Raw genomic sequence first — 133,304 nt, 5'->3', positions numbered from 1 at the left:
ATCTCACCACGCCACTCGATCCTAGCAGCATTGCAATGTTAGATCGCTCAAGTGGCACTAGATGACCGATATGCAAACAAGTTTGGCCCTCTTGATAGTATGGCCATCTATCCTAAATCCGGTCATGCACTTCTCTACACAACCTTTGACCAGTGAAATGAAATGCCCTACAAGTCATACATTTGCCTTACGCATTCCATTTCATCTTCCCAAATGTTGATGCCACACAATCACCAAACTCCATCAAACCTTTTGATCATCATCATGAGTCAACACTTGGCTTGATCTTCCTTGAATGATATGATCCACTCCATATCATCACATGACCTCTTTGGTCCATCGATCTTGACCTTGCTCGCTCTTCACCGTTGCCTCGGTCCATCGGTGCCAAATCTTGGCCAAGCTTCACCGCCTCGCGGTCCCTCGCTTCAAAGCCTTGACTTGTTCTTCTCCATTGCAACCGGTCCATCAAGCCAAGCCTTGCCTTGATCTTCTCCACTTTGGTCACATAACTCCATGTCATGTCTCATATACAATGAGTTCCTCCATCACACTTTATGAGCATAGCATCAACCCTTAGCCATTTCTCCTCCGTGGCATATGTCGCTCATACTAGTGTCTGTGTGTGGACTAATCTCCTGTGTATCTCGACATAAACACTTATTAGTCCACCTAAGTTGTCACTCAATTACCAAAACCAAACAAGGGCCTTTCAAAGACACAATCCTCAGTACATATTCCCAGTGGAACCTTCGCAGAGAGCACCTCCACACCACGACGTTGAACCCTACATGACATCCCCTGCTTCGCAAACATTCAATTCACAGCCAAGCAACCATCGCCATGACTCTCACAGAAGGCAGATCCACCCGCGGCTGAGGGCGTGGCAGAGGCCGAGGTCAGGGACTTCCGGATCAACCGAGAAAGTTCTTCTGTCATTTCCATAGAGCAGAGTCAGATCACACCACGAATCACTGCCTAGAAAAGAAGAAGACCCTCAATAGAATGGAAGCTGAGAAGAAAGCAAAACTGGTCAGCCACACAAGCTGGACTGGACCAAGCCAAATGTACAACCCTCAATAAACCCAACATTACAATATCATAACCTCGAGCCATCCATACAACCCCACCCCACAAGCCTTACCTTCAGCACCACCTTTCAACCCCTTCCAATCACCACCCGCCTTCAGCTACAACCCATTCCCAGCCAACTGGTAACCCCCACAGCCAAATTCTCAAGGAGCACCGCTGCAACCCATGAACTCCAACCCCCAAGAAAGTCTCCCACCACCACCTCCAGGGCCTCCACCCAAGGAGGAAAACTCGAACCCTCATCAGGGCCAGTCAAGCCCGTTACCAACCTTCGGCATGATCATGCCTATCTCTGGGGGCTCCTCTCTTGAGTTTGAGAACAAAAGGCAAAGGAAAAATTACTTCAGGTAAGTCCACTCCATCATACTCGAAGGCATTTTCAAGAGAACGCAATGGTCCCAATCCCCGATCACGTTCTCAGAGGAGGATGTGCAGCTAATCAGCTACCCTCACACTGATGCTCTCGTCATCGAAGCCAACATCCAAGGCTGGACAATAGGGAAAATTTTACTGGATACTGGAAGCTCTGCAGACATCATATTCTCCAGCACCTTCGATCGAATGAATATCGATCGCAACCTCCTATATCCATCAGATATCCCGCTCATAGGCTTCGGAGGAAAAAGAGTAAATGCCCTGAAGAAGATCTCATTGCCCGTATCCTTCGGGGACACATCAAACCCCAGAACAGAGCATGTAACCTTCAATGTAGTGGAAATGAACTACCTCTACCTCGCAATCTTTGGCAGAGGACTCATCAAGAAATTTGAAGCAGTGGTCCATCAACTCTACCTCTGCATGAAGATACCCACCGCAAAAGGAATCATCACCGTCCGTTATAACCAGCAACTGGCCAGAGACATAGAGAGAGGTGTTGCCCCCGGGCAGAGGAACGTACACATTCTCGAGGCTGATAAGCAACCTCTGCCATTCAAAGAACCCAAGAGAGAGACAAGGAAAAACAAAATTTCCAAGAGCTTGAAACCAAAAGAGCACCCCTTGACAAATACTTGCCCGACAAAGAGGTCACTATAAGTGCAACCCTCGCACCAGAAGAAGAACAAAGCTTGTTGGATTTTCTCAACAAAAATCAAGATGTGTTCGCTTGGTCTGCGAGTGACCTTCGCGGCGTTAGCCGAGACATCATCGAGCACAAACTAGACATCGACCCCAAGATCCGACCCAAAAAGCAGAAGCTTCGAAAGATGTCTGGTGACAAGGTCGCAGCAGTCAAGGCGGAGGTCCAGAGACTTCTTGATGCAAAGGTCATCGATGATGATGCAAATAGCCAAATGATGTCCTTTGGACTGCTTCTCCGGGTATTACCAAATATGGATGAGAAAGGAAGATAAAGAGAAAACAAGCTTTACTACCCCCTGCGGCACTTATTGCTTTGTAAGTATGCCCAAAGGTCTCAAGAATGTGGGACATACATTTTCAAGAATGTCAGCAATGGTACTTTCTCCTCAGCTACGAAGGAACATATTGGCCTATGTTGATGACATTGTAGTTATCAGTATCCACAGAGAGAACCACGTGGCTGACCTGGCTGAAACATTCGCCAACCTTCGGAAGTCGAACTTGAGACTAAATCCAGAAAAATGTGTCTTTGGAGTCCACAAAGGAAAAGTCCTGGGCTGTTTGGTATCAACAAAGGGCATCGAGGCAAATTCAGAAAAAATCAAGGCACTAAAAGAAATAGAAGAGCCACAATCCGTCAGAGAAGTATGAAAGCTCACCAGACGAATAGCAGCACTAAGCAGATTCATCCCTCGATCAGCAGATCGAAGCTTACCATTCTTCAAGGTCCTCCGGAGCGCCAGCAAATTTGTATGGGGTGAAGAGCAATCGAAGGCCTTTCATGACCTCAAAGAGTACCTGGAAAACATGACCAAAATGACCTCACCTAATCCCAAGGACATCCTATTGCTTTATGTCTCCGCCTCCCCATCAGTCGTCAGCGCAGTGCTTGTAGTTGAAAGGCTAATCGAGGGTCACTTAAAACAGCTCCCAGTCTACTTTGTCTCAGAAGCACTCTCAGGCTCCAAGTTATTTTATTCAGAACTGGAAAAAATTGCTTACGCAGTGGTAATGGCTTCGAGAAAGCTAAGACACTACTTCGAAGGTCACATGATAATAGTGGTGACAAGCCAACCCATTCATGACCTGTTTCATAACAGAGAGGCCTTAGCAAGAATAAGCAAATGGGCTGCGGAGCTCTCAGAGTTCTACATAGATTTTGAGAGAAGAACGACCATCAAATCACAAGTACTAGCAGATTTCATCACAGATTGGACCAACCCTACCCTTCAGCAAGAGGCCCATAGAACCATGGGTGATATACTATGAAGGGGCATGGTGCAATGATGGAGTGGGCATCTCCGCAGTCATACAGTCACTTTCGGGGACCAAATTCAGATACACTGCTCGCCTCGAGTTCAGCAATCCAGACCCAAGCACCAACAACACTACCAAGTACGAAGCACTGCTACTCGGCCTTTGCAAGATAAAAGCACTAAGGCACCCAAACTTCATCATAAAGTCAGACTCGAAGGTTATCACAGACCACATAGAAAAAGAATCTGAGGCTCGAAAACCAGAAATGAAGCTGTACTTAGAAGCTGTCAGGTCCATGGAAAAACACTTCAAGGGGTTCATAGTAATCCACATCCCAAGAGACGAAAACCAAGAAGCAGACAAGCTCGCGAAGGCTGCAGCACATAAAGAAGCTCTGCCACCGGACGCGTTCTACGAAAAAATAACAAATCTCTAGACCAAACCTGGCAAATAAAAGGAAATCAATGCCATTCTCAGCGAAGACTGGAGATCACCCATCATAGCCTACCTCCAGGGTCACTTCGAACCCTCGGATGAGAAAGATGAAAGATGATGTCCCAAAGGGCAAGAAACTACACAATATTAGATGGTCACTTGTACAAGTCTGGCGTGGTCGCCCCATGGCTTAAGTGCATTACCATCGATGAGGACAGAGAGCTACTACAAGAAATCCACTCCGGGTCCTGCAGCTTGCATATCGGGGTGAGACCCCTAGTGTCCAAGGCATTCAGGCAAGGCTTCTTCTGGCCGTCTGCTCTAAAGGATGCAGAATACCTTGTCAAAACCTAAGAGGGTTGCTAAACGATGCCCCCCAAATCTCACAGACCTTCGAGCCTAAGTCAACTAATCCCACCAGCCTGGCCACTTCAAAGATGGGGACTGGATCTTGTCAGACCACTGCCAACGGCCCAAGGCAACTTGAAGTATGCAGTCGTGGCTGTGGAAAACTTCACTAAATGGATCGAGGCTAAGCCACTAGTCAATATAACCTCCGAGTCCGTAAGAAAATTCTTCTGGCAAAATATCATTTGCAGATTTGGAGTCCCAAGGGAACTAACTGTGGACAATGGTAAACAGTTTGACTCTCAGCATTTCAAGGAATTCTGCCACTCAGTTGGCACCAAACTCTTGTTTGCTTCGGTCTTCCACCCCTAGTCCAACGGCGTGGTGGAAAGAGCAAATGGCATAATATTCACAGCCATCAAGAAGTGCCTGTTCGATCAGAAAAAAGGGAAATGGGCAGACGAGCTTCCGAAGGTTATCTGGTCATATAACACCTCCGAGTGTATGGCCACTAAATTCACACCATTCAGACTCCTCTATGGAGCATAAGCAATGACCCCAGAAGAGCTGAAACACTGAAGCCTCAGGTCGCAGTGTAATAACATCGAACCTTCGATGGAAGCAGACCTAATGGAACTGGACATCTTACAAGCCTCAAAGAACCTTTGCAAGTGCCAAAAGGAAACAAGGAAGTGGTGAGACAAAAGGTCGTTGACAAATTCATCTCTATAGGAGATTGGGTACTAAAAAGAAAACCAAATGCCGAAACCGTCGGCAAGCTACAGTCCAAATGGGAGGGGCCGTACTTGGTTCTATACTCCAATAGGCCAGGTTCCTACCACCTAGCAGACCTCGAAGGTAATGAGCTACAACATCCATGGAATGCTGACAGCCTGAAAAAGTACTACGTGTAAATCAAATGTAAAAAGGGCCTGATTGCACAATTATAAGCAATCCTAGACCCCCGGTGTCGAGTAGAGTCTTTTTCTTTTCTGCATTGAGTCGTGGGGCATACTCTTTTCCTCACAGAAGGGAACCCCACACCGGGGGGGGTGAGGTTTTTAATGAGGCGCACCCAATGTAAATCTCCTACGAAGGAATGAGAACCTTTCCCTTCAAATGCTTTGACTCGAAGCAATTACAGAGTTGCAATCATCGCATTTCTCGCACTTCCGTAAGTTAGCAAAATTCGCAATCATGGCAAATTTCGCATACTTATCCAAAAACGCTAAGGGGCTCCCGGCCGAGTTAAGGCCCGAAGCCAAAAAAACTTCGGCCCAAAAAGTGCCTAATGCACAAAAAATGCCAAGGGGCTATCGGCCAAGTTAAGGCCCGAAGCCAAGAAACCTTCGGCCACAACAGTGCCTAATGCACAAAAACGCCAAGGGGCTATCGGCCAAGTCAAGGTCCGAAGTCAAAAAACCTTCAGCCCAAAAAGTGCCTAATGCACAAAAACATCAATGGGCTGTCGACCAAGTCAAGGTCCGAAGCCAAAAAAAACTTTCGGCCCAACAAGTGCCTAACGCACCAAATCGCCAAGGGGCCATAGGTCAAGTTATGACCCGAGGCCAAAACACCTTCGGCTAACCAAAATACCAAGGGGCTATTGGTCAAAGACCCGAAGCCAAAACGCTTGTGGCTAACAAAACTCCTATGGCACCGAAACCGCCAAAAGGCTATAAGCCAAGGTAGGGACCGAAGCTAAGAAACCTTTGGCTAACAAAGTGCCTAATGCACGCAAGGCCGCTAAGGGACTATCATCTAAGACCCGACGCCAAAACACCCACGACAAACAACCACCACAGATTAATCATAGATCACATAACCCTCGCCAACAACTAGGCTTGAAGGCCCCAACACAAAAACAGCTACCCTTGCATACAAGCGGATCCAAAGACAAGCATCCACAAACACCGCAAGATTTCACCTCCCCACGACATAAGAGGAGGGGGGAGACACTTTATAAGTTGCATCGTCCGAAACTAAAATCTAGTCAACAAAAGAGATCTCTAAAACTGTACATTGCTATTAAACCAAACATCAAAACAAACAAGTTTAGATGCTTCGCACACCACTCCACATCAAGTACTCCATAACACTTGCACCAGGGCGAGCCCGACAAAACACCTCCCACGACACGCCTTTCGGCAGTTCAACAGCTTCCAACCCCTGAGCACCAGGAACATTACAAATCAGCATTTGTTTCTTAAAACTTCCCTAGCTATCACAAATACCCTAAAAACTACACCTGTTCCCCTCGATTCTCAGCCTCATCTTGTGCGGAAGTCTGCTGAGCCGCAACACCAGCCTCAGTCGGAGGTTCATCGTCACCGAGTCATCCTTCAGGACCTTCAACATCAACCTTCTCCTGCAAAAATGGAGACATTAGCAAAATACCCACAAGCTCAAACACAGAAAACCTTCGACTCAAAAACACTTAAAGCTTCCAACTGCGCTGCGGCTATGGTTCGCACGGTCTCCTGCCCAGATACCAGCCAAAACTTTCGGAAGAAAGCCTTCTTCAAGCCTTGAACGGTTTCGAGCTCAGAAGACAACTCACCATGCGAAGGAAATTCGAAGCTCCGGTCTGCAAGCCTGTCTAGGTCAGCACAGCCCACACACCTCAGAATGGCCATCAGACCCTCTGAAGCAACTACGGCCACGTTGTCCCCAGCTATCTCTGCGATCTCCTGCAAACCCTCGAATTCACCAAGCAACCAAGCATATAGCCTGAGAACCCCCTCCGGACCTTCGGCAAAAGGAGGAAGAGGCAGGGGCTCGCCTCCGAAGGTGGCCTGGGCCATCTTGTAAGCTTGATAAATTTCCTCGCTCCTGGCAACGATCTCCTTGCAAACGGTTCCCACATTCTCGACCTCCTCCGCCGCCTTCGCCAGCATCTCATCCTTTAATTTAGCTTGCTTCCTCAGCTCGAACACCTGCTTCTCCTCCTCCTCAACCAGCTCCGAAGGTTCTCTATGACTTTATTGTTATCACTCTGATCTTGGCCCATCTTGGCAATGATGTTGTCCTTTTCTAAGTCCCTTTGCTTCAGCAACTTGTTCTCTTCCTTAAGCGAAACCTTCAAATTCTCTAAGGACTTAACCAAAATCGCCATTTTCTTGTTCTCCTTCTTCATGCGGCCCAGTTCCCCACCATGAATGGCTCGATCAGAGCTTACAATAGAAACCTTTTGCGCAGCGATGTGGGTTACCATCGCCGTACTCTGAGTAAGAGTCGCGGCCATGTCTGCAATCGCCGCGGGGCTAAACCGGGCAACAAATGCCTCCATCTCTACCAAAAGAAGAGGAACCTATAAGCCTCACGTCACGCAGAACGAAGCCTCGCTAAAAAAATAATCAATAGCCCCGAAAAGAGCAACTTACTCGCGTTGTCAATCTTCAACGCGGCAACTGCCTCAGTAAACCTTTTCGAATCCGCTTCGCTCACAATCCGTCCCAGTTCTAGAATCGAAGCTGCAATAGCTATAGAGGATCAACCGGAATTAGAAGTAAAAACCTTCAATCTAGAGTACACTAAAGGAACTCACCTCTCTCGTCGACGCTCTGCTCTGGAGGACGCTCCTCTGACGTGGCCACAACCAACGTGTCGCCAGACTCCATAGTATGCACCGTCTCAGCACTCTTGTTGTCCTCAGAGACAACCGCATCCTTCGGCGCCTCGACCTCTGCCCCACCCTTCCTTCCGGACGCCTCGCGCGCGGGGACAACAACCTTCGGAGAAGTCACCCTCGGGGCCTTGACGTCAGGGCTCTTCTCATCCTTGTCCTCATCCTCAGACATAGTACCCATAATACTCGCCAAACGCTTCCTCTTCGCCACAGGCATCCCCTTCAAATGAAGCCTCGTAGTAGCGTTGGCAATACCCAGGCGGAAGACAGAACCTGCGCGCATGGTACCATACTCATCATCGAGATCATCGAGCGACCAAACAGCTCCCTCGCCGCCCCAACCTTCCCCCTCCCCCTCCCTCCTTCGCAGCTCCTTCATAAAAGAAACCGTACCAGGGGCACTCGCGCCGACAGGGTCAGCCCTCGCATCATCGGCTTTTCTTTTCTTCCTCGCGGCACGGGAAACCACGGCCTTCATGGACGAAGGTTTCGCAGACGCCTGCGCCGAAGGTTTCGATGTAGCTTCGCCCTCCAATAGCGACGTTGGACCTGCTCCAGAAGACTCACCCTTCGCCTTCTCCTTTCCCTTCCCCTTCCCCTTCATGGGAAACTCAGACCCAATGTTTCCAACCCCACGGACACGACGAACGGGGGCGGGGGAACAACACGAGCTTCGAAGCTCACTTTCATCTCCGCGAAGCAATGATTCATGCACCCCCCATGCTTGCAGTTCTTCATAAAATAAGTATACTCCTTGTTCCAAGGCCCGAGAAGGTTGCACGCGTCTCTCTCCACCTCCGAAACAATCGCGTGGTCGCTCATACCCTCGGGTCTCCTCAATCCGAGAATAGGGCAATCAATCTCAACCGACAAATAGGGAAATTTCACCTTCTTGAATCCAAAAGGATACCATCCGAAGGTCAACGTCCAAATCTTGGCCGCGACAAACTCTTCCACCAAGTCCCGACCTCCGCAGACCTGAAAGTGCATCTCGGGCCCTAGTGTGTTTTGGTGGATTGATTGACACCACGATTAAAGGACTAACTATCTATTGAGTATATGAGCAGGAATTGATTATCATAACTGTAATCTATGTGATGAAATGAATCAAGATTCAAGACATATGCTCATATGACAAGATGAATGACATATTCTAGTATGAGAATATTAACAAGCAACAGCTACCATGGAAATTGGGATATGTATCAACGATAAAGAATTTATTCGTATATCCAAATGAAGCTTGTTGATGTAAGTGGGATTTAAAGTGACAAGTAAAGGTTTTGTGAATGAGATGTGATATGCTTATGCATAATCTTAAATATGGAAGATCTTGTCACATGTGATAAATGGTTATTAACTAAAGAAGCAAGCAAGGCAAAAGAGAATGAGACATGAGTTGATGCATATATGATGTCTCAAATTGGAAAGCTTGCATATAAGATTGAATTGAGAATTCAAACTGACAATGAAGATTTCATGCATGACACAAATCAATATGAGTTCAAGATGGACGGCTAGGATAAAGGTAGAGGACCGAGAGGCGTGTTTCAAGAGGCTATGCAAGCGACAGCTTGGGGGGAGCAAAGAAATCGATACGGGTCAAAGGCCGGAGATCCTAGAGTCATGGAGAGCTCTATGTTGAAGAGTGTCATTATTCAAGTAAAGAAAGTGACTTGTGAATCAAGTTGGATTTCACTCCAATGCAAATCAAAGATTCAAAGTCACTAGCTCAAAGCGGGTATGCTCAAAGAATGAAGATGTTGATGCCCACAAAGTACTGAAGAAAGGACGGCATGATCAAAATGGATTTCATTGTAAGTTAAATGTGATACAAGCCTACATGAAGCTATATGTGATGCAAGGATGAAGAGTTGGAATTCGGGAATGGGTTTCTAGGTACTAAGCTTGGAGAAGGGCGATTGTGGTTGTGCCGAGGAACCAATGCTAGGGTGACGAAACGCTTCTTGGGTTCAACTTGAAGAATCTTGGTCATGTGTGGTGTTCATGTTGGCAAGTATCAATCTTTCTAGAATCTTGTTGTGAAGACGGTGACTTGAACTAGAAGTGGATTTCATTCAAGGATAAATGTTCAAGGTCACTAGCTCAAGAAAGATGTGCTCAAAGTAAAGAAGCTAAGTTGGATGCACACCTCAAATTGTGATTGATCAACACACGGCATAGGATGAAAAAGAGAAGCTCAAGAAGTTAAAATATAATTTATCTTTGATCTTGAGTTTAGGTATGTCGTACTATCAAGAGTTCACAATGGTCTTTGGTTTAGTCTCAGTGCTCAAGTAACCCATGTGAGTTGAGAGAGACACAAAAGCCTCACGTACACATTTTAACATTGCTGCCAGGGCAAATCCGGAAGTTCCGGATTTATAATCCGGAACTTCCGGATTTGGCACACGTGGTACTAACAGCTAGTTGGTTTGAAAACCCGGAGGTTCCGGGTTGTAGAATCCGGAAGTTCCGGGTTCTAACTGTCACATAACGGCTAGTTTTGTTGGAACCGGCTATTTATACCCCTTAGCCCCCTCCTTGGTGGGCTGCTGTTCCAGGCTTTATTCTGTTGATTGCTGGTCGTCCCAAGAAGCTTGGTAGCCATAGTTGAGCTCTCCCCAACCTCTCTTTGTGAGATTGTGTGTTTAGTGTATATCCTTGAGTTGGGTTGAGAGAATGATTGCTTGAGAGCACTAGAGAGCACAGTAAATCTTGAGGACTTGAGATTAGCCGTGATTTGTGTGATTCACATTTGTTACTCTTGGAGGTGAAGCCTCATAGACGGCTAGGCGTCGCCGGTTAGGCGCCGCCGGCTAGCTCCTAAAGATTATGGTGAGCAGCGGCAAGTTTGTTGCAGCTCCGATCTTGTGCCACGAGGGCGCATGGTCATATAATAGAAGGAGGAGATAGCTTGACCTTGGGGTCGATACCAGCTTCCTCAACGGAGAATAGGATTCACACGTGGGTGCACGGGGTGAATCTAAACTTCGGTAAAACAATTTCTTGTATTCATTGCATTTACATTTACTCGTGGATTTGAGGAGTTCTCCATTAGACACTTGTGTCTTGGAGAGATTGTTGTTTTGTGTGTGCAGGATCTGTGTGAACCTGGTAAAGGAACTTAACTGGGCAGACTCTACAATTGGGGTTTGAATTTATTTTCATTTACTAGCACTACTTTTATTGTGTTCACTCTGTTCTGAGTGAACTCGGAAGTTCCGGATTGACAAACCCGGAAGTTCCGAGTTCACCTACTGTCTAGCCCAAATCCGGAAGTTCCGGATTTGAAACCCGGAAGTTCTGGGTTTGGCAGACAGACAATTTTATCAGCTGCGTTTGAGTGAAAATTTGTAGGTGCGCCTATTCACCCCCCTCTAGGCGACAACACGGTCCTTTCAAGACCCGACTTGCGGTAACAAAGCCACCAAGACAAGACTTGAACTCTGCTTGTTGAATCCAGGCTACTAAGTGTGCTCGAACAATTCAATCCCCGAAGCCAATGGGTAGTAAATCTCCGAGGGTGCGTGAGAGGATCTGAAGATGCCTAGAGGGGGGTGAATAGGCTAAATCTGAAATTAAAATACTTAAAATTTGATCAGTAATAGATGAACCGGACTATCTGGGGTTTAGGTCCGGATACTCCGGACTGTCCGGACTATCCTGGTGAAAACCCGAGCTATCCGGGTCACAGTGCAAGTGCCGAAAAACAAGTACAAGAAGTGTGTAACTCGAATCAAATAGACTAGAGCTTACCAGAAGGTGCTTCTAAGACAATTCTACCAGATAGCTTTAGCAAGAACCTTCTAAAAGGGTGGATCGATCTCAAACCCTAACAAAGTCAACTTGCATACAAATATCAAATAGAAACAAGTAAAGCAATGACAAGTGACGCGGGATTTATTTCCCGAAGTTCACACCCGAAGGTGCTACATCTCCGTTGTGGAAGAGTTCAAGAAACGGTGCTCAAGAACCCCTATACTCCTCACCCAAGGGTGAGACCAACGCTCAAGCCTGAGGTCACTTACTATGGGTTCCTCGGAGAGGAATGAAGCTTACAAACTTCCCATAGAGCTCACAATGCATCTTGAGCACTCACGAGCACGCCTAGCCGTCTAGGAGCTCAAAGCCCCAAGAGTAAAAGACTTGAATCTGTGGGCTCGACGAATAACTAGTGCTCAAGGGTTGGAATGGATGCTCACTAGCTCGAATCTCTTCTCTTGCAAGTCTCTCACTTGAATCCCTCAAGAAATCTCTCAAGAATCAAAGGGAGGGAGTGAGAGGGCTTGTTCTAGGGTTAGGAGTTGTTCTGGTTCGAAATAAGCAAGAGAGAGAGAAAGTGAGGGGGGTGAGAGGGGTATTTATACTCCTCACTCTGAAAAATAGCCGTTGGCTAAAGGTTACCCGGATACTCCGGGTAAAGGGTACGGATACTCCGGACACCCAGAATATCCGGGCTGAAGTCCGGACAATCCGGACTCAGCTCATAGGATCACTCACGACTGCCTCTCTTTGGATTTTTGTGCGACAAGGATCTCTCATTGGTTTTGTTTAGGTTCCTTGAGCACTAGAACTTGGTCACAACCTCTGAATCAACGTCTCCCTTGATAGTACGGCGTTCCTAAACTCAATTCAAAAACCGAAAATCTAATTCTAGAGTTTATATCCAACACCGCCTTTTCATTTCCTTTTTGAGGGGCGTACTTCATCATTCTTGATCGCTTATCCAATCACAGCTCCTGCACACATGCTTATATAACACATTAAATGTACATGGTTTTGTCGTCAAACACCAAAACCCACTTAGGGGCCTAGATTCCTTTCAGTGCGTCTGGCTTTGGGAACCCGATCTTGGCATAAAACCAGTACTTTAACCAATCATCCTCCCATTTATTCTTTTGAGAGGTGGACAACTCAATTCGCTCAAGCTTGGCTTTCTTGTTGTTCTTCCGCGGAACAAAGGTGCAGCAAGCATTCTGAGCTACGCTAGGTTCGACCTCCCCCTCCTCGAAGATCCTCCGGCCCTGACAGTGGAACTCATAGAGTCGACAGAAAGCATCCACGGAAACCACACCCCCGAAGGTTCGAACCGCCCAAACAAACTTCGATAACTAAAGCATGGCATTTGGGGTGAGATGATGAAGCTTCACATTAAAAGGCGCCAAGAGCAGCGGAACAACCGGGTCCACTAGAAGTCTGAGTCCCGCTGTGAAATAGTCTCTAAAAACAACCACCTCGCCATCCCTTGGCTGAGGAGTGGTTTCCCCCTCCGGAGGTCGGCAATCATCCTCCTTAAAATACCCCTTCGAAATGTAGAAATCGAGGGTATTGGCTAAAACAACAGAGGGTCCAAGGAACAAGGTCTTATGCTTCTCTGGAGCCATTAGATCCAAAACTCCCGCAGAAACTCCTGGCAGGTTACCCCCACAGGTGGATTGCTCAACTTGAGGTGTGTCACCTTCGGGTTGGCTTGCAGAAGCACCAGCTTCACGATCTGCACTTCGAGTGACCCGCATAATGTTAACCATGGCTGAAAAAGAAAAGCAAAACACAAAAGTAAGATAGAGCAAACCTTTGATAAGACTCGCAGTTTGTTTAATACGAGCCATACCCGTAGCAACAAGAACCTCCGACACTGGAGCAACAAACAAGCTCTACCCTCAATGAAAGAAGAAAACCTCGCAACGACAGTACGCGCAACTCAACAAATCAACAAGAGACCTGTGGCACTGGCTAAAAGGCAAGCGAAGGTTGCAAAAGCTCGGAAGGCACGTCCTTTTCACCCCCCACCCTCACATTTTATAGGCGCGGTAAAATCGTACAGTAACTTGGCGTCAAAACCGAGAAGAAGACGAATCGACGCCCAATCAATTATCGCCACATCAATACCCACCCCATCAAAACCTTCGAAGTAGTAGTGAAGTATTGACGTGCGAGGGGGAGACGCTTTTCTCCGGAGGTCATCGTGCGAGTCCTAATCGCCGGCCAAAACAGCCTGTGGCCGCTTCCCCCCGCGAGGGGCTACTGTTGGGGATTGCTACCTCCGGAGGCGCCATACCCGGAGGTTACAGGCGCACCAGCGACTACTACTAACCCATTCCATAACCTTCGGCCTGTCTGCCGCTCTTTCTATTGGTTCACAGGTCGAAGGTCTCTTCCAAAGGTGCATTCTCGTGAGAGTCCGATCGAAGGTCCCCTCGCTACCTGTGAGCGAAGCTCGAAGACGCCAACGACCTCCGATCCTAAGTTGACAGGACATGGCCCCAAGAACGAAATGCCCCCAAGCCCCAGGAACCTTCGAAGGACTGGCGGAAGCGTGCCGATTACGACTCGGAGAAGTTTACGTGACGTAAACGGCTCTTCATCTGCGAAGCGAGAAAAGACTAGTTAGGGGCTCCGAAAGTACTGATATAAGGTGAAAATATATGGGCAAGGATGTAAATGTACCGCGAGGGTTGGGGGTATAAATACCCCCAACTTTCTACACAGTAACAACTTTTTGATCGTTGGAAAAAACTCTCTGAATTATTATCCGAAGGTCTTTGAATATTTAGTTTTCTTTGTCTGTTTGGTATCTTTGTAATCTTCGGGTGCAAAGGTCCCAACGTGTTGTAGGAAAGCAAGTGATAACTGTAGATTTATTGAGTGAATTTAAATGATCATTGATGTAGAGTGTACTAGAAGTATAAAAAAAATGTGCCATATATAGCTTAAAGGAAACAAAAATTGTGGAAATCAAAGGGACCACTAGCATTTGAATCTTGGACCCAGAATGTTCCGCGCACCCTAATCGCATAAAACCACATAAGGCCTTGTTCGGTTACGTGTAATTTATTATGGACCAGAAATGATAAGTAGAATAAGAGATTCATAATACGTACAACAAGAGACCAGAATTTATTTCGCATCGGGAACTAATTGCAATAAAGTAGACAGGTACAACAAGAGACCAGAGACCAATCCACGAGTCGAGAGATGTAGAATCAATCATAGTCTCCTTATTGTACCTATTATGAATCTATTTTTTCAATTAGTTTCTAGTTTGAAATAAATCTAGTCTCTTGTTGTATCATGAGTCTTCTCATTTCCAGCTCGGAATAAATCACAAGACCTAAGTGAAATAGCCCATAGTTGAATGTGGCGTTGGGCCAAAATCTGTAACATAGCTAAAGATCAAAGCCCACTTAGTCTAAAACCCAACATCCATTGCAGCCGCATGGTCGTCAGTCCTCCAGGCCCATCAGGCAGTAGCGCGGGCACGCCTTCAAGCAGGTGGCCCTTTTATCATCATATAAACCAAACCAGGTGGCCCAGGGTGAGACGCCCGTTCCGATGCCGCGAGCGCGAGTTACTCCGGCCTCCGGGTCCGCGAGGCAGGGTGACGGTGACCGGGCCGGTGTGCCGGGCACACGGGCACGGCAAGGGTCGCGCGAAGGACACGAGCGCCGTGTTGCCGCCGCCGGTGATCGGCCAAAATAAGACTCCTCCGTGCGCTCGTTTGGGTCTGGTATGCCGTACATGAGGAGCTAGTTGTGGGGTCAGGTGAGATCACGGGTTCCCCGGGCGGGTGATCTGCATTTTCCTGCACGCCGACCCTCTGGCATGTTACACTTCCGATTTCTAATGCCGATTCTTGTGCAAAGATAATACTAATAGATAAAGGCCATGTTTGGTTTAGATGTGAAAATATTTTGACTAGAGAGAAACGATGATTTGACCACTAATTAGGGGTATTAAATAAAGTCTAATTATAAAATTATCTCCACAATTATGGTACTGTAGCAGTTGCTCTATGCCTCTATCTAATGAAGCCTTTGACCGCACGATTAGAGGATAATTGAGTGCGGTTACTGTAGTATCACTGTAGCCAATCATGATGAAACTTGGCTCATTAGATTTGTCTCGAAAATTTATACCCATTTCTAAAAATTTTTTGCAAATAGACTTCATTTAGTACTGCATGCGGTCATTCGTCTTTTTGTGAAATTGTGATGGGATGTTTAACCAAACATGGCCAAAGCCATTGTTTCCTTCTCTTCAGAGCTCAGACCTACTACATGGAGTAGCTCTAGGCACAAGTACATCCTGTCACTAGCATTTTTACCGTGCCGTCACTACATGGTTCGTTCACTGTCACAACGGGAACAGGCAATATATATTCCACTCTGAATGAACATCGAGGTGGAAGTGCGATCCTATCCGATCGAGTCAGGTTTGCTTCTGGTTGGTATTTGTGTTGCATGCGCAAGTTTGGATTGAGGTAGTCTCACTGGATACTAAAAGTGCAAGTTCTTGGCGCTGTCGAACTCCTTCAGAACAAGCTAGCTGCGTTGCACAGCAGAGCAGGTATCAATAAAGAAGTAGAAGAAAAAAAAGAAGTCGCAAGGCATTTAAAATTAAATCACCATCTGATCTGATGCTCGTTTGTTTTTAATTTGTCCTAACTCATAAGTCAAAATTTTCTAAACTTTGATCAAGTTTATAGAAACTGCTAGTAGTAGCCATGCCATTTGTTTCATGTCGCCTTTCCTTTGTTAAACCCTGCAAGACGTTGGCGGCTGAACTCTCTGAATATGAGTAGGGCAAGCAACAGCCGGGTACGTACGCATGTAGAGCATCAGCATCTGCCTGTCCAGTCGCGCTCGGGACGGTCGGGTCCGGTGCGAGTTCGTTGAGCGATCGCTGACCAGCACGGCACGACGACCGGGCACACTGCCTGCGTGCACGCGTATATTAGTATATACCCGGCCTCGAAGAGAAGTTTCCAATGGCAAGCGCGGAGGAAACAGCTTCCAGATGCGGGTCTTGCCGTCCCGGCGTCGGCCTCCCGGTCTCGCCGGTTCGGTGCGGTGCCGCTCAGCTAAAGCTAGCCTCCGCCGCCGTCAGCTCAGGCCGCCCACGCCGTGTTGCCGCCGGGCATGCGCCCCGCTCGCTTTCCATTTGCAGATCCGTTTGCCCAACAAACCTGCCTCTGCAGTCTGCACTGCAGGGTTCCAGTTCCAGTTGCTGCTGATATGATACAGCATGATGCATGCTGAACCTGAACCGTGTCAAACTCCTCTAGATTGAACAAGATGTATAGATAGCCGCATTGCAGAAGCTAAAGAGAGGCTAAGAAAGTTAGTAGTGGAGCGAATCGGAGGCCACGAGACGTGCATGGACGAAAGCTGGTTAGTTTAAGACCCTCCGGTACCGGTGTGATACGATGCACCAACGTACCTGACTGCAACCAACCTCTTCACACGGGGTTCCTATCTACAACTCCGTCTATGCATGTCCATGTGATGTGCCACATGACTGCAGTAGAAAACACCATGTTTAATGATGGATCACAAGACGAACACCAAAGGCAGAGATGAGAAGATCGCAAAGCTGTGCGTTGTTCTTTCCAGAGTTTGGGCAAAGGGTTGTGCACGCTTTTCCTTGATCTCAATGTGAGAAAGAAGGAGCGAGGCTGCCTTTTTTTGTGTGTGTGTTCCACCACCGAGAGAAAATGTGTACTTGCAAAGCGCAATTCACCTGATAAAGGCAGGCGAAATAGAAGTCAAGAACGCAACAGAGTTCACGATGTCTTTGGCTCTTTTGAGAATGAAGATAGACGAAATGAACAAGCTAAGGTTACAAAATGGCAGTAACTTTTCTAATCATTGGGATTTTGAGTTCAGAGAAAAAATAACAAAAAAATGAACGAAAAGATAGTGGATCCAAGCATGTGTATACCCGTAATAAACCACTTATTTAGCTACAAAACACTGGAGAAAGAAGAAGGCGAAAAAAAATCATGAACAATCACCACCACCTATTTGACTACGTCTTCTTCCTTCACTTCCCTTTTTGCACGCTTGTTTGCTGTCTTCCATGGCGAGCTTCGACGATTGATTGCTTTCAAATGTACATATACGCGCGTTAATTCCATGGCGGCGCGCGGGTGCGATCACCTCCGCTTGTTCTTGCTGCCGAGCACGAGGCTGAAGTAGAAGAAGATCCGGAAGAGGAACCCCCAGGCCACGGTCACGAGCAGGCACTCCCACTTGCCGAGCTGCGTCACCGCCGCCTGCTGCAGCACGCCGCGGCCTGTGACGACGCACGTGTCGGCGCCGATCCCCACCCCGAGCGCGGAGCTGATGGACGCGAGCACCCGGGCCTTGACGGCGTCCGGCAGCGCGGCCAGCGGGGAGTTGTCGAACATCTGCGCGCCCCGCACGAAGCACTCGCCGGCGCGCCCGAACTCGTTCTGCAGCACCCCCTCGAACGGGTACTTCACCAGCGACAGGTAGTGGAACCAGATCCAGTAGCCCGGGATCCGGTCGCGGTTGATGAAGAAGCCGCTGAAGAGCAGGAAGTAGGCGAGGATGGCGACCACCACGGTGTACCCGATCATCACGTGCGGGATCACGCCGGAGAGGAACGTCACGAACCCGCTCCCGGCCCAGAACGACGCCAGGATGGCCAGCGTGTAGAAGGCGAACCCGGGCACGCCGCCGGCGAGCCCCACGGCGAAGAATGTGGTGAAGGCGAAGGAGAGGGACAGGACCACCAGCGGCGGGAAGGAGACGATGGCGTTGGAGAGCACGTAGGAGGCGCGCCGGTACGCGCCGTACGCCGTCTCCCGGAGGAAGACGTAGCGCTCCTGGAGGAACACCGGCAGCGCGTCGGCGCAAGTGTAGAACATGGTGGACATGGCGAAGGCGAAGAAGCCCAGCCGCTCCTGCGCGCCCTTGGGGGACTGGTCCAGCCGGAAGAAGACCGTGGCGAGGATCGCGCCGGTGACCACCACGGCGCCGAGGCGGACGAGGAACAGCTCCGGCATGCGCCGCGTGTTGATCGCCGACCGCTTCGTCAGCACCTTCATCTCCACCCAGAACGGGTTCGCGTACGTGTGCACCGACGCCGCCTCCCCGGCCACGTCGGAGCCCGACACCAGCTTCCCACGCGAAATGCTCGCGCTGATGGCCTCCTTCAGCGACATCGTGGGCACCAGCGACGGCTGATCGGCGTCCGCCGAGCCGGGGCTCGGCGCGTGCATGCGCTGCCACGCGCGGTGGAAGTCGACGAGCGGTTTCGTCCCCGTCGGCGACGACTCGAACTCGCGGATCAGGTCGAGCGCGAACTCGGCGCGGTTCTCGTCGTCGGGGACCGGGAAGCCGAACTCGGCGAAGTAGGACGGGAGGGCGGAAGGTGTCCCGCTGAAGACCGTGCGGCCGCCGGAGAGGAGGATGAGGCGGTCGAGGAGGCCGAGGATGCGCTGGCTCGGCTGGTGGATGGACGTGATGACAATGCTGCCGCTCTCGGCGATGCGGCGCAGCACCTTGACCACCATGAACGCCGAGGTAGAGTCGAGCCCCGACGTGGGCTCGTCGAGGAAGAGGAGGATCGGGTCGTGGATGATGTCGGTGCCGATGGAGACCCTGCGGCGCTCGCCTCCGGACACCCCGCGGTGGCCCTCGTCGCCGATGATGGTGTTGGCCGCCGCGCGGAGTCCGAGCTGGTCGATGAGCGCCTGCACGCGCGCGCGCTTCTTGGCCGGCGACAGCACCCGCGGGAGGCGGAACTCGGCGGCGAAGGAGAGCGTCTCGGTGACGGTGAGCATGGGGAACAGCAGGTCGTCCTGCATGACGTACGCGGACATGGACTTGAGGATGTTCCCCGTGAGGGGCTCGCCGTTGAGCGTGACGGCGCCCTTGAGCGCGTCGCGGGAGATGCGGTTGGCGAGCGCGTCGATGAGCGTGGACTTGCCGGAGCCGCTGGCGCCCATGACGGCCAGGATCTCGCCCTCCCTCGCCTCCCCGGAGACGCCGTCCAGCAGCGCCCTCGTGCGTGGCGCGTGCGCGTCGGGCGCCGCGGCGGTGACGCGGTCGGAGCGGCGCTGCAGGGGCAGCATGCCGGCGCGCCCGCCGCGCTGCTTGGCGCGGACGCTGTAGGTCAGGCCGGTGAACGCGAGGCGGAACTGGACGCTCCGCCCGATGGGCGCACACTCGCCGCCGCCGCCTTCCGCCGCCGCGGCACGGTCGGGCGTGGCGGGCAGCGGCAGCGGGAGCGAGAACACGGACGCGGAGCCGTCGTCGTCCGCGGCGGCCGCCGGGTCGACGGTGGCGGCGCCGACGAGGCGGAGCATCTCGGCGAGGGGCGGGTTCCTTCCTCTCTCCCTCGCGGGCGGCGGGGGCGGCGGGGGCGAGGCGAGGAACGGGAGGCGGTCGTGTACGGCGTGCGCCATCGCATGCGACGCAAGCAGCAGCCTCGACCGTACGTTGGCTGTGAGCCTGTGCTGCACTTTCTCTGCCTACTGGCGCAAAAGCGAAGCCGGGTTTAAGTAAGGAGCTGGGAGTGTGGTGGCTTTCCGGGCCGGGAGAGAAGAGGACGATCGAGGAAGCCGGTGGGGTGTGGGGTCTGCGCGGCGGTGGCGCTCCTCCGAGGGATGGTTACGACCCGGCGAGGCGTGGAGCTCAAGTTTTAAAGGGCTGGTGGCGCGAGGCGGCGTCAGCGTACGGACGCGCGGGCTGATGAGGTGGTGGGGAGGGGAGAGGGGCCGAGCGATCGGGGCGGCCGCCGGGCGGGGGTGGTGCCGGGCTGCTGGTGTAGGAGGCGGGGTGGTGACCAACGCGCGCGCGGGGGTGGTGGTGGTGTCGTGCCGCTGCCGGCTGCCGGCTGCCGCCGTGGAGGCGCGCGCGGGGGGAGAGAGTTCGGAGGGTGGGTTAGCTGAATTCCACGTCGTATCGGTGCGGTTTAGGTCGGGTGGGTGATGAGATGAGGAAACGAGGGGTTTAGGAAGGAAACGGCAACTTGGCTCGTGCACATCTTTGATTACGAGCCGGGGATCGGGTCCTTCCTTCTATGCTTCTGCGAGGTGCGTGTACTCGACACGCTGCTATTTCGAGCACGGAGGAAAAATGTTGGCCGGTACGGTGGTGTTTTTTATACAATATTCTTGGCAGGCTGCCTGGTTAGCAGTAGCTCGTCCAGATCTTCTTGGTTTGTTCAGCGTAACATGCTGCATAAGCCGTGGTCATTGGCGACGTTCTAGAGGGTCTCGCTAGTTTACGGTCAACCGTATGGGAGGCTACCGTACGATCGATTTCCCGACAGCAGTTTTTTTCTTCTGTTTTTAGAAAATTTTTGTCGTTTTCCGATTTTAGAAATTTTTTCTAAGAGAAAATTTTTTGACGAGAAAAAAAAATTAGAAACAAAAATTTGAGAGACAAAAATTGAGAAATTTTGGAAATTTTTTTTGCATTCAGAATAGAAAAAATTTGGTAAAGAAATTTTGCATCCGAAAACAAAAAAATGGTTAGAATAAAAAAAATTGCATCAAAATGAAAATAAAAAAAAGTTTGGGTAAAAAATTTGGTCGGTAAAAAAATTTGATATATATAAAAAAAACCTACCTCCCCCGCCGACGCCACCGGCGGCCCGCCGCACAACCTAGGGAGGCGGATCCGCCGGCGGGCGAGCAAGCAGCGGCCCAGGGAGCGCGGGATCTAGTGCGGCGGCGGCGGGCGAGCGCGCGGCGGCCCAGGGGAGGCGGGATCTCGCGGCGGCGGGCGACGGGGGAGCCCGCGGCGGCCTAGGGAGGCGAATCCAGCGGCGCCGCCGATGGGGGAGCCCGCGGCGGCCCATGGAGGCGGTCCAACGATGGAGGCGGCGGCCGCCGCGGGGGGAAGCGCGGCGGCTCCAGGGAGGAAGGGGAGCGGACTCAGGGGAGGGGAGGGAGCGCGGCTCCGGGGAGGAAGGGGAGCGGCGGCATCGGCCGCGGTGGAGGTGCGGCGGCTCCAGGGAGGAAGGGGAGCGGGCTCAGGGGAGGGGAGGGAGCGCGGCTCCTGGGAGGAAGGGGGGCGGCGGCATCGGCGGGGAGGCGCGTCGGCAGCGCACACGGTCGGGATCTGTAGAGAGAGTGGGAGGGAAAGGAAGAGGGAGCGGGGAAGGAGAAAGGTGCAGGGAAGGGGGAAGGAAAAAATCGACCGCTAGAGGCGGAAGTTACGGTCAACCTTAAACTCAGCATCCCGCGTTATAGAGCGTGTGTGCTGATAGGGAAACCGGTAGGAAGTGAATCGAACTTTAGGTTCGATCTCCGTTGACCGAGGTTCGATGTTCGGAGGTCATGCACGGTACGAGTTGGCGGAATGCCGAGTTTACGGGTGACCGTAAGTTTCGAAACTTACGGTCGAACTGACCAACATGGTGGCCCCCACGTCTACTGATTTTATCGCTTTCACCCTCCTGACCACCACGCTCTCTCTGTTCCTCTTTTCCTTCCTCTCTTCTCTCTTCCCCTTTTTTTCTTTCTTCCCCGGATCCGGATCCGAATCCTGGGGGGCGATCTTCGGGAGCGGCGCCGGCGGAGCGAGGCGGCAGCGGATCGAGACGGCTGCGGAGCGAGGCGGCGGGAGCTCCCACCCGCGACGCTAGGGCGGCGGCGCGGCTAGGCGGAGGCGGAATCGGGTCGGAACTGCAGCGAGCCAGCCTCGGGACAGAGCGGTGGGGCGGTGGCGGGCCCGACCGGCGCTTGGAGGGGAGCCGCCGCAGCTGGCCGAGGAGAGGGAGGGGGCAAGCTCGGTGCTGCGAGGAGGGAGGAGGGAGGGGAGGGGAAGGGGAAGGGGGCTGCCGGGGAGGAGAGGCGGCGCCGGGAAGGGGGGCCACTGGGGAGCAGGGTCGCGGGCTCGCCGCCGGGCCGAGCCGCGCGGCCTAGCCATGGCCCGGCGCCACGCGGCCTCGCCATGGCTCCCCAGGGTTGTTTTTTTTTCGCAATTTTTTTGTAATTTTTTCCACTGCAAAATTTTTTTCTCTTGAAGGTTCCATGTTTCCTAATTTTTTTTTTCAAAAAAATTTCTGCTGTCCAATTTTTTTCTTTGATTTTCCATCTTAAATTTTTTTCTCAAATTTTTTTCTCTAAAATTTTTCTCGTCAAAATTTTCTGTCTTTTTTTCTCAAAATTTTTTTCTCTGAAAAAATTTCTTGAAATCAGAAAACAACAAAAAACTTACTAAAATAGGAAAAAAACGAACGGTCGGAAAATCGACCGTACGGAGCTCCTCCGTACGGTTGACCGTAAAATAGCCACACCCACGAGTTGGTGGGTAGGTAAGTTTCCCGAAGAGGTGCGTGCTAGTAAAAAAAATCTGGCTACCGCGACTGCAGATGGAGTTAGGGGTCATAAATAGGAATGTTTAGTTTAGATAATCTAAGAATCGGATTCTAAATCGTCTGGACTCTAATATTATACAATTGTGAGCTAAAAATATTAAGAGCTAAATCGGATTGTGAAGAGAGCATTAGAAATATAGTCTGTTACCATCCCTAGGTGGGGTTGTGTGGGCCGCGCCGTGTGCCGTGATGGCAAAGCAATTTGGCTAATAGGTTAGGGGTTGTTTAGTTGGTGAAAAAGTTTGGATTTGAGTACTGTAGCACATTTCGTTGTCATTTAGTAACTAATATCCAATCATAGATTAATTAGGCTTAAAAAATTTGTATCATCCTAATTAGTTAAATTGTGTAATTAGTTATTTCTTTCAACTACATTTAATGCTCCATACATATGTCCGAAAATTTGATGTAGTGGATACTGTGCAAATTTTTTTGGAAACTAAACGCTGCCTTAGAACGTTTCTCTTAGACCAAATACTGCATCATCCATTTGAGTAGTTACCACCGCCATACATCTAGTCGTGTAACCACCCGAAAACTTACTTTGTTTGACAACGGTGTGAAGTGGATGCTCTCTACTCCACCGCGCACAATGAACTTTCTCAGGGGTGGCACTATAAATGCGTAGGCTTCGCTACCGGTACATCACTCACACGCAAACGCGACGCCCTATATATGGATATACTCTATGGATATGCAAGAAGCAAGGTTGCGGTAGTTAGTAAAGCCTGCAAAAACGCCTTGCCCCATTTCAGGATAGGAGAGCCGAAAGCAACAGGTAACCGCGGGGCATCTCGCCCTCTCCTGCCGCGACGAACGCCGGAACCTCAGACGTCAGTGAGCCCGGGCGGGGGGCACCCCATAAATTCTCGCGCGGCCGGCGGGCGACGTCGGCTCGCGACAGCGAACGCGTCGCGTCCTCGGAGAGGCAGAGCGCGCACAGGCCCGTGCCGCGCTGGCAGGTTTTAGTTCCCGCTGGCCCCCACCCCTCCCTCCGCTGCGTTGCCGCGGGCGCAGGGTGGCGGTGCCTTTCCGCACCCCCATCTGCCGCGCCGCAGCCGCTGGAAGCCTGGAACCGGAGGCATCACGCGACGCCAATCACTGAGCCCAGTGCCACGCGCGGCGCGGAACCACGGCCGCGACCACCAGCCCCGCGCCCGGCGGCCGGCGCTCGCCGTACGCGCCGGCCCCTCGCGCGCGCCGCTCGTTCGCCCGCCCGCACCTGCCGCCTCGTCCCGTCTCGGCCAGCCCACTCCACTGGTATGGTGTGGTGTGGGCGTGTGCCAGCCGCCCCGCCCGCAGGGCACTGCTTCCCGGAGCTGGCAGTGGCATGGCAACCCGCCGCGGGGCGGCGGGAGTTAACTCGCGGGTACCGACAAGACGCCGCGGGCCAAGCACAAGGGCCCGTGGTCGGCCGGCCGGCCGTGGCGTACTGGCGTGCCATTGCCGTGCAGCCCTGCAGGGGAGGATCACCCGCACCCTACCGCATCATTGCAGGTGCCCAGTGCGGCAGTGCGTGGCCGTTCGCGCCAGCACGAGCCTGTTCGCGGCGTCGCTGCACTTGGGTTTTGGTAGCTACTATTACACATGCCATCTGGATAAGCCGAGGGAGCACCGTCGCGTTTAGGCGCAACAGAACAAGCGGGAATTGGGGCATCCATCGACGATAAGATATGGATCTTCCCGAGAAGGGCATGAAGCTCGCACACAAAAAGGGAAGGAGCGGAGGTGTAGTCTCCGAATTTTTTAGACCGCTCGAAGACTTCCGTGCATTTTGGTACTTATGGTGGTAGGATCAAAAGGTAGTGAAAGGCGCGAATTGGCTTGTAGTCCAATAGTAGGACGGTCCAGTGGGACGCTACCCACCAGGATTCAAATCCTGGTGCTCGCATTTTTTCTTGGGTTTTTTCTAGAATTTACCGGTGTTACCCGTTAAGTGGTAAGCGACGTTCCCGTCGAATCCTGGTGCTCGCATTTTTTTCTTGGGTTTTTTCTAGAATTTACCGGTGTTACCCGTTAAGTGGTAAGCGACGTTCCCGTCGACGACGAGACGCCAGTGGAGACTTCGGGAATCTTCAGATCTGCCGATGCTCAGTCTTTCGGATGTGCTCATAGGGGTACCGGTGTTACCCGTTAAGTGGTAAGCAACGTTCCCGTCGACAACGAGACGCCAGTGGTGACTTCGGAAATCTTCAGATCTGTCGGTGCTCAATCCTTCGGAGGTGCTCATAGGGGTAGAATTTGCATACGTGTATTCATAGGGTGTGAGTGTTGTGGGCGTCTTCGTTGTACTGTGTGATTCTCAAAAAAAAAATAGTGAAAGGCACTGGAGAGCTAATTTCATAGCTCATGGTTTACGGGTTTACCCTCAACTTTAGATTAGAGATCTGTACATGTTAATAGAGCTTCTCTTAGTTCGTAATTGGTGAAGTTGATTGTAGGCACATCGATACAGATCAGGGTTGTGCTATGCCACCTGAAAATAATGTTCCGCACATCCATATCAACGTTGTGATAGTGCATCTGATAATAATGTTCGGCACTTTTCATCAACCAAGGACACTGTCCTGTGATGCCTGTGATGTCAATAATGTAGGGAAGTTACTAGAAAAACTTCTCAGAAATCGCAACAAACTCTTAAAAACATCACCATCCTTTGTGGTGTGTATCTTGAAAATTCCATCTATGCTTAGCATGTAGTAACAAGACGAAAAATTTAGCAAGTGAATCTGGGCGCGATAACCAACACCCCCCTCTTGCATAGATGTATCTCGTTCTCGACATGGCACGATATGCAAGACGCGAAAACTTTCTGTACACTTCATTCTGCTGTTAACACAAATGAAAAGACCTTTTACACCAAATTTGTCGGGTTTACTTATTCCCTTCTGCTTGAATTAAGCTTGAAATTTTTTACTACAGCTTGTCCAAAATAGCATAAATATAAATACAGATGGACCATTTACTAATTACCATAATAAGCTTGTAAACTAAAATCGATCAGCAATCTCAGAAATGACAAAATAAAGTAGTACTAAAAAGCTGACAATTAGCAGCCACGACGACGAGGATTCACTACTAACGCTATTTATGGTGGTGAACTACAAGCTAACTCCAAAAGCTTCACAGATGACACTACTGAGTCTAGCTAGTACTAAGAAACCCGGGAACATATCTTGTACAAACCACAATTTCGTGAAAATCCGTGCAAACCACGGCAAAAAAGTCGTCTAAATTCACAAAAAAACACATGTAGACGATATGATGATATACAATCTTATAAAATATCTTGTCCAAACTCGACTTCGTTTGTGAGATATAAAAATAACAAATTTCAAGTCAGAAAGTTGTCCAGATGATTTGTTAGAAATTTGTTATTTTTATATCTCACAAACGAAGTCGAGTTTGGAGAAAATATTTTACAAGGTTGTGTATCATCATATCATCAACATGCGTGATTTTTTTGGTGAATTTATAGACAATTTTTTTGTCATGGTTTGCATGAGTTTTCACGAAGGTTGTGGTTTGCACTAGATACGTTCCCAAGAAACCCAGACCTTCTTTTTCTTTTATATACAGAGAAAAATGAACAAATTTGAGGACAATAATATCAGCCTTTTCAAGTTCCTATTAACTACTTTCTGTAATCTGTGAAGAATTAAAGATGTTAGAATCATCAGGATGTGTACAGAAATGTATAATACACTGAACTGATTTGAACACATTTTTCAACAACATATACACTTGAGGTCTGGATGGTAAAGTATCTGACAGACTGGCACAATCCCACCCAACATAACTCTGAGCATGCCATTGATCTCAGTTAAACAATAATATGGATGCAGACTAAACTCTGAGCATGTCATTGATCTCAGTTAAACAATCATATGAATGCAGACTAACACGAATAGCCAGCCATAAAACAGCGTCAGAGCACAATGTGAGATTGAGACTACGAGAAGTCACCTACTAGCATGTATTCTGTCCTGGACACCTATTTGTTTCATGTGACAGTGATTTTCTCTAACAAAAGGTAACTCTACTGGTCTTGGCGACATGCATTTGTGCAGCACCTCCAAAGACCAGTGCAAAAGAAGAGGGCAGGGAGTGGCACTCACCAGGATATCTTATGATGCTCGTGCCAAAAAATCATCAACAGCAAGAGATGCATCACCATGAGAAACAGCGTTCTCAGGTTCCGGCATGTACAAAGAAGTAGAAGAAACCTGTCAAAAGTAGTACAAAAGCAGTGTGCTGTTTCAAAAATCACTAGGTCACAAACACAGTACGCAAGCTTGGTCCAAGGTTTACCTTTGTGTCTATCTGCACTTCTCCATTATTATCTACTGAAAGAACAGCACCATGTGCTTTTAACCATTTCTTGAATTCTTCCAGTCCATCAGCTCCATTAGTCTCATAAACTTCATCGATTCCCACAAATCCCAAAATCTGTGCAGCGTATCTGATTGGTACAGTTGGGCGATATGATTTTGACATGCATTTTATAGCCTCAAAGCGCATTCGTTCCGCATAGAGGTCTGTAATCAAGAGCACAACAGAATACATATTAATGTATGTGTGATTGAAAAAGAGATAGCTGAAGTCTGAAGAAGACAACAGATATGTATGTATGCGCCTGAGAGAGATCATCTTTACCCATAAGACATGAGTTTAAGTTGGGTGCCACCTTGTATAATTTGAAAAACAGAACATAATTGCCAGATGAGACAGCAGAACGAACTTCAAGGGCATGCTTGACAGTTGCGTCTTTCTTGGCTTCCTTTGGCAAGCTGAGAGCAAGAGATGCATCAAGGACTCAGGTAATAATAAAATTAACAAAAATCATATATCCTCCTATTATGCAGTGGAAGAGCCAAGATTTCAGGGAAGGGATACAAGAGTTACATGGTTCTGCCACTACTATAGCAGCCTTCATGATTTTACTATGCAAGAGAGATACCTTGCCATCGATGAAAGCAAATCTCTTTTGCTATTAGAGTGCAGCATGACACATAGCAAGTTGTAAGCGGAGAATTCAAGGTTACAGCCTTTGAGTCCTCCTCCATATAACCTCTTTAGCTGAGATTGGCACTGCAAAAGTTGTCAAGAAAGTTGTCACATAGCAAGTTGTAAGCGGAGAATTCAAGGTTACAGCCTTTGAGTCCTCCTCCATATAACCTCTTTAGCTGAGATTGGCACTGCAAAAGTTGTCAAGAAAGTTGTCACATAGCAAGTTGTAAGCGGAGAATTCAAGGTTACAGCCTTTGAGTCCTCCTCCATATAACCTCTTTAGCTGAGATTGGCACTGCAAAAGTTGTCAAGAAAGTAGTTAGCTGTTATTTTCTTATTTATTTAGACACAGCTAAGAGATACCTCAACAAGTCAAACAACCAGGATTTCAGTTATAATTTAAATACAAACTTTGAATTCGACCGTGTCTTGACTGGGATAACTGTAGGAAAGTAGGATGCGTATAATGTGGTCGATGTATTGCATTGAGCCTCTAGGGCGAATATATAGAGTACATGGCTTGGAGGGCAAGTAGAGCCTCTAGGGCGAATATAGAGTACATGGCTTGGAGGGCAAGTAACCTCTCCTAGAGATAAGGAAGGTTATCCCGGGATTACAATCAATCCTAAACTAACCATATCCGGAGTTGCCTAATATACTCTAACATTGCTCCGCAGTCGTAGCGGTAGCAACACGAACGGTCAAACTGGAGAACAATGGAGACGTATCCACCCTGCAGTCGGAACGCCGGTGCGAAAGCTTTGACTAGAGACTCATGCAGATGATAGCCCTTTAGTGCCGTAGTAGCCGAAGTCGAGGTGGACGTGGTCGAAGCCGTGGAGGAGGCGCGGGTCGAAGCGTCGTCGAGGTGCTCGAGTTCACAAACTTAGCAGCTTCTTGCCGAAGACAACAGCAGGATGGTGCAGCGGATGACGATGGTAGACGGCGCGGTTTGCGACTTAGGTCACGCTCAGGACAGGGGTGGCGACGGCACAGGTTGCAGCAAGTGTCGCGCTCAGATCAGGGGTGGCGACGACGTCTTCCTTCAGGAACATCGGCAGCGATGTCCGTGTGAGAACAGCTGGAGGCGCGGAGGCGGATCGAGCGCCTGCTTGACGAAGACCGGCGGCGAGTGGCGCCACCGCCTGAAAAGGCGACGACACCGGTAGGGTGGCTTGATCATGAACGTCGTCTCTGCAGCCTGGTGGGCACAGCGACAACCTCATCCTTCGGGAGTGTCGACGATGAACGGCGACGAACGGCAGGGCGACGCAAACCCGATCTCTGATCGGGAAAAAAAGAACAGCAGCAGAGGACCACGGGTACAATCTCGGGTGCACATACTGTTTCCCTCCCCTCCCTTATCTCTTCCCGAGCGTGGTGAGCCATGAGCACGGAAAAAAAGAAAGGGCGGAGAGAGGAGCCTGCAGAGACCCAATCCGATGGGCGGAGAGAGAAGGAGCCTGCAGGTGCAATCCGAGCGGCGCCTCTGTTCGGCGACGGCGCCGAGCACAGGGCCGGTGAGGGGAGGGCGGAGGCCCCCACGGCGCTGCAACCCGCCGGCGACGACGGTGGAGCAGCGCAAGGGCATGGTGGACGGGCGTGGCGAGGAATCCCCGCAGAGACCTGTCCAGCGGTGGATCTTGTCGTGAGTGGCGGATGTATGAAGACGGCGCGACGACGTGGCTCGACCTCATGCCCCTCGGTGGCGCGGCAGCACAACGCCGCCACATGCTTCCTCCGCTGCTGCGCGACCGCGCCCGAGGCAGCTATGGTGGCGGCGCAGGAGGAGAGGGGCGGCACTAGGCCAGATGCGCGGGAGGGGGCGACGGAGACGGTGGAGCCAGCCCGACGAGATCCAGGCGACCATAGGAGGTGAGTCCCTCTGCTGCTTGACGACGACAGGCACAGCGGATCAGAGGGATCCGCCGGACATCCTAGGAGGGCGCTGCCCCCGGTGGAGATCGATCTCCCTGGGGGCTGCGCGCGGCGGCGGCGGAAGCAGAAGCCTAGGTCGAAACCCTAACTCGTGATATCATGTAGGAAAGTAGGATGCGTATAATGTGGTCGATGTATTGCATTGAGCCTCTAGGGCGAATATATAGAGTACATGGCTTGGAGGGCAAATAGCCTCTCCTAGAGATAAAGAAGGTTATCCCGGGATTACAATCAATCCTAAACTAACCATATCCGGAGTTGCCTAATATACTCCAACAATAACTTTACAAGGCCAGTTGCCACCCAAAATCACTGCTCATCAGTTTGAATTAAAAATCAACAATAGCATCTTAGTATCTTAGTATACAGTTGCTTGTAGTAGCAGGTACTCCCTCTCGTTCTTTTAATAGGGCATATAATTTTCCCATTGTCTTACAAAATACAATGTGCATCTGAATTTATTGATGTTTTTCCCAGTTTGCACTTATTGCATATTATCAGTACAGCATTTATAAGTAGCATCTTAGTATCTTACTATTTTTTTACTTAAGAAATAGCCATGACTCCTAAGTTCCTAATACACACTGCCTCAGCAGTCCTCCAACCACCTCCCACCCCTTATGACACATGCTAGATCACACTTTAAACTTACAACGTAGGACTATTTTACCATGTCTACAAACCAACTGGCATGCAAGCATGCCGCATGTTACACAATATAGCATAGAGATTTGTTTAGTGTATGCATCATGCCACCATTATGTTTTTATAACATAATGGGCTCTAGCAAGACTAGTAGACAAGCATTGCCTTAATCGTCAACATCCTTATTTTCTTTCCCTTCGGCATGAAACATGGTCTTTTTACTTATGAAGCAATAAAATAAATCAGAACAAGTAAGGCAAAACCTGATTATATTCAGGTAAATCTCCAGATTGAATAGCTAAACGTGCATGGCTTTCATAAACCTGAAACAAGAAGTAAAAAGTTATAGAGGAAATAAATATACAGGGCTCAAATGGTGTCCTCAAAAAAAGGTAAAATGGAGGGCATGATCCAATATTAACCAATTATTCTTTTTGTGGATAAAATATTCAAAAGAACAGAATAGATAAAGGTAGACCCATACTCTATATAATAAGCATCTCATTATTTTTTGAACTCATTTTTTATTTTTTTGAACGCAACATACCACAATTTTCATAATAAGCAGCTCATTATTAAACACCACGATGTAGTATACCACAAACAATGCTATGGAGGATTACCTTGACAGTCAACTCGTTCTGGATCCTCTGAACAGTAAGGTCTTGCCGAATAGACTTTAGTTGATCACATTTGTAAAGATAATTCTTTTCTGATGTTTCAACCATATGAAGAGCCTTCTCTAGGATATCTTCTGGCCGTACCTGCACAATGAGTAATAAATAACTTGAGGAGAACACCACTATGAATTACTTAACAGCTAGAGCAGTTATTTCTAGTAACGTGTGTTTCCTGCCTACAGTTTACAGGACAATTAACGAAGCATCCTCACTTCGGCAGGGTCAGGTGCTCTTGTAAGGCGTAGGTGTTGTTTCTCAATGTTCTGGCATGTTCCCTTGATTGTCAGAGCATCCCAATCCAAATCCTCCACTGCCAAGCCAGCATCATCCACATAATTTCTATTAAGAAGCAGTGACACAGCTCTCCTTTTATATATGTTGGTTGTGGCATCCTTATCTGGTAGAGAACTCCCAGATTTTGATGGCACATCTTGACTCCGTTCAAAACGCTTCGATCTATGCTCCCGTCGTTTATTTTCCTCAGGTGAATTTGCTAGTACGATTGAACTGGGGTAATATTTCATTATATCCTGCTCCTTACTACTGTCACTTGAGGCATTTCCATTTTCATTTAGATTTGCACCACCACCAGTTTGTTGCTTTTTAGTAGTACTCTGACTGCATTGATTAAAAGGAACTTGGCGGGATTGGACAAACTTCCTCAGATCCCAACTGTTACTCTGCAATTTATTCCCCAGAAAAGAATTTGGGCATCAAAATAAGCGTAGGGAGATAGCTATATTCAAAGCTGCAATTTCCAAAAACAATCGTAGGGATATAACCATGAAAGTAATATGAAGCCAGCCCAAAGGTTTACCGTTCTTTTGGTTGGTTCCAAACTACTGCAGATATTACTCTTTGCAGATTCTTTAGGAACTTCCACATTGTTAGTAACTTTTTCCTCTGCAACAGGCTCCCACCTACTTTTTGTACGCCTACTAGGACTCCTTGATGATGAAAAAGAAAAAGGACTTGAATCCGTCCCAGTGCTGCCAAAGAACCAAAAAGAAAATAAAGTTAGCTAACTGAAATATGTTCTGTTTCTGAGAGCACTGAAATATGTTCTGTTTCTGAGAGCATGTGGCTCCACCTAAAACCACCGCAAGCTAAGTCCATGCATACTGAACAAAGCAAAGGCTCTAAACATTTACGTATATAAAATAATATCCCTGCGATCTGCTTTAAAAAAGGAAGGCTTTGGGGATTTGGAATTTAAACATCCAGATTATACATATTGATCTGCATTAAAATCCCCAAAGAATATTTACTAGTACAGGGCATAACACAATCATATCATTTACTGGTTATTACAGTCTTACACCATACAGCAGAATTTAATCGCACCTAATAGAAAAAATATGGAAGAAAGACCTGCACACCTAGTCATAGTTGCGCCTGCAGTAATTTCTGGCAAAGTTAGTAGTGGTTCAATGTCCCAGTTCTTCGTATGAAGGGCCCCATCAGCAGTTGCCTTTGTGATTATCTGAAGTTATCAGAAGTAAAAGGAGTTGTAACTTGTAAGTTAACAGACTCCAAATAAAAGTTGATAGAATAGGATGGAAAACAGTGGGATAGACAATTTAAGTTAACTCCAGGGTTAAAATGTAAAGACACATGTTTGCCCCTTATACAGTAAATTCCATAGTTGCACAGGAAAACTTACATTGTTAATCACATGCTCACAGCTAAACAAAATGAAAAAAACGATCTAGTTTTTTCTCATGAACTTATGGCCGCATTTATAATACCTTGGCATATCCAGTCCAATAGATGTTTATAGATTTTGGTTTGCAAAACTTCTATTTTTTATCATCAGAGGCGTTTTTCCTGTCAACTGCCTAAGTGCCTATATCAATTGCTATCTGTGGTGCTATTAGTCTGTTAGAGACCAAGATCTTTCGTATGCAAATAGCTAACAGCAAACATACCGAACCGAAGTAACAATATAGTAAATGGAAAGCAAACTAGAGCGAAAAAAATATATAATGAAATTATTTAACCTCTTTTAAGATTCTTCGGCTGGCAGTCCTTTGGGTATCATCCTTGCAACGGGCAAGATTCCGTTCAACATAAGTACACAGTGAAACAGGGAAAGATCCCTGAACAGCATGAAATATTGTCAATAAGTATGACAAATATAAAGGTACAAGTTATATATATTGACATATTACATAACTTATTTGTTGAAGATCTTAACTTTCAGAATTCTTTAGGGGCCAGGAGTGTGCAGTTATAATATCAAAATTTCAAGAGTTTTCACCAGTAGCATTCCAATTTTGTAACACATGGTTTTTAGAGTGATTCTCTGTGAGGATTCAGCTTAGATGCATGATCATATAGCATTTTTTCTCGAACACGCAAGAGAGCTGCGTATCATTGTATTAATAGGAGAAGAAAAGAGTCATACATAGACCCGAACACACCCCACACACACCCTGGAAAAAACTTAGGAACTAATCACCCGTCACACTAAGTACAGTGACCAACACAGGAGACAGTAAACTAACCCACTCCCTGGACAGAGAGCAGGGTAAGGCCCCTAGCTCCTGCATGATCATATAGCATCACACGTGCAAAACAAAATGAACTTACCATTCACCTTAGCTGTATGGTCAAATCATTGAAACAGAATGAAATAAATGGAACCTACCGTCACCTGCATTACTGCTTCAGAACCTTCTTGTGCAGCCTTCACATCATTCTTGGGCATTGAAACACAAACATAAGCAGGTTTCAGTGATGAATCAGCTTCTAAATTTGACTCATCCATTTTGGGCATTCCTATTGGAAGACCTGGGGCTATTTGAGGATTTATTGGGATCTGTACTTTGTTTACCATGTGACCATTTGATGTCTCAGAATCCTGATAAGGTACACAAGAGTTTTCAGAAACACAATTGACTGAAGAAAAATTTGAGCTTGAACCATGTAAATGCCAAGCCTTTTGTTGATCAGCTTAGTTACTTACCGGTAGCTGATTATTATTTGCAGAGCTATGCTGGAATGCTGAGCTGGCATACTGGTTATGAAGCGTTGGGATACCTGCTGTGTTGTTAATATACTGATTTTGAAGCACTGGGGCGACTTGGACCTTGGGGGAATACTGGTTTTGATATCCTTGAATGTCCCCTGCCTGGAAAAATTGGTTGCTTAGAATTTGGCAAAACCAGAATAAAACCATGACCAACATGCTATAGCATAAATTAAAAACATAGATATGGTCTCCTTTGGAAAAAGAAGTAATTGTCATAGTCATAGAAGCAAATTCAACGAAATACAAATAAGCCGATTACAATCGGTTGAAACTTTTATGTTTTAGAATCCAAAATACCACGGCTCCATGGGCCAAAGAAAAAGATGAAGTTTCTAAAAGACTCGAGATAAAGTGGTGCATCCATCGCACAAATGCAATCTTTCAATGAGCCAGAAGAACAATCAAAGCAGAACATCTAAGTAAAGCTTTACAGAACAATAATTTCTAGGGAAACTAGAAATGTGCTAGAAGTGCAAGCCGAAAGAAGATATATGAAAGACTCTCTTCTTGCAGAAAAGGGAAACCAAGCAAAGAAATTTGAAGGACCATATGAGGAAGAAACTGATTTGAGACGGACATAATATATGTGCAGCAGACAGAATGCCATAGACGATTGCCTTGGAATGGCAAAAATTTAAGTTAGCTTGCACATATGCAGTCAAATAAAGCTAAGGATACAAAACAATCTCCCAGGACAAGCTGCATGGAGTTCCAGGAGCCTTTGCGTGCAAAAAGGCAACAGCACTGATAGTAATTATACAATCACTTAACAATTCAAATACCAGCATAGGTTCTGGGAGGAATATTTGTAGATTGCATGTATTCTGTGATATGAAAAAATCCATTGAAAGAAAATGAACCAAAGCGTTGTTGACTTGTGGTTACATTCCAGTGTCCCAAACAGGGCCTAACAAGGTATATGCAACAGAAAAGAAAACTGGGGGTTGCACCTGATCAGGTGACAACCCTTTGTCTAAAAGGATAGTTGAGAGTTGACGCCTTATGCACTGATCTAAACATTAAAAGCAAAGCAACGAGGCATGATGCATTTTACCTGTGCGGGAGGTGCAGCAGTGTTACCAGCATCTGTCCTCCATGATGTAGTGCCTGGTGGAGGTGGCTGGTTGCTCAGATGTACATAATCAGGGACAACAGTAGCAACATTTGTAATGGAAGTAGTGCTATCAGCAACTGCAAGACCCCATGAAGTCTGTGCAGATTGATCATAATAATAAGGCCATTGGTTGTACTGCTGTTGATAGTGGACAGAGCTTGCTAGTAGTGAACTAGAACTCTGGGCTACATTACTATCTGGGATGTAACTCTGATATGATTGGGCATGATTATTCACAGAACTTCCATCAACCCAGGCATTGTTTTGATGATAATAATAGTTACTTGTTGCATATCCTGGTGCAGTCTGATGAGTACCAGAATTATAATATGTGTTACTTGTAGGACCAACATAAGATCCTGAATTCTGAAACGAAGTTAGAGACTGGTAAGCAGCACCTGGAAGTTGACCTACTCCTTGATGAACAGAGGAATCATTTTCTGCTTGTAGATAGTTATAGTAGTAGTTTGGATATTGGGCAGCATTGTAGTCATGTTGAACCGATGTTGAGCGAGGAACATAAGAGTTAGCGGATTGAACCACATGAGGCTCGCAGTTTGTCACACTTTGAGTAGCTCCTGAAACTGATACATCCCTCTGGGGGTCATAGTAAAGTGCATTTTGGTTTATACTATCCATCAAATAGTTCAAGGAAGTCCCAGTTGAAGAAGACCAAGAATGATGGCCAGCAGCTCCAAGTTCCTGCCCTGTTTATTTAGGATTAACAACCAGAGAAACTATTGTCAGATCGATGTCACTTTATATTAACAAAACAAAATAGCATCAATAGAAAACAGTGATTCTGGCGAAACAAGACAATAATTAGGTAAAAAAATTGTGACAGAGCTAACTAATGTTAGTATAAGATACAGGCTGACACTGACGGTCTCAGACCGCGCCAAGGATATAAGATTGTTGATGTGAAGACATGTTTAATGGAGCCAATGAAATCCTTCAGTCGTTATCATTATTATTAATCAATAATCATAAATGCATGTAACCATGGTAGCAGTGACTTGTAGGCGATGTTGCATAGTTAGTTAGTACCCTGCACTAAACTTTATTCTTAATAGAAAAATGGGCAGCTCCATCTCATATTCTTGAAAAGCCAACAAAGGGCAGGATAGCGATTGCAGTTACATTACACTAACGATCCAGGCACACAACCACAAAATATAGAAGTGAATAGACGCAGGAAAAAAACAAATTCAATCTACCTAGATAATGCCGAACTAAGCAAGTTGTATTCAAGTGTCAGTAATTCTAAAGGCAAATTCTACTCCTCTATTGTTTAGAGATTACTCTAGAACCTTGGTATTCTTATCTAAGAGCGGACAATTTTAGGAAACTGTAAAAACAGCAAGTAAAGACGAAGATAATGCCATGCATCTAGCAGACTAGCACAATCAACAAGCTGTATGCCTGTATGTCTCACCAAGTACCTCGTCAGATGAAGAGCGGCTGAAGCACCATAGCCTAGCACTAGCAGCGATGTTTGACTTGGCTAACAGGGCCTCGGCGGGAGCATCGGGCGCTCGGCGGCTGGAGATTAGGTCTAGAGACGCAATGGGGAAGGAAATTGAGAGGAGGAGGCGAAGCGTCTCCTTCTGTCGGAGGAATGAAGGAGACGGTCGCGTACGCGTTCAGGATGGGCTGGCCTACTGGGCTAAGACATGGGAATGGGCCGAGTACCAGTAGCGCCGTATTTTCCCAGCAAAAAACTGCTACCGCCAAGCGAACGAGCAGATGCAAAACTACAGCAACGAGCAGTCAAATCAACCAACATTGCGATCCAAACCGGTGGAGAACGCATCAATTCATCACGGAAAACTCCTGTGATCAAAATTCTGTAGCGAGCCAGGGGCAGCGGAAACGTTACCAGTTTACCACGGCCGTCTCGTCGCCGGTTCCGCCCTGTGTCGCCGTCCCCCCGCGCGGCCGCGCCCTGGAGCTCCAAATGTCGAGCTGGAACCCTAGCAAAGCCCTCGGAAGAGAAGAGGCGCCCAATCGGCGCCAGTACGGCCCACCACTGGGCCAAATCGAACGGAGGCACCCGCCGGAGAAGGCACGAGGAACGCACGACGACTTGCTTGCCTCGTGATAAGTTGGACAGGGCGCGGGGGCGCGGCGGTCTGAGAAGTGAAGAAATTTTGAGGCGGTGGCGTTGGGGAAAGTAACAGGAGGAAGAGAGAAGGGATCGGATCTGTTTACAGTGGGCTCGTGATTCGTGAAGGAGAGAGCGGGGTAGTCAATGGGCCTAACTCCAAAAAAAAACGATTGCGGAAGACGGCCCAACTTTGACCGTTTTACAGTATTTGCCACGTTAATTTTCAACAAATATATGCCAAAATTCAAATGTACTACTAGTAATCCGTTTTTTCCATCATACAGTGTGTCTGAAACACCTCAGTATGCATTTTGAATCCTTATTGTACAGCTCGAGAGCACCCTTTGAACCAACGAACTGGTGGTGCACGAATTGAGGACCGACTATTCGTTTTTGCTACTGAGATGGCAGTGCCGCTCAACCAAATAATCGTGTCAACCAGGAGAGAAAGATGAAAAGGAGGCGATGTTCTGAAGAAAAATGGCAATTGCAATGGTTTCGTGATTCACAGACCCAAATGGCTCAAGTTTCAGAACACGAAACATTCGCGAGATCCCTGGGACAGGCTAGAGCAGTCGACCCTAACCATCCACATCTAGAGAATGCCGAGCAATCAAAACCCCGAAAAGCAATTCAAGATTTCAAGTGAATTCACCAGTTGTTCTAATGAGATATGAAGCGAATCCACATCACAGCGTGGCAAGGCACCGGATTCATATCAGAAGTTCAGAACAGATAGCAAATGCAGGTCAACTTTGCCATACAACTTCAAATACTACTACTTGAGCGCGGCTCTAGAATGATCCAAGCCGCCAACCAACAATAATTGGCTCTACTGATAATCCTACGAAACAGAGCATATATGGACCAGAACACTCTCGCCTCCTCCACGATTTCTTGACCGCGACCCAAGACTTTTGGCACGGCCACCGGGCGGCGGCGGCGCCCCTCAGCCGCCGAATCCGTAGAGGGTGCGGCCCTGGCGCTTGAGCGCGTAGACGACGTCCATGGCGGTGACGGTCTTGCGGCGGGCGTGCTCCGTGTAGGTGACGGCGTCGCGGATGACGTTCTCGAGGAAGATCTTGAGCTGGCCACTGTGCATCCACGAACGGAGCTCCAACAGCACAAGCAGCCGGCGAGGCATTTTGCTTCGCGAGGAGAGAGGAGAGCTAAAAATGAATCGCTTCTCTCCTACTATGCATCTCTCTGCGGCGGTGGGCGAGCGGCGCGGCCACGGGCGAGCGCGAGCGCGGCGGTGGGCGAGCGGCGCGGGCGCGGGCCGACGAGCACTGGCCGCGGCGGCGGGCGAGCTCGGGGGCGGACGCGGGCCGCGGGCACGGCCGGCGGCCCCCTGCTTCACCTACGGCGAGTGCGGCCCCTGCTCACCTCCGGCTCCCTCCTCGCCGCGGAGATCTGGAGGGACGGAGGGCGGCGGCGGCAGCGTCCGCTCGCCTCGTCCGCTCCGCCTGGCCCCGCGGTGGGGCGGCGAGCGGTGGGGTGCGCAGGCAAGCTGCGCCGTTCGATGTGCCGGAGACGGACGGGTGGGATTGGGAGTTGGGTCGATGCCGCGGATCATGGCGCGGATTGGTGAGTTTGGCGAGGGTGGGGGGTGTTATGGGCGCCGAAATTTGCACAACGGTTAGCGGGATTGTGCAGCGACGGCGCTCTGGTTGGCAGGAGCGTTAACCCGTGATTATTCTGATGATGATGTTTAGGCGGGATTATTTTCTTATGAAGCCCATTTTTAGCAGGATGGTTTTTGGCAAGTCCCTGCAAAAGTAAAGCCTTGTTTAGATCCCAAAAATATTACATCAAATATTTGACATATGCATGGAATACTAAATAAAATTTATTTGCAAAATTTTTTATACGGATAGGTCGTAAATCGCGAGATGAATCTAATGAGCATTCTTAATCCATAAATTAATTAGATTCGTCTCGCGATTTACAACACATCTATAAAAAAAATTTTGTAAATAAATTTTATTTAATATTTTTAAATAGTAGGATTTTCTTCTAAAAAATTTACACCAAAAGATCTAAACAAATCTCCAAAAGTTTCTTATCTCTCTTTCTCATCTTTGATATTAAAAAAAACAGTCTTTAATAGTTTTCTATTCAACTATTTTAGAAGAAAAAAAACAGTCTTCAATAGTTTCCATCCAACTTTCTAATCTACTAGCAATTGGCAAATTAGCCTGCTTTGTGCCCATATATGCGCACGCTCCCGTAGCTCCCGATCTGAACTCCGCGTGCCGCCTCCTCCGCCGGAAGGTGCGGGTCGCTGCGCGCCGGCCGCGTCGTCGCCATGGCCAGTAGCTTCCTGGATACGCTGCTCGAGTTGTCTTGGCTCTGGCTAGGTCCTCGAGGTGTCTTGGCTCTGGCTCGGTCCAAACAAGAGCACGGCCTCGCAGGGAGCTATGGCGGCGCCTGCACGTGGAGCAAACGTGCGCCCTGCGCGGAGAGGCGACGGCATGGCGTGCGTGGGAGCAGCCGCAGGCGTCGAGAACTAGCAGGCTCGTCACCAAGGTAGAGAAGACGGGCATGTGCTTCCTCTACAGCGACGCCGGCGTCGGGAATAAGCGGAAGCAGCAGCGCGGGTGTACTCGCCGCCGCCGAGCCCGGGCACGATCCCAGCGGCGATCCGGCGCAGGCCACGCCACTGCGCTACCGGCGATGAGGTCGAGGACGGCGCTGCAGTGGAGGGCGGTGAGGAGAGGCGCAGGCTGAGGACCACGGTCGTAGTGAGCAGAGGCACTGTAGGTCTGTTGGGGAGAAAAAAATAAGAAATTGTTGAAGATGGACATTTTTTTTTTCCATACCTACTAGAACAATGCGCTGCGTTGCCGTGCAGAAATAGGCCCGCAGCAAGGCTAGTCAAAGTACACTCATATTTATCAGAGATAGGAGCATAAACAAAGTATATTAAGTATGCACATAAATTAAGTCGTGGAGATTTCAAGTATGTTCATGTAGCTACGTAGTGTCACTCTGTTACACAGTTCACAAAGTCTGTAAATTGAAGACCTTCAGATTTATTTTTTATTTCATTTTTTTACATACCAATTAATCACATCAAGAAAAAAACGGAGAAGGGCCAATGTTAGGATGTGAAGACAACAAAAAAAAGGAATGGGCAGAGTCAAGAAAAATTACAGTATTTATATAAATAGTTTGAAGTTCAATTTTTATTGTGCACACCGGAAGGAGACATAGGTGACTCGGTGGTCATCGTGGGGGCCGCAGGTTGAACTCCATGGCGAGTTCCACGTCTGGGTGCTGATCCCTTCCCCCGCCGCGAGCGGCCAGGCCCCGTCCATCCGCCGAGCTCTGTCTATCCGCGGGCTGCGGTTACTGTGGCAGAACCAGTCTGAATTACACCAATTTGAGTGCACTAAACATCTAAAAGCACCTTAACTAATATAATCACTGGTCTGTCTAAGGTAGCTAACCAAAACTAGTTTTCTTTTTTTCTAAACTCAAGGTTTTAAAACAAGGCACACACCAAATTACTAAACAAGATAAAGCACTCTAAAGATCCTTAGAAAGATACTCAAAACATTCACTCACTTAAACAAGAATTAAAGCATTCAAGTCAACAATGCATGCACGTTCTATCGTTCTTACAACAAAAAATAACTGCCAAATATCTTTAGCCTTACGTGGTTAGTTTCGGTGGCAACCTAGATACGTCTCTCCCTATAGTATCTAGTCAATAAATCCTATCTGGTCTTAGCCTATCGAACTATAGTTAGGTTACCTGCAGAAAACACATGACCTGCATCTTACTTATCCCTCCTTACTGGCTATAAATATCCTCGGCCGGATCTCCAATTCTGGTGAACCGCGCCACCTCCCCTTCTTTCTTCTCCGGCGACCCCTACCCACCGAGAAACAAGGGGCGTCGCCGCCGCCTCACGCCGCCGGTTTCCCCGGCCCAGCAGCCATCCCCGCCGCCAACATGTGCGCCGACAAGCCTCTTCGGCCCTCCCTGGTTCCTTTCCCCTTCTTGTGGGCACTTATCCCCTCTCCCCGAGGCACTTCGCCGCCGCCGCCCCTGATTTCATCTCTGATGAGCTTAACCGCCCCGGATTTGCCTCCCCGTGCCGCTCCGCCGCCTCCACACGTTGCGCATGCAACTCCACCGCCTCCTGCGCCGCCTCTGCTGGCATCCCTACGCAGCGCCACGCCGCTCCGCGAGCTCTTTGACCCGCCACCTCGCCGGCCGACCATGGCCAAGGGCCAAATTGCTTAGCCCCAATTCTTTTGAAGGTCCTTTTTGCAAAAGTTACAAAGCCTTTTCTATTTCTATGATTTGAACTTTGAAAAATCCTAGTAATTAGTAGAAAATCATAAAAATGCCTTCTGATGATCACAACAATAGTATGACTTGGCCTAGTGCTTTACCTGCTGGCTGGACGATGGAATAGGAACCATCTACCAGCTATGGTTCAGATGAATGATGTCATGTTCGGGCTTATCATGACATCACCCCTACGATATTTCTATATCGTGTTTTACTTTTCCGCTACAGAACTTCTCTTTTACACTTAGTTTCTATAAAATTTCTTTAAAGTTCTTCAACTTTCTAGCTTCAACTCTAATGTAAATTACACCATTATCTATGTAATGTAAAATATTGTTGATTGTTGTATCTCTAACTCGGCTTTGTGCGGGATGTATACTTGTGTTACGATCCGGTATCAAATGGTTTCATCGGAATTTTACCCGACAGACCAGTGATTATATTAGTTAAGATGCTTTTAGATGTTTAGTGCACTCAAACTGGTGTAATTCAGACTGGTTCTGCCACAGCCACGATCGGCCTGCCCTTGGCTGGCAGTGGCCGCAGCCGCCTAATCCCCACCCGTATCTGGCCGTGGCCTAGAGCCGCCCCAGGCAGTCCCCAGCTGCGGTCAGCGAGGCGCCGCCCTCGGTCTATTGGCATGTGCACGGCTTGGTAAAAGAGAGGGAGCGGAGTTGGATGCGGATCGCATGTGCTAGCTGGAGAAGGAAGGTGCGGGAGAAGGGGGGCCTGCTGAGCTCTGCTCAAGTAGAGTCCACAGGCAAAGCAGATGACCGGCGTGAGGAGAAATAGAGACGAGCTTCCAGGAGCTCGCGACGTCGAGGCTCGCGGTTGCTTTGGAGAAACTTTCAAGCCGCGCTTGTTCTCGCCAGGGGAAGAAAAAGACCGAGAAGAAGAAACGATTTGTACCTTTTGTCAAAGGCGTTGATGATCTGGTCCAGCATCAGGCCTTGTTTAGTTTGCGAAAATTTTTGGTACCATAGCACTTTTGTTGTTATTTGATAATTAATATCTAATTATGGACTAATTAGGCTTAAACGATTCGTCTCTTCATTTACAGTTAAACTGTGTAATGAGTTATTTTTTTAACTACATTTAATGCTCCGTGCATATGTTCGAAGCCTCGATGCGATGGGTACTATTGAAAAATATTTAGGAACTGCTGAATGCGTTGTGAGAAGGTATGGAATGACGTTGGCCTACGACAGGATTTACTTGCTAGATAACTTTTGATCTTCCCTAGAATCATCATGACCCTTCTGGAACCGAAGAGTCAGACTACTACTCTCTACTATCACCTGCAGCGATAGATCTCCATCCAATAGTTCAAAATTGCAGGCTGATGTCATGATGACGTGGCAAAATGCACGCTCGCTTCCGCGACCAGATTTCAGTCAAGAAAGATTTGGGGAGTTGGCAAACAACAAATTTGGAGAAGAAAATATATGGAGCTCTTGGAGATGCTCTAACACATACGAACTTATTTCTGTTCCTGCCAAACATCTGACCTGCAATATACCATCTTCATTTACACGCTGCACCCTCAAATCTGCCAACATTGTTCAATCATGGGCACCTTCCACCAAGGCCACCCAAAACTGTCAAGCCTCATCACAATTTCTGAACCTCAAACCAACTTGAGGTATCCTCCTATCAATTTCTGCCATTACTCATAGAATCCAAAAAATAAATCCAACTTCACTATCATCTCTATAATTTCTATTTCAAAGCAAGTTTAATAATCGAATCACTAAACGAAGAAGATCACATTGTATGTGCCTACAGAACGAAGAAGAAGCTGCTGGAATGCAGATTCACTGGACCATCAGCTGTGCAAGCATATTGAAAGTGATCTAGGCCCCTAAGTGGGTTTTGGTGGTTAATGACAAAACACATGTGCATTTAATCGTGTAATTGAGCATGTGTGCAGGTGGTGAACATGTATAGGTGAATCAAGTAATGATATACGACCCTCAAAAAGGAAATAAAAAAGCGGAGTTCAAGTTTACTCCAGAAATTAGATTTTGAATTTGAAATTTGAGTATAGGAACGCCGTACTATCAAGAGGGACTTGGTTCAAGGGTTTTGATTTTGATCTTGTGCTCAAGAGAACATATACAAATATTTGTGAGCCACAAAACAACCCAAAAGAGCCATAAACTGAAAGTTTATCCCTGCCTTACCCGGATTCTCCGGGTATAGGGCCGGATACTCCGGACCCCATTGTCCGGAGTATCCGGGTGCTGTTTCCGGGCTGAAAAATCAGGGTTGCCCGGAGTCTCCGGGCATATACCCGGAGTCTCCGAGTACCCTTTCGCCCAACGGCTATTTTTGGGCTGAAGACTATAAATACCCCCTCCATACCCCTTCAGCCCTCTCTCTTGCCACTTTGGATGAACAGAACTCAAACCTAAGCCAAAAAGAGCTCCTTCACTCTCCCTTCTCCATTCTTGAGTGATTCCCTTGAGGGATTTGAGTGAGAAGCAAGCAAGAGCAAGGATTAGTGCTAGTGAGTCTCATTTCCATCTCTTGAGCACTTGGTTTTGGTCAAGCCCGCGGATTCAAGTTTGTTACACTTGGAGCCTTGTGCTCCTAGACGGCTAGGCGTGCTTGTGATTGCTTAACCAAGATTGTGAGCTGCACAAGAAGTTTGTAATCTTCATTCCTCGCCGAGGAATCCATAGTAAATAACCTTGGGCTTGAGAGGTGATCTCACCCTTGGGAGAGGAGCATAGGGGTTCTTGAGCACCGTCTCTCAAATTCTTCCTCAACGGAGACGTAGTACCTTTGGGTGTGAACTTCGGGAAACAAATCATTGTCTCCTTTGTCTTAGTTTACTTGATTTCGTTGTCATTTGCTTGTGAGACTTCTTTTCTAGAGTTTGAGCTCGATCTACTCACTCACGAGTTTCTAGTGAACTTCGTTTGTTGGATATCAACCTTAAGGAACCCCTGGTACTTATTATCTAGCTCGATCTACTTTTCTTACAGAGATTCTTGCAGTTTCGTTTCAGGTTGTTCAAACCCGGAGACTCCGGATATAGCTCCGGATACTCCGAACCACCAAACCCGGAGTTTCCGGGCATATACCCGGAGTATCCGGGCTAGTCTGTGTCTGACTTTTTTTTGTTAAGTGTTTTAAATTGCAGATTGCCTATTCACCCCCCCTCTAGGCATCTTAAGATCCTTTCAATTGGTATCAGAGCTTGGCTCTCCATTCAAAGGGCTTAACCGTCCGGAGAGGTCAAGATGTCGGATGATGAAAAGAATCAAGAGATTCCGGTTAATGAAGGTGAAAAAGGTGATCCTAGTGATAAAAGAGACAAAGACAAGAATGTAGAGCCATCCAACAACAACAAAAAGGGAAAAAATAAGAATGGTGGAGTAGAAAGTGAAGAAGAGACATCCGATGATGAGATGTCTTATGAGGAGTGGAAGGCATGGAGGAAAAAGAAGAAGGAGCAAAGGAAGAAAAAGACTAGTTCCCGAGTTATCATTGACTCTAGTGATGACTCCGACACCGATTCCAAGAGAAGAGCCTCACGCTCTTCAAACAAGGGCAGCTCATCAAAGTTAAAAGGCAAAGGTGATTATCGAAGAGTTGCTCATAATTACACTTTTTCTCTACCTAGTGAGCACAATGCATCAATTCATATGGGCAAGCCACCTTTCTTTGATGGTACCGGATATAATCAATGGAAGACTAAGATGTTCGGTTACATGAATGCAATTCATAAGGATCTTTGGAAAGTTGTGGAAGTTGGGTGTGAAATTCCGGATGAAGATGAAACTCCAACCCCGGTTCAAGCATATGTGCTACAACGGAATTTCCAAGCATTGAACATCCTACACTCATCCGTGAGTCCCGAAGAGTTTGACAAGATAGAGGATGCACCAACCACCAAAGATGCTTGGGACACTCTCCTAGTGAACCATCAAGGATCAAGGAAAGTACGAGAATCAAGAATCAAAACTTTAGAAGATGAATTGAGCTTGTTCTCCATGAAGAAGGATGAAGGTGTGAAAGAGATGTACAACCGCATGAAGAAAATCACAAATCAAATCAAATCTCTTGGTGGTGACAAGTGGGGTGACCGTGAGATTGTGGACAAGCTCTTGACCGTGTATATGGCTAGGGATGTTTCTCTACCTAGCTTGATTAGAGCCGAGAGAGGATTCAAGCACTTCACCGCCGAGAATGTCCTTGGAAGAATTGAGGCTCACCATGATCAATTAAAGAGAGTCAAGATTAACCAAGATCTAGCCGAGCTTTAAGAACAAGCGGCCAAAAATAGTGGGTTGGCACTTCAAGCTAAGTCAAAAGGCAAAGAAAAGGCAAACCAATCCTCAAAAAATGAAGGCACTAGTAGTGATGATGATGAAGAGCTTAATGATGAGCAAATGGCTTTCTTTATCAAGAACTTCACAAGAGTATTGAAGAGAGGCAACTTTAGAAACTTTGGAAAGAACAAGAAGTATGATCCAAGAAGAAGGTCTAATAGGCCGTGTTTTGGGTGTAACAAAGTTGGGCATTTTATTGCCGATTGCCCGGAAGAGAAGAAGAAGAACAAAGACACCAAAGAAAACACATCCAAGAGAGATAGATCAAGATACAAGAAGCAAGCCGGAGAAGCTCATCTTGGTCAAGAATGGGATTCACAACAAGAAAGTGAGTCCGAGAAAGAAGATGTTGCAACCATGGCTTTCAAGGCATCATCTCCACATCCTCCAAGCTTGTTTGAAGATCTCACCGACGATGAAGATGAAGCTCCTATCATGTGCCTCATGGCTAAAAACTCCAAGGTAACATCTCCAAACACATCGGATGATGAATTGGATAATGAAGTAGAAGTTGCTAAATTAGTCAAGAAATATGGTAAAGGGGCCGCAACTAAAATGATGAAATTAGTTATGAAACTAGATGAAGCGGATGAGACACTTGAAACACAAGAAGAATTGCTTAGACTTGAGAGAGAAAAATTCAAGGCTCTTGAAAAGGACCTCGCCTATGAAAGGGAGGAAAACAAGATGCTTGTGAACTCAATCAAAGTCAAGGATGGCACTCTTCTTGAGTTGAAAGAGTCACTCTCTAGTGAAAAAGAAAAAGTGGATGATTTGACTAGAAAATTTTCTTTTGTCAATGACTCCAACACTTTCCTAAGGAAGGATAATGAGAAACTTCAAGAGAGCATGACAAGCTTACAAGCTAATCACACGGCACTTGAGGTTCAATTTAATACTCTTTGGGAAAGTACTTCTAAGACTAAAGAGACATCTAATTCATCTAGTCCTTCTACAAGTAATGGATGTGCACGGTGCTTTAATATTGATATTCAAACTTGTGCTACTAACCATGTTGAGATGAATGCAATGAAGAAAGAAATCTCTAGACTCACTCACTTGTTGCAAGAAGAGGCTCCATCACATACTCAAGTCCCAAAGAAAATTCCCTTTACAAGGGTAGGTGAATTTGAGAAACACACCAAGGGATTTGGGTCAAGATACATGAGCAAGTTTGGGTTTGAAGTGGGTAAGGGACTTGGTAGGAATGGGCAAGGTACCCCACATGCCATTCCATTTACCAAGAACAAGAACAAGACCGCCTTGGGTGCTCAAGGAGGTCTAGTGAACATGACCACTCCCATTCACAAGACAAATGATGTAATTCAAGAAAGTGGTCATGTCAACTTCATCAAGAGAGGCACAACATGTGATGAGGGTGCTAAGATTGTTGCATCCTCATTCAAAGAAGATAAGTTCAAGGCCTCTAACCCAACTAAGATTAAGGCACAAGAATCATCTCATTTATCCTTTTATGCCGATTATGTATTGACAAGGAACCACCGTGGTAAAGTGGTTGCCAAGTTTGTAGGACACCGTATATGGAACACAAAAGTGAAAAAGCATGTATGGATGCCCAAAGTTCTTGTGACTAACATTAAAGGACCCAAATATTGTTGGGTACCTAAAAGAAAAGAGTAATTTTGTTTTGTAGGGATACTCCTCTGGTGGATCAACTTGGGTGATTGATAGTGGATGCACAAATCATATGACCGGAGAAAGGAGTATGTTTGAAACAATAACCGCATCAAGTGGAGATCATTTCATTACTTTTGCAGGAAATCAAAAGGGAAGAGTGCTTGGTACCGGTAACATTAATCTAAACTCAAAGTTCACTCTCTCAAAAGTTCTTTTAGTTGAGTCACTTGGTTACAATTTGTTGTCCATCTCATAACTTTGTGATTCGGGCTTCAATTGTTTGTTCACTAACGAGGGTGTGACCGTCATTAGAAGAAGCGATGACTCCGTTGCTTTCAAGGGGGTGCTCAAGGGAAAGCTCTATCTTGTAGATTTTTCTCAAGAGAGGGCTCAACTTGATGCTTGCTTGATAGCAAAGTCTAGCTTGGGTTGGTTATGGCATCGCCGACTAGCTCATGTTGGGATGTGAAATCTCAACAAGCTTCTAAAGGGGGATCACATCCTAGGACTAACAAATGTTTCTTTTGAGAAAGATCGTGTATGTAGTGCATGCCAAGCCGGGAAGCAAGTTGGTGTTCCACATCCATCAAAGAGCATCGTCACCACCGTCAAGCCATTTGAACTTCTACATATGGATCTCTTTGGCCCGGTGGCGTACATTAGCATTGGTGGTAACAAATATGGTCTTGTTATTGTTGATGATTATTCTCGTTTCACTTGGGTATTCTTTTTGCATGACAAAAGTGTAGTGCAAGAGACTTTCAAGAAGTTTGCAAAAAGAGCTCAAAATGAATTTGAGACTAAGATCAAGAAAGTGAGAAGTGACAACGGCACCGAATTCAAGAACACTAATGTAGAAGAGTTTCTAGATGATGAGGGCATTGGTCATGAATTTTCGGTTCCATACACTCCTCAACAAAATGGAATTGTTGAGACGAAAAATAGAACTCTCATCGAGGCCGCAAGAACAATGCTTGATGAGTACAAGATCTCGGATCAATTTTGGGCGGAAGCAATCAACACGGCATGTCATGCAATCAACCGCCTATATCTTCACAAGATCTTGAACAAGACGGCATACGAGCTCCTACTTGGTAAAAAGCCTAATGTGTCTTACTTTAGAGTTTTTGGAAGTAAGTGCTTCATTCTTAACAAGAAGCCTAAGAACTCTAAGTTTGCACCTAAAGTTGATGAAGGTTTTCTCCTTGGTTATGCCTCAAATGCTCATGGCTATCGTGTTTTCAACAAAACCTCTGGTTGTGTTGAAATAGCGTGTGACGTGACATTTGATGAATCTAATGGCTCTCAAGGGGAGCAAGTTGATAATGTTGTAGGAATGGAAGAATCATCAAGTCAAGCTATCAAGAAGTTGGCGATTGGTGAAATAAAGCCTCAAGAACAAGTGGACAATGATGATGATGAGTTGATGTTTCAAGGGCCATCTACCTCTACATCCGCTGCAAAATCCGGAAACTCCGGATATGAAGCCGGAGACTCCGGACATCTTGACCGGAGTATCCGGACTCCAGACCGGAGTATCCGGGCTACTCAAGCTGAGGCATCAATCTAACATCAAGATCAGTCTCAAGATGATAGAGAAGCTGAACCAATCCAACATCAAGCCTCCATTCCACATCCAAGAGTTCATCACATAATTCAAAAGGATCATCCCGTGGATAATATCCTTGGAAGTATAAATAAAGGGGTAACCACTCGATCTCGTTTGGCTACTTTTTGTGAACATTACTCGTTTGTTTCTTTCTTGGAGCCTCTTAAGGTGGAAGAAGCTTTGGATGATCCGGATTGGGTGATGGCTATGCAAGAGGAATTGAACAACTTCACTCGAAATGAAGTCTGGTCCTTAGTAGAAAGACCCAAGCAAAATATCATTGGAACCAAATGGGTGTTTCGAAACAAACAAGATGAACATGGCGTGGTGACAAGAAACAAAGCAAGGTTGGTGGCTCAAGGCTACACACAAATCGAAGGTTTGGATTTTGGTGAGACGTATGCACCCGTAGCTAGGCTTGAGTCAATTCGTATTTTGCTTGCCTATGCTACTCACCATGATTTCAAGCTATATCAAATGGACTTGAAGAGTGCTTTTCTTAATGGACCAATCTCCGAATTGGTATATGTTGAGCAACCACCGGGTTTTGAAGATCCAAAATTCCCAAACCATGTCTACTTGCTCCATAAGGCGTTCTATGGGCTCAAGCAAGCCCCTAGAGCATGGTATGAATGCCTTAAGGACTTTCTCTTAAGGAAAGGCTTTGAAATAGGCAAAGCCGATCCTACTCTCTTCACTCGCAAAGTTGATAAAGATATCTTTGTGTGCCAAATATATGTCGATGACATTATATTTGGCTCTACTAACAAAACTTGGTGCGATGATTTTAGTAGGATTATGACAAAGAGATTTGAGATGTCTATGATGGGTGAGTTGACCTTCTTCCTCGGATTTCAAATCAAGCAACTCAAGGATGGCACTTTCATTAGTCAAATCAAGTACACCAATGATATGCTCAAGAAGTTTGACATGGAAAATGCCAAGCCCATCAAAACTCCCATGCCAACCAATGGGCATCTTGATCTCAATGAAGATGGCAAGGCCGTGGATCAAAAGGTATATCGCTCCATGATTGGATCCCTTCTTTACCTTTGTGCATCTAGGCCCGATATTATGCTTAGTGTGTGCATGTGTGCAAGATTTCAAGCTAATCCGAAAGAATGTCATTTGATGGCGGTTAAGAGAATCCTAAGATATTTAGTTTTCACTCCTAACCTTGGTTTATGGTATCCCAAGGGCTCATCTTTCGATTTACTTGGCTATTCCGATTCGGATTATGCCGGTTGCAAAGTGGATCGAAAGAGCACTACGGGGACTTGTCAATTCCTTGGCCGGTCCTTAGTAGCTTGGAGCTCTAAAAAGCAAAACTCGGTTGCCTTGTCCATGGCGGAGGCCGAATATGTCGCCGCCGGTGCATGTTGTGCACAACTTTTGTGGATGAGACAAACGTTGAGTGACTTTGGTTGTCATTTTGATGCAATTCCTCTATTTTGTGATAATGAGAGTGCAATCAAGTTGGCAAACAACCCCGTACAACACTCCCGAACAAAGCACATAGATATTCGTCATCATTTCTTAAGGGATCATGAGGCTAAGGGAGATATTGCTTTACAACATGTAAGCACCGACGGGCAACTTGCCGATATCTTTACTAAGCCTCTAGATGAGTCAAGGTTTTGTGCTTTGAGAAGTGAACTAAACATCTTGGATTCTCGTAACCTAGCTTGAATTACTGCATACACTTGAGTGATCATAGATTAAGAATCTTGAAAAACTTTCAAATTGTGTGACCTTTGTTTTATGAAAAATTTGGTTATTCATTTTGCTCACTTGAGATCATTGTTCTCCTTGATTGATTGTTGGCTGATCTCGAGTTGAGTAATTTCTCTCACACCATTAGATCTACAAAATCTATCTTAACCAAATCCATCTCGATCAAGTTCTTTTGAACTTCTTTCTGTTCAGTCTCAGGGGGAGCCGGAGTCTCCGGCCCAGGGCCCGGAAACTCCGGACTATCCGGATACTCCGACCCTGAGGCCGGATACTCCGGATATCTGAAATTTACTATATATACCGCGGGGAGGGTCGGGGTAAAACGGTTCATTCACTCTTTTTACCACAGCCGCCCCCCTCTTCTCTCTTCTCTCCCACTCACGCCCTAGGGGCGATTTCTACCTTCCGGCCATCACGACCTCGTCAATCTTTGAAGAAAGGCTCTCCTCCCCTCCGGAAACTCCGGGGAGTCATTGGATTTGAAGTTCCCGCACTCTCAACGGTCTCAAAGGTACTTTTGAACTTCGGATCGCCCGATCTCCCAATGTCATAGGTTTCTTTAAAAAATCTTTAGGACATCTCTTCCTAGCATGTGTAGGAACATTTGGCTCAAGTTTCATTCAAATCCCATGGTCAAATTCTTAGATTCTTGAAACTTAGGGTTTCAGGCGCTCTTGTCCGGATACTCCGGATATACACCCGGATACTCCGGATCCTCTGGGCCGGAGTCTCCGGGGATATACCCGGAGTCTCCGGACTTGATCACCACCAGCACATCTTTTTCTTCCCAATTCTATCCAGCTTGGTCTTGATCTTTGTTGTCTACTTAGGCATGGTGAGGCCACGTGCTGGTGAGTCCTTGGAGGACGCAGAGCAACGGAGACAAAAGAGGCGTCATGATCCTCACTCTCAAAGGGAAGATGCTCCTCGAAATCCCCCAAGGAAGTTGCGTCCACGTCATCGTGCCGGGAAGGAACCCGCTGGGAGCAGTTCTAAGGAGCCAAGGAAAGCTCCTTACATTTTGCAAAGCCGAGCCGTGGCTCCTCCATCCGGTCCGACTCCGACAAGCAAGGGTATTGCTCATGATATATGTCCTAAGACTCCTCCTCGCTTGGTAGTTGAGTACCCTCCCGGGCAGCGCACTTATCCTAACATTCCAAGGCTTCATCGACCTGGGATAGTGCCTAGCTTCACAGTAGAGATGGAAAGAAACTATTACAAGCAAGATGTGGCTCTTAGGGAGGCACGCAAAGAGAAAGTTTACAGATATGACAAGAGTGAAGGTCTTGAGCGGCGCTTTTGGTGCAAGCTTCATGAAGACTTCTATTCTTCAGTTGTGATGCGTAAGTCTCGTGCTCCCATTGTTCATTGCAAGTACGTGGATTGGAAATATTATGAGAATATGAAGGATCCATTCTTTAATGAGGCTATGGAAAAGTGCAAGGAGATGGGTCTCTATGATATTATGGGTTTTCGCTATGATTGGAATGAAGAGATCCTTGCTCAATTTCATTCTTCTTTATATTATGATGAAAATGAGATTGCATTTTATTGGACCACCGAAGGAGCAAAATATGGAGTGGATTACATGACCTTCTCTAGGTTACTTGGACTTGGCACTGAGGATGAGAAGAGAGATCCTATTCATGTGGAGGAACAACTCAAGACATATCAAGTACCCACCTTGTTCTACAATCCTATTTGTGCTCAAGAAGGAAAGGCAAACCATCTTTTGCCGGTTTACTATGCAATGAATCAATTCTTTAGAGCAACCATTGATGCAAAGGATGGTGATCCCGTGGCACTTAGATACTATGCAGTGAATCTTCTAGCCCGGACTTTGCCAAGTGGTAGACCATTTTGCATTATGGACTTCATTTGGAATGAGCTAAGAAGGACTATGATTGAGGCCAAGAAGTCCCTTCCTGCTGCACCTTACATCATGTATATGATAGAGAGGGTGACCAAGGTCACATTTCCAAAGACAGTTAAGCATGAGCCTCTTCACTTGCGTGCCCGCTCAGGTGATGCACCACCTCTTCCTCCAGCTCATGCCGGTGCAACAAGGAATCCAAGACATGATCCTGCTCCATCTTCTGTGGGTGCCTCTTCATCGTCTCGTCACCGTCATCATGACTCCTTTGTGAAGAGGGCCCTCCGTAGCTTATTTAGGATGTGTAGGAATATTGCAAATGATGTGCATGAGAACACAAGGTCCATCAATGAGATTCGGGGTCATTTGGGACTTCCTTTGGATCCTCACCGCGAGCTCCCGGACTTTGATGATCCATTTGCTGAGTGGGATGCCGCCGATGAGGCTTCTATTGCCGCTACTCATGCTCCACTCCCATGTGCTCGTCGTCAGCCCCGTTCTCCTCGTCGCCGTACTTCTTCCTCCCGCCATGCTCCTCCAAGTGGCCAAGAGATCTTTGATGAGGATGAGGAGACCGAAGAAGATGAGCCCATAGGCTATCGTGAGCACCCCGATTCCGATGAAGATGAGGATACCTCCGAGGATGCCGCCCAAGATGAAGATGATGAGTAGATGGACTTCATGTTTCTTTTCATTCCCTTTTTGGCACTTGATGACAAAGGGGGAGTGAAAATGCCATTTATGTACTCATTTGGGCATATGTGTCGCCTTTGTATCGAACTTATGTGTTTTCCATTCCGTTTTAAACTCTCTTGATCGTTTGTAAGGACTATGTGGTGTGAGAACCTTTGTAATGTGTGCTACTCTGTGCTTAGCTGTCGAACTTGAGTTATTTCTAAGAAATTTCTGCTAGTGTGTGACATATTTGAGCTGTGGTTTATCTGTTTTCTGTTTTTTCTGTGTTCTAGTTCAGAAAGGCCAGATACTCCGGGCTACAGGTCGGATTCTCCGGATATATTATCCGGAGTCTCCGGACCTATACCCGGAGTCTCCGGGACCAGCTGACATATACACATTTTATTAAGTGGATAACATGTCATATGCATCACACATATTCTTGACACTCACCTGTTCACCCCACTGTAAAACTTATAAGAGCTTTTGTGTTTCTCTCGATAAATATGCCAATTGTTGACATGTCAAGTCAAAATTGAAATTCAAAGTTCATGGCATACATTTAGGGGGAGCTCTTATATGCTAGATGTTTATTGCTTTATGATTATCAAATGAGTTACATGTGGGTTGTCATCAATCACCAAAAAGGGGGAGATTGAAAGTGATCTAGGCCCCTAAGTGGGTTTTGGTGGTTAATGACAAAACACATGTACATTTAATCGTGTAATTGAGCATGTGTGCAGGTGGTGAACATGTATAGGTGAATCAAGTAACGATATACGACCCTCAAAAAGGAAATGAAACAGCGGAGTTCAAGTTTACTCAAGAAATTAGATTTTGAATTTGAAATTTGAGTATAGGAACGCCGTACTATCAAGAGAGACTTGGTTCAAGGGTTTTGATTTTGATCTTGTGCTCAAGAGAACCTATACAAACATTTGTGAGCCACAAAACAACCCAAAAGAGCCATAAACTAAAAGTTTATCCCTGCCTTACCCGGATTCTTCGGGTATAGGGCCGGATACTCCGGACCCCATTGCCCGGAGTGTCCGGGTGCTGTTTCCGGGCTGAAAAATCAGGGTTGCCCGGAGTCTCCGGGCATATACCCGGAGTCTCCGGGTACCCTTTCGCCCAACGGCTATTTTTGGGCTGAAGACTGTAAATACCCCTCCATACCCCTTCAGCCCTCTCTCTTGACACTTTGGACGAACAGAACTCAAACCTAAGCCAAAAAGAGCTCCTTCACTCTCCCTTCTCCATTCTTGAGTGATTCCCTTGAGGGATTTGAGTGAGAAGCAAGCAAGAGCAAGGATTAGTGCTAGTGAGCCTCATTTCCATCTCTTGAGCACTTGGTTTTGGTCAAGCCCGCGGATTCAAGTTTGTTACTCTTGGAGCCTTGTGCTCCTAGACGGCTAGGCGTGCTTGTGATTGCTTAACCAAGATTGTGAGCTGCACAAGAAGTTTGTAATCTTCATTCCTCGCCGAGGAATCCATAGTAAGTAACCTTGGGCTTGAGAGGGGATCTCGCCCTTGGGAGAGGAGCATAGGGGTTCTTGAGCACCGTCTCTCGAATCCTTCCTCAACGGAGACGTAGCACCTTCGGGTGTGAACTTCGGGAAACAAATCCTTGTCTCCTTTGTCTTAGTTTACATGATTTTCGTTGTCATTTGCTTGTGAGACTTCTTTTCTTGGGTTTGAGCTCGATCTACTCACTCACGAGTTTCTAGTGAACTTCGTTTGTTGGATATCAACCTTAAGGAACCCCTGGTACTTATTATCTAGCTCGATCTACTTTTCTTACAGAGATTCTTGCAGTTTCGTTTCAGGTTGTTCAAACCCGGAGACTCCGGATATAGCTCCGGATACTTCGAACCACCAAACTCGGAGTATCCGGGCATATACCCGGAGTATCCGGGCTAGTCTGTGTCTGACCTTTTTGTTAAGTGTTTTAAATTGCAGATTGCCTATTCACCCCCCTCTAGGCATCTTAAGATCCTTTCACATATATTTAATATTGAAGTCATACAAACTGTAATAGCCTAATAAAACCAAGAAGAAACTGCTGGAATGCAGTAATTGAGGCACATATGATGAGTTGTATGCGACTGTAAATGAAGAAATAACAGGGCAATCTAATTTCTTACATGTCATATAGAATCCCTTCCTCCTGGCATCGACGTCCCCGTTCGGTCGCGGCGGCGTCGAGTTCTGCTGGCCTCCCGGCTACCTCACGCCACGGGACCGGCGGCCTCCTGCAGCGGGCGCTTGGCGGCCAGGCGCCGCGGCGGGGCCGACCTCCCTCACGGGGTGGCGGCGGCCGGGAGCAGCGCGGCGGTGGCTGGGTACGGCGCAGCGGCGGCCTCCTCGAGTGAACTCGAACGTGCGTAGCGGCGGCCTCCCACGGCGGGCGCCGCGACGAGGGCAGGCCGACGGCCAGGCCCAGCGGGCAGCCTCCCAGCTGCCTCGCGGTGGTGGCCGAACCGGGAGAGACGAGCGCGGCAACGCGAGCGCGCGAGCGTCTGATTTGGGCGCCGTCCCGCCCTTGGAGGGGGACACAGATTCAATGCCGTCGCTCCTTAAAGGCACGCCTTGCTTTCTCCTATCAAATCCACCATGAATTGAATATCCAATGGCTAAAAAGTTCTGCAGGTAAAATATCTTATCCTTCCATCTTTTTTTCACCGGGAAAGGCTGGGCGTAGCCTGTAACACCTCGGTGTTAAGTTCATGTTTAACTCGCTAATCGCGAGTCTAAACTTGTCATTTGCTTGTTAATGGCTGTTGTTAGAACTCAACCCTAACCGAACTTTTATCATGTTTTTCTCCCTAATCTAAGTCTTAAATCAAGTTTTGCCCAAAACAAAAGTTGTAGATTTTCTCTTCCTCTATAACTTTTATTTTGGCCAAATTTCAAGTTCCAATATAAGTTTTTGAGTTTCGGATCGTCAAATTCGGGTCAAAATCATCTAAATGTGTTCACTGTGCTCCCTTGACCGCTGGGCCCGCTTGTCATCTCCTCGTTCACTCTCGAAGCACCGAGACGCTCCCATGTTAAAGTCGTCCATGGCACCACTCGCTCACGCTCACGACGTGTGTCCTCGCCCTTATCTGCGTGGCCTCTGGCTCACTCGTTCGTTCGCCTCTACGTGCGCGCGTTCTCCCTCCGCCCGATCTAGTGTGCGCCGCCGCCCATGCCGTCGCTGCGCGCCGCCACCAGAACGCGGCGCCGCTCCGTCCCGTTCCTCGCCCGCTCACACGCCATGGGCCGTGCTCGTGCGGTACCAGGCCGTGCTTCCGCGCGGACCGACATCACCCGGCCCTGCCGGCCCTCACCCCGCGTCCCAGCGCCGCGACCGCGCCTGACCGCCACGAGCCAAGCTCGCCACCGCCTCGCCATGGCCGCCGCACCGCCGCCGCGCCCCTGCCTCACGCGGACCCTCGTTCCCGTGAAGCTTCTGAGCCCAGCCACGCCGCCCTTCCTTCCCCGCCGCCGCGCCATTAGCGCCGCCGGCCTTGCTCGCCGTGGAGCTCCACTCTCCGCCCACTCCCTGATCAAGCCGACCTGCCCACAGGCTCCCCCTCGCGCCGGTGATGCTCTCAAGCCCGGCCGCCCCCTCCCCGGCTCACCAGAGCGCCGCCGCCGGCGCAAACCGCCGCCGCCGCCCCTGTCCACCACCGGCAAGCCCCGTCCGGCCCTCCCCGTGAGCCCCGAGACCACCCACAGGTAGCTGTCGACCTCCTCCATCTTTCCCCTAACCTAGCCCTCGCCGCCGGCGAGCCATGCCGCCGGAATTGGCCGGCCAGCGCCGCCCGACCCCCTCCCCTATTTCAATCCGGCCAGGGACCCGATTGCTTGATTGCAAAAGTTCCAGGGACCCAAACATAAAATCTAGTTTTGTTCTTTTGTTGTTTTGGCTGAAAACTTTGTAAATTCCTAGAAAAATGTAGAAAAATGCTAAAATTTCAAACTAAATTTTGCTAGGTTTCTAAAATCAAGATCTTCAGAAGAAAAATACTCATGCATGTGAAATGTCACTTTTGCCCCTGCTAAAAATTTGGTTTGTGTTTAAACTAGTTTAATTAATACCAGTTGTTCTGTTGTTCTAAAAATTATGAAAATTTCGCAGTGGCTTACTCCTTGTATGTGTAATCCACTGTAAAAATTTCATGAGCTGGTGTTGTGCACTTTTGTGTAAATCTATTTATGTTTAGTTTATCTTGCTAGAGTTAAATAAATGTTTTCTATTAGCAATAAATGTTGGAAAAATTAGATGGCATGCTTTGTCAATATCCCGTTAAGCTGGTAATTTTTGTTGCTAGATCATGTATGCAAGTTAGGTTTTTGCTTTTAATTTGCCCCTATCTATGCTTTTTTCTTTTATAACTGTTGTTAGTTAATTATTTTATGCGTGTGTAACATCAACAAAACAAGTTCCTGTCTTAATCCATGCTACCCTAAGCAAGTTAGTAGTTGTTGTTTTGAAGGAAACACTTCAGGCTAAAATAAATTGATTGAACTCTCATGTTGTAGCACCAAACCGTTTTTGCCTGTTGAACTTGTCTGTCGTGTTTACTCGATAAATGATTGCCCAGTCAGGTCCTTCTTGTAATTGCATTGCATCCTGAGCACTAATGCGGCATGTGTTGTTTTCTTTATGTTTATGCACTCGCCTTGTTGCATATCATTTAGGTACGCTAGATGTACAACGTGTGGACGTGGAGCACGTGCTGACGGAACCGAACCACAAGACGGTGTTGGGTGGACGCGTCCTGATGAGTGAAGGACCCACTGGAGCAATCGAAGATCCGACTCAAGGTCGGAAGGGCCCAAGGCCTTGTTAATACTAACACTAGCTTAGTGTTACTACCAGGCAAGCCCCGGAGCATAACCCGTAATTTCAGTATTCAATGTTTATTATATAATTACTGCGCATTTATGTTTCTAGGAGTTGATTGAAACCGTAGATGCATGATCCCTAGGTTTCCTCAGTTACTCTACTAGTGTGCAGGTCGTTAGTACTGCCATGCTTAATTAGGACTCGGTAGAAGTCGAGCGATTCCTGTCACTCGCGAGCTATAGGTTTCTGTTATTTATGGCAACGTGGCTTGAGAATGAATCAATGAGGAAAGAGAAATGGAGACCGGGCGGAGATGATATTGGTTTTGGATATGAAATGGAGGGAAAGTAAGCCTCCGCCTATGTCGATTGAGGACCGTACCGTTGTTGGCAGTGCTGACCGAGTTTGAACAGTACTAACCACATGCCGGAAGTAGGAGGTAGACGAAACCGGTAAGCTAATTACCTGATTTGCAACGATACTTTGAATCGCGACCTGCTATTCTGGGAGTGGGATGATGGCGGGTGTTGGAATGTATGTCGCCTCCGGGTTCTCCGGGAGTTCGCCGTGAGGGACCCTTCACCCGGGTTTTGGCAGGCGTGATTCAGACATATGTGGTCCGGCGTGGCTGCACGTGTCGTGTGAGTTAGGTCCACCTTGCAAGGTTAAATCGGATCGATTCGCCGTCTGTCTCGGTTAAGAGAACCTTGGTCACTTTGTCACATCGTAGTAAAGGATGAAATGAGAATGAGTTGAAGACATTTGAATGGTTTTAATAGAGGTATAATGTGATCAACCATGCTTGCTTTAGATGTCAGGCAAATCTAGTTGGTACTTGATAAACTTAAATTGAGCTAAAATATTGAAAGTAAGGATCCAGTATCAGTAGCCTTTCAGCAAAACAAACTCCAGAGCCAAAAAGCTTTGCATGTCTAGATAGTGGGCTAAGTATACCCGTGTCGGGTAAGTCTTGCTGAGTATTAGTATACTCAGGGTTTGTTGTCACCCTGTTTTCAGGTAACTACTGCTGGTTGGAGCTAACCAGGATGCACATTGGTGGGCTCGATGTGACGTCCTCACGTCATCGTAGTTATCGTGGTTTTTAAACTAAACTTCTATATAAATTTCGCTGCATGTTGAACTCTAATAATTTGTTTAAAACTCATTTTGTAAAGCTCTGCTTTGTAAATTAAATTTGAGAAATTTTGTCTGCTTGTAATCATCTGTGCTTGTCTTCGGGTGAGACTTCCGGTGTTTTCGATCCTTAACCCCGCAGGCTGCCGGATTACACCATTTTAAGTGCGCGGTAGCTTGATTAATACTTAAAATGATAGTTAGCGCACTTAAGCCGGTTTAATTTGGGCGGTGCTGCCACATAGCCCTCTCGCGTGCTTTCTTCCCGCGGCTGCGCCGCCTCCCGCGCACCGCTCCCTCCCGAGTGCTGCGCGCGCCCGCGTCTGCAATGCCTCCCGCGCGCCGCCGCCTCCCGAGGTCGCCCAGCTCTCCTGCGCTCCCGCATTCGCCTGGATTGGGGAAGGGAGGAGAGGCTCGTGTGGGTCGCTGAGGAGAAGTGGAATATAGCTGCCGATGAGGTACCATCACTTCAATCACTAAGCGCTCTCTTCCTTTCTAGTAAGTATATGTGTAAGCTAACTAATTCATCTGGCTTAGTCAGTGAATATAAGGTTAATTTGCTTGTTTGTACCAATTGGATAGTCAGTGAATATAAGGTTAATTTGCTCGATCTTGTGGTAGGATAATCATCTGGCTTAGTTGATTTTTGGACTACATTTGTGCAATTGTGAGTGCTGTGAAAGCAATGGCAGAATTTGGGAAGAGGGTACCTCAAATTGGCTTAAGATTCATAAATCCATATGAGGCTTGAAAGTTTTAGGTGGCATATGGGGGTCGAACAGGTTTTGATGTGAGGAAAAGATATGAAAATGTAAGCAGCTATGATGGCAAAGTTACTTCATGCAGATTTGTTTGTTCCAATGAGGGTCATAGAAGAAAAGGGCAAACAAATAAAGTGACAAAGTGTTTTAGAGCTGAGACAAGAACTGATTGCAAAGCTCAGATATCTCTTGTATTGGATCGAGGTGTAGGAAACTATGAAGTCACTGATGTTGTGCTTGAACATAATCACTTTCTTCACTTGCCAGAGACTCGCCATTTGATGGCATCACAAAGAAAAATTTCTGAGCTACAAGCACTAGAAATTGAGGCTGCTGATGATTCTGGAATTAGACCAAAAGATGCACATGAATTAGCTAGTCGTCAAGTTGGTTGACCATTTAATCTTGGCTACACTTGTCGTGATCGTAAAAATTATTTGCGTGGAAAACAACAAAGGGAGTTGGCTTTTGGACAAGCTGGAAGTATGTTGAAATATTTTCATGGTAAAATTATAGAGAATCCATCATTTCAATATACTTTGCAATTGGATTGTGAGGAGCACATAACCAACATTTTCTGGGCTGATGCCAAAATGATCCTTGACTATGTGCACTTTGGTGATGTGGTCACATTTGACACTACTTTTGGCACAAATAAAGAATACAGGCCATTTGGTGTATTTTTTGGGCTCAATTAGTTTAGAGAAACTACTATTTTCGGTGCTGTAATCTTATTTGATTAAACAGAGGACTCATTTGTATGGCTTTTTGAGACTTTCCTAGCTGCACATAATGGGAAGCAACCTAGAACTATTTATACAGATTAAGATGCAGCAATGGCAAAAGCAATACCTAAAGTTTTGATAGAGTCATATCATGGGTTGTGCACCTTTCACATAATGCAGAACGCTGTCAAACATTTATCTCCTGTGAAGGATGAAGAAAAAGAAGAAGATACACAAGAAGGTGAAGGTGAAGGTGAAAAGGAAACTGAAGATAAAGAGGAAGACGAAGAATCTCATATTTTATCTGATTTTAGTGCTTGTATGTATGGATATGAGGACAAGGCAGCATTTCAAGAAGCATTTGACCTCATGAGATCTAAAGTTCATAAGCAAACTTGGTTAGATAGTATCTACAAGGTCAAAGAAAAATAGGCAGAATGTTATATGAGAGATGTCTTCAGTTTAGGAGTGAGAAGTACACAACTAAGTGAAAACTTCAATAATGCATTAAAGAACCATTTAAAATCAGGTTTTGATATAATCAGATTTTTGAAGCATTTTGAGAGGGCAGTACAAGAAAAAAGAGAGAAAGAATTGCAATATGAATTTGAGGCAAGAAAGAGCATACCAAGAAGACAAATGTGCACACCTATGTTGCTGCAAGCAAGTGAAATTTACACTCCAATTATTTTTGAAGCTTTCCAAGGGCAGAATGAAAGATCCATGGCTGCATGCAGTAGAGTATTGGATGAGAATAAATATGCTATTGCTATCGGGAGTTTCCATGATGATTTGAGTTTTGAGGAAGAGCGCATAGTGATTGGCGATCCTTTGAAACAAACAGCAATATGCAGCTGTCAAATGTTCAATAGGACAGGAATATTATGTGAACATGGTTTGAAAATTCTTGATTTGATGAATATAAATATATTGCCAACACATTATATCTTGAAGAGATGGACTAGACAAGCTCGCCATGGAAGTATACAAGATAGGCAAGGAAGAAACGTGGTGGAAAATCCGAAGTTAGAAGCTCAACTTCGATGCAAAAATCTGTTCCATAAATTTCTCAATTTAGCATATAAAGCAGCTGATTATCCAGATTGTTGTTTGCTGCTAGAAGATGGACTTGATTGCTTGAGTACACAGCTGGAGGACAAACTTAATGCATCTACTACTGCCTCGAATAAACCGTGTAATGACAAAGAAAATCTTGAGCCAAATGTGCAGCAAAAAGATGAATTGCTTAGTGCTGCACAATTAAAGAAAAAGGAGGTCAAGTCAAAGAATTCAAGAAGAAAAAACATGGCTTGATAAATTACAGAAGGGTAAGCGTAAGCCAAGTAAAGCTGCTGGACCAAAGAAACAAGAAGCAAAGGTATGTTCTCAGCTTGCACTCTAGAAATTTCTACATTATAAATTTCTACATAATGCTGCCATTTATTTCTAAACTAATTGGTTGTGCTTTAATGGGTAGAAACGAAAGAAGAATGATGGTATACAACATCCAAAGGAAGTGGAGAATGATGGCAGCAACATTGGACCAATTGTAGGGGTTGAAGAGTACAGAGTTATTGGCAGTTTTACCCAACTCGTAACAGCTCCAATTTGTGATGATGATATTCTACATGTTGATGATCTGTTCTAGTATATGCAAATTGGTTAGATGATATTTTGGGCAGGCTAACTATAGTATTTTGTGGGTTAACTATAGTATTTTGTGGCCTAATTGTACAAGAGAAATGGCCATCTGATAGCATTTGGTGTGTCAGACTATCAGGTTAAATGTTTGAAAGTACCATGGATTGGTGTTGTACTATGTCATGTTATTCTCTAATGAAATCTGTATTAACTATATATATTGTGTTGTATTGTGGTGTGGATTTGCTAGGCTACTAATGTTTCAACATACCAAGGTACTGAATAGATGGCTGAAAAGAATGGAGTACGTCAGATTAGGAATAGATGGCTGGATATAGAGCAAAGTTACAACGTGCCTTTGCTAAACAAAAGCACTGAATCTGTGTCCCTGGGAGGGGGAGTCCTTCGTGAGCCCTTGAGTAGATCATGCACGGTTCAAATTCAGCCGCCAATCACGTTGTGACTTGCCTACCGCAAGTCACCGAACGTGCTCTGCAAAGGTTCCAAATGCATGAAATTCCCCTCCTACCAATAGGCAGGCTTCCAAGTCCATGAATCACATTTTTTCCTCAATAAAGTGCTCTATTCGACAAGCATCAACTCCAACATAATCGATCATATTACAATTGCAATGTAGTAGCTTAGTTAACCACAACCCAAGTATATCAGTACATACTATTACACTACACTCAATGGATAATTCTAAGAGACGAAGCACGCACATGTATTGCTTATAAGACTAGGCAACAAACATATCCTTGTGCAAGCTATAGCCACATGTTATATTCCTTCTGCCATTTCAAGCCATTAAGGACACGAAGATACAAATAGTGAACAGAAGGGTGTGACGGCTTCTAATAAAGTTCAACTTTCACTCCTTGTATGTATCCGTATCTCCTCTTGCGGCCAGTTTGGGGATCAAAGCTCACCAACTCATCCTCAGATTTATCCTTATGCACATCTTCACGATGACACCAACATGGCATGGGCACAGGCCACCTGCATGTGTTTAATGTAGCATGGATTATTTATCTATACAAATTTAAACGCACGTGCACTGTAACTAGCTTAATTAACAGTGATCTACATGTATCGATCAGAAAATGCCTACCTGTTTAACAAACCACTGTGATCACCATGCATTTTCCAGAAAGCGGCACCAGAGGGAACACTATCGCTCCCAAATTCAATAGCCTTGCTGTCACTCAAGCACAACAATAAATAGATTTATTTAGTGATGGAAATCATATGCTTCAGTACCGAACCTTCTTAATTCAGCAAGGTTCTTATTAATTGTTCATCCCAACAAGTACACATGAATCCACCTCAAAAAAAAAATTCACTCATACAATATGACAATCAGTTGAATATGCAAATTGGAAAAAATAGTGTAGGCATACCTTTTTTCCCTAAAATGTGCCAGAATGTTGTCAATATCAGTCCATAACAGGAAAGGGGTTCCTATTCTCGTGTCACAGAAGTTCATTCCAAGAACTTCCTCGTCCAAATTAACAAGGGGCCCTCCAATCCCAGCCTAGCAAGGTGAAATGGATAAGTTGTCATTTCTAATCCAAATAGATATTGCTAGCTAGTTAACTCATTCTGATGCAACTGTTTACTACTGGACCATGTAAAAGTAGCTAGGCAAAAAAACAGCAGCAACAATACATACCTTGGTGATTTTACAAGTGGAACGTACAATGTACTGGCAATCAAGTGTGCCTGACCAGGAAACCAGATCCCCACACGTAGCCATTAGTGCACCTGATTCGAAGCAGTGTCCTATAGCTGCTACTTTAGACCACCCAAACCGGGAAGGGTGAACATTTGCTGGACGAACAACACGGCAATCCTCAACACTGACTAGAGCAATATTGTAATGCAAACTATAATGTTGTAGCCTGCCTTCTGTGCGCCGTTTGCTGGGAAGCAGTACCTCAATCTACACACAATACAGTGACACTTAAGCAGTAGTGCCTTAAAAAGATAATCAATCAAAGAACAATGAGGAATACCAACCCTCAAGTTTTCATCAATCCTGTTTTCATCACTAGAACTTCTAACCAAGCTCGCCGATGTCAAAATAATCGTAGATCCATTCCATTCAATGAAAAAACCCGTGCATGCGAAAGACCTTTTGTAACCTGTGTACCGTGATTTGATCTTTAAGTGATGAATGAAATGCAAATATGGCATAGTCAATGGCACATTACTGTAAATCACAGTACCAATGAATGAAGCAAGTGCAACGACATAGCTGTTGGTGATATGCCCAAGAGCCCATCATCACAATACGGTTTAAAGGCCCAAGAGGATATTGATCCAAGAGGGATTAGGGTTACTAATGGGCCTATGAGATAGAAGCCCATTAGTACGCTCTATATATACGAGGGAGGGGCTAGGGGGGCGATACCCCGGTGAGCCGCGCCACCTCCTAGCCGCCGCCCCTCCCTCTCTCTCGGCCGCCGCCCTTGCCGTGCGTGCGGTGCTAGCACACCGACGCCCGGCGTTTCATCCCCGTACGTGTGGACTCCGTGGAGGCGCTGCTGCGACTGCTGCGCTGATCGGCTGCTGGGATCAAGTACGAGGAGCTCGGTTCGTGGGACGTGATCGACTACTTCCTCTACATCGACGCGCGACTTCTTCCGCTGCGCTGCGCGTCTAGTGGTAATGATCTATGATCTTCTACTCGCAAATATCTTGGGTATATGCGGTAGTGATGCTAGCGTAGCCTACCCATTTCCCTACAGTGGTACCAGAGCCATCTTGCGTAGTTTTTGGTCTGGATCTTTTGCATATAGGTGATATGTTGTTGTTGTAGTAGATTGGATCTATTACTTTTGCACGGTTTGATTAAATCAATTGGTCATAAAGGGTTAAAACTAGAGCGAGTTGATTGCGCGGCATGTGACAAAAGATTAGTTTGTGTTCTTTATCTGTTATGCATACGACATGTCCCTACCGGCTGGAATCACCATCGGGACTAACTGTGTGCATAGTCAACAGATTGAACCAACAGATCGAGGTCATGTGTAGATGCAGTCTTCTCAAGTGCAAAGTTTGCACGGGACCGCCGTTGCTTTCTCGCTGTAGCGGCTTCCTAAGCGCTACTTTGGTAGAACACGTCGTATGCCTAACTTGTTTTTGCAGGGTGTGATGTGAATGGTATGGCCTCAATGTCATGTGATGATGTATGTGATGATTTATGCGGCCTGCGTGTCGCAAGTTAACACAACCGGGTTGAGGTTGCACCATTATTGTATAACGACCTGCGTGTCGACTTGTGATGTTTGAATCCTCATGTAATTATTTCACTAGCTATTAGATGTAGTAGCTTAGTATCTTTTCATGGAGGCTTCAATCATGATGGCGATGATGATCACCACAAGACAGGACGGATGACAATGGAGGTCACCTTGGAGCCATGGCGATGGAGCCCATTGTGATGCAAGAGGCCATACTATTCACAATATAATATGATTATATGCCTGTGATGTTTATTTTTCTGTCATACTATTCTTTCATGCTTTTACATATGGTGGATGCTTTAATCATGATAGAATAGCTTCCCACAGAAAAGATTGAGTTTTTGATGCCTTTTACCAATAGCTGCACCTATAATTTTTTATCGTTGTGTGGTAGGTTTACCAAAGTAGAGTACCCTCAGCTATCACTTTTGTATAGGGTGGATGTCGGACATTCACAAGCATAGTATTGGTTTACTCAGCAAAGCTATCAAAACAGTTTTGGGCTTTAAGGCATAGGGTTGGGGCCGGGGCATTGGATGCCACCCAACAAACAAGAGTCGCATAGAGATGTGATTAGTAATTTGTTACTTACCTGTATCACTACTTTTCTAGCCGTGATGCTAAAGCTCACTAGAATTTTAGTGATTATGGATCTTGAACCACTATATGTCATTAGAGGGAAGATGACTTTGATATATTAGGTTGTCTTTTGTTAAATCAGTTAATGAAAGTCTTTTACATAAACTTAGTGCTGAAATCTTGCTTTACTTTAATGTTGTAGATCATGTCTGCCAGTAACAATTCTGCTTTCAATTTGCGTTCTGTTCTTGAGAAAGAAAAGTTGAATGGAACAAACTTTATTGATTGGTACCGCAACCTGAGAATTGTTCTCAGGCAAGAGAAAAAGGAGTATGTTCTTGAGCAGCCATATCCTGATGATGTCCCTGACAATGCAACTGCTGCTGATCGCAGAGCTTATGAGAAGCACTGCAATGACTCACTTGATGTCAGCTGTCTGATGCTCGCCACCATGTCCCCTGATCTGCAGAAGCAGTATGAGCATGCGGATGCTCATACCATGATCGAGGGGCTGCGTGGGATGTTTCAGAACCAAGCCAGGACTGAGAGGTTCAATATCTCAAAGTCCTTGTTTGCGTGCAAGCTGCAAGAAGGTAGCCCAGTCAGTCCTCATGTGATCAAAATGATTGGTTACATTGAGACTTTGGACAGACTTGGTTCTGAACTTCACCCAGACTTGGCTACTGATGTTATTCTCCAGTCGCTCCCGGCGAGCTATGAGCCTTTTATCATGAACTTTCAGATGAATGGCTTGGATAAAACATTGAGTGAGTTGCATGGGATGCTAAAGACAGTAGAGGAGAGCATTAAAAAGAATCACAATCATGTGATGATGATTCAGAAGGGGAACAAAAAGAGGAAGCGTTGGACGCCTCCTAATCCCAAAGGTAAAGGCAAGGAAAAGAGTTCCGGTGGTGAGTCCTCGGGCTCTAAGCTAAAGCCAGCACCTAAGGCCAAATCTGGCCCTACTTCTGAAGATGAATGCTTCCACTGTCATGAAAAGGGACATTGGTCTAGGAACTGCAAGAAGTACTTGGAAGAAAAGAAGAAGAAGAAGAAGGGAAGTGAGACTTCCACTTCAGGTATAAATGTTATAGAAATAAATATTGCATTATCTTCTAGTGAATCATGGGTATTTGATACTGGATCGATGATTCACACTTGCAAATCGTTGCAGGGTCTAAGTGAGACTAGAAGATTTGCAAGAGGCAAGTTGGACGTTCGTGTCGGCAATGACGCAAAGGTTGCGGTGTTGGCGGTCGGCACCTACCACTTGTCTCTACCCTCCGGATTAGTTTTGGAATTAAATAATTGTTATTGCATTCCTGCTTTGAGCAAGAACATTATTTCTTCTTCATGTTTGGAAGAAGTTGGTGATTTTAAGATTGTAATAGAGAACAAACGTTGTTCTATTTTTTGCAATGGTATTTTTTATGCTCATTGTCCATTAGTGAATGGATTATATGTTCTTGATCTTGAGGATAAATCTATCTGTAACATTAATACTAAGAGGCTCAGACCAAATGATTTGAATCCCACTTTTATTTGGCATTGTCGCTTAGGTCATATAAATGAGAAGCGCATTGAACAACTCCATAAAGATGGATTGTTAAGCTCATTTGATTTTGAATCATTTGACACATGTGAGTCTTGTTTGCTTGGAAAGATGACCAAAGCGCCTTTCACTGGTCAGAGTGAGAGGGCGAGTGACTTGTTGGGACTTGTACATACCGATGTATGTGGACCAATGAGCTCAATAGCCAGAGGTAGTTTTCAGTACTTTATTACTTTCACTGATGACTTTAGTAGATATGGCTATATCTACTTAATGAGGCACAAGTCTGAATCGTTTGAAAAGTTCAAAGAATTTCAGAATGAAGTACAAAATCAATTAGGCAAGACAATTAAATTTCTACGATCTGATCATGGAGGAGAATATTTGAGCCTTGAATTTGGTGATCATTTGAAGCAATGTGGAATTATTCCGCAGCTAACTCCGCCCGGAACGCCTCAATGGAATGGGGTATCCGAACGGAGGAACCGAACCTTGTTGGACATGGTTAGGTTCATGATGAGCCAAGCTGATCTTCCATTGTCATTTTGGGGTTATGCTCTTGAAACTGCTGCGTTCACACTGAATAGGGTTCCAAGTAAGTCTGTTGAGAAAACACCATATGAGATATGGACTGGGAAGCGTCCCGGATTATCTTTTCTCAAAGTTTGGGGGTGTGAGGCTTATGTCAAACGTTTGATGTCAGATAAGCTCACTCCAAAGTCAGACAAATGCTTCTTTGTGGGGTATCCTAGGGAAACCAAAGGATATTATTTTTACAATAAGGCGGAAGGCAAAGTGTTTGTCGCTCGCAATGGTGTTTTCTTAGAAAAGGAGTTTCTCTCAAAAGGATTTAGTGGGAGCAAGGTGCAACTTGAAGAAATTCAGAAAACACCCGAAACTGTTTCAGCACCCACTGAAGATCCACGGGATGTGCAAGATGTTGCACAACCCGTAGTTGATGCACCAGCCCCACGAAGGTCTATAAGGGCACGTCGCGCTACTGACAAGCTCAACCTCCTGATTACAGAGGAGCGCCACGTATTATTGATGGAAAATGATGAGCCCTTGACCTACAAAGAAGCAATGATGGGACCCGACTCCGACAAATGGCTTGAAGCCATGAAATCCGAGTTAAAATCCATGCATGATAATCAAGTTTGGAACTTGGTCGATCAAATTGACAGTGTGAGACCTGTCGACTGTAAGTGGATTTTTAAGAAAAAAAATTAGACATGGATGGAAATGTTCACATCTATAAGGCACGATTGGTGGCGAAAGGTTTCCGACAAATTCAAGGTGTTGACTATGAGGAAACCTTTTCGCCCGTCGCAATGCTAAAGTCTGTTCGGATTCTCCTAGCAATTGCCGCATATTACGACTATGAGATATGGCAAATGGATGTCAAAACCGCTTTCCTTAATGGAAATCTAAGTGAGGATGTGTATATGACACAGCCTGAAGGTTTTATCGATCCTAAAAATGCTGGGAAAATATGTAAGCTTCAGAGGTCCATCTATGGATTGAAGCAAGCATCTCGGAGTTGGAATATTCGTTTTGATGAAGTAGTCAAAGGGTTTGGCTTCATCAAGAATGAAGATGAGCCTTGTGTTTACAAAAAGGCTAGTGGGAGCGCACTTGTGTTTCTGGTCCTATATGTGGATGACATATTACTGATCGGAAATGATATTCCAATGCTTGAAGCCGTTAAAACCTCATTGAAAAGAGTTTTTCGATGAAGGATTTAGGAGAGGCGGCTTATATTCTGGGTATTAGGATCTATAGAGATAGATAAAAAAAGGCTAATTGGATTAAGCCAAGACACGTACATTGACAAGATATTGAATCGGTTCAATATGCAAGATTCCAAGAAAGGTTTCTTGCCAATGTCACATGGCATTACTCTAAGCAAGAGTCAGTGTGCTACGACACCTGATGAGCAAACGAGGATGAGTACGATTCCTTATGCTTCAGCCATAGGGTCGATCATGTGTGCTATGCTTTGCACGCGCCCAGATGTTTCCTTTGCTCTAAGTGTTACGAGCAGGTATCAGTCAGATTTCGATGAAGCTCACTGGACAATTGTAAAGAGTATCCTTAAGTACTTGAGAAGAACTAAGGATATGTTCCTAATATTTGGAGGCGAAGATGAGCTCCTTGTAAAGGGTTACACCGATGCTAGTTTTCAAACAGACAAAGATGACTCCAAATCGCAATCCGGTTTTGTTTTCTACCTCAATGGTGGGGCAGTGAGCTGGAAAAGTTCCAAGCAAGATACAGTGGCTGATTCGACGACAGAGGCCAAGTATATTGCAGCTTCCGAAGCTGCAAAAGAAGCTGTTTGGATCATAAAGTTTGTTTCTGACTTGGGTGTTGTTCCTAGTGCGTCCAGTCCAGTGGACCTCTATTGTGATAATAGTGGTGCCGTTGCACTAGCAAAGGAGCCTAGAAGAACTAAAAAGTCCAGACATATACTGCGGAAGTATCACCTCATCCGTAACTTTGTTGAGAGAGGTGATGTGAAGGTTTGCAAGGTGCACACGGATTCAAACGTTGCTGATGCGTTGACAAAGCCTCTCCCACAACCAAAGCATGAGGCGCACATGAGATCTATGGGTATTAGATACTTACATCAGTGATTCTAGTGTGCGTGGGAGATTTTGTGTCATGAGTATGTTTATGTAATGATAAATAATTGTTATTTGTTCCATGGATGATTATTTTTTACATTGATTATCAAGTATGTGACTTGTTCGTGAAACTCTTTGTTGACAATGATATGATTCTAAATTATCCCTAGTTTATGTCGTTGTGTGGGACAACAACGACGTTGAGACTAGCACATGCATTAATTGATGATCATGTTTCACGGATCATGGATATGGAGATATCGGATTAATGATGTGGACACATGTTGGTGAACATGGTGTTGGATTGACCCACTCCAAGACAATGTTGGGATTGCTATTTTGCATGTGCCATCAGTTGTTCTTGAGTGTTATACCTACTAGATCCTTAGACCTGAGATCGCCATTGTTTCTCACTATGTGTAGTGGTGCATCTTGGGGCTGCTAAACGCTACTCCGTGACTGGGTAGTTACAAAAGTAGCTTACAGGTGTGTCATGAAACATGGAATGGGATGTGAGCGGATCAAGATGGAATTTGCCCCTCCTAGATAACAGGAGAGATATCTCTGGGCCCCTCGAGATAGTTGGATTTGAAAGTGCATGGCCATGCCAAAGTGATTAAAGAGTTAATCATGATGACTAAAGGTTAGTTATGAATGGAATCCACTATTAGATCGAGAGAATGGTCGAGCTATCACAAAGGTGGCACGCATCTCGCTTTGAGCTTGACTGGTATCGTGTGGCAAAGGGATCGGTGTATGAGTATATCTAAGGTTCGGCCGATATGATCTTTATGTGTATTTGTGAGTCACTATGCCCTGCTAGGTGCCGCTATTGACTTGTGATTCGGAAATGATTTCCGATCACGACCACCTACACATGAACCTAACGGGTCACACGCTTAAGGGGTTTGGAATGTTGAAAAGCTTGCCTGTATGATTGTCTCTAGTGCAAGTGGGAGATTGTTGGTGATATGCCCAAGAGCCCATCATCACAATACGGTTTAAAGGCCCAAGAGGATATTGATCCAAGAGGGATTAGGGTTACTAATGAGCCTATGAGATAGAAGCCCATTAGTACGCTCTATATATACGAGGGAGGGGCTAGGGGGGCGATACCCCGGTGAGCCGCGCCACCTCCTAGCCGCCGCCCCTCCCTCTCTCTCTCGGCCGCCGCCCTTGCCGTGCGTGCGGTGCTAGCACACCGACGCCCGGCGTTTCATCCCCGTACGTGTGGACTCCGTGGAGGCGCTGCTGCGACTGCTGCGCTGATCGGCTGCTGGGATCAAGTACGAGGAGCTCGGTTCGTGGGACGTGATCGACTACTTCCTCTACATCGACGCGCGACTTCTTCCGCTGCGCTGCGCGTCTAGTGGTAACGATCTATGATCTTCTACTCGCAAGTATCTTGGGTATATGCGGTAGTGATGCTAGCGTAGCCTACCCGTTAACCAACAATAGCGAGCTATGTTAGAAGAAGCCTTTTTACCGAGTTCCCTCCATACACCTTTAGGATAAATGTCACCAAAAGCTTCTTCAAAAGTATTAACCAAAATCATGTCATCTGGTGGAAGATATATGTAGAATAGTTGTTAGGCATAGCAGAGCTGTAAAAAGTAAGCAAAGTTAGAAGCGCTGACTCACCATCTAACACCATTGGTGGCTTAGGGTAACCCATGGAGTCCAGATCCTCGCTGAGAACATTTGAGCATACTGGGTGCAATAAGGTCAAGCAATTAGCACTGGCACTAATACTATACATACCAAGTAATTTCACATAATTATTGAAGATAGTAGATTAATTAGATTGTGGTGACAACCTGAGCAACAACTCATGGTAGAATTTGGTCCGCATTAACATGCTCAAGAACATTGTCAACGATGTTAACCGTTTAACACTAACACTATGAAAGCACAAATGAAAAGGACAAACTACAATCATTAAGTACAAATGCAAAAGCTAACCATGTACTACTTGTGAATACTAAATATATAGCATTACTAACGACAACAATTTGCATGATGCCATTTTTTTTTGTGGTCTCAAGGAGTTGCTGTCTGCTCACCTTCTGGATGGCTGTTAGATTTCTCACCTATGGGTCTTTCTCCAAACCTGCATAAGAGCATCACCATGACTACTAACCCAAAAGTAAAATGGATCGAACCAGTGTGTTAAAATTGCAACATGGTGAAAAACCTAGATAGGTAGAATCATAGGCAAGGAACAAGAAGAGAAAAGAGGAAGTGAAGCTGTACAGATTCAAATATTTCACAAAACAAGATAGACTTGAACAAATGTCACAAGAATGACCTGAACTGGAAAAAATCATTGTGTCTCCTAGTGTGTGCATTTCTTTTTCAATAAGAAAAGATACAGTTTTCAAAATTGGAACAAGAAATATGACTAATCTAGTACAGGGCAACACCACAGCTGTGATACATCCCAAAGTGCGCCGTGCAGCGAATATTATGGTAGAGATGGTGAAGAAACAAGTTATTATTACAAGTAAACAACTGTAAAGCAACTACAGATGGCAAAAATGCTAAGGAAGTGCTATGAGCTAGCCTATTGCATACATATGTGTTTCTGTCATGCAACACTGGCACACAGCTTACCTTATAAGTTCATGCAGGGGGGAAGGGGAAGGGGAAGTGGGATATGGGTTAACTGATGAAGGCAAACATCGATAAGACATACCTGACTCCCTTCAAACTTTTTTACTGTAGAAGACATGTCTTCTTTTGCGGGGATGAAGACTCCAGCCACTCGAGAATTTTGCCCCATGATACGAAAAAGGCTCTTTGCATAACCAGAAAAAGATTCATGCCAACAAATTTCCCATCAGAAGTAAAAAGTGGCCCACCTTCCCACACCTAACATGAATAAAAAGGTGTACAAGGGTTACAGTTGAATAACATGTGTTGCATGGAACAAGTCCTTGGTACAGGTTTGCGTATATAATAACAGAAACAGACCAAAATGCTTGCATCGTAACACAAGTGTACCTCCGAGATTTTTACAAGTAGGATCTTCATCTTCATATCCGCTTGAATCACCAGCAAGTATCACATTTGTTGCTTTTAGTTTGCCAGAGATGGCACGCCCTAAAGCTAGTACCTCACCATGGGGCAGTATTTCCACCACATGTTTGAGAGCAACATTAACATCAAGCGAGGCGATGATAATGACAACAGCAAAGTTGTGGTCTAAATCATATTCATCCACGATCCCGTTGTATATTTTGTCTTCAAGGTGCACTTCAATCTACAATGATAAGGTAAGGAAAGAAAACACAATGATCACAATTTCTTAAATAAGCAAATAAATAAAGGATGATTATCAGAACCAACCTTTAAGTCGTCCTTGTCTTTTTCTGTATTAAAGAAAGGTGTAACCAAACTTGCTGAAGTCAGAAACCTTGTAATATGTTCCTGGCATTCTATAGCTATGCCTGAGCACACAAATACCACTGTGTCTCTCCTATAGAAGATCATAACGTAAAATTTATGATTAGTGATGTTTCAATATATATTTGTTGGAACACTAAAAAGAGTATAACAACATATATAATCACCATTGCACAAAGCAAGTGAGGCAACACTTTTAGACAAATTTGATTCAATAACTTCATCACTGACCCCAGTCCAGACATCTTGACTAAAGCTCTCATGCAAGTCACCTAGTTAAAGAAAAATCATACAACGCAACCATGAGTGCTCAAATAAGGCTATGAAAAACACATGCTGAGAAGAGCAGGAACCAACAGACCTGAGGTCAATGAATCATTTATCCACTCCCCACCAACGCGAGCTCTTCTACTCCTATTCGATATTCTTTTGAGATCATCACCACCCCTTTCCGTTCCCCACATATCTTCCAAGACTGAAGTAGTGTGGAGTCATCAACATTACACATTGTAAAACTACCACAGACCAACCAATCAAAGAGACACTAATAAAAGAGGGAGAACCAGCATACATGAAGCAACTAACTCAGTCGTCTTTTTATCAACATGAGCTTTTCTACTCTCGTGCGATCTTATTGTGAGATCATCACCACCCCTCTTAGTTTTCTGCATCTTTTCCAACACTGAAGCAGAAATTTTTGAGAAAAAAAGGGAGTTAATGTGGAGACGTGGAGTCATCAACAGTAAACATTGTAAAACTATCACAGACAACCAATCAAAGAGATGCAAATAAAAGAGGGAGCAAGCAGACCTGATGCCAATGACTCGGTTTGTCCTTTATCATTGCGAGCTCTTCTACTCTTCTGTGACCTTCTTGTGAGAACATAACCGCCCCTCTTAGTTTTCCGCATCTTTTTCCAAACTTGAAGCAGACTTTTTTTGGGGGGAAACAAAGTGGCGACGTGTTGAGTGAGCAACAGTAAATCGACATGGTAAAACATTCAAAAAAAATAATCAAAGGGATGCTAATACAGGTCTTATGTCAATGTTGATGGTCCTTGGCATAGTACAAACTCCACCTAAGCCCCAAACACCAGTTTTGATAACCTTGGTTGGTGGAACAAAGAAGGTGGCTGAATTCTCAATTGAAAAGGCAGCTAACTGTTACAATTGATCTATCAAGACATGTACTAGCTGACCTATTCCTTAGGTTGTGACCAATTGTATTAAACTGGCAACTCGCTTGGCACAAACTACAAGGATGGTATCTAGGAACAAAAGGGTTCATTGATTCTTTTTCATCATTTGAGGAGTTTCTTGCATCCTCTTCTTCCTCATCACCTGAGCTATCTTTGATGGCCATCTTCTTCAACTTCTTGAGTTGTTTGCATGCAAGTGCGTTATGCGTTGGTGAAGAGGATGGCGCCTTTACCTTGATGTCTTTGCGTAGCTCATGGGCAATCACCTTGTTGAGGACTTGATTTGGTGTCAACGTGTTGAGCTCTTTCTCATATAGAATTGTGGTCACCAAATCATAGTCCGGCCTTCAGAGTGAGTGAAGGATCTTGCGAATGAGTTCCACATCTTCAATTTGCTTTATACATCTCATTCACAAGAATATTCAATCGTGAGTACATGGATTCGGTATTTTCATCATCAAGTTGCTTAAAGCTATTAAGCTTATCAATGAGAACATGATATTTTTTATTGGTAACATCCTCCATGCCCTCATGGTTCTCAATGATAGTCTTCCATAACTCTTTAGCATTTTCTCAAGAATAAACACGATTGAACACATTATCACTAAGAGAAGATAAGATTATGCATTTTGCGGTGACATCATGTTGCTTCTCTTGGTGACCATTATTTTTTATGCCCTCACTCACAACTCTCCAAACGTTTAGTCCCGTCGCTTGGAGATGGGCTTGCATTAAAATCTTCCATCGTTGGAAGCCCGTGCCGTCGAACTGTGGAGCAGGTCTAAAAGGATCCTTTCTTTCCCCCTAAGAGCTAACTCACTAGGCGGTGAAGCCTACCGATCTAATGAGCCGGTAAACACAAATTTACCAATGAAATTGGCTTTTTTTGTGAGAAAAGTGAGAACATGGTTCTGATACCAATTGAAAGCGATCGGATGCTCTAGCCTAAGAAGGGGAGGGGGTGAATTAGACACTCTTAAAATCTTAACATATGGCTCTAACTAGTTTGCACAAAAACTTAAACTAAAACAAGCTATTTAGATGTGCAACTATGGTTCACCTTAGTGAAAAACCCTCATCCCAAAAGAGTTTTGCAACCTATAGCCAATTCTAGCAAGATACTACACTAAGAAAGTAAAGGCACACAAATTGTAATATGAAATGCGGAAGCTTAAGGAGAGGGATGAGAGGAAGCGAACTCTCGATACGAGAATTTATCCCGTGGTTCGGATTGCCACAAAGGCGCCCCTACGTCCACATTGATGAAGCATTCACAAAGAGTATCGCTTCCCGGCAATCAAGTCTCTTCCGTGAACACAATCACGGTCACCTTGATCCCGATCTTCACTAAGGGAGATTGCCCACGAAGAGGGGGTATCCGTCCTCCGCACAAAGTTGTCGACGCCGCTCCACACCAAGCTGGAGGGTCGTAGACTTGCCGGCGAGCCATCAAAGCTTCAAGGATGGCCGGCGCACCAAGATACAATGTTGGTTCACTTTAGAACCACAGCACAAGAATCTAAATCTTGCTTGATCACTCACTCAAGAGCTAACCTAGCACTAACACTCACAAAGCTTGTGCTAAAGACAAAAGATTTGATCTTTATGCTCTTGGATGGCTTGGAGGTGTTCTTGGATGTGTGTGTGATGTTTTGGGACTCCAGCAAGTTTCAAATGGCCGCGGGAGCACATATATATAGGCCTCCAAGTCGAACTAGCCGTTAACGGCTTTTCTACGTAGGCATCGGAACTTCCGGTGCAGGGGCATCAGTTCTTCTGGCCACTCACAATAACTGAAGTAGCCGTTGGCTTCCTGACACAGCTGCAGCGACTCCAGGGAAACGGTTAAACCGATGCATAGGGCGTCGGTTGAACCGGTCACACATAGCGCCAGGACTCGTTGGACCTTCCACTTCTGCTGACGTCATTGCACCGACACAGCGTCTGATGCACCATCGGTTAAACCGGTGCTGAAGACTTGGCTCCTGGGCACTTGACATTGTCTCTGGAATATAGTACATTGAATGCACTGATGCTTGACTTGACACCGTCGGTTCAACCGGTGCTTCACTTCTTTCTTCACTTGATCTCCAGAGGCGCTCAGTCTTGCACTAATGCCAGGGCGTCGGATCTTCCGACATCCATCGGATGCACCGATGTTATAGGCATCGGTTCTTCCGGTGCTACTGATTTCAATAGAACTCGTTCAATTCAGCATTTCTTTGAGTTCTTTCTTTGTGTTTTGTTTTGTATGGCCTTTTTACTTCATCTTTTGAATCTAGAAATGTTTACTCAACAAAACCATTAGTCTCATTGATTACGTTGTCATACGATCACCAAAATTATTTGAAATGGCATAAATGGTGCCATGTTCGTTACAAAATTAGCTATCATCGGAAGCGTGAAAAACAGCAAGTGCTCACCATGATCTACCTCCACCAGTTGATTTATCATTTTGCGGTGTTCTACGGTGCCGCTGGTTGATATGAGTAACCCGCAAACTGCCTAATTGTGGCATTTTATGGGTTGGTGGCCTGGGCTTGTCCGGCGGATTGCGGTGCAACCCATGCCGCTTGCATTCTTTATTATATCTTTTTACTATTGATAGCATGTCGTTATTATAGGATTATGCATGCGCTAATCATTGTGGCAGAGCTGATATAAGTTTTTTGAGAGGAGCAGATATACTTTTTTTTTTGCATGCCTTGCATGTTTGCTCGGCCGGTTACTTCAGACGATAATAAGGAAAATTTTCACCTCTAGCAGGTACGCGCCCCCGCTCCCAGCGGCCCGCCGCAGAACCACTCAACCACCCGCCCCCGCGCCCGGCGGCAATCCACCCGCGGCAGCGCACTTGTCCCGCGATCCCCCTATCTCGCCATGGCTTTCTCCACGGCCACCGCCTTGCCTCCTCTCGCCCAGGGGCCCTCCCGGCCCCGTCCTGACCCCCACCCCATGACCAGTGCAGCGCAAGTAGCGGTAGCAGTAGTATCATCCGTACTAGAGGAAGGTTAGGGCGAATAGGAACTAGGGAAAGGGGGAGGACGGGATAAGGCGGTGACAACGGAGGTAGCAGACCGCGATGCTGCGGCGCGCGGCGAGCAACGCCTACTCGTGGTGGTGGGCGAGCCACATCCGCAGCACGCAGTCCAAATGGCTCGACAGCAATCTCCAAGGTAATAATCTTGCCTACAACATCGCTCAACCTCCACACAATTCACGAACATATCATAAATCATGACAATTGGCATAATTGCTAGCGCAACAATGCGTTCACTAGAATTACAGCTTTGTTTGCTCATGGGGCCAATTTTCTCACTAGTATGGCTTTAAACATGAAATGGCTGTCCAGAAATGATGTGGCATTTTTTATACCAATGGGCATTTTTTTTCCCTTAGAATTGTTCAGCATATCTTTCATTGTCTCTGCAGAGATGGAAACGAGGGTGAAGGCCATGATCAAGCTCATAGAAATAGATGCTGACACTTTCGCAAGGAAAGCGGAGCTGTACTTCAAGAACAGACCTGAGCTTGTAAGCCTTGTTGAGGAGACATATAGATCTTACCAAGCGCTCGCAGATCGATGTGATCGGATATCAGGGGAGCTGCACAAGTCAAACCACACCATAGCAACCGCGTTCCCAGAGCAAGTCCAACTCTCGCTACAAAATGACAATGGTGATGGATTCCCGAAAGGCATCACAGGGATCAATATCAACAGAGGTACTAGTCCAGCTCCAAAGAGAGCACCGACACACAGAAGGATTAGCTCTCAGATGAGCAAAGACAAGGCACAAGAAACAATCGAGAGGCTACAGAAGGAAATTTTGGTGTTGCAGACAGAGAAAGAGTTCTTCAAGAGCTCTTATGAATCTTCACTGAATAAGTACTTGGATATTGAAAGAAGGGCAACTGAGATGCAAGAGGAGGTCTGGAGCTTGCAAGAGACTTTTAGTACCAGTGCAGTTATTGAAGACAATGAGGCTCGAGCTTTGATGGCTGCACGGGCCCTTGTTTCTTGTGAGGATACACTGATTAACTTGCAAGGTCAGCAAAAGCGATCATCTCAACAGGCAAGAACAGAGTTCGAACGAGTCATAGACGCAAAAACAAAGCTAAAATCTTTCAAGACTGAATGTGGGCACCCTGATAATCAAAAGGAGCTAAGTGATCATCAATATGTAGTGACCAGCTCTCCACATCCATCTACAGAGGATAATGATACCATTTCTCAAGGCCGCAGGCTTGAGCTGCAGGAGATAAGCCAAAAGGTCAAACGGCAGTTTGAGTCATGCTCAGAGGCATCTGTAGTGCATCTAGCAGGAAAGGTCGATGAGTTTGTGGATAGGGTGATTGCGCTAGAAATTGCAGCTTCGTCGCATAATGCTCAAATCAATAGAATGAAAGCTGAGGCAGATGAGCTGCATAAGCGCGTAGACAGTTTGGAGGAAGAGAAGGCAGCTTTAGTTAGTGATTCCAGCAAGCTGTCTGAGAGGTTGAAGCAAATCGAGGAGGTGCTGCAAACAATTCGTCGGATTGAGAAGTCTGTGCATACTGAAAATGAAAATATTCACAAACAATTGACTGAAGCCTGCAGCAGTCTTACAGATTTTGTGGAGAAATTGGATACTCCTCTAAGTGAAGAAATTCTTGATTCATATGAAGAGTCTAAAGGAGTTGCTTCTCAAGAAGACACAGATAAGCCTGACACACTCTCTGAGCCATTACAAGCTGATTCAGGAACTTCAGGTAAATCGATGGATGAAGACTCCTTGGACTCATTTGATATCTCTAGTGAGACGCACGAAGAAGAGCCAGATGGCACCTTAGGGTGGCAACAACTAGTTTTGAATGGGTTGGAGGGAAAGGATAAAATCCTCCTAAAAGATTATGCATCCATCCTTCGAAACTACAAAGATACAAAGAAACAGCTTTCAGAAATTGAGAAGAAAAATCGAGAATATCATCTTGAGGCTATGACAGAAATGAAGGAGTTAAAGAGTGCCAACGCAACAAAAGATGACGAGATTCGCTCTCTTAGGCGAATGTTAAGCTCTTTACGGACCAAGCTCAACACTTCTCCACTTCAATGTGCTGAGAAGTCTGAAGAATCACCCAAAGCAAAAACTGATCCTAATCTTGAAGACAAAGAGATTGGTGCATTAGAAGAATACATGAAAAATTGCCAAGATGAAGAACCACCTCTTTCTTCGTTAGAAGAGAAATTCAGAGACGAAATTAGTAGAGTACTGGAGGAAAGCTTGGACTTCTGGTTGAGGTTCAGTACATCGTACCGATATATCCAGAAATTCCAGAGTTCATTTGATAAAGCGAAAGCTGAACTGGATAGACTTACTGATCCAAAAGCTCAGGAGGGCTTAGACCCTGGTTCTGCTAGTCAGTCTGCCAGAAAAGAAGAGTCAGCTGCCCTTGAAAAGACATTTCGCGACCTTAGTACTGATTTACAAGTTTGGTTGGAAAAGAATGTGTTGTTACAGGGGGAGCTAGAGGGTAGATTCTCTTCGCTGTGCAGCATACAAGAGGAGATATCAAGGATCACAACGGTGGATGAAACCAACGAAGCTCACTTTACCCCTTTCCAGGCTGCAAAGTTCCAAGGTGAGGTGAGTAATATGAAGCAAGAAAATAACAAGGTCACCAAAGAGCTACAAGCTGGGCTTGACCATGTAAGGGGCCTCCAAGTGGAGATTGGTAGGGCTCTTCTGAAGCTCAAAGACAATATCGAACTATCCATTGGGAGAAGCAACCGAGCACAACAGAACTTCAGATCACTGTCAGTGAAGGCTGGGGTACCTCTACGAACTTTCTTATTTGGTTCTAAGCCAAAAAAGCCATCGTTATTTTCATGTATGCCTGCAATGCCGAAGCCGGTTTATGACATGAGGCCAAAGCCAGGGCTTTTTAGATAAGACTGGTTAGATTGTCAGCTTTTTTTTTCCTTTTGTTTGATATGAGTGTTCTTTTTGGGAAACATGCTAGTTGCGATTGAATGTTGTGTCTTTGTAGGGTTTAAGACCGTAGAGGATCATGTAATCAACTTTTTTTTGTCCCTTCTTTGACCTGTCATTTATGTGTAATCTGTACATCCTTACTGCTAGAGTACTAGAGGAATCTGACATGCGAATGTATCAATGCCAACAGTCACTTGTGCCATTTTGTGACTTTTGAGTGGGATGGTGTTGAAATGTGTTCAGTTGAAAACTTGTTTTCTTAAGATCTAATATGGATTTGTTATTTGCTACCCACTAGAAAAAGTAGTGGTGCAGCTATTTGCAAGTTGACCGTCATCTTTGAGAAGGTTTGGTCTTACTAGTGCAATGTACTGGCTTGTTCATCAAATATTGCTCTCAGTGGCTTCCTTCTCCATTTTCAGGTTCTTTTAGGTAATTAGTTATCATGGATGGGATGCACAGGTTATGCATGTAGTCAAATCAAATATCTAGTTTCTCTTTCAGAACAACATTCACGGCTGTTAGTGTGAAGCTACACATAATATTCTTGTCATTCCTGATGGTGACATCATCATTATCCATTTATCCGATGACCTTTCCAGGCAGGATTTGGAGAAGCTTCATGATCTCATTGATTTTGCTTTCAGGTGACAATGCCATTCTGCATGCAGGGCATCCACAATGTTAGACATAAGTGTGCGAAAGTGTCATCGTGTTTCATTGATATCTAGTTCAAACTTAGTTTTGCCCCATGTTTGTTTCTATTAACAACAGTAAAATAAGTTGTGTTTCTTCTGCAACTGAAAGTCACTTGTTATGGTGGGATGAGGGAGTAGGAGTAGTGCAGGCGCTCGACGGGATGGCGAGGTCAAGCCTCGCCGCCCGGAGCTGAGTAACATGAACATGATAGCTTTTGGGGATAACAAATTACTTGCTTGATGTTCCTGGTTACAACCCTGGCATATATACTGCCGGATGATTCACGTGCCATGTTTTCAAGCCAACAAACTAACAAACTAACAAACCAATCTAGAATCCAATATGCTAACTAAATCCCCATATGTGTGGCCCCATATAACAGCACTAATATTTGTTTCTTGTATTACTTCAATTCTTATTAACAATTTTGCAGGCTTTTCTGTCCCTTAAGCAAGAAAGAGATGGCTGATGATATCATCTAAGGAATATTAACATGGCTGAGATGAGTTTGGTAAGTTCTTTTTTTTTAAAAAAAGAAAGGTAAGTTCATTTGTGATGCATTGGAAAAAAAACTTTTGATTCAAGACTAAGTGCCATCGGACTTCTTGTAATCTTCAGAAAATAGAAGCTCGTCTAATGTCTCACAAATAAAATAAAATGGGGACCTTAAATGTATATTCTGGTAACCCTTCCAATAAAATAGGAAAAGAAAGAAAGAAAATATCAAAGTAAGGCCTACTCTGCATCAGAGTTTGGTTTGTCAAATTTCCATCTTCATTAATAATTGAATATGCCATTCCAAAAGGATAAAAGTTATCAAACGAATAAGTTGAGCTGTTGGAGAAAGCATCTCAAATGTCCAATCTTGATGGATAATGTGCTTATCAACTTAAGCCTTTTATTGATAGCAGGATGTATTTGGCTAGAACATGCATTTTAAATCATATCTGAACATGTAACAGTTCGTGTATTAGTAAATCCAATGAATGGTAGGAAAAACTTGGAGCTTAATTACGTGAGGGAACGTTATAGAGATAATTATTAGTATTGAATCAGGTGGAAATGCAGTTATCTAAGCCAGTAAAGAAGTATTCTACGCGAGCAGTCACATAGAGTGGGAGCTTACTGTGAGAATAAGAAAAAAAAAGAAATGTATAAGGAGGCCCGTCATACGTACTGCTGTCCCATGCACGTTTTGCCTCATCATGAGGAAACAATCTAGTTATCTCTGTAACCCCGATACTTCAACATGACCCCGTATCACGTATCCGATACGTATCCGCGTATCTGTATCCGATACTCCGATACACCTTTGTGCCTTTAAGTTTTGCAGAAATTTGACTTATCCACGTATCTGTATCAGGCCGATACTGATACGCCTATCCGTATCGGTGCTACATAGCTAGTTATTTCCTCTTTGTCTTAACAGGCATGCTCAGTGTTTCTTCTACTTCAAGAGATAAGTGGTGAGGTATCTCCTTTCCTTTTCTGGTCCAATGCAAACTGTGTAACATTGAGACCTACAAGATCTTTGACAACGACGCATATCTTTCATATCAAACTGTATTGGAATAATTAAGGAAAAGCATCTCTTGTTCGTCTAACACTGGCACTATGTCTTATGGGGCTACATGAACCTTTGTTCTGCAGTACCACCGGGACCTTACTGTACTGAATGAAGATAAGGGCTGCTTGGCACAAGCTGCTTCAGAGTTAAGCTTAGCCGAATCGAAATTGAAGGTTGGAGTCCAAGCTGCATATCTTTCTTTGTCTAACTGCAGTAAGCATTCTACAACTTTCGTTGCATGCTGCATTTCGGGTTCGCACTCCTGTATTCACAGTGAGTGTATTTGATTGGCGTATAAAGAATCGAAGTCAACACAGGTACTGGGAAAAGTGGATTGTTGTCTGTGCGAGTCAATGGCTACAACAGTTCTCTGTTTGACATGTGCTACCAAAAGTTTCTCAAGTGGCGCTATATAATTGGGTAAACGACCTCTTTTTTTTTCTCCAGAAGCTCATCCGGAAGCTTGTTGACTTGTTAAGGTCGCATTCTCTAATCTTATTGCCAAAGACCACCTTATTCATATTAACTGCAGTAAAAACAAATTACTGTTAACTTAATTTCAGACGGTCGGCAGATGAAAAATATCTTTCAGTAAGCCGACGCTCAGTACCCTATTGATCCCATTTTATATGGAAAGGGACACTGCATCAAGCTGCTTGTGATTGTTAATCGACGTATACTTAGTTGGAGCATATTCGCTAGCTGGGACACCTACGTTCATTCCTCTAATTGTTAATTTGAGAATGACCCTTTTCTTATCAAAGGGCTAGAATATGTGTCTTTTGTTTTGAAGGAAGAGCATCTGGCTTCCAATAGCACCTTAAATTCATATATAGAAGGACAAAACAACTTGTCTAGGAACTGTTGCCCTATGCCTCATAATGCAGCAGTAGAAGAGTGCGTTTGATGCTCTTCAGTGTAGTAGACTCTAGACAAGCTTCTAATGGTCAAATTGTGAAGAACATGTGAAGTTCTTAATAGACGTAACCATCAAAACATGAGAATAAAGTTAGAAAGTTTGACCACCGGTAATCTCTCGTCACACTTTTGGAACAGTGTTGTGGTATAATGTCCAACCATCCCCCCTCATCCTTAGCCGTTGGATTCTACGTGGACGGCTCAACATCTTCGACGTGCTTACTATAAATGGATAAATGCTGTCCTGCGCCTTTGGGTTGCTGCTAGTCTATCAACCCGTGCACCGCACGGCCTAATTAGGCCAGTCTTAATGAAAGTGTCATAGTAGTGTTATGAGCATCAAATTTACTGACGTGGCAAACTTTTTATGAACAGAGAGGATGGAGAGTATTATCATCACCATAACAGTTACCTAGAATTAATATAAGAATAAGGTCAATAATTATAATTATCTATCTCATGTCCTTTTCATCTATTAAATATTCTAACACATACTCTAAAATATATATTTATCATTATCTAGTTACAATAGATTTCATGTTGCATCACCTCCATATGTATTCAATATATGTTTAGTTGAACTATTTGTTTGTGAATTGGTATTCTTATCTCTTCCATCATACATGAAAATATGATGACATATATCGTGGGTAGTTTTTTTATATAAATAATATATTAATAATAATAGAAATAGTAATTTATAATTTTATATTGGTGCACTTTACTATATTATTATAATTATATAATTTTTGATTCAGATTTATGAGTAATTTAACTTTATAATAATAATGATATAATTAGATAATTTATATGCAAATTTAGGGGGGTATTTGTATTATTTTATAATGGCATAGGTGGGTAATTTACACAAAGATTAGGGGTTACTTTATTTTTTTATAATGGCAGAGGTGAGTAATTTAGGTACATATTTAGGGATTACTTTAGTCTATTTTCATAATGACAGAGGTGAGTAATTTATTAGAAAAGATAATAGATTCGGTGATTATTATAATTAGAGTTGTTGGATTGATGACTAGATGTTTCTGATTTTTGTAAGATTTTATGGGATTTCTCTATTTTTTCAGAGTGTACACCTAGGATCCTAGGTTGCTTCATGTGGAGGCTCCAAAGAAACCTTCAATTAGTGATAGTAAGATAAGATGTGCACTGTTTCATGTCAAGAGACCGGATGGTTCAAATCACTCAGACCATGCCTCAAGCATAGTTATTCCGCCGAAATATATGTTTCAGGCACCTATGAGGTGTGTTTGGTTGGTTTGTGACCACGAATGTAAGCCCAAGATAGCCAAGATTAAACTTCAGCACATTTGATCAATTTTTAGCCACTAGGTTGGGTGTTAAAATTTGGACCAAATTTAGCCGCCTTTGAGCACCCTAGTTTATTCTAGCAGACATAGTCACAGCCACCGACGTTTTGACCAAAATTTGGTTTGGCTAGTAGGTGCCCACCCACCCATCATGTTTCATAGTTCCTACCTGAATGGTACAATGCAATGTCCTACTGTTGAAGATCGATCTGACTGCAGACACATTCCCAGGAGCAGTACAATTATACTGCTGCCACAGAATCTGATAAGATTTTTAGATTTAGAGGTGACCCCGCCGCCACCTTTCAGCGCACAGCGGCCTGCACTACCACCAGCAGAGCACACGGCAAGCAAAGCCTCGCTCCCACTTCTTATAGCGCGCTCCCTCCTCTCGGGGCTCCCCAAACCACAGTCCGCGCAAAGTCCCAAGCCTTTTTCCTCGCGTCCAAAAGCGAAGCCATGTTCCGCCACTCCGCCGCCGCCGCCTCCCCCTCGTCGGCGCCCTCCTACAGCGACGCCCTCATGCACCACCAGCACGCGGCGGCGAGCTTCCCCGCCGCGCTGTCCGTCACCGTCCCGGCCCAGATCCCGCGCGGCGCCGCGGCGGGGTACCTCGACGGCAATGTTGGCGCGTTCTCGTCGCCGCCGTCGTCCTGCTACTCCTCGTCGCTGCCTGCTGCTTCGTCCTACTACAACAGCATCCAGAGGAGCATCAGCTCCCACTCGCTCCCGATGCACATCCAGCTCGCCGACGTGTCCTTCGGCGGCGGCAGCAATGGCTTCTTGTCGCCGTCCTCCCCGTCCCCGCACCAGCTGCCGCTGCCGCCGCTCTCCTCCTCCCCGTCCTCTTCCTCCGGCGACCTCTTCGAGTTCACCTCGTCGTGCCCCGTCCGCCGCGTCTTCAGCACCGGCGACCTCCAGGTACTGCCTCATGCATCATCTAAACAACCATATGGCAGGCAACAATTCAGAGCTGCATGCATGGGAATCAGAAACTGAACTCTGCTGCGCTGGCAATGAAACAGGGGATGAACGGGTCGTCGCCGCCACGGCCGGTGCCGTCGGGCGACGGCTGCGGCCAAGAGGGAGGCGGGCCGTTCTCGCAGAAGGTCGGGCGCTACAGCGCCGAGGAGAGGAAAGAGCGGATCGAGCGCTACCGCGTCAAACGGCATCAGAGGAACTTCAACAAGAAGATCACTGTAAGAACCTATCGCATCTCATCCCCTGCAAATGCCTCCTCTCTCGCACTCTTTTTCTCGTTTTTGTTAGCTGACGTCCGGTCGTGCTCGCTGGTTTCTTGATCAGTACGCGTGCAGGAAGACGCTGGCCGACAGCCGGCCGCGGGTGAAGGGGCGGTTCGCGCGGAACGGCGAGGCCGAGGCGGAGGCGGAGGCCGACGAGCGCGAGGCGTCGGACATCAGCTACGAGTACTGCTGCGGCCACAAAGAACTCAGCAACGGCAACAGCACCCACAACGGCGGCGGCGGCGGCGGCAACCACTACAGGCTGCTGAACGGGCTCGGCAGCAACGGCGCCGTGTCGGCATCCAGCGGCGCGGGCGACAATGGCGAGTGGTGGTGGCGGGCGCCTGGTGCCGCCGCCGCCGCGGCCGACGATGCGCAGCGGCTGCAGCGGCAGGTCGGCTTCGACGAAGATGACGAGCTGTGGGCGACCCTCGGCGACATGCTGTCGGTGCACCAGCTGGCGTCCTAGGCCGGCCGGCCGCGCGCCCGCAGCTAGCAGGCCAGGGTCACCACTCACTACTAGCCAGGCAGCAGCCCGCCAGGGCGACGGGACGAGCGCGGCGTTGGTGGCCGGTGGGGTCCGGCGCGCGCGCGAGCGAGCACTGAGGCTCGGTCAGGGGCGCAGCGGCAGTGCGGTGCGGGTGAGGTGAGAGGTCGGCCCGCGGTGGCGTCGTTGACCTTCCCTAGTGTATGCATGAATCATGATTGATTTGCCTTGTAAATTTTTAGCCGGAAACATCATGAAGCAACCCCCCAAAAAAAAGTTCAGAACAAACTTCCCGTCTCATGTGAGACTGATAATTAGCAGCTCGATCGTGCTCAGTGATTTCCGAGTCGCTTCGACAAAGCAGCTCGGTTTAGCCTGAATTCGTTCTCACTTCTCAGTGCTCCCTGCACCCTGAAAGTGCAATGCAAAGATCTAAGCAGGCAGGTAGCTTCCGTGACCGGCTCGTTCTTGCCTGTCTTTCTCGCGCGCACGCACCCAATCTGCACCACACTTGTTTAAGACTTCGAGCACTCCGTGGCTGTGGAGCACATCGTCACATGAACCGTCAGTGACACGACGCGACAAGTCATGTCCTCATGGCAGGCGTGATTGCTCGCTGGCCTACCTCCCGCCCAAAAAACCAAACCCGTGTGGGGTGCGACTTCTCCCGTTGTTGCGGCCTTGCGGGAGATCGATGGCATGGCAGGTGGCGACGGAAGGCGGCCAGTCAAAGGGGGAGGGCGCGCGGGGGTGGAGATCGCTGTCGCGGCGGCGAGAGCGAGCGCCGGGCGAGGCGTCCGTGATGCGCAACCATCTCGTCCGGCTTTCCGGAGGGGTTCCATCGATCACTTCATCAATGGCCGTCTCGAGGATGTTCGGCCGAGCCCATTGGCCTGCCGGCGGACACGTGATCGGCAGCTCGGGTTCAGCGAGAGTCGCCGCGAGATGGGATGGGATGGGATGGCTGGCTGTTCGGTATGGGTCGTGTCGAGCTCGTGCAGCGACTCTGAATATGTGTTGGGTGCTGCCAATGATTTGGGTATCGACGATGTGCTTGCCTGCCATCTGAAACAACACGCGGAACTGAACCGACCTTCCGAGCAATCCAATCCGATGTGTCGTGCCAGTTGAACTGCAGATAGTCAGTCGGCAGTACGGAAAATACGCCCCGTGCTTGCTTGAGGTCTTGAGGAGATGACACCCCCTGATTCGCTCTTGCATTTTAATCCTTTCTTATTATGTCCCTGGAAGGCAATGAGAATCATTTGGAGTATTTTCTTTTTGAACAAAAAAAAACTACATATGATTCTCATTGCCTTCTAAGGACATATCTAGTATTAGGAAAAAAAAAGAAGGAAATTGTACATCGCATTTTTTTCAGTCAAGATAAGCTGAAAGTTGTGTATCACAACCATATTACTCCGCAGGGCAAAATTCGATTCCCCGCGGGAGCTGAAGAACGCAATTAATCTCTACTAGTAGTAATGCTTTTGACCACCCAAAGGCATCGCAAAATTTTATCATCAGGGAATAAAGCAGCTTCGATCAATTGCTCCTCCAGATGTAGCACGACAAGGAAATGTAAAGGGACATCCGGGCAGGGAAGGCACGGGCGGGAGAGAAAGAATTCAGTTCCAATCCTTGCCGATATCGCGAGTATATTTTCGCAGGCGTGATCTTGCGAATCATGCATCCATCCAACTATCCAAGAGTTAGAAGAATGGGGGGAAAATAAACTTTTAGGCGATCGCAACGGGCACGATCATCCGTCCAGGACAGTGATCGAGGACAGGATACCGTAGAGATGAGTCAAAAGAGAATAAGAACCCCAATGCAAGGAGCCAGTGTGTATGTTTCTGCGTCTCCATGATTAGAGTTCAGAAGAGCAATGGAGAAGCCTCTCCAACGCTTTCCAGGAGAGAGAGGTGCTAATACAACTATGCAAGATGCAGCGGACAGATTAAAGAGGCCAGCGGCTGTTCGTTGCTCTTAACTAGCAGAAGGCTAGCTACCTGCCTCTCCCAATCGTTGCATTCCAATGATGACAAAACCGTCAATTTCTGACTGTCAAAAGGTAGAGGTTAGTTTGACAGGCGATTTGTTAATTACTGTCAGTCAAAAAGGTAAAACAAATCCAACACAAACTCACCTGCATCCGCATATATACGGCATGATGTGATGACGGGATATAGCATTAACGTGCAAGAACTCAATTCAAACTTTAACTACCACATGTCATTGCTTAAGTTAACATACTTTTGCAAGTGTGACATTGGGGTTCATGTGATCAGTTGCTTGGGTAATTACATCATGACAGTGACTAATGCGTCTTTAGTTTGCACTTGCAGGAGGTCTCTGTCGATCGACTGTCTCCCCACTGCTATAATAATTAACCTACTGGTCTTTTTCCTAGCACAAGACATTCTGAAACTCTGCATCACATGAAGGCCATTACAAACGCCGCAGTTTCTTTTGGCCGACGAGTAAGTTTCCAAGGGGAGATGTTTTTTCTAGTGCTCCATTCGTAAGGTAGGAATTGGGAAAAGGGATTAGTGTTAGCTAGGACTAAGAGAGCCCTATAATTAAGGGCGCACTAATTCCCCCCACTCGGCCATTCTGGTCAGTATTTTAGAGCAAGCAGCGGACTGCATCTTTCTTGCTGCTGTCTCTTTGGAATTTCTAGCTTTGGCCAAGGCTATCTCAGCTCTCTCTTCCTTTCCTTCGCCTCCCTAGAGGCGGGGAGTGTAGCTGCCGATTCTTTGTCGGCCGGTAACCGGAGTACTTTGTGCAGATAATCTTTGTTAACCAGCTATGAATTCGTTGTAATCAGTACTGACTTTGTTCATGAATTCTTGTTTTAATTTGATGCTAAAGTTCATGGACATGCAAATGCAGCTGCTAAAAATGCTATATACTGATCTACTACTGAAGAATATATATAGGTAAAACGCCGCCTTCTGCAGCTGCTAACCTGAGCCTTTTTCGGGCTACGCCGCGCGACAGTTGATGTTGCCTAATAACGCGCTAATCTTTCAGGTAGACTAGTAGCTGTATATAGCTCCATGATGATGAGAACTGGGGACAGAATGTGACATACAACTGTGTTAGTGCAATGCGTACTAATTTATAGTGGTGAGAGTAGCATTCAAAAAATAATAATTTACAATTAACTAAAACATTTAGAATTAGGAGCACCAATCCTACCACTTTCTCAAGTGGAGGAAGAAGCAAAAGAGAATCATGTGAGGTGTTGCATTCCCTCTCTCTATAGTATATGTATATATTTTATATTATACAAAATATATTTAGAAGTGAAGGCCCAAGAATCAAATGATGGCCTTGCTTTTGTGGATAAATCAATCATAAGCGAAACACATGGTATGAACATCAGAAAGTGCACACTTGGATGCTATTGTTGACCCTAGTAAGAAAACATAGGGGAATAGCCCACTACATCCCTTCACCCAATTAGCAACCTCTTACTTGAAGAGTTAGAGCAAAACCAAAAAGATGTGATCTTTTTGCGCACTCAAAGAGATCCTGGATGGGAAAGTAACATTAATCTAATTACGGAATCGAGATTAAAGACACGGAATGCAAGCATATGGTCTAAAAGTTTTACAGAATTCCATGGAAAGATGGAAGGTCATTGTAAAAAAGATGGAATCAGAGCAATGTCGGAACATTATTTACTGATGCTGCACGACCAACTGCTACGTAATATCCTCTTCAAAAATGTTATAGAGTGTCCTTATAATAATCCCCAAATGCTGCAAATTGTTCAAAGATGCTTTAAACTAAGCCACTGGTTCGTTGCCGCTTACTGTACTTTACGAGATGTAAGTACCAGTAAGCTTATATATAGTTTAAGCATCCTTGAACAATGGATGCCTAACAGCAATTAGAGGTGAAAATAGTAAGAATTTTGTTGTGTTTTTCAAGTAACGTTTGCGGTCGCCACTATGTTTTCATGTAAAAATGCTATGTTTATCACAATAAGTATATGCAATAAACCCTTTGATATTGTTACCAAAGAATATATAGTGGTTGCAACGCATTAAAAAAATTGTACCAACACAGGAACAGAGGTAGAGTGCCAAAGAATATATTAAATTAATTTACTTTTTTATATATACATCTTCTCACCTATCTATCTTCAATTAATTCTGCTACTATGGAGTGGCTGTGTCGTGGTTTCCAAAAAGTTAAGACATGTTTAGAGGGGCTAAAGTTGAAAGCTAAATTTTTATACTTTAATGTTTTAAAATTTTGATCAAAGTTTAGCTCTCACTCTATTTGCACTTCCATTCGAATAGAATAGTGCTAATTTTTCTTTTAGGTATTAGCCCTTACATCAAACAATGTAAACATGTCGAGCTCATATCTACCTCGGCTCACATCTCGAGCTCAGATCGATCTCGGCTTGGGATGCTCCAGCTTGAGCTGGCAGGCTCGCTCGAGCTCGGCTTATCGACAGCCCTCCGGCTCCGGCCCCTCCCGCTCAGGGCTCGCGGGCTCGGGGGCCTCAGGTTCATCCCCTCCCTCTGTTTCTTGAGCCTTCCCCTTCTCTCGGACTCTCCTCCCTTGCTCTTCCTTCCCTGGCAGCGGCGACGACTGGGCGAGCGGCGGCGCCATTTATCACGTCTTCGCCCAGCCATTTGCCGGCGACGAGCATCCTCCAGGTATGTCCGCCCCTTCTCTTTCCTTCTGCTGTGCAAGACAGAGCACCCCAAACCCTAAAAAACTATTTGTATTCGGATCTGAACCCAGTAACAATATATTACCTACTAACTTCGATTTCGTGTGCAAAAATTATCGGGTGTACATGTGTACTACTCCCATGTCCCTAGTTGCAATGGATACTTATCTTTGGGCCACGCGAAACCGTTGGACCTGTATCATTTTTCGGTAGTCCAACTCCCGAATCCTATTGGTAGTACTTTTCCTTTAGCAGATTAATGAATAATATTTTCATCGTGAGATTCATGTCATATTTAGGTGTCCAATTGACAGAATCGAGTGAACAAATGGAGATATTGTGTCCAATTTAGTCCATTGTTTTGTATTCTTTCCATACAACAACAACAACATAGCCTTTTTTCCCAAGCAAGTTGGGGTAGGCTAGAGATGAAACCCGAAAGAAATAAGTTCAAGGTTCAGGCACATTGATAGCTAGTCTCCAAGCGCTCCTATCCAAAGCTATCTCTTTAGAGATATTCCAATCCTTAAGGTCTCTCTTAACCGACTCATCCCACGTCAGTTTAGGTCTACCTCTACCCCTCTTTACATTATCGACCCGCTCAAGAACCCCATTACGCACCGGCGCCTCAGGAGGCCTTCGTTGGACATGTCCAAACCATCTCAGCCCGATGCTGGGTAAGTTTCTCCTCAATTGGTGCCACCCCGACCCTATCCCGAATAACTTCGTTCCGGACTCTATCCCTCTTTGTGTGCCCGCAAAACCACCGCAACATCCGCATCTCTGCTACACTCAGTTGCTGGACATGTCGCCTTTTTGTAGGCCAACATTCAGCACCATATAACATCGCCGGACGAATTGCTGTCCTATAGAATTTGTCTTTTAGCTTTTGTGACACCCTCTTGTCACCTTTTTGTATTCTTTCCATGAAAAATTATTTTTTGTTTGATTGAGAAATGCAGAGAGATGCAGATTCAACCCAGCATCTATCTATGTGTTCAATGTGGGGATCATTCGGTAGTTTCACTGAAATTTGTAACCTAGTTTGTGTCAGATCCAACTTGAACTATACGATAGGCATGTCTTGAGCAGACTTATAAAGCTGAATTCCAATGATTATCTGAGTAGTGGGGGTAGGTTTAGAAGTTGGTGGTACTAACAGTTAGTCTGTGCCCATTAGTTTTCACCCTTCCTCCCTTCCCCCAAACAAAACCATAGTGACGCCACTCCTGGTAATCTTTTTTATCTGGAATGCCGGATAAATGAGTAATGAATAATCAATTTAATTTCATTTTGAAACTGTAACAGAAAAATTAAAGCTGATGTTTATCATATGTTTCAAATTGACATTTGTTTCATTGGAAGTTGATTCCTGAACCAGAAGTCCAACTAGCAAATCACCAGTTCAAGCATCAAACTTGACCTACTTATTGCAATCCCTACTATGATGCTTATATGGGTGGCTCGTTAGAGAAAAGTACGAGTGCTAGTTTTGAGGGTCACAGGTGTTCGGTGCCATGTTGAAACCCTCAGGGTATAATACGTCTTTTGTGTGAAGTATAGTACTAGCTAGGTGTTTGCATACTTCTATGTGTCCACATCCCCGAGTCAGCTAATCCTGCTTAATATTATAGCTTGAGCTGTGAGTTCCTTGGTCCATTGCTGCTTGTCCTGTGAACTCTTGATTGAACTCTTGCTTAATGCCAGCATGTATCAACTTGTTTTCTGATTTTTTTTCGTATTTTATTTAAGAAAACCATGGAAGGGGCTGATTTCAAAGAGTCAGAAGCTGAATCTGTCATCAAAGTTGCTAGAGAGCCTGCCATCATTATCAATGGTGTTCCAGACTTGCCCCCTGATTGCACTGCTGGTGCTCTACCTGAGGTAAAAAATGATGCAAAATCTCAAGTTGATCCTCATTTTGGTGAATGGCTAGAAGGGAGGAAGGTGAGGAAGCTTTTCGGAGACACATATTATGTCGGGAAAGTAGTCAAGTATGACAGTGAAGGCAACTGGTACAATATCATCTACGATGATGGAGACCAGGAAGATCTTGAGTGGTGTGAACTTGAGGAGGTCCTGCTGCCGTTGGACATAACTGTTCCACTCAGAACACTTGTTATTGACAAATGCAAACTTCAGGGATCAATTCCTGACTACAGCAGACCTAAGGTGGGTAGACCAAAGAAACTATATGCTACAATTGGTGGTGATACGAAGAGAACGTCAAATATGGTTACAGTATCCCATGGAAATGATGTTACGAACAATCAGATGGTTATGTTTGGAGTAGAGGGGCAGGCTAGTAATCAATCTAGAAAGAGGGGCAGGCCTCGAAAGGATGGATCTTTATCTGCCAATAGTCAACCTAAAAAAAGAGGGCGGCCTCCGAAAAACAGGAATTCTTTAGGAAATTCTCAGAGTGCAGAAAATACTCCTGATTCTCTGGCCCTTGTGCCAGTGCAAGACAATGCGCATGAATCTTCCAGGAGCCAGAACAGCACCCTTCAGCACAATACAATGACAGTTCGGGCTGAAAAACTTAAAAGAGAAAATTTGCGTGTTCAAGGCACACCATCAGGAACCCAGAAATTCTAGGAAACAAGTAGTTTCACTTCTCGAATATAGAAATCTGTGTGCATTTCAGAATCTATGTGTGATGCTTACATGCTTTCAACCCATATTTTGTACAACCCGGCGTACAACAAAACTTGTAAAGCTAAGTCTGCTATACCAATGCTATTGTAATCTTTCCTATACAAGTGTCTTCTGGCATATGTGGTCTTAGAAGTTTTCCTTGTGGAAATGGAACCTAGTCGTGGTTGTCTGGCTGAATTCCTTTGAAAGTTCCTTGAGTTGTTTTGTGAGTGTTGGAGATCCACAGTAGAAAACACCTGAAAGGTTTAAGAATACATTAGCTGTCGTACTTAGAAGTTGAAGTATACTGTCATTAGATGTACCGTTAAAGTAGCTCACCTATGCGAGAGTTCTTGTGGGCATTGGCCAAATCAGAGAATACTTTTCTCCAGTTTGGCCTTGCAAAATGTGTCCGAATCTGCAACAGAGGAACCAGATAAAGAAAACAATATGCAAAATCTTTTGCTGATAGAACAAAGCAAGAAGATGGTGAAAATACCCTGCTGCCGGAAACAATGTCCACGCCATTTTTTGCATGCTGAAGTGACTGCACCATGGCAATCAGAGCTGACCTTGCGTCGCCTTCTTCATAGACGCTGGTTAGGTAATTGTGCATCTCTAGAACATTCTGCAGTAGCCAGATTTTCTATTAGTTTCTGTTTCTGCAGATAGAATGATGGTATGGGACGATGCATTTCAGAGAAACGAGAGTGAGACAGTACGCTGTGATCGCTTTCGGCAACATCATTCATGACTCCTTTGAACCATTCGAATGATCCTTGCTCCCTAGTAACCCAGTAGAAATAAGCTCTTCCTGGACCATTGTTCTTGAAGCTGCCTATCTCAGAGCCGTGGATGCTTTCCACCTCCTGTTATGATCGCCTCAATATAGTTATTATCTATCCTTGAACTTTATGCATGAGAAGGAATAACTTGTATTAAAGGAGAAAATTACTTCATTGGATTTTAGGTTGTTCAACATATCCTTCAGTATGCTGATGAAAGGAGTTGCTCCAATTCCGAGACCGATAAGCAAAAGAATATCATATTTTTTGTAATTTTGTGCTGGTGCACCATAAGGACCATCTATATAAACCCTTGGAAACCTAAAGGAAAAAAATGCCGAGCAGTTTAGGAAATGTTTTAAAAAATGTCAATGCCATCCCAAAACCAATAGAAATTAGAATATGAAAAGCATGAAGCTAAGCACCTGGTGTCCTCTATCCGGGCGTCTGCCACAACTGTAGTTTCAAGTCTTGTTAGGGTAGCCTTCTTGGAAGTTACTTCGGCCTCGCAAGCCTGTATGAACACCAAGTTCAGTTGTTCATTTTCAATAATTCATGTTATTCTTTTATAGTTCCTAAATAACGGTCTTTCTACTCTTGTAATTGTGTTTCCTCAAACTGACCTTTCCAAAAAGGTTACGAAGTTCAGATGTCCAGTCACCCAGCGTACGGATATGTACGCTCAAGTAGTCATCACCTGGCGCAGAAGTAATAGAGAAGGGGTGCCTGCAAGGAAAAACCAGAGAATTGTAAGCAAGAGCCCCAGATAAATACTTCTTGGACATGTATGCAAAAATTAATGTAAATGATACCATTCGAAAGGCGAGACATCTGGGCATTTTACAAACAGGTACATCCCACTCTTGTACTTGAACCCAGGTGGCTTCTTCATGTGAATAGAGAGCACATTCCCAGGATAAATTGCTGCCTGCATAAGTGCATATACATCACAGGATTCGATAACCAATTCATTCAGAATTCAGAATGAGCCAAATCATGTCAATTCAGTAGCTTATTACCTTCACAATGCTCACGCGATAGTTGTTCTCACGGACTTTTCTGATAGTTCTTTCACAGGCATAGAAGAGGACAGGAACAATCAAGTACATCCATGTCTGAATGATCAATTCAGAAGAAATGTCATTTCACTGCTCCCAACATTGAATTCACTGGAGAAAAGAGTTACGAGGCGAAGGAAGGTGTGTGAGGATTACCGTCTTCTTGTACCACTCCCTGGTGAGGAATATGAAGTAGGAGTGCACCACCAGCAGGATATACGCGAGCACCAGAAGGTGGTGGGCGTACCAGAAGGCATTGAAACCGGCAAGGTGGTGGAGGGGCGACGGCAGTTTCACCACGCTCCGCCTGAAGGAGTGCGTTGCCAGCGTGAAGGAGAAGGACATTATGATGATCATGAGGATGCCGGTGACCCCGGGTATGCTCTGCAGCAGGTCCGGGTACGTTGGCTGCTTGTAGTGAAAGTTGGACCCCAAGGTGGCCATGAACTTGTCCGTTGGGCAGCTGATCAGCCTCGGGAAGTCGCAGGTGACGTGTGCGAGCGTGTGGATCGCCGTGGCGATAGCAATCGACAGCGCCATGATCTTGTGGAAGTTGATGTTGTCATCAAAGGGTATGACATGGCTGAGCGCGGTGGACCTGAGCGTCGTCAATGTGTTCCGGCAGACGGGTAGCAGGATGAGCGCCATGTTGAGCTTGAGGGTCTCGGCAGCACCCTTGGCGACACAGACGCAGTAGCCCATCACCTGGAACGCAGACCGGCGCTTGTATTGCTCGAACTTGTACACGAACAGGGCGAGATTGACGACCAGCCACAGCGTGACGAGCCATATCCGCTTGCAGTTCTCGTGGATGAAGTCCACCGTCTTGGACAGGTGCCGCTTCAGCGGGCTCCGGTACCGTGATGGGATCATCGTCCGCGCCAGGCTCGACGTCGTTCGCTTCAGCTTCTCCGGCGCCTGCGCGCTCACCATGCCACGGAGCAGCGTCTCCAGCTGCCAAATCTGCATTGCGGAAGGACGCCGTGAGCATCTATCCCTCTTGCTGGGAAAGCAAACGATGTTTCTGTACGGGCACGACCTCGATGTAGCCACGGTCATCGGGGTCGAGCTCCTCCATGATCAGCGACGCGTAGGTGGCCGCGTGCCCCTTCAACTTGGCCAGCTTGTTCGCTGACGCACTGAGTATAATAACCTGCCGGAGAAAAAAAATGTAAAAAACGAAATTAATCGATTGAAATTTCATCTTTAAATATCTGATCATTCAGCTCCCTGAATCCCTATTGTTCACCTCTTTGACTTCGTCTTCCGTGAGCATCCCATCGCCGTTCTTGTCGCACCTGTATCAGGGATTCAGGGGGTTCGCTCTGTCAGTATATGAAAATTCCTCATTGGCGCGGGAACGAGAAGCGGTGGCCCTTTACATGTCAAAGAAAGTGCGCAGCCGCGAGTCGAAGTTCTGGTCGGTCATCTCCTCCCAGAACTCCTTGAGCTGCTCCTTGGTGATGCCGTCCTCTGGCTCCAGGTTCCGCCGCCGCGCCAGCGCCACAAACAGCTCGCCGGCAAATTCCTTGGAGTCCCCCATGCCTTGAGAAAGAGATGAGTCAGTCAGCTGTCAACCACGGATCATCCATCAATATCGGGCACCGGCAGGGGCGAAGCTATAGTGATTAGGAGTGCTAATGCACCCCTAAAAATTAAAAATAGCAATTATGTTTAAATTTTCACCATATTTGCAACTACGACTCAACTCTATACACCCACAAGTCAAGTACATCTCTCTAATTTGCTCTAGCTTCGCTCCTGGGTGGCTGGGCACCTTTCTGATTCGCTCTAGTTTCGCCCCTGGGCACCTTTGGAGATGAACACTGATACTCCATGTTCAATGATCAAAGCATGGGGTAGAATTATGGTGGTGGCTGCGTGCTAGGATCTCGTTTGCTCAAGTTTATTACAGACCCAGGACCATTTTGGAGAAAATTCGTCAATTTAAGAAACTCTTGGGAGGAAATGGATCTTAGTTAGGTAGGCTTGTTCTGCCAACTCTTTGGGGGTAGACAGATACAGTTCACGGTATCATCAAAGAATTGTTTGAAGCACCGAAACGGTAATAAATAAACAAAACAAATTCGTAAAACACAAGATTCCGATGCATATCCATCGCTGTTATATCTATGGCTCGTAGTTTCTATCATAGGATTGACTGTTTGGAGGTTTTTTCCACTCTGGATCAGACCAACCACTCAGCCAGCGCATGCCAACCCAACCGACAAAAAGCGGCCAACTCGATCGGTCGTACGGTACTCACCGATGCACTTGCCGAAGCTCTCCTTCTGGAGTCGGCCGCTGCCCTTGGTCATCTCGTCGAAGCGGCGCTCGACGGCCTTCCACCCCTCCTTCCCGCCGGATGTCTTGTCAAGGAACCGGAGCCCGCGGAGCCCCACCTGGGCGCTGGACTGCATCCGCGTCATCCGGCCCGGCCGCATCCCGGCCACCCCCTCGGGCACCTTCATCGACACCCGCGACGCGAACTGCCGCACCCCGGACGCCAGCCGCGACGGCTGCTTCATGAGCCCGCGCGCAAACCCGCCCGGCGGCGGCGGGAGTCTCCCCGCCCCCGCCCCCGCCCCCGCGCCCGCGCCCGCGCCCGGCGACTGCGCCCTGCCGCCCCCGTCGACGGCGATGCCGTCCAGCGGCGGCGACCGCCGGTCCCCGTACCCCGCCATGCCGCGCCCCGACCAGACGACCGCAATGCCGCCGGCCGGCTCGCTCACAACGGCGGAGGCCGGCAGCTGGGCCCACCAGCGGGTGAGGTGTGGGGTGGGGGGGGGGGGGGGGGGTGGGGGGGGAAGAGGAGGAAGGGGACAGAGATGGCGGGTAACATGCGCGTCGTCTCCCAGTTATAGCCGTTGAGGCGCCGCGCAGCCACAGCGATCCACCTGACGACGGCGCCCGGGCCGTCGGATGCGGGATCGGCGGCCTGCGTGTCTTCCCCAACCGCCCGCGAGATATCGGGTCGGCAAGCTATGGGATACCGCGCGCCAGTTTCTCTTTCCTTCTCGCACGGGCAAGGCCGTGCTCGTGCGCGCGCGGGCGTCCGTGCGCCGTCGGATGAGGAACGTGGGGTGAGAGATAGGGGAGGGTGGAGGGGGCCGCGTTAGGTAGGCGGGGAGAGAAACGTGGCGCATGCTCTCTTGGGGAGGGGGCAGGGCACGGCGGTGCACGGTGCTCGGAGGCTGACGGCGTGGGCCCGGGTGGAAAGGGTGCTGCTGGTGCGTGTCGTGTGTGCTGGCTGGAAGACTGGTGGTAGTGTTAGACTGACTTCAACAAAATAAGACAAAAACAAAAATACGTTACGCATAGTATTTTTGTGTTGAAAATCAGCCTCCAATAGACAGCGCAAACGCGGTAGGCATTTTGCCTCCGCCTCCCACCGCGACGCAAAACTGCGTCGCCTCTCTCCACCGAGACAAATATTTCCTCTCTCTCCTTCCGGCGGCTCCCTGCTCCCCAGCCGTGGCCTCGCTGGGGCGTGCGCGAGCTCCGGGGCCTCGTCACTGCCGACGGCGTAGGGAGCGAGAAAATTTCCTTCCCGGGGAGGAAATCGGGACGGCCCCGGGTCAAAATCGTCTCTTGGCAAGCAAAGCCTCGGCTCCGGTTGGTGGTGGTGCTGCTGCTCGTGCTGTTCGAGACGAAAGCGGGTAGAGGAGACCACGAGCTCAAGAAGAGGGGAGGGGGAAGGAGCTTGGCTGAAGACACTAGACGCGTGAAGAAGCTCCGACCATGGGTAGTGAGGAATCAAATCGAGCCATGGACTCGCAACACTGGATCTCGCGCCTCGCCGCCGCCAAGCGGTACTACGCGGCGCAGCTCGGCCGCATCGACGGTGAGGACTGCATATCCTGCCTTTCCCTCTCCTCCTCCCTCCGCCGCGCGCCACGCGAGCGATCGTGGTGTTGATTCGCGGGCTCCTTGTCCGATTGGGTGCAGATATGCCGGGGATGGGGATGGATGAGGTGGAGATGGAGATGGAGGACGATGGGGCCAAGGAGATGGAGGTGGTGCTGGAGCTCGGGGACGCGACGTGGCCGCCCGATTCTGCCGCTTCTACCCGCTCGCCGGCACCATCAGGCCCCACCCGCCATTCCTCTGCTCGTCGGCCAGGAGCAGGGGAGCAGAGGAATCGAGCTCCTCCTCCAATGCTGGCCCAGCCTGCGGCGGTGGCGCGCCACTTATCCATCCCGCGGCCGGCGCATCCACCGTGTCCATGGCCGGTGAGCGCGAGGAGATCCGACGGAGGGCGCTGCGGACGGAGGTGGCCGGCGGCGGAGGACATAGGAGGCACGACGAGGAGGCCGAGGCCGAAGGAGGAGGTGGTCGCGCGCTCGCCCCGGCCGCGCCACTCGCCGCCGCCGCGCCGCGCGCTCGCTCGATGCCGCGCCGCTCGCAGCGGGAGGGGCAGCATTTTGCGTCGGGTCTGTTGGAGGCCGGATATTTTTGCCTGCTCCATCCAAGTACTGTAGATGAGGCAAACCCCCAAATGCTTTTCCATTTTGCACTACATTGTTGGAGTCGGTCTCAAGCTTTTGTCGCTGGCATGGGCCTCACAGGCAAATCGGGAGGTGGAGAACGAATGCTAGGCATATCGATGTCAAATTTATTTATTTATTTTGTTAGGACTAAGGTGCTATTGAATATTGATGGTGAAGATGAAGCCTCAACCCTCTCAACTGTTTGTTTTACAAATCAAGATGGAAATAGATAGGACGAAATGTGCCGTTTTATGGTGGGGTCCACGTTGCAGCGACACCGTGCGTGTACATGCCAAATTGCCAGCCTCTCATACCCTGTATACTTGATTAATTAGGACAAATTAAAAGTGCATTGCTGGCAGCATCAAGAGACCCCTACAAAACTCGCGCCAAGACCCACGCACCACGCACAGACACTAGTGCCAATTTGTGCTTGTCGCGGACGATGAAGAGCAGACCTTGCGAAAATGGTTTTTCTCCTCGAGTACGACCTTCAATTGTTCGCTCTCTTCCTCTTTTCGGGGCAACAAAAGAAAAGCGTGCAAAAATGGTCATAGAAGCTGGAGCCACATGATATCCTGCCGCGGCAAGGCCCATACGTACATCAGTGCATAGCCATGCGGCTGCCCGCATCTGCCGCCGGGCATGCTGGGACAAAACACACACGCACGATCATGTTTTAGCTGCCTCTGCCTGCAGTCTCAGATCTCAGATACTTAAGCGTAGAAAAGCCCTGCTCGCAAGAAAAAAAAAAGAAAAAAGAAAATCCATGCAAGAGAGTACATGGATGCATGCATGTTGAAGATTTCCTGTTCTCTTCAAACACAGGCGGGGTCAAGCAACAGACATTTAGCCGATCGAAATGGGGACGTCTATATATCGCGCGCGCGGGTGGGAGCTGAAGCGCGCGCGGGTGGGAGCTGAAGTGTCGCAGAAGGAGCGCGGCTGCCGGCGTGCTAGGGGAGAAGGGAGGGAAGGTGGTGGAGCGGCGGCCGCTGGCGTGCTAGGGGTGGCCGGTGGATGGGCGGCGCAGCGTGGGTGGCCGGCCAAAGGTGGTTGGGGAGGGATGGCATGCGAGGGGTGGGTGGTGGGCGGGCGGCGCGGCGAGGGGTGGTTGGTGAGGAGTCGCTGGCGAGCGATCGGTGGTGGGCGGGCGGCGCGGCACGGCGGCGAGAGGACCTCGGCGAGAGGAGGAGGGGGCGAGTCGGAGGACGCGGGGCGGGCTAGATCGTCGGAGAAGATGAACAGATTTGTACGATATGATCTGAGAAAATCGTGCGCGTTAAGGATAGACGCCCCGATCGAAATGGCTGCGAAAGGCAAGGGGCCAGGGAAGCTTGACGTGATTCTAACTTCTAAGGCAAGTGAAGGCACGCCGGAAGGCATGATGGGTTAACTGCTGGAGAATAGAAACGCTGATCTGGAGCTGGAACCCCCTGTCGCTGCCGGCCACACCCACACCCACACCCCATGTCGGAGGCCGAGCAGAAACGAAACGAGACGCGTCGTCACGCATGGCCTCTGGATTTGGTGAGGTGGGGATGTCAGACGCCCGAGCGAGCCACGTGATCCCTGACGTCGGAAAGGTGCGGGGGAATGTGATCGGGTTCAGGGAGAATTTGTCTCGCAGTACATGTCAAGGTAATTCCTGCTGTGCTGGTACCTTGCTTGCGAGCTCATAAACGTTGTCTGCAGCCAAGTACTCCCTCCCTTCCAAATTACCAAGAATTTTGGAGGATCAAACTATCTTAAAGTTTGATTAAAATTATAAAGAGAAACACAAAAATTTATTACATCAAATAAATATATTATGAAAATATAGCTAACAAAGAATCTAATGATACCTAATTGGTATTATAAATGTTATTATTTTATTATCTAATTTTAATTAAATTTGAAAAACTTTGATTTTCCAAGATTCTTGAAATGACTTATAATTTAGAACGGAGGGTATCTGATTTTTATTTTTTACGCATCTGAAATCCGTGGGTGTGTTCTGCCTGTCAGGTAGCCTCTCTTCTTTTTCAGTTTGCAAAAGAACCAGATGTGAAAGCCATGCGTATGTATGCTGCCGGATCGAGCTTTTGCGAAAGGCGCCAATGATCTGAAATCCTGTCTCCAGTTCTTTTTTTCAGGCATCTTTACGATGCACCACTATCATTGCAACCTCTGAAAAAATGTGCTCCTACTAGGACACCTTTAACAAGCATGCTCTACTCGTCAATGTCATCAAATGATAAGAATCAGGGCCCTGAAAAATCCCCTTCAAAAAGAGGACCCTGAAACAAGATTTTACGCGGTAGTGTAGTACACTAGTACCGTGCTTGGTTTTGGTCACTCAGACTGAAACGACACGAAGGTTGTTAGCTCACCAAATTTCTTGACCACTGGGTGTGTGGGGTCTCCAAATCGCAACACAGCTAATAACCTAAGAGCTTCTTCAGTCGTAGGCAGCTGGAGACTGCATGCTATCCGCAGCTGCTGAGTCTGCCGGTACGAGCTGAAGCTGTCGCCGAGGAGAACCCGCGGACGACGTTCGTTCACCGCCGCGCCACATCCACACGACGGGTTGCCCGGCCGTCGGGCGTCGGCCATACCGCTTTCGAGCCCGCGACGGCTAGAAATGAGACACCTGAGCCCCGCCAAACGGAGGAATCGGAGCGAGAGACGGCGAGGTTGCCGCCTGCCGGTGACTGATCGCCTTTTGTTTGCTCGCGAACCGGTGGATAGCTCGCTGTCGGTGGGTCTCTATCACCGTCAGCCGTCAGGCAGAGGGCCGGCTAACGTAGCCGGCCTGCGAGGGGGCCACGGTGGTTAGCCGCACGTGCTCCTCATCCATCGGGGGCCCTCCGGGCAGACCGGGCTCCGGCTATGGCCTGGGCCTGCGTTGCCTTGCAGCTGCACGGCCGCCTCCCGCCAGCTCAACTGACAGCGAGTTTAATGTTGGTTTGGTTATCCTTTTGCGATCAGCAGGGAAAGCAAGGGGGATTCTCATGGATTTATCATTCATGGGGCTCCTTTTGGCCTCAAATTTCAGAGAAAATCCACACAGGACCTGCGATCGGTTGGGTTAGATAAAGCAGCGTTCACACACGACCAAAAGATAGACGGCCGAGTGAGTGATCACCACCTCACAGCATCGTTTCTAAAACCTAAAGCTCCGGCCTCCCTATGATTAGGTGCTCCATCATTGCAAGGGTTTTCTTTATTAGGTGCTCGGATCCGGATCTTCTCTGCGACGGCTCACCGGATTGTTCAGTTACGCGGAGAGGCCGGAGGGCGGAGGCCTTGTTAAACCCGCAAGCCGCGTGCGATGTGCTTGCCACTAAAGAAATGGTGCTCGCAATGGAATGTTCCGCGCCACAGTTGTTTATACGCCAAGGCTAGGGTCGCCACCGGCCTGCTGCTGCAGCGGGGACGAACCGACCGACCGAGCAGTCGACAATCTCTCACGAGACGAGAGGCGATCGACGAGAGATCCGCGTGGCCGCAGCGCGAGAGAACGAGAGACTGGGGGTGTGGCGTGGCCGCAGGGCAGCGCCTGCCCCCGCATGTCTCGCACGCCGCCCGATCAATCAGGCCGCGGGAGTCGTCGCAAAATTGGTGGCGAAGAACTTGGCCGCACGTTGGGGACTTGGGGGGGCAGAGAGGGAGACCAGACGCCACCTAGCTCCGCGCCCAACCAACCTTGATCCCCCTCTCAATCTCTCCCGTTTCCGACGGGGGTTTTCTATGCCGCGTAGAGAAGCTGCCGCCGAAACCATAGGAAAAAAAAATGCAACCAGGCGCGCGCGTTCATTCCTGCCTGGTGCTCCTGCTGTTTCCTGCGTGCTTCGGCGACTATGTGGCAACTGCTGGCAAGCAGAACGAACGATTATTCTACTCGAGATATATGCACGGATCAGTAATCTATGACACCTCTTGATGCGCTAAGCACATGGCTGTTGATCACTCTGTGACGGTTGTTTACCTGCTCCCCCTGCCTAAAACCTAAAGGAGGCATTCATTCTGCACATCGGTGCCTGCTCTGTGGTACGATCGTTAGGAGGAACCGAGCTGATCGGCATTATGACTCCCATTTCAAATCAGTGCCTGATGAGCTTCCGGCTGCTCTCCGCCAAGGGGAAACGATAAGAGCTAGTCTTGTCAGTACGCAGTGCGCTGGTGGTACCTCGTCGTTTTCAGGGATTATGGAGGCTAACAAACTTCGTGATGTCCAGGTGTTCCCACATGTAAGAACTAAGAAAGGTTAGCTTGGCGAGTCTCCTGAGCAAGATTGTTGTACTGATGAGCACATCGACATCAAAACAGCTGTGAGCGTCCTATCTTATAGAGATGGAAAAAAAAGGGAGAGGTGCAGGCTAATGCAGGGAGCACTACCGGAAAGTTCAACAATGCCGAGTGCTGACTCCTTTGCCGAGTGCCATATATCGGGCACTCGGCAAAGACACCCTTTGCCGAGTGCCAGACCCAAAACACTCGGCAAAGAGTCGACACTCGGCAAAGCCACCTTTGCCGAGTGCCAGACACTCGGCAAAGACATGACACTCGGCAAAGAATCACCTTTGCCGAGTGTCTCTTCCTGGTACTCGGCAAATATTAATTTTTTCTTTCTTTTGAACCTCAAATTTTTTTTGATCTCCACATACAACATGTACTACCCCATAGTCAAGTTTGGTGTATTTTTGAGTTCATTTGCTATATTTAACTGATTAATTTAATTTTTGATAATTTTTTGAATCAAGTCAAATTTGAACAGCTAGTCATTCAAATATATGAAAAAAATGAGTAGAAACTTGATATTCATGGTATTCAATCCACATTTAGGCCACAACTATGAAACCAAAAGAAATTTCGAATATCTTATTCAGGAAACACGACCTCCACCGCGTGCCTAAGCGGTTTTTAAATTCTATAAAAAGCAAAGGAAGTCCAAAAATTATGAAGTTTGACAATATGTCATGATATCATATGTAGAGGTTGTGGTAAAAAATTGAGAAGATTTCACATAGGTTGTCACATACATTGCTCACAACCCGAACATCTCTGAAGAAGTTTCATGATTGTTGAGAATGATCCGGTATGATTTGGAGTGGAAGTGGCAGTCGAGGTGTGGTTTGACTCCCAAAATTTGTGTATAGCCAATAGACATCGAAGCTCGTGTCATGTTAAATTTTGGTAATTTTTTGAATTCATTTGATAATTTTTATTTTTTTAACTTCATTTGTATAAATGAAATTTGAGCCAAAATTATATGAAATAATGATCAATTTTTCGCTAAAACATCAAATATGTATCGACGAATGAATGTGATAAGGTATTTTCAAAGTATGTTGGAACAAATTTTGAAAAATAATTTAGCACTCAGCCAAAAAAGAAAGGAAGAGAAAAAATGAAAAAAAAAGTTTGCTGAGTGCTACCAGTCGGCAAAAAAATACATTTTACCGAGTGCTAGATTTGGCACTCGGCGAACCAAATTTTTTCACCTCCCACGCCCGTGCCTATCTCTCCTCCTTTATTTCAAACCGTCTGCCTTATCTTCTCCCCACCCAGGCACCCTCCTCTCCGTCCCTCTCCCCTTCGACACGGCGCAGCGAGGCTGCCCCTCTCCTCCCCCCTTCGCTCGCCCCTCGCTGTAGTGGGGAGCGGCGGCGGGGCGAGGGGTGGCGGCAGCGGCCGACGCGAGCAGCGGCGGCGGCCGGCGCGAGCGGCGGTGGTGGCGGCCATGGTGGCGGCCGGCGCGAGGAGTGGCAGGAGCGGCCGGCGGGAGGACCAGCGGCGGCGGTGGCCAGCGCGAGCAGCGAATGCGTCGGCCAGCGCGACGAACAGCGGCGGTGGCGGCGGCGGCCGCGGCCGGCCCGAGCAGTGGCGGCGGTGTCGGCGGCCGCGGCCGGCGCGAGCTCCAGCGGCGACGACGGGAGGACCAGCGGCGGCGCGAGCTACAGCAGCGCGAGGAACAGCGGCGGCGGCGTCGGCGGCCGGCACGAGGAGGGCGACGTGTGGAACGTCGGCGCAAGGAGCGACGGCGGCGCGAGCAGCGGCGGCGGCCGGCACGAGCGGCGGCGGCGGCGGCCAGCGCGAGGAGGGCGGCGCGTGGAGCGTCGGCGCGAGGAGGGCGGCGCGTGGAACGTCGGCGCGAGGAGCGACGGTAGCGCGAGCAGCGGCGGCGGCCGGCGTGGGAGTAGCAACGGCGGCGGCGCAGGCCATTTTTTTTTAATTTCTCGTTTATTTTTTTGCCGAGTGTCAAAATGCACACGGCACAATCTTTGCCGAGTGCCCGACAAAAAGCACTCGGCAAAGCCGGCTTTGCCGGGCCTTTGTTTGCCGAGAGCTCTTTGCCGAGTGCGACTCTCGGCAAACCTTATGCCGAGTGCAATAGGGCCTTTGCCGAGTGTTCTTGACACTCGGCAAACAACCCGAGTCCGGTAGTGACTAGGGCAGTACATGTGGCTGCATAATTTTGATAGCCACTGGGAGATGGTTAGCGTATCTTAGTCATACAGGCAACGCGATGGTGTGTGTGTGTAGGGTACCACACGATTCATGGAGATGAAGTGGACACTTCCTTGCTCGCACATCATCAAGTTGGGTTGGGGGCTACAATACAACACAACAACCGTTGAAGGAGGAATAAACAATTATATGGGGCTGGCGGCAGAACATAATGCAGTCAGGTTTTGTCGCCTGTATAGCGATTTTAGGTGTGTATATGTCTTTTTGATCAGGTCAAACCAGGACAGATTAAGACTCGTCTACTGCGCATGCATGGGCTACCTCTCCGGTCAAGCGTACAGTTCATTCCTGGCTGCTAAACCGTGTCTCCATCTCACCTCCCAATGATATAATGGTTGCAAGAAAGCTGTATCCAATCAGGAAATCAAGTTACAGGCAATTGAAAGTGAGGAATGAGAGTACTCTATTCTGCTTGTGATGAGTGAATTGTCAACCGTGCGGTGTGATTGTGCGCTTGGTCTTTGGATTGCAGGTACATGGGCGTCGAGTGTCGACGGTGAGCTGCCGTGGAGGTGCTGTGGCCGATGGACCGTGCGGTGGACGGCGGTGAAGGGCAGCCGGGACCGGAGCTCGGGCTGGCGGCAGCTGTGGCGTCCACTCCTGGATCGAGGACGCAAGCGGCGACGGAAGGCGGGTTTCATGGTTTGCGCCACAAAACCAAGGAGGCGGACGGCGGTTGAAGACGCCAAGTCGTGGAGGCATGGGCGTCGGTCTCGGGACTGACGGAGGCGACGGGCGTCGACAGCGTCTAGGGCCTCGCTGCGGGCGAGGAGGTGACGGGCGGCGGGCGGCGTCTAGGGCCGTCAAAAGGCCGAGGCGGGAACGGCGTCTAGGGCTACGGCGTGGAGGCGGGAATCTTCCCGCGCGTGGAGTTTTGGCGGTTTTCTCAAAACCGGCCACCTACCCGGGTTTCGCGGACCCCCCAAAACCGCGAACCGGATCTTCATCGACATGGCGGCATCGCGGAGAAGGCTTCGAGTCGAAGAAAGAAACTCCGCCGTCGGATAAGATTGTGTACATATTTCCAATTTTGCCCCTACGGGCATTTTAGTCTCTAGTTTGAGTCTAGGGGTATTTTGGATCTCTGCGAGGGCACCTTAAATACTCCTCACCCTTCTCCTCTCTCTTCGCGCCAGACATAGCAACCAGGGCAGCACGCCACCACCCCTCTCTCTCTCTCTGGCGCCCTCTTCCCCCTCTGTTCTTCTCCTCCCCTCCCCTCTCTAGGATTAGGACTTTAGGGATGGATTTTTAAAGACTTTGTACTGAGATTGTGTGGGAAAGGAGGCCCAATCCTCCTTGTGCCCTCCGGGCTTTCGAATTCGTGTCAATCTCGTACGTTTCGTGCTTTGTTTTGAATGAATTCGATTTTCCTTCGTTGATTCTTGAGCACGAGATGATTGGCTTGTTCTTGTTGACTTCGTGACTCTTTGTGATGATTCTAACCCATCTAGCCTAATGCTAAACGCTTTGAAGGTTTATGCGTCGGATCAACCGGTGAGTAGGTTTCTCTGAAATTAGGGTTTTTTGGTGTTCTTCAGTTGCACTGGTGCTTTAGCTACCACAAGCATCGGTTCAACCGGTGTCACTGCTGGGCTTGCAGTTTTTGTGTGTTCAACCGGTGTATAGATTTTTCTAGACGTCGGTTTAACCGGTGATCAGTTGGAATCGATTTGCTATCTCTCAGGACAACTGCACCGGTGTTTCAAGTCTTGTTGGCGTCGGTTTAACCGGTGGTCGTGGAGTCTAGACCACCTATTGACTGCTCTGTTTGCCCTGTTTTGATCTCTGATTTGGATAATCTTGCGGTAGAGAAAGCCAACTTGGAGAATGAGAATACCTATCTTAGAGCGATTCTTAGTTGGGTTTCTGCTAGTGAGCCGCAGTTGGGCATGATGATTAAGCAGTTCAAGCGTGGTGATGGTTTTGGGGTCGGTTACACCTACACGAAGTCAGACTTTGACAGGCTGTATGGTATGATCGGCAAGGCTGCTGGAGTTTAGAGTGCTCTAAACACTGCTAGCACGAGCACTCAGCCTTCGCTTGTTGACCCCATGGATGGTGTGCTGAAAGAACCACAAAACACACCTCCACAGAAGCAGGTTTGGGTTCCAAAGCCCAATGAGCTGAGGAATCCCCTCGACACGCTCCCTGCTGTCGCAGCTCAAGTTGCCCAGAAGAAGAGCGCTGCTCCTCCTCGTCCGCATGCTAGGCCTCCACCTCCCAAGAAAGAGGTGAGGTACCATTGCGAGTACTGTGGCAGAGAGGGTCACCTGGAGGAGTTTTGCTTCAGGAGGAAGCGGGCTGTGAGGTGTGAGCAGGAGAGACGCAACTCGGACATTTACTCTGCTCAGGTGCATGGTCCTCCTCGGCGTGGTGATAGGCAAGATGCTAGGGCGCGCCGTGTAGGTGGAGGTCAGGGAGATGGTGGTCGCTTTGCCGGTCGTGCTCCTGGTTGTCCTCAGTACGGCTATGGACCACGGGACCGAGGCTTTGGAGGAGGTTACGATGCACCACGCTTTCCTCACGGTGGTGGTCGTCAGCCTCGCGGTAGACGGGACAGGGGATACGTTTTTGATCTTGCTAACCCTTCTGTAGAGCAAATGGCTCGACACTGGTTTGCTTCTCACTTTGCTAACCCCAGTGTTGAGACATTTGCTCACCCTTTGTCTCACTACTGATGTGCAGGTTGGAGGCTTGGAGAACAGGTGGATCATGGACTCCGGTTGTTCGCGCCATATGACCGGGAATGACAAATGATTCTCCAGCCTCACCCCAATGCGCCACAAAGAATACATCATATTTGGGGATAATGGTAAGGGCAAGGTACGTGGTGTTGGCGCTGTTCGAGTTTCTGATCGCTTTACCCTGAGAGAGGTTGCTTTGGTTTCAAATCTTGGTTTTAATTTGCTCTCTGTTTCGCAACTTCTTGATGAGGGGTTTGAGGTTCGCTTCAAGGAGGGTTGTTCGCGTGTTTTGGATTCCAGAGGAGATTTGGTTGGCCGGATTACACCTCGCGATCGGGTTTTCTTGGTTGACTTTTCTGGAACTCCTCTTGGCCCTTCTCGTTGCTTGTTGGCTGGTCCTTCTTCCGATTTGTGGAAGTGGCATATGAGACTTGGATATTTGAGCTTCGATTTGTTGTCGAGACTTAGCTCACTTGGCCTAATCCGAGGATTGCCCAAATTGAAGTTTGAAAAGGACCTTGTTTGCCATCCGTGTCGCCACGGGAAGATGATTGCCGCTTCTCATCTGCCTGTTAATCAGGTGATGACCGCTCACCCTGGAGAGTTACTACACACGGACACAGTAGATCCTTCTCGGGTGATGTCAGTTGGTAGGAAGTGGTACATTCTTGTGATCGTGAACGATTTTTCTCACTATTCTTGGGTCTTTTTCAGGAGAACCAAGGATGAGGCTTTCGAGTTTGTTCGAGACTTGATCTTGAGGTTGAAAAACGAGCTACCCCAGGCCATGCGAGCGATTCGCAGTGATAATGGCACAGAATTCAAAAACGCTCGTTTTGACACCTTTTGTAGTGATCAAGGGCTTGAACACCAGTATTCTTCTCCCTACACTCCACAACAGAATGGAGTTGTAGAGCGGAAGAATCGGACGCTAGTTGAGATGGCGAGGACGATGCTCGATGAGCATAGGACTCCTCGCAAATACTGGGCTAAGGCGGTTAACACCGCATGCTATGTGTCCAACCGCATTTTTTTGCGTGCTTCCATGCACAAGACTTTTTATGAGTTGCGATTTGGACGCCAGCCCCGTGTTGACCATCTCAGAGTTTTCGGTTGCCGGTGCTTTGTGCTGAAAGATGGAAATCTTGATAAGTTTGAGTCTCGCTCGTTTGACGGCATTTTTCTCGGTTATGCTTCTCACTCCAGAGCTTACCGTGTGCTGATTATTGATACTAACATCGTCAGAGAGACTTGTGAAGTCACTTTCGACGAGACTGCACCGTGCATTTCTTCTGTCTTTGAAGTTGCAGGAGATGATAAGCTCGGCACCTCCATCTTTGAAGATGAGGAGGAAGAAGCTGTGGAGGGCGACGCTGAGGCTACCACGCGTGCTGTGGACCCAGTTGCCTCCGCCACGAGCTCGGACGATGATGACGGCCCCGACCCGACTACGTCTACTTACCGGGGGCCGATCGAGCAGGTGACTCAGGCTTCACCAGTTGCACCTGAGGAGACACCAGATTTGGTTGAGCAGGAGGCGACTTCGACGCGGGAAGCACCTCGACACATTCAGCGTCGTCATCCACCTCAACAGATGCTAGGTGATCTCAACGAGCGAGTCACCAGGTCCAAGGTAACAAGTATCGCTGATTTTGCTCATTCAGCATTTGTTGCCTCTTTTGAGCCCAAGGATATTGGACACACTCTTTCTGATTCTAATTGGATCAATGCCATGCATGAGGAACTTGAAAATTTTGAAAGAAACCAAGTTTGGGTTTTAGTCGAGCCTCCACCAGCTTGTAATCCCATCGGAACGAAGTAGGTTTTCAAAAACAAGCAGGGTGAGGATGAGTTGATTGTTCAAAAAAAGGCTCGTCTTGTTGCCCAGGGGTTTTGCCAAAAAGAGGGTATTGATTTTGAGGAGACTTTTGCCCCTGTTGCTCGTTTGGAAGCTATTCGAATCTTTCTTGCATTTGCTGCTTCCAAGGGTTTTAAAGTTTTCCAAATGGATGTGAAATCTGTTGTGGCAGTCCCGCCTAAATTAATCCGGCTTAAGTGCGCTAACCATCATCAAAACGACAATCAGGGTTAACACGCACTTAAAACGGAGTAATCCGGCAGTGCTGTCGGGTAAAATCCCAATTAAACCACTTGAATAGGATCGACAAAGCAGTCCAGAGAATGCAACATTCCACAAATTTTACAGCAGAGAGTATGAAATTGAATTATTATTACCAACCAAGTTTGAATTCATAAAAGTATAACAGAGCTTAAGAGTGACAAAAAACGAACGATAGTCTAGCGACGAAACAAGACGTCATGATGAAGCCCGTACATGACATCATCCATCCTCAGATGTACCACCTGAAAAACAAAGCCACAAGCAAGGCTGATTATACTAATACTCAGCAAGGCTTACCTGACTAAGGGTAGACTTAGCCCTTTATCTAGACATGCAAGGCTTTTGGCTTGAGGGGTTTGTTTTGCCGAAAAGCAGAAAAGAGTGGATCCTTAAATTCATATTTTAGCTTTCAGGTTCTAGTTCAATTAACCATTCTAGGTGAGCATCTATCCAATAGCATACATGGTGAAAATAATTATCTTTTATCATCCAATCAACCATATTCATCATCCTCATCTTTCACTTCTTACTCTATGTGGCAAAAGAGTTAAGCAGTCCCATTATCCGTGAGAGCCGGACGATTCGAATCGAATTTGTTAACCTTGCAAGGCAGACCTAAACACACGTCACGTGGTTACTCCCAGAGTCACACGTGCAACATTTCCCCTTTCTTTCCGGGTTGTGGATCAGGGTCACCGTCCTCGACTACAGAGTACGACGACTCTGCACCCGCATGTGCGCGCATGAGAAACGATGTTCAAAGAAGGTGAGGGAGAAGTCCACTCGCCGGGCCAATCAGGTACTTAAGCTTACCGATTGCCATATTCTCGGCATATGTTTAGTACGTTCAAACGCTTAACTACCACTACCACACACTGCGGCCTTATCAAATTTCACTAAACAGACGGGACACCCAAGTACCACAGTCCCGCCCGTAGGCCTTATGGTTGCAACAGGTAGTAAACATCCAACTTCTATAATTCTCGCGAGTGACAGGAAATCACTCGACTTCTACCGAACATTAGCATAGCCAACTAGCGACCTACACATACTAGTGTTCAAACATCGGTACCTAGGATTATGCAACTAAGGTTCCAGTTAACTCCTGTAAACTTAAATGCACAAATAGATAGGAACAATAATAAGTTGCATAAATTTAAAATAGTAGGACATGCTCCGGGGCTTGCCTGAGAATAACACTAGGTCAGTGTTAGTTAGAGAATAACTGCTCGGCAAACGTCTTCCTTCGGTCGTGTACATCGGGATCCATCTGTCCATCTTCTGGATGTGCCAACCATTCACTGTCTTCTGGCTCGACTCCAACGTCGCGTCCTTCACGTGATTCATCTATCGTACCTAAATGAAATGCAACAATGCATATGTATGAATGCAAAGTTCCGAGTTGATCAACAATGTAAATGTTATTATTTTTCCTTTACGATAAAGTTGTAGTCCAACATGATGGGAGTTTGGATGTGAACTACTTAATTAACATCTCCTGGGCAATCATTTATAGAGTAGGAATTTAACACAATTTAATTCATAAAATCAAAGTGGGGTTTTCATCATATACCAAAACATACAAAAGTTATTTCTTCTAACAAAAACAAAGATAACAAGCTTTATCCAAAACTATAGTTACCCATAGCTCATGGGGTTGAAATTCTGCTGCAAGGAACAAAACTAAAGTACCAACTTACAATAAAATTTTCAGCTATTCTCATGAAGCAGATTAATCATGAACAATAAGTTAAACAACTTCTGTTGGAATAAAGATCTATTTTTATAGAACAAAGTAGGAAGTTATTGATTCTCAAAATTGGTATGCATGTTCATCTACTCAGAACCAAGCTCTAGTAAAACTATGAGATTTTTCTAATGAAGGAAACTAGGGTTTTTGATTTACAAAGTTTATTCATGAATAAATCAAAAGGACTAGTTATACATTACTAAAAATTTCCAAAGTTTTTCTATAACATCTTGAAACTAAAGTAATGCTTCTGTAAAAAAATTCAGCTCAGGAAAATTAAAACAGAACTCTGTGGATTAAATTTTATTTAACAAAGGCATAAACCAAGATCTAATGAAACCTATATCTAGAGTTGTCAAAATGTTCTCAAATTTTTACAGTAAGCTATTCATATAAGGTGTAGCACACTGTCCAAAAACTAGCCTTAGTTCATGGGTAGAACTTGAGATACATACAAATGTGGATTAAACTAATATTTAATCTAGAGGTAAAACTATTAGTCAAAAGCAAAAGTGGATGTAACAAAAGTTGTAGGTCTTGTTGCAAGGATTCCAAAACATTTTAGTTTGAATTTTTCTGATTTTTCACGATTTTCTACGGAATTTACAAGTTTGTTGTTTTTGAAAACAAAAGAAAAAGGAAATGAACTCTTGCATTTAGGCCCCTGGATTTCTATTTCTTCTCACGGGAGGCCCTTGGCGGAGGGAACAGAACAGGGGAGGGTCTCCGGCGCCGTTTTCCGGCGAGGGGAGGCACCGAAGGTGGGGGAAAAGTTGGGGAAAAGGTAGAGGGGACTGAGCCGCACCTCTGGGTACCCGGGATTGGGGTTGGGGCGGCCTGCGTCGGCGTGCCCGCGGAGGAGCAGAGGCAGCGGCGGGTCTGGACCGCGGCGGCGGCGCTCCGGTAGGCCTGGACGGAGGCAAGCGGGCCAGGGAGCTTCGTTGGGGTGAGGTGAAGCCGTTCCCGCAGTCGGTTGGAGCCAAGGGAAAGCAGAGGTGGGAGCTCGACAGTGGCCTATGGGCGGCGGCGGCCCTGCTCACCGACGGCGGCGTTCCAGCGCGAGGGGGCGGTGATGGATGGGCTCGAAAGCTTCACGGGAATAAGAGGGTTCCGTTCCCGGGGTCAGCTCGGGGCGTGGATGGCCGGAGGTGGGGTCTCCGCGGTGAGCCCGAGCTCCGTGGCAGCAATGGCTGCGGCCATGGTCGTGGTTCTGGGCGAACTCGGCTCGGTTTGCTTGAGCCAGAGAGGAAGGATGGAGAGGGAGGGCGGGAACGCGTGCTGCACGAGCTCAAGGGAGAGAAGTGGGCCGAGAGCGCAGGGGAGATGGAGAAGTGGCGCACGGCACGGCTCAGCGCGTCGTCGCCGTGGCGCGTCGAGCGCCCGTCCTCGGCGTGCGTGCAGGGAGGTGGCGCCGCGTGGAGGGGCCGAGAGGCTTCGGGAGAACCCAAGGATAGGGAGGGCTGGGGGCGCGGCGAGGGAGCGGCGCGTGGCCGACGGCCTCGACGTCCAGCGCCGAACGGCGAAGAACGGCGTGAGCAGAGAAGAGATGGAGTTGATGGTAGTCTCGTAATTAACTCGAAATTCCAAAAATGCCGTTTGTAAAATCAGTTTTTCTCCTTCTACAAGCCCTCAAATGAAAAACTTTTGAAAACCAAACTTGCTCAAAATTTCGAGATCTACAACTTTTATTTTAGGCAAAAGTTCATTTGAAGCTTCGTTTGAAAGTTAAAATTTGAAACTTGAGTGCATTTGAAAAGGTACTATATACTTCGAAATTCAAAAATTTCTCCCATTTTTGTGTGATAACTCGAAAAACTTTGAACACAAAAGTTGTTTGTATTTTGAAAACCTACAAGTTTGGTTTTGGACAAAAATTCATTTGAGCTATATTTTAGAAATTATTTTCAAAGCAGATGGGTTCGAAATTTGAAATGTTGTTTAAATCTTTAAAAACCATGATTCAAAAGACTTGTCATTTTCATGTGTGAAATTTCATTTTATCACTTTAACTTCAACTAGACTTTGGTTTATCATGACGTTAGTGACATGCCAAAACAATTTCATATGTAAACCTTTATTGGTTTGTGAGTTATTGATCGCCAAAGTGCATAAACATGGGCAAAAACATACACACATACACATGCATGCACACATAAAAGTATTTGATTCTATTTTTCTTGGTTGATTATGCATAAAATCATATTTAATATTTCTTTCTTAGTTTTTAAAACTCTGGGATGTCACAGCCTACCCCCCTTAAAAAGAATCTCGTCCCGAGATTCCGAGGAAGTGGTACATTAGAATTGATATAGGATAGCAAAATGGATCACATACAAAAACTTGGAGCTCTCATGAGGATGCAATGCGGAGGTGGAATAGAGGTGTGAAGATCAATGCAGTAGGGTCTCATTCACATAAATCAAAGATACCAACGCTCCGCCAATGACAAAATCGTGCAACCTCCATTGTTCAGCACAAGCAGAGGTGTACTGGTTGTCATGGTACCAGATGACCGTCCAAGTATAAGCCCACATGCACCAAAACAAAATAGATAGATACACGAGGTCCTTGGTTGTATCGTGGCACCTTAGTTTGTCGCTCATGGACCCATTGCAAAAGAAAATAATTACAAAATCAAGGATATCGCATCTAGATACGGAGGATAGAATAGGAGATCAGAAATGCTTATAAATAGCTAGTCTATTTTTCTCTTTACCAAAATGCACATGATCTAACAATGATACTAAATTGCTATTGTGGGATGGTTAAATGCATGGATATGGAAAGATGCTCATGCATAAAGACATTTCATTTTCTAGTGCAGATCACAGGTAGGCACCTAAATTGATATTATTAACCCATGGCATGTTAGAAAGTTTTGGTGAGTTAACAAGCAGGAACCACACAAGGAAATTTGATAAGAAACATAACATTGTTTGCCATTAACCAATTTTCAAATCAAACATGATATGATATGATACATGCACGCCCTATACGTCCTCACAAAACAAAACAACTGCCAAATAGCTTTGGACTTGCGGGGTTAGCGCCGGTGGATTGGCACAAATTACGTCTCTCCCTATATATATTTAACCGAATTCTATTCGTTCTTAACCTATCGAAATCGGGATTAGCGTACCTGCAGGAAATGAACAGCATATATAAATATTCACTACTGGACCCTTCGTGCCAGCACCCACGAACGGCCCCCATGTGTCCTACGCCACATGGGTAACGCATATGCAGTTGCCCACATATTCACCCATACATTGCCATTCACTATAGAAACAGCAGCCATACAATTTTCCGCCGTATGGCCAACGTTAATATACGCTACTCAGTGGCGTATTCACAAGTTCCTTTACTCCCAATATAATCGTCCGAGGTCGGTATATTGGTAGCAGCTCAAGTAGGCCACTGCTTGAGCACAGCGTTCGGTTCGCATCACCGACGGGAAGGTCAGTCTCCCTCAGCTGACTGAGTATACTTTACTCCCAATATAGTCAACCGATAGTTGATATATTGGCAGCACCTCAAGTATGCCATTGCTTGAGGGCAACGTTCGGCTCGCATCACCGACGGGAAGGTCAGACTCCCTCAGCTGACTGAGGATTCTTACCTTCTTACCTTAGCGTAGGTGCGTCATTACAAAATTTAAGAGTTGATTGAGCACAAAATAAGGTCTGACGGAAAGTAAGTGCTGGAAGTCAGGTATATTATGACATAAGTTAGATAGCCACCTAGTAACTTCCCATAATTTCCTTAGGGCTTTACGAACTAGGCACCATCCTTAACGAACCAACTTATTTTACCAACGCAATTGTTACGGTCAAAATTTTAATAAAATCCTTCAAAAACTCGTCACTAACTCTGGTGCACGCTTTGTTCGGCTCTGATACCAGCTATGGCAGTCCCGCCTAAATTAATCCAGCTTAAGTGCGCTAACCATCATCAAAACGACAATCAGGGTTAACACGCACTTAAAACGGAGTAATCCGGCAGTGCTGTCGGGTAAAATCCCAATTAAACCACTTGAATAGGATCGACAAAGCAGTCCAGAGAATGCAACATTCCACAAATTTTACAGCAGAGAGTATGAAATTGAATTATTATTACCAACCAAGTTTGAATTCATAAAAGTATAACAGAGCTTAAGAGTGACAAAAAACGAACGATAGTCTAGCGACGAAACAAGACGTCATGATGAAGCCCGTACATGACATCATCCATCCTCAGATGTACCACCTGAAAAACAAAGCCACAAGCAAGGCTGATTATACTAATACTCAGCAAGGCTTACCCGACTAAGGGTAGACTTAGCCCTTTATCTAGACATGCAAGGCTTTTGGCTTGAGGGGTTTGTTTTGCCGAAAAGCAGAAAAGAGTGGATCCTTAAATTCATATTTTAGCTTTCAGGTTCTAGTTCAATTAACCATTCTAGGTGAGCATCTATCCAATAGCATACATGGTGAAAATAATTATCTTTTATCATCCAATCAACCATATTCATCATCCTCATCTTTCACTTCTTACTCTATGTGGCAAAAGAGTTAAGCAGTCCCATTATCCGTGAGAGCCGGACGATTCGAATCGAATTTGTTAACCTTGCAAGGCAGACCTAAACACACGTCACGTGGTTACTCCCAGAGTCACACGTGCAACATTTCCCCTTTCTTTCCGGGTTGTGGATCAGGGTCACCGTCCTCGACTATAGAGTACGACGACTCTGCACCCGCATGTGCGCGCATGAGAAACGATGTTCAAAGAAGGTGAGGGAGAAGTCCACTCGCCGGGCCAATCAGGTACTTAAGCTTACCGATTGCCATATTCTCGGCATATGTTTAGTACGTTCAAACGCTTAACTACCACTACCACACACTGCGGCCTTATCAAATTTCACTAAACAGACGGGACACCCAAGTACCACAGTCCCGCCCGTAGGCCTTATGGTTGCAACAGGTAGTAAACATCCAACTTCTATAATTCTCGCGAGTGACAGGAAATCACTCAACTTCTACCGAACATTAGCATAGCCAACTAGCGACCTACACATACTAGTGTTCAAACATCGGTACCTAGGATTATGCAACTAAGGTTCCAGTTAACTCCTGTAAACTTAAATGCACAAATAGATAGGAACAATAATAAGTTGCATAAATTTAAAATAGTAGGACATGCTCCGGGGCTTGCCTGAGAATAACACTAGGTCAGTGTTAGTTAGAGAATAACTGCTCGGCAAACGTCTTCCTTCGGTCGTGTACATCGGGATCCATCCGTCCATCTTCTGGATGTGCCCACCATTCACCGTCTTCTTGCTCGACTCCAACGTCGCGTCCTTCACGTGATTCATCTATCGTACCTAAATGAAATGCAACAATGCATATGTATGAATGCAAAGTTCCGAGTTGATCAACAATGTAAATGTTATTATTTTTCCTTTACGATAAAGTTGTAGTCCAACATGATGGGAGTTTGGATGTGAACTACTTAATTAACATCTCCTGGGCAATCATTTATAGAGTAGGAATTTAACACAATTTAATTCATAAAATCAAAGTGGGGTTTTCATCATATACCAAAACATACAAAAGTTATTTCTTCTAACAAAAATAAAGATAACAAGCTTTATCCAAAACTATAGTTACCCATAGCTCATGGGGTTGAAATTCTGCAGCAAGGAACAAAACTAAAGTACCAACTTACAATAAAATTTTCAGCTATTCTCATGAAGCAGATTAATCATGAACAATAAGTTAAACAACTTCTGTTGGAATAAAGATCTATTTTTATAGAACAAAGTAGGAAGTTATTGATTCTCAAAATTGGTATGCATGTTCATCTACTCAGAACCAAGCTCTAGTAAAACTATGAGATTTTTCTAATGAAGGAAACTAGGGTTTTTGATTTACAAAGTTTATTCATGAATAAATCAAAAGGACTAGTTATACATTACTAAAAATTTCCAAAGTTTTTCTATAACATCTTGAAACTAAAGTAAGGCTTCTGTAAAAAAATTCAGCTCAGGAAAATTAAAACAGAACACTGTGGATTAAATTTTATTTAACAAAGGCATAAACCAAGATCTAATGAAACCTATATCTAGAGTTGTCAAAATGTTCTCAAATTTTTACAGTAAGCTATTCATATAAGGTGTAGCACACTGTCCAAAAACTAGCCTTAGTTCATGGGTAGAACTTGAGATACATACAAATGTGGATTAAACTAATATTTAATCTAGAGGTAAAACTATTAGTCAAAAGCAAAAGTGGATGTAACAAAAGTTGTAGGTCTTGTTGCAAGGATTCCAAAACATTTTAGTTTGAATTTTTCAGATTTTTCACGATTTTCTACGGAATTTACAAGTTTGTTGTTTTTGAAAACAAAAGAAAAAGGAAATGAACTCTTGCATTTAGGCCCCTGGATTTCTATTTCTTCTCACGGGAGGCCCTTGGCGGAGGGAACAGAACAGGGGAGGGTCTCCGGCGCCGTTTTCCGGCGAGGGGAGGCACCGAAGGTGGGGGAAAAGTTGGGGAAAAGGTAGAGGGGACTGAGCCGCGCCTCTGGGTACCCGGGATTGGGGTTGGGGCGGCCTGCGTCGGCGTGCCCGCGGAGGAACAGAGGCAGCGGCGGGTCTGGACCGCGGCGGCAGCGCTCCGGTAGGCTTGGACGGAGGCAAGCGGGCCGGGGAGCTTCGTTGGGGTGAGGTGAAGCCGTTCCCGCGGTCGGTTGGAACCAAGGGAAAGCGGAGGTGGGAGCTCGACGGTGGCCTATGGGCGGCGGCGGCCCTGCTCACCGACGGCGGCGTTCCAGCGCGAGGGGGCGGTGATGGATGGGCTCGAAAGCTTCACGGGAATAAGAGGGTTCCGTTCCCGGGGTCAGCTCGGGGCGTGGATGGCTGGAGGTGGGGTCTCCGCGGTGAGCCCGAGCTCCGTGGCAGCAATGGCGGCGGCCATGGTCGTGGTTCTGGGCAAACTCGGCTCGGTTTGCTTGAGCCAGAGAGGAAGGGTGGAGAGGGAGGGCGGGAATGCGTGCTGCACGAGCTCAAGGGAGAGAAGAGGGCTGAGAGCGCAGGGGAGATGGAGAAGTGGCGCACGGCACGGCTCGGCGCGTCGTCGCCGTGGCGCGTCGAGCGGCCGTCCTCGGCGTGCGTGCAGGGAGGTGGCGCCTGTAAGCATCTAGGCCCTCAAGGTATGTTTCGGTGATTAATGACAACCATTATTGTGACTAATGAGTTTGTGCAGCTTAAAAGATCATTATCGCTCATTTGGTCATATGTCAAAAGAGGCCCCTCAATTTCATTATTCAAAAAGGCGATCTCGGTATTCAACTCAATTTTATGTCAAGGCTAAGGATCTTTCTAGTCCTAAGTGTCACAAGGTTGAGAAGGACACTTAGGTTAGTATAGGTTTTATAGTTTTGTAGTGATCGCACTATTAAGAGGGGTTAAAGCTTAGTAACTTGAGCATGGACATGGTCATTTGAAAATGGATGCACACTATGGTCACTCAGGTTTCTAGAAGTTCAAATAAGTGGTTCTCAAACTATATCTCAAGAATATTTGGATTTCATTCAAGACTCAAATCAGAAAAGACAAAATCAGAAAAAGTCTATACACCGGTTTAACCGACGCTCTCAATTTTCCATACGTCGGTTAAACGAAGTCAGCAGAGTCTGGACAAATTCAATACACCGGTTAAACCGACGTGTTTGAATTTAACGTCGGTGCATTGGTCCAGAGTTGGTTTTTCCAGGGAAATTCAAGTTCTATTCACCGGATTAACCGACGCTGTTTGAATCAAGACGTCGGTGCAATGGACCAGTGAGATGGTTTTTTCAGAGGAATTTAAAAGTTGTACTCACCGGTTAAACCGACGATAGGTTTGAGTTAACGTCGGTGCAGTTGTCCAGAGACTTGGTTTTTCAGTGGTTCAGTGGACAACTACACTCACCGGTTAAACCGATGCTACGACGGTTAATCTGCCCCAGTTGTAACGGCTAGTTTTCAGAAGAGGCAGTTTACATTCACCGGTTAAACCGACGATGACAATGGGGGGTACGTCGGATTAACCGGCGCTACGCAGTTTTCTGGCAGCTTTTCTCCAATGGCTCTATTTGTGTGAGCTGCCTATATATACCCCTCCAATGGGTCATTTCGCCCACTCTTGACACCAGGCAACATCCAAACACTCATACCATAGTCAAGAGCCACCTTGAGCTTCATCATTCACATACTTGTGCTTTCAATCAATCAAGAAGCAAGATTAAGGACTTGAGTAGAGAGAAGCTAGTGTGCATCCGTTCTTGGTGATCGGTTCTTGCTCAAGTGAAGGCCTTAGCTTGTTACTCTTGGTGATTGGCATCACCTAGGCGATCTTGGTGATCGAGGTGTTTCTCGCGGAGCTTGCCAAGGATTGTGGGAGCCCGGAGAAGAAGATTGTACGTGGCTTGATCTCCACCACGCCGGGATGGTGAACAGAGACTCTTAGTGAGCGCCCTCGTCTCGGTGACTTGGGAGGTGACAATACTCTTTGTGAGTGTCACAACGTGGATTAGGGGTGTGTGCCAACACATCGATACCACGGGAAAAAATCCGGTTGTCTCTTGTCCATTCCTTTTATTCAAGCATTTTCTTTCATGCAATTTACTCATGTGCTTGACTTAGAGATCATAACTTAGCTCTACCTTGCTAGGCTTTACTTTGTTTTAGCTCTCTTAGCTTGTGTTAGAAGCTTAGTTATCCGGTTGGTGAATTGGTGCCCTACTAGCATTGCATAAGTTAAGGTTGCTTTACTCTGTTTTTAGAATTTGAAAAAGGCCCAATTCACCCCCCCTCTTGGTCCATCGATCCTTACAATTGGTATCAGAGCCTCGTTGCTCATTTGGATCATTAGGCTTCACCGCCTAGAGCTATGGCCAAGATGGGTGGTTCGCCGCCTCACTTCGAGGGCAAGAACTTTGCCTATTGGAAAGTTCGCATGGCCGCATACCTTGATGCGATTACCCCCGAAGTATGGTTGGCGACTAAGACCGGGTTCACCGGAACTCCCACCACCGAACAATTAAAATGGAATGCTAAGGCTAGAAATGCAATTTTCGAAGCCATTAGTGAGGAAGTCTTTGCTAGAGTTAATGGCATGGACTTAGCAAGTGATATATGGAAAGAACTAATTGAAATTCATGAAGGCTCCACAAAAGTCCGTGAACAAAAATATCACTTGTTTAGAGCTAAGTATGATTCTTTTAAAATGCTAGCTCATGAAAATTGCAATGATATGTACTCTCGCTTGAATGTCATTGTCAAGGACATTAATGCACTTGAAATATCCAAAATTGACAGTGCCTCCATCAATCGCAAGATTCTCATGCTCCTCCCGAAGCCCAAGTATAACATCATCAATGCTATGCTTCAAAAGGAGAATCTTGACACAATGGAAGTAGGAGAACTTGTGGGCGAAATTCGCGCTCATGAGATGAGTATCCTTGGTATGTCCGAAGAGCCAACTTCAAGCAAATCAATTGCTCTAAAGACCAAGGCAAACAAAGCCCGCAAGCTCAAGATGATCAAGCAAGATTCAAGCTCAAGCAATGAAGAAGATGATCATCATGAAAGCTCATCCGATGTTGAAGATGATGGAGAGCTTGCTCTTATGATGAGAAAGTTCACCCGCTTGAATGACAAGATCAACAAGAAGGGGTTCAACTTTGACTCTAAAAAGGGAATGTTCCGGCCAATGGATGTCAAGAACAAAATTTGCTACAATTGTGGAGAAAAAGGTCACATCCGTCCAAATTGCCCCAAGCCGGACAAAAGAAACAAGGATCACAAGAGCAAGCATCGCCATGATTCAAGCGATGATGAAGAAGAAGAAAGGAAGAACAAAAACAAGAGACTTGGGAAGAAAAAGAGCCATGACAAGAAGACCAAGCTCTTCCCAAAGAAGAAAGGGCACACCAAGAGAAGCTTCTTGGTGGAAAAACAAGAGTGGGTGACGGATGTCTCATCAAGTGAAGATTCAAGTGATGAAGAAGACATAGTCACCATCGCCCTCACAAATGAAGAACCATCATTACCTCCACCTCCAATGTGCCTCATGGCCAAAGGTAACTCTAAGGTATGTGAGAGTGAAGATGATAGCGATGATGAGCTTGACCCTAATGAGTTTGCTAACCTCATTAATGAGTATACATCCGTCATCAAGAGGGAAAAGGGCAAAGTCAAGGTTCTTGAGAGCACTCGTGCCAAGTTAGAGCTTGCCCACTCCGATTTGCTTGGCAAGTACAATGACTTGCTCAAAAAGCACAATGAGTCACTTGTACTTGCTAAGCAAGTTGAAGAGAGCCACAAAAAGCTTAAACAAGAGCATAGGGAGTTGGCTCACAAGTATCAAGAACTTGAATTTGCCTATGAAGCAATTGACCCAAGTCTTGAGAACTTTGCTCATGAAACTATTGAGAAGGTCAATGCTTCTACTTCATGTGATGACCTACTCATTAATGCAAATGCTACTAATGCTTTGCCCGAGCTTGCACCTTCTAGGGAAAAGGAATTGATGGATCAAGTTGCAAGCCTCAAGAGTAGTGTGGAGAAGCTCTCAAGAGGAGAATACATCCATAAGGAGATTCTCTTCAACAATGCCCGTGACTATGGCAAGAGAGGTCTTGGTTCATTTCCGGAGCCAAACATAGCTACTACTCCTTCTCCGGAGATCAAGATTAGCTTCATCAAGGAAGTTGGATCATATTGCCAACATTGCCAAGTCACCGGGCACCACACTAGGGAGTGCACTTTACCATCACGTCCTCTTCCTAAATTACCCAAGAATTACTCTTCAATGTTTGAAAATAACCATTTTCTCTTGAGTAACGTGAAGGGTAAGGTGAAGGCCAAATTCATTGGCAAACTCACTAAGGAGTCAAAGAAGAAGCTCCCCAAGCAACTTTGGGTCCCAAAAGCTCTTGTCACACATGTGCAAGGCCCAAAGCTTGTTTGGGTTCCTAAAACTCAAAAGTGAATTCTCATGTGTGTAGGTGAACTACAAAGCCGGTGGAAAACATTGGGTACTTGATAGCGGTTGCTCTCAACATATGACCGGCAATGATAGCATGTTCACCTCCCTTGAAGACCCCGGCGATCATGAACATGTCACCTATGGTGATAACTCAAGGGGAAAAGTTTTAGGTTTGGGTAGAATAGCTATCTCTAAAGATTTATCAATTTCTAATGTCTTGTTTGTAGAAGTACTTAGTTTTAATCTTATTTCTATTGCTCAATTGTGTGACCTTGGACTAACGTGTACCTTTGACAAGAATGGTGTTGTAGTAACTCTTGAAGAAGACAAGTCAATGGTATTCACGGGGTTTAGGCATGGCAACATCTATTTAGTGGACTTCTCTTCAAAGCAAACAAGCACCATGACATGCCTCTTCACCAAGTCTTCTCTTGGGTGGCTTTGGCATAGAAGAATTGCTCATATTGGCATGAGCAACCTCAAGAAAGCCCACAAGAGAGGGATGATCACCGGCTTGAAGGATGTCACGTTTGACAAGAACAAGCTATGTAAAGCATGTCAAGCCGGGAAGCAAGTTGCAACACATCATCCCATCAAGATGATGTTGTCTACCTCCAAGCCGCTCGAGCTACTTCACATGGATCTCTTTGGTCCAACTACATACAAGAGCATTGGTGGTAACCTCTATTGCCTAGTAATTGTTGATGATTTTTCACGTTACACTTGGGTTATGTTTCTAGGCGATAAGGGTGAAACTCCGGAAATCTTCAAGACCTTTGCAAGAAGAGCTCAAAGGGAGTACAACACCCCAATTGTGAAGATCCGGAGTGACAACGGCACCGAGTTCAAGAACATGAAGATTGAAGAATGGTGCGATGAAGAGGGCATCAAGCATGAGTTTTCCGCCACCTACACGCCTCAACAAAATGGAGTGGTGGAAAGAAAGAACAAGACTCTCATCACCCTAGCTAGAGCAATGTTGGATGATTATGGCACGTCCGAGAAGTTTTGGGCGGAAGCAATCAACATGGCGTGTCATGCATCCAACCGAGTATATCCTCACCGACTCCTCAAGAAAACTCCATATGAGCTCATCACCGGGAAGAAACCAAATATATCATACTTTCGAGTCTTTGGTTGCAAATGCTTCATCTATAAGAAGAAAAGGCTCGGTAAGTTTGAAAGTAGATGTGATGAAGGTTTCTTTCTTGGTTATGCATCAAACTCCAAAGCATATAGAGTATTCAATCAAACCTCCGGGTTAGTTGAAGAAACATGTGATGTGGAGTTTGATGAATCTAATGGCTCCCAAGAGGAGGTTGTTGGCTATGAGAATGTAGGTGATGAGGAGATTGATGAAGCTTTGAAGAATATGTCCATTGGGGATATCAAGCCGGAAGAGGTGCATGAAGACAATGATCAAGGGGGAGGACCTTCCTCATCTACACCAAGCACCTCCACGGCGCCCCAAGTGGATGAAGATCAAGAAAAAGATGATACACAACCTCAAGAAGATGTGCCAACGCCAACACCCCAAGTTCAAGAACAAGAAGAGCAAAGTGTTCCACCACAAGCACAAGTCACTCATGATCCACCCCAACAAGCATCAACGCAAGTACCGCTAGTGAAGCATGGTCGGATCTCCAAGGATCATCCAATTGGTCAAATCATTGGTAGTCCTTCCAAGGGAGTAAGAACTCGCTCTAAACATGCTTCATTTTGCGAACATCACTCGTTTGTTTCTTGTATTGAACCCACTAGCATAGAGGAAGCACTTGAGGACTCGGATTTGGTGATGGCCATGCAAGAAGAGTTGAACAACTTCACCCGTAATGAAGTTTGGGTCCTCGAAGCTCCTCCGAAAGACAAGAACATCATCGGCACCAAGTGGGTCTTTCGAAACAAGCAAGATGAACATGGGGTGGTGATACGCAACAAAGCAAGACTTGTGGCAAAAGGGTTCTCTCAAGTCGAAGGTTTGGATTTTGGTGAAACTTTTGCTCCGGTCGCAAGACTTGAAGCTATCCGTATCCTTCTTGCTTACTCTTCACATCATAATATTAAGTTGTATCAAATGGATGTGAAAAGTGCATTCTTAAATGGCGTTATTAACGAACTTGTTTATGTTGAGCAACCTCCCGGGTTTGAAGATCCGAGGAATCCTAACCATGTTTATAGGTTGCACAAGGCACTCTATGGGCTCAAACAAGCTCCAAGGGCTTGGTATGAGAGGCTTCGTGACTTCCTAATCATGCAAGGCTTCAAGATCGGGAGGGTGGACACCACGTTGTTCACAAAGGACGTCAACGGGGATCTTTTCATTTGTCAAATTTATGTTGATGATATTATCTTTGGCTCAACTAATGATTTACTAAGCCATGAGTTTGCTACCATGATGTCTAGGGAATTCGAGATGTCCATGATTGGCGAATTGACCTTCTTCCTTGGTTTTCAAGTCAAACAAATGAAGGAAGGGACATTCATCCATCAAGAAAAATATACTAAAGATATCTTGAAGAAGTTCAAGATGGATGAGTGCAAGCCAATCAAGACACCCATGGCAACCAATGGGCATCTCGACTTGGATGTGGACGGTAAACCGATTGATCAATCCCTCTATCGTTCTATGATAGGGTCTTTGCTTTACCTTACCGCATCTAGGCCCGATATAATGTTTAGTGTGTGCTTGTGTGCCCGCTTTCAAGCTAACCCAAAGGAGTCACACCTTTCGGCTGTGAATAGGATCCTTCGGTATCTCAAGCACACCCCTAGCATAGGCTTGTGGTACCCCAAAGGCGCTAGTTTAGATCTCTTGGGATACTCGGATTCGGATTTTGCCGGAAGCCGTGTGGATCGCAAAAGTACCTCCGGGGGTTGCCACTTGCTTGGGCGTTCTCTAGTTTCTTGGTCGAGTAAGAAGCAAAATTCCGTGGCCTTGTCCACCGCGGAAGCGGAATATATAGCGGCCGGTGCATGTTGTGCCCAAATCCTATATATGAAGCAAACCCTTTTGGACTTTGGTGTGAAACTAGATAGGATCCCACTCCTTTGTGACAATGAAAGTGCCGTAAAAATTGCCAAAAATCCGGTTCAACACTCTCGCACAAAGCACATTGATATTCGCCATCACTTCTTGCGTGATCACGAAGCCAAGGGGGACATTTCCCTTCAAGGTGTGAGATCCGAGGAGCAATTGGCGGATATATTCACAAAACCTTTAGACGAGAGTACCTTTGTTAGGCTAAGGAATGAGCTTAATGTGTTAGATGCGGCAAACGTCATGTAAGTTGCCATGTCATATAGAAAAATGCATACATATAGGACACTTGTCTAACCATGGTAAGATAGTGATGAGCAAGGGTTTAGCTAGAGGTGGTGGTCCACTTGTTTTCCTCTAGGCTTGTAGAAAGGCTCATCATGAAGAAGCTTCCCGTGGGTTCAAACTTGACAAGTAGATCTTAATTTCTTGTTATGCATTTCTTGTCATATAGATGTGCACTTCATGTTTACTTTACTTTCGCATGTGGTTGTAGCTTGCATTATCATTGCATACGTAAGGGTCACAAAGGAGATCACTTGATGAAAATGAGACTTGTTTTCATATACAAGATCTTAATTCATGAAAAGTGAAAAGAGCAAAGTGTTAGGTGCGTCATTGCCTAGTGAGCAATGTCATGATGAGTTTGAAGTTTTCTATCTTCAATATTCCTATGACATGGCTCATACATTTTATTTGGCGCTTTGTCTCTCTTGCGGCTTTTCCTTGTGTTTGAAAAGAAATTTATTTAAGCAAGTGTGCTATCCTATTTATTTTGAGGGGTAAAGTCGCCTATGCAAGTCCATTAACTTGAGTTTATTTGAATCTTATAAGTTTATTGGACTTAGCATAAAAGAGTGAGCTGAGTGTGGGGTTTTTGGCTTCACCGGTTAAACCGACGTTCAAAGGATCTATACCCATCGGATTAACCGGCGTTACTAAAGTTTGTCTCAGCTCAGTCAAGTTTCAGGCGTTCAACCGGCGTATACAAAAGTCAGAGCATCGGATCAACCGGTGATAGTAAATGCAAATCAGACCCTGCAATCAACCGGCGATGGAAGCGTTCAACCGGCGAGTTCAATTTCTCAGCATCGGTTCAACCGGCGTTCAGATGCATATTTAATGGAGCCTCGGGTTAACTACACCGACGAAATCAACCGGCGTTCAAACCCTACTCGTCGGATCGACCGGCGTTAAAGAATTTTGCAGGGCCCACTTGTCATATATCTCTTGACCCCGCGCCGCCGGCCTTTCTTCCTCCTCAGTTTCCCGACTCCTCGCCGCCATCCTCCATCGCCGCCGCCGCTCCACGCTACTCCACGCCGCTCCACGCTGCCATTTGCCGTGCGCCGCCGACGTGCACCATCCCCGCGCACCCGCGCCGCCGCTCTGCGCCGCCCAGCGCTGCCCGCACGCACTCTGCGCCGCCCGCGCGCGCTGCTCGTGGCCGCCGTCGCCCACTGCCGCGAAATCGCGCCGCCACCGCAGATCCTCGCCACCACAGCTCCACGACAGCAAGCTCCTGCCATCCCACACTGCACCACTCAATCCCACGCGCCAGCACGCCATCCACCTTTGCCATCCGCAGCGTGCACACCAAGTGTTCGACGCTTTGCCGAAGCCGCATTCTTGCACTGCTTTCGTGTCGCATTCGTGTTTCCACACTCCCGCGTCACACTTTAGCCACCGTGAGTCGAGATGGGTCGCGAGAAGAGAAAGGGGAAGGAAGTTGTGGTCGAGAAGCCCGCTCGCAAGCGGACTCGTGCAGAGAAGGAGGCCGAGAGGGCCGAGATGGTGGCCAAGGCCGCCGAGGAGCAGGCATCAGGCCGTGCTCGTCCGTTCCAGATCAGGGAGGACCCCAGAGGCAGAGGCAGAGGCAGGGGTATGGGTAGAGTCAGAGGTGCCAGGGCCACCAGAGCCACGACGGCAGCAGCAGCAGAGTCAGATCAGTCAGATACAGCTGCAGATTCAGATTCAGAGGCAGAGCAGTCCGAGCAGTCTCAGGGGCAGAGCACACAGGAGTCACCGAATCTACGACGGTCTGGCCGCACTCGGCAGACATCCCCAGCAGCAGAGACTTCACCAGCGACCGAGCGTCGCACTGGACCGAGGACGCGAGGAGGTCACCAGCCACAGGAGCCTCGCAGGTCCACAGCTGCAGCAGCAGCAGCTCGTAGAGCCGAGGCCCTAGAGGCCGAGCGCGCAATGTTCCGTATGGACACTGTTGTGCGTCTGGAGCCAGGTGTGCTGCTCCAGAACTTGACCAAGGCCAATGCGGCGAAGGTCAAGAGGCTCAGGTGGAGTGTTCAGGAGGAGGACTGGTTCCCCGTGACCCGTGACAGCCGAGTCGACCGTAGGTTCTGGACGCTTCTTCAGGCCAGTTTCTACGAGACTTACCAGAGGCGGGGTCACAGGATCTTCCCGCACAGAGTGCTTGACTGGGTGTCTCTGAGGACAGCCGCAGGGGGAGCAGATGTGAGAGAGCACTTCGCTCACTTCAGGGGCCTGCCCAGGTTACTCCAGATTGAGCAGAACAGATATATTGAGGACTGGGTCAGAGTCTTCTATGCCACGGCCTGGATTGCTCCCGAGCGTCGAGCAGTACACTTTGTTTATGGAGGCCAGGTCTTTGGTTTGTCGAGAGCGACGATAGCAGGGATTCTCGGAGTTGACTTAGTTGACGTCTCCCTGCACGAGATGGTTTACGGAGATGCAGATCCACCGCGCAGAGCGATGATTGGCGGGATTGCACCTTCTCATGAGGCGATCTCTCAGTGTTTCCGCCAGCCGTTCCCTGCCTCCTACGCCAGAGTTCCCAGCCTGCTAACCCCAGAGGCATACGCAGTACACATGGCACTCCGGAGGACTTTGCTACCAAGGAGTGGCTACCCAGAGGGGTTTACAGGACTGCAGCAGCTCCTGCTTCTACACATCCTCACTCACGAGCCGTTTGACATAGTTGACTTTATTCTGGCCGAGATAGAGGATGTGATCACAGACGGGATGGGTGTGGTGCGACAGTTTCCCTTTGCACACTGGATCAGCTATATATGTTCTATGATTGTGCCAGCAGAGTCACCCATCAGCGCTCCCTACCGTCACGACGAGGCTCCCCGGTTCCCAGTTTACCGACCGACAGCTCCACAGGACCGGAGGAGGGGCAGACAGGTAGAGAGAGCTGCCATGGCACAGTTGTCACCAGAGGCACAGGCCCGTGTAGCACAGGAGGACGAGGCACTGCTTGCCGCCGAGGCACAGCTTCCCGGAGGAGAGGATGAGATACACTGGTCTGAGCTTGAGTCAGACTCCTCCGAGGACGTAGAGTACTTCCCTGCAGCAGCCCCAGCTAGTCACGACCACGAGGCAGGGGGGTCTAGAGAGCCAGCTCCAGAGTCACCAGCACCTGCTACAGTCTCTGAGTCCCAGGTGTCTCAGCCGTCCGAGCTCACCGCACTTCTACAGCAGCTCGTGACTCAGCAGAGAGAGGACAGGCTTGCACAGGAGGAGGCCAGGAGAGCTCATGAGGCTCAGCTTGCTGCTATACAGAGAGAGGCCGCCCGAGAGCGGGCTGCGACCGAGGAGCGTTTTGTCGGGCTTATCGACAGAGTTTCACAGAGGACAGACGCTCAGTTTCAGCAGATGCAGCAGGGGATGATGGCGATGTTCGGGATGATCTCACAGCTTTACTCTCACACCGGACTCGCCCCGCAGCAGCCAGGACAGCCAGGCCTTCAGGGTGTTGGAGCACCTCAGCTTGCCGTCACACCAGCTCCTCCTCCTCCAGCTCCTACTGCAGCCCCAGCTACTACAGCGACACCGGAGACCACGTTCTCGATGTCAGCACTCTTTGGGTCTGCCGGTCGTCCGCTCTTTTCACCACTGCCGGCGACCACACTCTTTCAGGACTCACCGTCAGCGGTTCAGTCGGTCGCCCTCCCTTCCTCTCTTCAGGCAGCACCTTCAGGGGGAGGAGCAGTAGAGGAGTCCCTGCTTCCACAGTCGACGCAGCCGGCAGCCTCAGCAGTCACCTCTTCAGATATTGATACTTCTTCTGCTGACCCGGTTACGACTTCTACGGATCCTCTACCAGGCAGTGCCAGCACGAGAGCCTCCACGACAGTTACTCCCCCAGTGAGCTCAGACCCAGACCAGCAGCTTCCGTCTGTCACCGAGGGTGAGAGTTCTCCGTCCGACGACGACGACCCGGACCGCTTCGTCGCCGTACCACGACAGCACGACCCGTAGCTCGCCTTTTGGTGCTTTGATGCCAAAGGGGGAGAGGTGTTAGGGGGAGCACCAGAGTTAGGGGGAGGGTAGAGCTAGAGAGAGCTCGTAGTTATCAGGACTTTGATTCTTTGTATCACATTTGGTGTTAGTTCATGGATATGTACATTTGTCGCTTGAGTATGCCGTGCTTTGAGACATATCTATGAATTTCGTTTGAGCCGTTGAGCTCTTTGGTCCTTCTTTTCGAGTTCGCTTGTGTTTATCTTGCTTTTTCTCTCTCGCTCTCTCGTTATTTATGGTTATGTTGTCATCAATCACCAAAAAGGGGGAGATTGTAAGCATCTAGGCCCTCAAGGTATGTTTCGGTGATTAATGACAAACATTATTGTGACTAATGAGTTTGTGCAGCTTAAAAGATCATTATCGCTCATTTGGTCATATGTCAAAAGAGGCCCCTCAATTTCATTATTCAAAAAGGTGATCTCGGTATTCAACTCAATTTTATGTCAAGGCTAAGGATCTTTCTAGTCCTAAGTGTCACAAGGTTGAGAAGGACACTTAGGTTAGTATAGGTTTTATAGTTTTGTAGTGATCGCACTATTAAGAGGGGTTAAAGCTTAGTAACTTGAGCATGGACATGGTCATTTGAAAATGGATGCACACTATGGTCACTCAGGTTTC

The 133,304-nt window shown here is 46.8% G+C and overlaps 8 protein-coding genes across 20 annotated transcripts; 3 read left to right on the top strand and 5 right to left on the bottom strand.

Moving 5' to 3' along the window:
* Window positions 1–17,404: 17,404 nt before the first annotated feature.
* Window positions 17,405–20,373, bottom strand: LOC120676662 (ABC transporter G family member 16-like). Its single transcript, XM_039957984.1, has one exon. It carries the CDS (start codon window positions 20,055–20,057, stop codon window positions 17,778–17,780), a length of 2,280 nt encoding a protein of 759 aa, XP_039813918.1. The 5' UTR covers window positions 20,058–20,373; the 3' UTR covers window positions 17,405–17,777.
* A 4,961-nt stretch (window positions 20,374–25,334) lies between these two features.
* On the bottom strand, window positions 25,335–37,586 carry LOC120673197 (SAC3 family protein A-like). Of its 8 annotated transcripts, none has more exons than XM_039953936.1 (15): window positions 36,845–37,028; window positions 35,343–36,109; window positions 34,223–34,387; window positions 33,905–34,117; window positions 33,255–33,353; window positions 32,634–32,737; window positions 32,072–32,243; window positions 31,467–31,934; window positions 31,198–31,338; window positions 30,838–30,897; window positions 27,942–28,072; window positions 27,638–27,771; window positions 27,293–27,519; window positions 27,100–27,207; window positions 25,335–25,557 (listed from the first exon to the last, which is right to left on the bottom strand). In XM_039953936.1, exons 2-14 carry the CDS (start codon window positions 36,039–36,041, stop codon window positions 27,109–27,111), a joined length of 2,712 nt encoding a protein of 903 aa, XP_039809870.1. In that variant the 5' UTR covers window positions 36,042–36,109; window positions 36,845–37,028; the 3' UTR covers window positions 25,335–25,557; window positions 27,100–27,108. The 8 variants fall into 8 exon arrangements, 7 of the variants coding, with proteins under 7 accessions (XP_039809870.1, XP_039809869.1, XP_039809871.1 ...); XM_039953935.1 differs by lacking the exon at window positions 25,335–25,557 and adding an exon at window positions 25,566–25,810; XM_039953937.1 differs by lacking the exon at window positions 25,335–25,557 and adding an exon at window positions 25,566–25,807.
* A 617-nt stretch (window positions 37,587–38,203) lies between these two features.
* On the bottom strand, window positions 38,204–38,760 carry LOC120671911 (histone H4-like). The gene has a single exon (XM_039952170.1). The coding sequence runs from the start codon at window positions 38,651–38,653 to the stop codon at window positions 38,459–38,461; it is 195 nt and encodes a 64-aa protein (XP_039808104.1). The 5' UTR covers window positions 38,654–38,760; the 3' UTR covers window positions 38,204–38,458.
* A 24,605-nt stretch (window positions 38,761–63,365) lies between these two features.
* Window positions 63,366–75,466, bottom strand: LOC120676761. 5 transcript variants are annotated; one of them, XR_005675979.1, is made up of 15 exons: window positions 75,007–75,466; window positions 74,768–74,878; window positions 74,558–74,671; window positions 74,364–74,468; window positions 74,140–74,267; window positions 73,795–74,053; window positions 73,487–73,662; window positions 72,855–72,901; window positions 72,433–72,501; window positions 72,278–72,352; window positions 64,802–64,926; window positions 64,455–64,724; window positions 64,183–64,316; window positions 63,894–63,980; window positions 63,366–63,781 (listed from the first exon to the last, which is right to left on the bottom strand). XR_005675979.1 is itself a non-coding variant. In XM_039958091.1 (12 exons), the coding sequence occupies exons 5-12, from the start codon at window positions 72,464–72,466 to the stop codon at window positions 63,637–63,639; spliced, it is 927 nt and encodes a 308-aa protein (XP_039814025.1). In that variant the 5' UTR covers window positions 72,467–72,507; window positions 72,855–72,901; window positions 73,487–73,662; window positions 73,795–74,053; window positions 74,140–74,270; the 3' UTR covers window positions 63,366–63,636. The 5 variants fall into 5 exon arrangements, 4 of the variants coding, with proteins under 4 accessions (XP_039814025.1, XP_039814026.1, XP_039814027.1 ...); XM_039958091.1 differs by lacking the exons at window positions 74,364–74,468; window positions 74,558–74,671; window positions 74,768–74,878; window positions 75,007–75,466 and adding an exon at window positions 65,011–65,040 and having other exon boundaries at window positions 72,251–72,352; window positions 72,433–72,507; window positions 74,140–74,270; XM_039958092.1 differs by lacking the exons at window positions 74,364–74,468; window positions 74,558–74,671; window positions 74,768–74,878; window positions 75,007–75,466 and adding an exon at window positions 65,011–65,040 and having other exon boundaries at window positions 72,251–72,352; window positions 74,140–74,270.
* Window positions 75,467–78,146: 2,680 nt separating this feature from the next.
* On the top strand, window positions 78,147–81,610 carry LOC120675844 (protein NETWORKED 2A-like). The gene is made up of 2 exons (XM_039957054.1): window positions 78,147–78,570; window positions 78,827–81,610. The coding sequence occupies exons 1-2, from the start codon at window positions 78,477–78,479 to the stop codon at window positions 81,322–81,324; spliced, it is 2,592 nt and encodes an 863-aa protein (XP_039812988.1). The 5' UTR covers window positions 78,147–78,476; the 3' UTR covers window positions 81,325–81,610.
* A 4,623-nt stretch (window positions 81,611–86,233) lies between these two features.
* LOC120672048 (two-component response regulator-like APRR5) lies at window positions 86,234–87,873 on the top strand. The gene is made up of 3 exons (XM_039952339.1): window positions 86,234–86,799; window positions 86,904–87,077; window positions 87,184–87,873. The coding sequence occupies exons 1-3, from the start codon at window positions 86,338–86,340 to the stop codon at window positions 87,589–87,591; spliced, it is 1,044 nt and encodes a 347-aa protein (XP_039808273.1). The 5' UTR covers window positions 86,234–86,337; the 3' UTR covers window positions 87,592–87,873.
* A 4,233-nt stretch (window positions 87,874–92,106) lies between these two features.
* LOC120671831 lies at window positions 92,107–95,114 on the top strand. Of its 2 annotated transcripts, none has more exons than XM_039952082.1 (2): window positions 92,107–92,291; window positions 94,061–95,114. In XM_039952082.1, the coding sequence occupies exon 2, from the start codon at window positions 94,067–94,069 to the stop codon at window positions 94,904–94,906; it is 840 nt and encodes a 279-aa protein (XP_039808016.1). In that variant the 5' UTR covers window positions 92,107–92,291; window positions 94,061–94,066; the 3' UTR covers window positions 94,907–95,114. The 2 variants fall into 2 exon arrangements, with proteins under 2 accessions (XP_039808016.1, XP_039808014.1); XM_039952080.1 differs by having other exon boundaries at window positions 92,117–92,291; window positions 94,064–95,081.
* On the bottom strand, window positions 94,901–99,540 carry LOC120671830 (putative respiratory burst oxidase homolog protein H). Its single transcript, XM_039952079.1, has 14 exons — window positions 99,055–99,540; window positions 98,171–98,333; window positions 98,038–98,086; window positions 97,828–97,941; window positions 96,945–97,751; window positions 96,750–96,845; window positions 96,543–96,658; window positions 96,354–96,456; window positions 96,156–96,244; window positions 95,901–96,051; window positions 95,668–95,814; window positions 95,445–95,573; window positions 95,285–95,363; window positions 94,901–95,202 (listed from the first exon to the last, which is right to left on the bottom strand). The coding sequence occupies exons 1-14, from the start codon at window positions 99,470–99,472 to the stop codon at window positions 95,093–95,095; spliced, it is 2,571 nt and encodes an 856-aa protein (XP_039808013.1). The 5' UTR covers window positions 99,473–99,540; the 3' UTR covers window positions 94,901–95,092.
* Window positions 99,541–133,304: the final 33,764 nt, after the last annotated feature.

This window comes from Panicum virgatum, chromosome 5N, assembly GCF_016808335.1.
Source record: "Panicum virgatum strain AP13 chromosome 5N, P.virgatum_v5, whole genome shotgun sequence".
Classification (NCBI taxonomy): Eukaryota; Viridiplantae; Streptophyta; class Magnoliopsida; order Poales; family Poaceae; genus Panicum; species Panicum virgatum.
Note: the sequence above shows the minus strand (reverse complement) of the source record. Positions and strands in the feature narration are given on the sequence as shown.

Coding starts and splice junctions, on each gene's coding strand:
- LOC120672048 (XM_039952339.1), top strand. CDS start 86,338: ATGTTCCGCCACTCCGCCGCCGCCGCCTCCCCCTCGTCGGCGCCCTCC. Junction 86,800..86,903: donor TCAGCACCGGCGACCTCCAG/GTACTGCCTCAT, acceptor GCAATGAAACAG/GGGATGAACGGGTCGTCGCC. Junction 87,078..87,183: donor ACTTCAACAAGAAGATCACT/GTAAGAACCTAT, acceptor TTTCTTGATCAG/TACGCGTGCAGGAAGACGCT.
- LOC120671911 (XM_039952170.1), bottom strand. CDS start 38,653: ATGCCTCGCCGGCTGCTTGTGCTGTTGGAGCTCCGTTCGTGGATGCAC.
- LOC120671831 (XM_039952082.1), top strand. CDS start 94,067: ATGGAAGGGGCTGATTTCAAAGAGTCAGAAGCTGAATCTGTCATCAAA.
- LOC120671830 (XM_039952079.1), bottom strand. CDS start 99,472: ATGGCGGGGTACGGGGACCGGCGGTCGCCGCCGCTGGACGGCATCGCC. Junction 96,846..96,944: donor GGGAGTGGTACAAGAAGACG/GTAATCCTCACA, acceptor TTGATCATTCAG/ACATGGATGTACTTGATTGT. Junction 95,574..95,667: donor TTGCCGAAAGCGATCACAGC/GTACTGTCTCAC, acceptor TGGCTACTGCAG/AATGTTCTAGAGATGCACAA.
- LOC120676761 (XM_039958091.1), bottom strand. CDS start 72,466: ATGGGTTACCCTAAGCCACCAATGGTGTTAGATG. Junction 72,353..72,432: donor GCCACCAATGGTGTTAGATG/GTGAGTCAGCGC, acceptor ATCTTCCACCAG/ATGACATGATTTTGGTTAAT. Junction 65,041..72,250: donor GGCTTCTTCTAACATAGCTC/GCTATTGTTGGT, acceptor ATATCACCAACA/GCTATGTCGTTGCACTTGCT.
- LOC120673197 (XM_039953936.1), bottom strand. CDS start 36,041: ATGGATAGTATAAACCAAAATGCACTTTACTATGACCCCCAGAGGGAT. Junction 31,339..31,466: donor GAGCACCTGACCCTGCCGAA/GTGAGGATGCTT, acceptor CTCATTGTGCAG/GTACGGCCAGAAGATATCCT. Junction 27,208..27,292: donor AAGTGCAGATAGACACAAAG/GTAAACCTTGGA, acceptor TACTTTTGACAG/GTTTCTTCTACTTCTTTGTA.
- LOC120675844 (XM_039957054.1), top strand. CDS start 78,477: ATGCTGCGGCGCGCGGCGAGCAACGCCTACTCGTGGTGGTGGGCGAGC. Junction 78,571..78,826: donor GCTCGACAGCAATCTCCAAG/GTAATAATCTTG, acceptor TTGTCTCTGCAG/AGATGGAAACGAGGGTGAAG.
- LOC120676662 (XM_039957984.1), bottom strand. CDS start 20,057: ATGGCGCACGCCGTACACGACCGCCTCCCGTTCCTCGCCTCGCCCCCG.